This window comes from Ranitomeya imitator, chromosome 3, assembly GCF_032444005.1.
Source record: "Ranitomeya imitator isolate aRanImi1 chromosome 3, aRanImi1.pri, whole genome shotgun sequence".
Taxonomy (NCBI): domain Eukaryota; kingdom Metazoa; phylum Chordata; class Amphibia; order Anura; family Dendrobatidae; genus Ranitomeya; species Ranitomeya imitator.
Window position 1 is genome coordinate 3,021,638 of NC_091284.1, and position 121,896 is coordinate 3,143,533.

General features: G+C 56.3%; 1 protein-coding gene across 2 annotated transcripts; it reads left to right on the plus strand.

The window, feature by feature from the left end:
* Positions 1-22,251: 22,251 nt before the first annotated feature.
* Positions 22,252-120,924, plus strand: TRAPPC10 (trafficking protein particle complex subunit 10). Of its 2 annotated transcripts, none has more exons than XM_069760389.1 (23): positions 22,252-22,413; positions 31,726-31,807; positions 33,497-33,632; positions 38,426-38,622; positions 38,706-38,901; positions 39,322-39,433; positions 39,612-39,859; positions 39,938-40,084; positions 72,815-72,929; positions 73,005-73,081; positions 73,163-73,254; positions 76,073-76,213; positions 77,640-77,752; positions 77,915-78,429; positions 81,301-81,442; positions 81,515-81,673; positions 81,816-82,024; positions 85,169-85,269; positions 87,298-87,415; positions 106,805-106,975; positions 107,152-107,329; positions 118,521-118,706; positions 118,868-120,924. In XM_069760389.1, exons 1-23 carry the CDS (start codon positions 22,332-22,334, stop codon positions 119,104-119,106), a joined length of 3,756 nt encoding a protein of 1,251 aa, XP_069616490.1. In that variant the 5' UTR covers positions 22,252-22,331; the 3' UTR covers positions 119,107-120,924. The 2 variants fall into 2 exon arrangements, with proteins under 2 accessions (XP_069616490.1, XP_069616489.1); XM_069760388.1 differs by having other exon boundaries at positions 22,256-22,413; positions 107,149-107,329.
* The last annotated feature ends 972 nt before the right edge of the window (positions 120,925-121,896 follow it).

The following is a 121,896-nucleotide window of genomic DNA, read 5'->3' on the forward strand; positions in this document are numbered from 1 at the left end:
TCCTGTATATATACACTGCACAGTACCCTCCTCCTGTATATATACACTGCACAGTACTACTCCTCCTGTATATATACACTGCACAGTACCCTCCTCCTGTATATATACACTGCACAGTACCACTCCTCCTGTATATATACACTGCACAGTACCACTCCTCCTGTCCTGTATATATACACTGCACAGTACCACTCCTCCTGTATATATACACTGCACAGTACCACTCCTCCTGTATATATACACTGCACAGTACCACTCCTCCTGTATATATACACTGCACAGTACCACTCCTCCTGTCCTGTATATATACACTGCACAGTACCACTCCTCCTGTATATATACACTGCACAGTACCACTCCTCCTGTCCTGTATATATACACTGCACAGTACCACTCCTCCTGTATATATACACTGCACAGTACCACTCCTCCTGTATATATACACTGCACAGTACCACTCCTCCTGTCCTGTATATATACACTGCACAGTACCACTCCTCCTGTATATATACACTGCACAGTACCCCTCCTCCTGTATATATACACTGCACAGTACCACTCCTCCTGTATATATACACTGCACAGTACCACTCCTCCTGTATATATACACTGCACAGTACCACTCCTCCTGTCCTGTATATATACACTGCACAGTACCACTCCTCCTGTATATATACACTGCACAGTACCACTCCTCCTGTATATATACACTGCACAGTACCGCTCCTCCTGTATATATACACTGCACAGCACCACTCCTCCTGTATATATACACTGCACAGTACCACTCCTGTATATATACACTGCACAGTACCACTCCTCCTGTATATATACACTGCACAGTACCACTCCTGTATATATACACTGCACAGTACCACTCCTCCTGTATATATACACTGCACAGCACCACTCCTCCTGTATATATACACTGCACAGTACCACTCCTGTATATATACACTGCACAGTACCGCTCCTCCTGTATATATACACTGCACAGTACCACTCCTCCTGTATATATACACTGCACAGCACCACTCCTCCTGTATATATACACTGCACAGTACCACTCCTCCTGTATATATACACTGCACAGTACCACTCCTCCTGTATATATACACTGCACAGTACCCTCCTCCTGTATATATACACTGCACAGTACTACTCCTCCTGTATATATACACTGCACAGTACCCTCCTCCTGTATATATACACTGCACAGTACCACTCCTCCTGTATATATACACTGCACAGTACCACTCCTCCTGTCCTGTATATATACACTGCACAGTACCACTCCTCCTGTATATATACACTGCACAGTACCACTCCTCCTGTATATATACACTGCACAGTACCACTCCTCCTGTATATATACACTGCACAGTACCACTCCTCCTGTCCTGTATATATACACTGCACAGTACCACTCCTCCTGTATATATACACTGCACAGTACCACTCCTCCTGTCCTGTATATATACACTGCACAGTACCACTCCTCCTGTATATATACACTGCACAGTACCACTCCTCCTGTATATATACACTGCACAGTACCACTCCTCCTGTATATATACACTGCACAGTACCACTCCTCCTGTCCTGTATATATACACTGCACAGTACCACTCCTCCTGTATATATACACTGCACAGTACCACTCCTCCTGTATATATACACTGCACAGTACCACTCCTCCTGTATATATACACTGCACAGTACCACTCCTCCTGTCCTGTATATATACACTGCACAGTACCACTCCTCCTGTATATATACACTGTACAGTACCACTCCTCCTGTATATATACACTGTACAGTACCACTCCTCCTGTATATATACTCTGCACAGTACCACTCCTCCTGTATATATACACTGCACAGTACCACTCCTCCTGTATATATACACTGCACAGTACCACTCCTCCTGTCCTGTATATATACACTGCACAGTACCACTCCTCCTGTCCTGTATATATACACTGCACAGTACCACTCCCCCTGTCCTGTATATATACACTGCACAGTACCACTCCTCCTGTATATATACACTGCACAGTACCACTCCTCCTGTATATATACACTGCACAGTACCGCTCCTCCTGTATATATACACTGCACAGTACCACTCCTCCTGTATATATACACTGCACAGTACCTCTCCTCCTGTATATATACACTGCACAGTACCACTCCTCCTGTATATATACACTGCACAGTACCACTCCTCCTGTATATATACACTGCACAGTACCACTCCTCCTGTCCTGTATATATACACTGCACAGTACCACTCCTCCTGTATATATACACTGCACAGTACCACTCCTCCTGTGTATATACACTGCACAGTACCACTCCTCCTGTATATATACACTGCACAGTACAGCTCCTCCTGTATATATACACTGCACAGTACCACTCCTCCTGTATATATACACTGCACAGTACCACTCCTGTATATATACACTGCACAGTACCACTCCTCCTGTCCTGTATATATACACTGCACAGTACCACTCCTCCTGTATATATACACTGCACAGTACCACTCCTCCTGTATATATACACTGCACAGTACCACTCCTCCTGTCCTGTATATATACACTGCACAGTACCACTCCTCCTGTATATATACACTGCACAGTACCACTCCTCCTGTATATATACACTGCACAGTACCACTCCTCCTGTATATATACACTGCACAGTACCACTCCTCCTGTCCTGTATATATACACTGCACAGTACCACTCCTCCTGTATATATACACTGCACAGCACCACTCCTCCTGTATATATACACTGCACAGTACCACTCCTCCTGTATATATACACTGCACAGTACCACTCCTCCTGTATATATACACTGCACAGTACCTCTCCTCCTGTATATATACACTGCACAGTACCACTCCTCCTGTATATATACACTGCACAGTACCACTCCTCCTGTATATATACACTGCACAGTACCACTCCTCCTGTATATATACACTGCACAGTACCACTCCTCCTGTCCTGTATATATACACTGCACAGTACCACTCCTCCTGTCCTGTATATATACACTGCACAGTACCACTCCTCCTGTATATATACATTGCACAGTACCACTCCTCCTGTCCTGTATATATACACTGCATAGTACCACTCCTCCTGTATATATACACTGCACAGTACCACTCCTCCTGTATATATACACTGCACAGTACCACTCCTCCTGTATATATACACTGCACAGTACCACTCCTCCTGTATATATACACTGCACAGTACAGCTCCTCCTGTATATATACACTGCACAGTACCACTCCTCCTGTTTATATACACTGCACAGTACCACTCCTCCTGTCCTGTATATATACACTGCACAGTACCACTCCTCCTGTATATATACACTGCACAGTACCACTCCTCCTGTATATATACACTGCATAGTACCACTCCTCCTGTATATATACACTGCACAGTTCCACTCCTCCTGTATATATACACTGCACAGTACCACTCCTCCTGTATATATACACTGCACAGTACCACCTCTATATCCTGTATATATACACTGCACAGTACCACTCCTCCTGTATATATACTGCATAGTACCACTCCTCCTGTATATATACACTGCACAGTACCACTCCTCCTGTATATACACTGCACAGTACCACTCCTCCTGTATATATACACTGCACAGTACCACTCCTCCTGTCCTGTATATATACACTGCACAGCACCTCTCCTCCTGTATATATACACTGCACAGTACCACTCCTCCTGTATATATACACTGCACAGTACCACCTCTATATCCTGTATATATACATTGCACAGTACCACTCCTCCTGTATATATACACTGCACAGTACCGCTCCTCCTGTATATATACACTGCACAGCACCACTCCTCCTGTATATATACACTGCACAGTACCACCCCTCCTGTATATATACACTGCACAGTACAGCTCTTCCTGTATATATACACTGCACAGTACCACTCCTCCTGTATATATACACTGCACAGTACAGCTCCTCCTGTATATATACACTGCACAGTACCACTCCTCCTGTATATATACACTGCACAGTACCCCTCCTCCTGTATATATACACTGCACAGTACCCCTCCTCCTGTATATATACACTGCACAGTACAGCTCCTCCTGTATATATACACTGCACAGTACCACTCCTCCTGTATATATACACTGCACAGTACAGCTCCTCCTGTATATATACACTGCACAGTACAGCTCCTCCTGTATATATACACTGCACAGTACCACTCCTCCTGTATATATACACTGCACAGTACAGCTCCTCCTGTATATATACACTGCACAGTACAGCTCCTCCTGTATATATACACTGCACAGTACAGCTCCTCCTGTATATATACACTGTACAGTACCACTCCTCCTGTATATATACACTGCACAGTACCACTCCTCCTGTATATATACACTGCACAGCACCACTCCTCCTGTCCTGTATATATACACTGCACAGTACCACTCCTCCTGTCCTGTATATATACACTGCACAGTACCACTCCTCCTGTATATATACACTGCACAGTACCACTCCCCCTGTATATATACACTGCACAGTACCACTCCTCCTGTATATATACACTGCACAGTACCACTCCTCCTGTCCTGTATATATACACTGCACAGTACCACTCCTCCTGTCCTGTATATATACACTGCACAGTACCACTCCTCCTGTATATATATACACTGCACAGTACCACTCCTCCTGTATATATACACTGCACAGCACCACTCCTCCTGTATATATACACTGCACAGTACCACTCCTCCTGTATATATACACTGCACAGTACCACTCCTCCTGTCCTGTATATATACACTGCACAGTACCACTCCTCCTGTATATATACACTGCACAGTACCCCTCCTCCTGTATATATACACTGCACAGTACCACTCCTCCTGTATATATACACTGCACAGTACCACTCCTCCTGTATATATACACTGCACAGTACCACTCCTCCTGTCCTGTATATATACACTGCACAGTACCACTCCTCCTGTATATATATACACTGCACAGTACCACTCCTCCTCCTGTCCTGTATACATACACTGCACAGTACCACTCCTCCTGTATATACACTGCACAGTACCACTCCTCCTGTCCTGTATATATACACTGCACAGTACCACTCCTCCTGTATATATACACTGCACAGTACCACTCCTCCTGTATATATACACTGCACAGCACCACTCCTCCTGTCCTGTATATATATACTGCACAGTACCACTCCTCCTGTATATATACACTGCACAGTACCCCTCCTCCTGTAATATATACACTGCACAGTACCACTCCTCCTGTATATAATACACTGCACAGTACCACTCCTCGTCCTGTATATATACACTGCACAGTACCACTCCTCCTGTATATATACACTGCACAGTACCACTCCTCCTGTCCTGTATATATACACTGCACAGTACCACTCCTCCTGTATATATACACTGCACAGTACCACTCCTCCTGTCCTGTATATATACACTGCACAGTACCACTCCTCCTGTCCTGTATATATACACTGCACAGTACCACTCCTCCTGTTATATATACACTGCACAGTACCACTCCTCCTGTCCTGTATATATACACTGCACAGTACCACTCCCTCCTGTCCTGTATATATACACTGCACAGTACCACTCCTCCTGTATATATACACTGCACAGTACCACTCCTCCTGTATATATACACTGCACAGTACCACTCCTCCTGTATATATACACTGCACAGTACCACTCCTCCTGTATATATACACTGCACAGTACCACTCCTCCTGTCCTGTATATATACACTGCACAGTACCACTCCTCCTGTATATATACACTGCACAGTACCACTCCTCCTGTAACTCTGTATATATACACTGCACAGTACCACTCCTCCTGTATATACACTGCACAGTACCACTCCTCCTGTCCTGTATATATACACTGCACAGTACCACTCCTCCTGTATATATACACTGCACAGTACCACTCCTCCTGTATATATACACTGCACAGTACCACTCCTCCTGTATATATACACTGCACAGTACCACTCCTCCTGTATATATACACTGCACAGTACCACTCCTCCTGCCTATATATACACTGCACAGTACCACTCCTCCTGTATATATACACTGCACAGTACCACTCTCCTGTCCTGTATATATACACTGCACAGTACCACTCCTCCTGTCCTGTATATATACACTGCACAGTACCACTCCTCCTGTATATACACTGCACAGTACCACTCCTCCTGTATATACACTGCACAGTACCACTCCTCCTGTCCTGTATATATACACTGCACAGTACCACTCCTCCTGTATATACACTGCACAGTACCACTCCTCCTGTATATATACACTGCACAGTACCACTCCTCCTGTATATATACACTGCACAGTACCACTCCTCCTGTATATATACACTGCACAGTACCACTCCTCCTGTATATATACACTGCACAGTACCACTCCTCCTGTATATATACACTGCACAGTACCACTCCTCCTGTCCTGTATATATACACTGCACAGTACCACTCCTCCTGTATATATACACTGCACAGTACCACTCCTCCTGTATATATACACTGCACAGTACCACTCCTCCTGTATATATACACTGCACAGTACCACTCCTCCTGTATATATACACTGCACAGTACCACTCCTCCTGTCCTGTATATATACACTGCACAGTACCACTCCTCCTGTATATATATACTGCACAGTACCACTCCTCCTGTCCTGTATATATACACTGCACAGTACCACTCCTCCTGTATATATACACTGCACAGTACCACTCCTCCTGTATATATACACTGCACAGCACCACTCCTCCTGTATATATACACTGCACAGCACCACTCCTCCTGTATATATACACTGCACAGTACCGCTCCTCCTGTATATATACACTGCACAGTACCACTCCTCCTGTATATATACACTGCACAGCACCACTCCTCCTGTATATATACACTGCACAGTACCACTCCTCCTGTATATATACACTGCACAGCACCACTCCTCCTGTATATATACACTGCACAGTCTCCTGTATATATACACTGCACAGCACCACTCCTCCTGTATATATACACTGCACAGTACCGCTCCTCCTGTATATATACACTGCACAGCACCACTCCTCCTGTATATATACACTGCACAGTACCACTCCTGTATATATACACTGCACAGTACCACTCCTTCTGTATATATACACTGCACAGTACCACTCCTGTATATATACACTGCACAGTACCACTCCTCCTGTATATATACACTGCACAGCACCACTCCTCCTGTATATATACACTGCACAGTACCACTCCTGTATATATACACTGCACAGTACCGCTCCTCCTGTATATATACACTGCACAGTACCACTCCTCCTGTATATATACACTGCACAGCACCACTCCTCCTGTATATATACACTGCACAGTACCACTCCTCCTGTATATATACACTGCACAGTACCACTCCTCCTGTATATATACACTGCACAGTACCCTCCTCCTGTATATATACACTGCACAGTACTACTCCTCCTGTATATATACACTGCACAGTACCACTCCTCCTGTATATATACACTGCACAGTACCACTCCTCCTGTCCTGTATATATACACTGCACAGTACCACTCCTCCTGTATATATACACTGCACAGTACCACTCCTCCTGTATATATACACTGCACAGTACCACTCCTCCTGTATATATACACTGCACAGTACCACTCCTCCTGTCCTGTATATATACACTGCACAGTACCACTCCTCCTGTATATATACACTGCACAGTACCACTCCTCCTGTCCTGTATATATACACTGCACAGTACCACTCCTCCTGTATATATACACTGCACAGTACCACTCCTCCTGTATATATACACTGCACAGTACCACTCCTCCTGTCCTGTATATATACACTGCACAGTACCACTCCTCCTGTATATATACACTGCACAGTACCACTCCTCCTGTATATATACACTGCACAGTACCACTCCTCCTGTATATATACACTGCACAGTACCACTCCTCCTGTCCTGTATATATACACTGCACAGTACCACTCCTCCTGTATATATACACTGTACAGTACCACTCCTCCTGTATATATACACTGTACAGTACCACTCCTCCTGTATATATACTCTGCACAGTACCACTCCTCCTGTATATATACACTGCACAGTACCACTCCTCCTGTATATATACACTGCACAGTACCACTCCTCCTGTCCTGTATATATACACTGCACAGTACCACTCCTCCTGTCCTGTATATATACACTGCACAGTACCACTCCCCCTGTCCTGTATATATACACTGCACAGTACCACTCCTCCTGTATATATACACTGCACAGTACCACTCCTCCTGTATATATACACTGCACAGTACCGCTCCTCCTGTATATATACACTGCACAGTACCACTCCTCCTGTATATATACACTGCACAGTACCTCTCCTCCTGTATATATACACTGCACAGTACCACTCCTCCTGTATATATACACTGCACAGTACCACTCCTCCTGTATATATACACTGCACAGTACCACTCCTCCTGTCCTGTATATATACACTGCACAGTACCACTCCTCCTGTATATATACACTGCACAGTACCACTCCTCCTGTGTATATACACTGCACAGTACCACTCCTCCTGTATATATACACTGCACAGTACAGCTCCTCCTGTATATATACACTGCACAGTACCACTCCTCCTGTATATATACACTGCACAGTACCACTCCTGTATATATACACTGCACAGTACCACTCCTCCTGTCCTGTATATATACACTGCACAGTACCACTCCTCCTGTATATATACACTGCACAGTACCACTCCTCCTGTATATATACACTGCACAGTACCACTCCTCCTGTCCTGTATATATACACTGCACAGTACCACTCCTCCTGTATATATACACTGCACAGTACCACTCCTCCTGTATATATACACTGCACAGTACCACTCCTCCTGTATATATACACTGCACAGTACCACTCCTCCTGTCCTGTATATATACACTGCACAGTACCACTCCTCCTGTATATATACACTGCACAGCACCACTCCTCCTGTATATATACACTGCACAGTACCTCTCCTCCTGTATATATACACTGCACAGTACCACTCCTCCTGTATATATACACTGCACAGTACCACTCCTCCTGTATATATACACTGCACAGTACCACTCCTCCTGTATATATACACTGCACAGTACCACTCCTCCTGTCCTGTATATATACACTGCACAGTACCACTCCTCCTGTCCTGTATATATACACTGCACAGTACCACTCCTCCTGTATATATACACTGCACAGTACCACTCCTCCTGTGTATATACACTGCACAGTACCACTCCTCCTGTATATATACACTGCACAGTACAGCTCCTCCTGTATATATACACTGCACAGCACCACTCCTCCTGTATATATACACTGCACAGCACCACTCCTCCTGTATATACACACTGCACAGTACCACTCCTCCTGTATATATACACTGCACAGTACCACTCCTCCTGTATATATACACTGCACAGTACAGCTCCTCCTGTATATATACACTGCACAGTACAGCTCCTCCTGTATATATACACTGCACAGTACAGCTCCTCCTGTATATATACACTGCACAGTACAGCTCCTCCTGTATATATACACTGCACAGTACAGCTCCTCCTGTATATATACACTGCACAGTACCACTCCTCCTGTATATATACACTGCACAGTACCACTCCTCCTGTATATATACACTGCACAGTACCACTCCTCCTGTATATATACACTGCACAGTGCAGCTCCTCCTGTATATATACACTGCACAGTACCACTCCTCCTGTATATATACACTGCACAGTACCACTCCTCCTGTATATATACACTGCACAGTACCACTCCTCCTGTATATATACACTGCACAGTACAGCTCCTCCTGTATATATACACTGCACAGTACCACTCCTCCTGTATATATACACTGCACAGTACCACTCCTCCTGTCCTGTATATATACACTGCATAGTACCACTCCTCCTGTATATATACACTGCACAGTACCACTCCTCCTGTATATATACACTGCACAGTACCACTCCTCCTGTATATATACACTGCACAGTACCACTCCTCCTGTATATATACACTGCACAGTACAGCTCCTCCTGTATATATACACTGCACAGTACCACTCCTCCTGTTTATATACACTGCACAGTACCACTCCTCCTGTCCTGTATATATACACTGCACAGTACCACTCCTCCTGTATATATACACTGCACAGTACCACTCCTCCTGTATATATACACTGCATAGTACCACTCCTCCTGTATATATACACTGCACAGTTCCACTCCTCCTGTATATATACACTGCACAGTACCACTCCTCCTGTATATATACACTGCACAGTACCACCTCTATATCCTGTATATATACACTGCACAGTACCACTCCTCCTGTATATATACTGCATAGTACCACTCCTCCTGTATATATACACTGCACAGTACCACTCCTCCTGTATATACACTGCACAGTACCACTCCTCCTGTATATATACACTGCACAGTACCACTCCTCCTGTCCTGTATATATACACTGCACAGCACCTCTCCTCCTGTATATATACACTGCACAGTACCACTCCTCCTGTATATATACACTGCACAGTACCACCTCTATATCCTGTATATATACATTGCACAGTACCACTCCTCCTGTATATATACACTGCACAGTACCGCTCCTCCTGTATATATACACTGCACAGCACCACTCCTCCTGTATATATACACTGCACAGTACCACCCCTCCTGTATATATACACTGCACAGTACAGCTCTTCCTGTATATATACACTGCACAGTACAGCTCCTCCTGTATATATACACTGCACAGTACCACTCCTCCTGTATATATACACTGCACAGTACAGCTCCTCCTGTATATATACACTGCACAGTACCACTCCTCCTGTATATATACACTGCACAGTACAGCTCCTCCTGTATATATACACTGCACAGTACAGCTCCTCCTGTATATATACACTGCACAGTACAGCTCCTCCTGTATATATACACTGCACAGTACCACTCCTCCTGTATATATACACTGCACAGTACAGCTCCTCCTGTATATATACACTGCACAGTACCACTCCTCCTGTATATATACACTGCACAGTACAGCTCCTCCTGTATATATACACTGCACAGTACAGCTCCTCCTGTATATATACACTGCACAGTACAGCTCCTCCTGTATATATACACTGTACAGTACCACTCCTCCTGTATATATACACTGCACAGTACCACTCCTCCTGTCCTGTATATATACACTGCACAGTACCACTCCTCCTGTATATATACACTGCACAGTACAGCTCCTCCTGTATATATACACTGCACAGTACAGCTCCTCCTGTATATATACACTGCACAGTACAGCTCCTCCTGTATATATACACTGCACAGTACCACTCCTCCTGTATATATACACTGCACAGCACCACTCCTCCTGTCCTGTATATATACACTGCACAGTACCACTCCTCCTGTATATATACACTGCACAGTACCACTCCCCCTGTATATATACACTGCACAGTACCACTCCTCCTGTATATATACACTGCACAGTACCACTCCTCCTGTCCTGTATATATACACTGCACAGTACCACTCCTCCTGTCCTGTATATATACACTGCACAGTACCACTCCTCCTGTATATATATACACTGCACAGTACCACTCCTCCTGTATATATACACTGCACAGCACCACTCCTCCTGTATATATACACTGCACAGTACCACTCCTCCTGTATATATACACTGCACAGTACCACTCCTCCTGTCCTGTATATATACACTGCACAGTACCACTCCTCCTGTATATATATACACTGCACAGTACCACTCCTCCTGTATATATACACTGCACAGCACCACTCCTCCTGTATATATACACTGCACAGTACCACTCCTCCTGTATATATACACTGCACAGTACCACTCCTCCTGTCCTGTATATATACACTGCACAGTACCACTCCTCCTGTATATATACACTGCACAGTACCCCTCCTCCTGTATATATACACTGCACAGTACCACTCCTCCTGTATATATACACTGCACAGTACCACTCCTCCTGTATATATACACTGCACAGTACCACTCCTCCTGTCCTGTATATATACACTGCACAGTACCACTCCTCCTGTATATATATACACTGCACAGTACCACTCCTCCTGTCCTGTATACATACACTGCACAGTACCACTCCTCCTGTATATACACTGCACAGTACCACTCCTCCTGTCCTGTATATATACACTGCACAGTACCACTCCTCCTGTATATATACACTGCACAGTACCACTCCTCCTGTATATATACACTGCACAGCACCACTCCTCCTGTCCTGTATATATATACTGCACAGTACCACTCCTCCTGTATATATACACTGCACAGTACCCCTCCTCCTGTATATATACACTGCACAGTACCACTCCTCCTGTATATATACACTGCACAGTACCACTCCTCCTGTCCTGTATATATACACTGCACAGTACCACTCCTCCTGTATATATATACACTGCACAGTACCACTCCTCCTGTCCTGTATACATACACTGCACAGTACCACTCCTCCTGTATATACACTGCACAGTACCACTCCTCCTGTCCTGTATATATACACTGCACAGTACCACTCCTCCTGTATATATACACTGCACAGTACCACTCCTCCTGTATATATACACTGCACAGTACCACTCCTCCTGTCCTGTATATATATACTGCACAGTACCACTCCTCCTGTATATATACACTGCACAGTACCCCTCCTCCTGTATATATACACTGCACAGTACCACTCCTCCTGTATATATACACTGCACAGTACCACTCCTCCTGTATATATACACTGCACAGTACCACTCCTCCTGTCCTGTATATATACACTGCACAGTACCACTCCTCCTGTATATATATACACTGCACAGTACCACTCCTCCTGTCCTGTATACATACACTGCACAGTACCACTCCTCCTGTATATACACTGCACAGTACCACTCCTCCTGTCCTGTATATATACACTGCACAGTACCACTCCTCCTGTATATATACACTGCACAGTACCACTCCTCCTGTATATATACACTGCACAGCACCACTCCTCCTGTATATATACACTGCACAGTACCACTCCTCCTGTATATATACACTGCACAGTACCACTCCTCCTGTCCTGTATATATACACTGCACAGTACCACTCCTCCTGTATATATACACTGCACAGTACCCCTCCTCCTGTATATATACACTGCACAGTACCACTCCTCCTGTATATATACACTGCACAGTACCACTCCTCCTGTATATATACACTGCACAGTACCACTCCTCCTGTCCTGTATATATACACTGCACAGTACCACTCCTCCTGTATATATACACTGCACAGTACCACTCCTCCTGTATATATACACTGCACAGTACCACTCCTCCTGTATATATACACTGCACAGTACCACTCCTCCTGTCCTGTATATACACTGCACAGTACCACTCCTCCTGTATATATACACTGCACAGTACCACTCCTCCTGTCCTGTATATATACACTGCACAGTACCACTCCTCCTGTATATATACACTGCACAGTACCACTCCTCCTGTATATATACACTGCACAGTACCACTCCTCCTGTATATATACACTGCACAGTACCACTCCTCCTGTATATATACACTGCACAGTACCCCTCCTCATGTATATATACACTGCACAGTACCACTCCTCCTGTCCTGTATATATACACTGCACAGTACCACTCCTCCTGTATATATACACTGCACAGTACCACTCCTCCTGTATATATACACTGCACAGTACCACTCCTCCTGTATATATACACTGCACAGTACCACTCCTCCTGTATATATACACTGCACAGTACCACTCCTCCTGTATATATACACTGCACAGTACCACTCCTCCTGTCCTGTATATATACACTGCACAGTACCACTCCTCCTGTATATATACACTGCACAGTACCCCTCCTCCTGTATATATACACTGCACAGTACCACTCCTCCTGTATATATACACTGCACAGTACCACTCCTCCTGTATATATACACTGCACAGTACCACTCCTCCTGTCCTGTATATATACACTGCACAGTACCACTCCTCCTGTATATATACACTGCACAGTACCACTCCTCCTGTCCTGTATATATACACTGCACAGTACCACTCCTTCTGTATATATACACTGCACAGTACCACTCCTCCTGTATATATACACTGCACAGTACCACTCCTCCTGTATATATACACTGCACAGTACCACTCCTCCTGTATATATACACTGCACAGTACCCCTCCTCCTGTATATATACACTGCACAGTACCACTCCTCCTGTATATATACACTGCACAGTACCACTCCTCCTGTATATATACACTGCACAGTACCACTCCTCCTGTATATATACACTGCACAGTACCACTCCTTCTGTATATATACACTGCACAGTACCCTCCTCCTGTATATATACACTGCACAGTACCACTCCTCCTGTATATATACACTGCACAGTACCACTCCTCCTGTATATATACACTGCACAGTACCACTCCTCCTGTATATATACACTGCACAGTACCCCTCCTCCTGTATATATACACTGCACAGTACCACTCCTCCTGTATATATACACTGCACAGTACCACTCCTCCTGTATATATACACTGCACAGTACCACTCCTCCTGTATATATACACTGCACAGTACCGCTCCTCCTGTATATATACACTGTACAGTACCACTCCTCCTGTATATATACACTGCACAGTACCGCTCCTCCTGTATATATACACTGCACAGTACCACTCCTCCTGTCCTGTATATATACACTGCACAGTACCACTCCTCCTGTATATATACACTGCACAGTACCACTCCTCCTGTATATATACACTGTACAGTACCACTCCTCCTGTATATATACACTGCACAGTACCGCTCCTCCTGTATATATACACTGCACAGTACCACTCCTCCTGTCCTGTATATATACACTGCACAGTACCACTCCTCCTGTATATATACACTGCACAGTACCACTCCTCCTGTCCTGTATATATACACTGCACAGTACCACTCCTCCTGTATATATACACTGCACAGTACCGCTCCTCCTGTATATATACACTGCACAGTACCCCTCCTCCTGTATATATACACTGCACAGTACCACTCCTCCTGTATATATACACTGCACAGTACCGCTCCTCCTGTATATATACACTGCACAGTACCCCTCCTCCTGTATATATACACTGCACAGTACCCCTCCTCCTGTATATATACACTGCACAGTACCACTCCTCCTGTATATATACACTGCACAGTACCACTCCTCCTGTATATATACACTGCACAGTACCGCTCCTCCTGTATATATACACTGCACAGTACCACTCCTCCTGTATATACACTGCACAGTACCGCTCCTCCTGTATATATACACTGCACAGTACCACTCCTCCTGTATATATACACTGCACAGTACCACTCCTCCTGTCCTGTATATATACACTGCACAGTACCACTCCTCCTGTATATATACACTGCACAGTACCGCTCCTCCTGTATATATACACTGCACAGTACCACTCCTCCTGTATATATATACACTGCACAGTACAGCTCCTCCTGTATATATTGTAGCATGGCTAAAGGGTTTGTAGTCGATGGGAGGTATGTGCCACATAAGTGCCTGGTTGCTGTAATGTAGCCCGGAGTATTCCTTTCTTGCACATAATCTTGTATATGTGTTTCAGGACCTGTGGTAATGTCAGACCACATGGCTAATCATGTGATGGGTTACTGGGTGGGGTTAGCTCTTTATAAGACTGGCTAATCCTTTACACAGCAGATATGTGTGGAGGTGAAACCCTCCTGAGTGTGTTACGGCTTCAGGACTGAGCCGGATGAACTGGACACTTGCTTTTCTTTGCCTGAACCAAAGGCCCATTTTGCTTTCTGTTATTTGCCACATGGTTTATGAAGCAATAAACCCAGTGAACTTTAAAGGAACACGTCTCCTGAGTGTCAGCCGTCGCAGCTGAGTGAGTGAAATCCTTACAATATATATAGACAGTATATATGTTGGTTTTTTTTTAACACATGGATCCATTGTATGTCCTTATGTTGGTTTTGCAAGCCTACGATAAAATCTCGCAGTACGGATGCCATACGGAGGATGCCATGCGCAAAATATGCTGACACACCCTGCCTACGGAGGAGATACGGACCACTATTTTGGGGACTTTTCTGCATATTACGGCCGTAAATTACGGACCGTATTGTCATACGCCGAGTGTGACGCCGGCCTAAGGGTGACATGGAAGCCGCCACCTGTGAGGTCACTGGAGATTACAGTTTGCGGTTATCACAGAACCCTCTGAGCTGTCAACTGTCACTTGAGGTGAACTGAAGGAGCACAGTGACCGGCAATACGCATAACCTGGCGGAAACATTGTAGTAGGTTGGATGCGTGACACGGCGGCACTACAGTACGGAAGTGGAATCATTACAGTGCATCAGATGGTGAATCACTGGCGGACTGCGCTGCCCACTATAAAGCCAGCTAAATCTAAGTGGGCAGAAGGACCTGGCGTTTTAGATTACTAAGTCTGGTATTAAACCACTCACAGGGACCTGGTCCTTTATCCCACATGGATTTCGCTTTCTCACAGTGAGCAGGCTAAATCCAAGTTGGCAGAAGGACCTGGTCTTTTAGCCTGCTAGATCTAGTAGATCATCTTTCGTCGCAATGTGTCGGGCCGATGTACCGACGGACGTTGTAAAAGTTTTGCACGACGTGGGCAGCGGATGCAGTTTTTCGACGCATCCGCTGCCCATTCTGCAGTCTGGGGAGGAGGGGGCGGAGTTTCGGCCGTGCATGCGCGGTCGAAAATGGCGGACGCGACGGACAAGAATACATTACATTGAACGTTTTTTGTGATGACGGTCCGCCAAAACACGACGGATCCGTCGCACAACGGACGCGACGTGTGGCCATCCGTCACGATCCGTCGCTAATACAAGTTTATGGGCAAAAAAATGCATCCTGCGAGCACATTTGCAGGATCCGTTTTTTGCCCAAAATGACGCATTGCAAGAAAAGGAAGTGTGAAAGCGGCCTGAGCCAAATGGGATTTCGCTTTCTCACAGAGAGCAGGCTAAATCCACGTCGGCAGAAGGATCTGGTCCATTTGGCCAATAATTATAGTATTAACCCCTTCACAACGCATGATGCAGTTACGTCATATATCATAGAAATATAAGAAAAAAACAATATTGGTTTTGCTCAATTAAAAAAATACACAAATTTGGAATTGACGTGTTCAGAAAGCTCTGACCAATCAAAATGTAAAATAATCTGATCAGTAAACGGCATAACGAGAAAAAACTCGAAACGCCATAATTACGTTTTTTTTTGGTTGCCGCAACATTGCAATAAAATGAAATAAGAGGTGATGAAAACATGGTATCCGCGCCAAAATGGCATCAATAAGAACGTCCCGCCAAAATAAAAAAAATTCCCAACGGCGGTGTGGATGGAAAAATAAATAAGTTATGGGAAGGAAAAAATAAAAAAAAAAATAAATAAATCGCCCGAGGGTTAAAAAACTCCTAGGTGCATACATGGAAAAAATCTGTGGTCGTGTGATCTGCAAAAATGATCACCAGTAAAAAAAACGGGACGCAGATGAGATTGGCGCAGAATATTGTACACACTGGGATTAAGGGGAAATTCTTGCGTATAATTGTCACATATCAATAAATGTGTGATCAGATGTCAGATCTAGTCTGCGGCTCAAAAAATGACAGGATCCATATATATCTACAGTATATACAACTAGATTGTGGCCGGATTCTAGCGCATCGGGTATTCTAGAATATGCATGACCCCGTAGTATATGGACAATGATGATTCCAGAATTCGCGGCAGACTGTGCCCGTCGCTGATTGGTCGAGGCAACCTTTATGACATCATCGTCGCCATGGCAACCATTATGACATCTACGTCGATACTGTGCCCGTCGCTGAATCAGAAACGTGGGATTTCTGCGTCCTTTATGACATCATCGTCGCTGTGCCCGTCGCTGATTGGTTGAGGCCTGGCGGCCTCGACCAATCAGAGACGCGGGATTTCTACGTCGATGCTGTGCCTGTTGCTGATTGGTTGAGGCTACCAGGCCAGGGATTAACCCCTTAGTGACAGAGCCAATTTGGTACTTAATGACCGAGCCAATTTTTGCAATTCTGACCACTGTCACTTTATGAGGTTATAACTCTGGAACGCTTCAACGGATCCCGCTGATTCTGAGAATGTTTTTTCATGACATATTGTACTTCATGTTAGTGGTGACATTTCTTCGATATTACTTGCGATTATTTATGAAAAAAATGGAAATATGGCGAAAATTTTTAAAATTTTGCAATTTTCAAACTTTGTATTTTTATGCCCTTAAATCAGAGAGATATATCACGAAAAATAGTTAATAAATAACATTTCCCACATGTCTACTTTACATCAGCACAATTTTGGAAACTAAATTTTTTTTTTTGTTAGGGAGTTATAAGGGTTAAAAGTTGACCAGCAATTTCTCATTTTTACAACACCATTTTTTTTAGGGACCACATCACATTTGAAGTCATTTTGAGGGGTCTATATGATAGAAAATAACGAAGTGTGACACCATTCTAAAAACTACACCCCTCAAGGTGCTCAAAACCACATTCAAGAAGTTTATTAACCCTTTACGTGCTTCACAGGAACTGAAACAATGTGGAAGGAAAAAATGAACTTTTTTTTGCAAACATCTTAATTCAGAACCTTTTTTTTTTATTTTCACATGTGTAAAAACAGAAATGTAACCATAAATTTTGTTATGCAATTTCTCCTGAATACGCCAATACCCCATATGTGGGGGTAAACCACTGTTAGGGCGCACCGCAGAACTAGGAAGTGAAGGAGCGCCGTTTTACTTTTTCAATGTAGAATTGGCTGGAATTGAGATCGGACGCCATGTCGTGTTTGCAGAGCCCCTGATGTGCCTAAACAGTAGAAACCCCCCACAAGTGACACCATTTTGGAAACTAGACCCCCCATGGAACTTATCTAGATGTGTGGTGAGAACTTTGAATGCCCAAGTGCTTCACAGAAGTTTAGAATGCAGAGTCGTGAAAATAAAAAATATTTTTTTTTCACAAAAAAGATTTTGTAGCCCCCAAGTTTTTATTTTCACAAGGGTAACAAGAGAAATTGGACCCCAGAAGTTGTTGTCCAATTTATCCCGAGTACGCTGATGCCCCATATGTGGGGGTAACCCACTGTTTGGGCGCTCGGCAGAGCTCAGAAGGGAGGGAGCACCATTTGACTTTTTGAGCGCAAAATTGGCTGTCGTATTTGGAGACCCCCTGATGTACCTAAACAGTGGACACCCCCCAATTCTAGCTCCAACCCTAACCCCAACACACTCCTAACCCTAATCCCAACCCGATCCATAATCCTAATCACTAACCCTAACCATAATCACAACCCTTACCCCAAAACAACCCTAATGTCAACCCTAACCATAACCCTAATCAAAACCCTAAATCCAACACACCCCTAATCCTAATCTCAACCCTAACCTCAAACCTAACCCAAATCCCAATACACCACTAATCACAACCCTAACCTTAACCCTAATCCCAAACCTAACCCTAATCCCAAGCGTAACCCTAATGCCAACCCTAACCCTAATCCAAACCCTAATCCAAACCCTAACCCTAATCCCAGCTCTAACCCTAACTTTAGCCCCAACCCTAGCCCTAACTTTAGCCCCAACCCTAACCCTAACCCTAAGGCTACTTTCACACTTGCGTCGTTTGGCATCTGTCGCAATCCGTCGTTTTGGACAAGAAACGGATCCTGCAAATGTGCCCGCAGGATGCGTTTTTTGCCCATAGACTTGTATTGCCGACGGATCGTGACGGATGGCCACATGTCGCGTCCGTCGTGCACTGGATCAGTTGTGTTTTGGCGGAGCGTCGGCACAAAAAAAGTTCAATGAAATGTTTTTTGTACGTCGCATCCGCCATTTCTGACCGCGCATGCGTGGCCGTAACTCCGCCCCCTCCTCCCCAGGACATAGATTGGGCAGCGGATGCGTTGAAAAACTACAGCTGCTGCCCACGTTGTGCACAATTTTCACAACGTGCGTCGGTATGTCGGGCCGACGCATTGCGACGGCCCCGTACCGACGTAAGTGTGAAAGAAGCCTAACCCTAAATTTAGCCCCAACCCTAACCCTAAATTTAGCCCCAACCCTAACCCTAAATTTAGCCCCAACCCTACCCCTAGCCCTAAATTTAACCCTAACCCTAAATTTAGCCCCAACCCTAAATTTAGCCCTAACCCTACCCCTAGCCCTAAATTTAGCCCTAACCCTACGCCTAGTCCTACCCCTAGCCCTAAATTTAGCCCCAACTGTTCTTCTCCTGCCGGCCGGCAGATGGAGACAGATGGCGGGCGCACTGCACATGCGCCCGCCATTTTCTTTTGCCCAGAAGATGTCGGCGGCCAGGAGGAGCAGCAGGAGGACCCATGGACACAGGTGAGTATTGTAGGGTCCCCGAATCCCCCAATTTCTCTGTCCTCTGATGTGCGATCACATCAGAGGACAGAGAATTACACTTAGCTTTTTTTTTTGTTTTTGCGGTCGCTGGTAAACAGTTAATTACCGGCGATCGCAAAACAGGGGTCGCTAAAACCGACCCCGATCATGTTCTTTGGGGTCTTGGCTACCCCCGGCAGCCGAGACCCCAAAGATCATCGCGGGGCCGGCCGGTAGGCGCACTGCGCATGCGCCCGCCATTTTGAAGATGGCGGCGCCCACCGGGAGCCACGAGGAGCATCGGGGGAGATAGGTGAGTATTGGGGGGCCACCTGGGACCCCTTTTCTCTGTCCTCCGATGTGCGATCACATCGGAGGACAGAGAAATTAAAAAGAGATCGCGTTTTTTTTTTTTTGCGATCGCAAATGCGGGGTGGGTTAAAACCCCCCGAATCATGTTCTCTGGGGTCTCGGCTACCCTCGGCAGCCGAGACCCCGGACAAAATCCGACTCTGGGGGGCGCTATTCACTTTTTCCACAGCGCCGTTAATTAACAGCGCTGTGGTTTAAGTACCCTTAGCGGCCGCCATTAAAAGGCGTATCGGCGGTCGCTAAGGGGTTAAGGGGAAAATGTGTGTGTATAATTGTCACATATAAATAAATGTGTAATCAGGTGTCAGATCTAGTCTGCGGCTCAATATTACTGCAAAAAATGACATGACAGGATTCATCTATATCTATCTATATAATTGTCTAAGGGTTTTTCTGTCTGTCCTGGAAATCCCGCGTCTCTGATTGGTCGAGGCCGCCAGGCATAGCGACGATGATGTCATAAAGGTCGCCTCGCCCAATCAGCGACGGGCACAGTCATCACTGTCCATACACTACGGGGACAGCATATTCTAGAATACCCGACGCGCTAGAATCCGCCCACAATCTAGTAATATATATCTATCTATATACAGTCAGGGGCCTTCTAGCATCTTATATAGAGGAGGCCCCGCTCCCTCCGTGCACCGGGATTCCGCTCTCTCACACACAGTCGGAGGTTTCCTAGTTGCACAGAGGGAGCGGCGCTACAGCCACAACCCCGGGAACAGTGACAGCCCCGGATCCTCCACACAACACAGCCTCCGCTCAGCTGTTCTGCCGGACATGCGCAGTGACACCACACAGCTCAAACAGGACACTCCACTCCTCTACGTTCCTTTCCCATCTCTATGACAACGCGTACGTCTGACGTCACTGCAAATTTCAAGCTGCGCACCACTCAGCCAATCACCGCACATAAATCACGAGGACGTCACAACCGCACGATCTGACCAATGAACGACAAGATATGGGCCCCGCCCCTCTGTCAACGTTTGACCAATCCCAGCGGCCGGTATGTTCCGGAAATGATTGTCCGCGGTGAAGAGGAAGCCGGAAGTGACCGCGAGGGACTGCGCGGAGCCCGGAATGGAGCGGTGACCGGAGCCCATGGAAGGGGCGGAGCCTGGGGACACCGGAAGCGGAGAACCTGGGGCGGTGTACACCATGGAGAACAAGCCCATAGTTACCTGTGAGACCTGTGTCCTGTATATACTGTATCCTCCTGTATACTCCCTGTATATACCGTATACCCCCTGTATATACTGTACACTGCCTGTATACACCGTGCACCCCCTGTATATACTGTATCCTCCTGTATACACCGTGTATATACCGTATACCCCCTGTATATACTGTATCCTCCTTTATACACCGTGTATATACCGTATACCCCCTGTATACTCCCTGTATATACTGTATCCTCCTGTATATACTGTATCCTCCTGTATACACCGTGTATATACCGTATACCCCCTGTATACTCCCTGTATATACTGTATCCTCCTGTATATACTGTATCCTCCTGTATACACCGTGCACCCCCTGTATACTTCCTGTATATACTGTATCCTCCTGTATATACTGTATCCTCCTGTATACTCCCTGTATATACCGTATACCCCCTGTATATACTGTACACTGCCTGTATACACCGTGCACCCCCTGTATATACTGTATCCTCCTGTATATACTGTATCCTCCTTTATACACCGTGTATATACTGTATACTCTGTATACTCCCTGTATATACTGTATCCTCCTGTATATACCATGTACCCCCTGTATATACTGTATACTATGTATACTCACTGTATATACTGTATCCTCCTGTATATACTGTATCCTCCTTTATACACCGTGTATATACTGTATACTATGTATACTCACTGTATATACTGTATCCTCCTGTATACACCATGTACCCCCTGTATATACTGTATCCTCCTGTATACACCGTGCACCCCCTGTATACTTCCTGTATATACTGTATCCTCCTGTATATACTGTATCCTCCTGTATACACCGTGTATATACTGTATCCTCCTGTATACACCGTTCACCCCCTGTATACTTCCTGTATATACTGTATCCTCCTGTATATACTGTATCCTCCTTTATACACCGTGTATATACTGTATCCTCCTGTATACACCATGCACCCCCTGTATACTTCCTGTATATACTGTATCCTCCTGTATATACTGTATCCTCCTTTATACACCGTGTATATACTGTATCCTCCTGTATACACCATGTACCCCCTGTATATACTGTATCCTCCTGTATACACCGTGTACCCCCTGTATATACTGTATCCTCCTGTATACACCGTGTACCCCCTGTATATACTGTATCCTCCTGTATATACTGTATCCTCCTTTATACACCATGTATATACTGTATACTATGTATACTCCCTGTATATACTGTATCCTCCTGTATACACCATGTACCCCCTGTATATACTGTATCCTCCTGTATACACCATGTACCCCCTGTATATACTGTATCCTCCTGTATACACCGTTCACCCCCTGTATACTTCCTGTATATACTGTATCCTCCTTTATACACCGTGTATATACTGTATACTCTGTATATACTGTATCCTCCTGTATACTCCCTGTATATACCGTATACCCCCTGTATATACTGTACACTGCCTGTATACACCGTGCACCCCCTGTATATACTGTATCCTCCTGTATATACTGTATCCTCCTTTATACACCGTGTATATACTGTATACTCTGTATACTCCCTGTATATACTGTATCCTCCTGTATACACCATGTACCCCCTGTATATACTGTATCCTCCTGTATACACCGTGCACCCCCTGTATACTTCCTGTATATACTGTATCCTCCTGTATATACTGTATCCTCCTGTATACTCCCTGTATATACCGTATACCCCCTGTATACACCATGTACCCCCTGTATATACTGTATCCTCCTGTATATACTGTATCCTCCTTTATACACCGTGTATATACTGTATACTCTGTATACTCCCTGTATATACTGTATCCTCCTGTATACACCGTGTACCCCCTGTATATACTGTATCCTCCTGTATACACCGTGCACCCCCTGTATACTTCCTGTATATACTGTATCCTCCTGTATATACTGTATCCTCCTTTATACACCGTGTATATACTGTATACTCTGTATACTCCCTGTATATACTGTATCCTCCTGTATACACCATGTACCCCCTGTATATACTGTATCCTCCTGTATACACCGTGCACCCCCTGTATACTTCCTGTATATACTGTATCCTCCTGTATATACTGTATCCTCCTGTATACTCCCTGTATATACTGTATACCCCCTGTATACACCGTGCACCCCCTGTATATACTGTACACTTGTTTCCTGCCTGTATATACTGTGTGCCCCTGTATACTCCCTGTATATATTGTATACTCCATATACTCCCTGTCTACACCGCATGAATTATACACACTCCCTGTACTGCCCCACGTGTATCTGTACATAATACCTGTATATACTGTGTACTCCTATACACACTCCCTGTACTGCCCCATATATATCTGTACATAATACCTGTATATACTGTGTACCCCTATACACACTCCCTGTACTGCCCCATATATATCTGTACATAATACCTGTATATACTGTGTACCCCTATACACACTCCCTGTACTGCCCCATATATATCTGTACATAATACCTGTATATACTGTGTACCCCTATACACACTCCCTGTACTGCCCCACGTATATCTGTACATAATACCTGTATATACTGTGTACCCCTATACACACTCCCTGTACTGCCCCATATATATCTGTACATAATACCTGTATATACTGTGTACCCCTATACACACTCCCTGTACTGCCCGACGTGTATCTGTACATAATACCTGTATATACTGTGTACCCCTATACACACTCCCTGTACTGCCCCATATATATCTGTACATAATACCTATATATACTGTGTACCCCTATACACACTCCCTGTACTGCCCCATATATATCTGTACATAATACCTGTATATACTGTGTACCCCTATACACACTCCCTGTACTGCCCCATATATATCTGTACATAATACCTGTATATACTGTGTACCCCTATACACACTCCCTGTGCTGCCCCATATATATCTGTACATAATACCTGTATATACTGTGTACCCCTATACACACTCCCTGTACTGCCCCACGTATATCTGTACATAATACCTGTATATACTGTGTACCCCTATACACACTCCCTGTGCTGCCCCATATATATCTGTACATAATACCTGTATATACTGTGTACCCCTATACACACTCCCTGTGCTGCCCCATATATATCTGTACATAATACCTGTATATACTGTGTACCCCTATACACACTCCCTGTACTGCCCGACGTGTATCTGTACATAATACCTGTATATACTGTGTACCCCTATACACACTCCCTGTACTGCCCCATATATATCTGTACATAATACCTGTATATACTGTGTACCCCTATACACACTCCCTGTACTGCCCGACGTGTATCTGTACATAATACCTGTATATACTGTGTACCCCTATACACACTCCCTGTACTGCCCCATATATATCTGTACATAATACCTGTATATACTGTGTACCTCTATACACACTCCCTGTACTGCCCCATATATATCTGTACATAATACCTGTATATACTGTGTACCCCTATACACACTCCCTGTACTGCCCCATATATATCTGTACATAATACCTGTATATACTGTGTACTCCTATACACACTCCCTGTACTGCCCCACATATATCTGTACATAATACCTGTATATACTGTGTACCCCTATACACACTCCCTGTACTGCCCCATATATATCTGTACATAATACCTGTATATACTGTGTACCCCTATACACACTCCCTGTACTGCCCCACGTATATCTGTACATACTACCTGTATATACTGTGTACCCCTATACATACTCCCTGTGCTGCCCCATGTATATCTATACATAATACCTGTATATACTGTGTACCCCTATACACACTCCCTGTACTGCCCCATATATATCTGTACATAATACCTGTATATACTGTGTACCCCTATACACACTCCCTGTACTGCCCCACGTGTATCTGTACATAATACCTGTATATACTGTGTACCTCTACACACACTCCCTGTACTGCCCCATATATATCTGTACATAATACCTGTATATACTGTGTACCCCTATACACCCCTATACACACTCCCTGTACTGCCCCACATATATCTGTACATAATACCTGTATATACAGTGTACCCCTATACACACTCCCTGTACTGCCCCATGTATATCTGTACATAATACCTGTATATACTGTGTACCCCTATACACACTCCCTGTACTGCCCCATATATATCTGTGCATAATACCTGTATATACTGTGTACCTCTATACACACTCCCTGTACTGCCCCATATATATCTGTACATAATACCTGTATATACTGTGTACCCCTATACACACTCCCTGTACTGCCCCACATATATCTGTACATAATACCTGTATATACAGTGTACCCCTATACACACTCCCTGTACTGCCCCATATATATCTGTACATAATACCTGTATATACTGTGTCCCCCTATACACACTCCCTGTACTGCCCCATATATATCTGTACATAATACCTGTATATACTGTGTACCCCTATACACACTCCCTGTACTGCCCCATATATATCTGTACATAATACCTGTATATACTGTGTACCCCTATACACACTCCCTGTACTGCCCCATATATATCTGTACATAATACCTGTATATACAGTGTACCCCTATACACACTCCCTGTACTGCCCCATATATATCTGTACATAATACCTGTATATACTGTGTACCCCTATACACACTCCCTGTACTGCCCCATATATATCTGTACATAATACCTGTATATACTGTGTACCCCTATACACACTCCCTGTACTGCCCCATATATATCTGTACATAATACCTGTATATACTGTGTACCCCTATACACACTCCCTGTACTGCCCCATATATATCTGTACATAATACCTGTATATACTGTGTACCCCTATACACACTCCCTGTACTGCCCCATATATATCTGTACATAATACCTGTATATACTGTGTACCCCTATACACACTCCCTGTACTGCCCCATATATATCTGTACATAATACCTGTATATACTGTGTACCCCTATACACACTCCCTGTACTGCCCCATATATATCTGTACATAATACCTGTATATACTGTGTACCCCTATACACACTCACTGTACTGCCCCATATATATCTGTACATACCTATATATACTGTGTACCCCTATACACACTCCCTGTACTGCCCGACGTATATCTGTACATAATACCTGTATATACTGTGTACCCCTATACACACTCCCTGTACTGCCCCACATATATCTGTACATAATACCTGTATATACTGTGTACTCCTATACACACTCCCTGTACTGCCCCATATATATCTGTACATACCTATATATACTGTGTACCTCTATACACACTCCCTGTACTGCCCCATATATATCTGTACATAATACCTGTATATACTGTGTACCCCTATACACACTCCCTGTACTGCCCCATATATATCTGTACATAATACCTGTATATACTGTGTACCCCTATACACACTCCCTGTACTGCCCCATATATATCTGTACATAATACCTGTATATACTGTGTACCCCTATACACACTCCCTGTACTGCCCCATATATATCTGTACATAATACCTGTATATACTGTGTACCCCTATACAGACTCCCTGTGCTGCCCCATATATATCTGTACATACTACCTGTATATACTGTGTACCCCTATACACACTCCCTGTACTGCCCCATATATATCTGTACATACTACCTGTATATACTGTGTACCTCTATACACACTCCCTGTACTGCCCCATATATATCTGTACATAATACCTGTATATACTGTGTACCCCTATACACACTCCCTGTGCTGCCCCATATATATCTGTACATAATACCTGTATATACTGTGTACCCCTATACACACTCCCTGTGCTGCCCCATATATATCTGTACATACTACCTGTATATACTGTGTACCCCTATACACACTCCCTGTGCTGCCCCATATATATCTGTACATAATACCTGTATATACTGTGTACCCCTATACACACTCACTGTACTGCCCCATATATATCTGTACATACCTATATATACTGTGTACCCCTATACACACTCCCTGTACTGCCCCATATATATCTGTACATACTACCTGTATATACTGTGTACCCCTATACACACTCCCTGTGCTGCCCCATATATATCTGTACATACTACCTGTATATACTGTGTACCTCTATACACACTCCCTGTGCTGCCCCATATATATCTGTACATAATACCTGTATATACTGTGTACCTCTATACACACTCCCTGTGCTGCCCCATATATATCTGTACATACTACCTGTATATACTGTGTACCCCTATACACACTCCCTGTACTGCCCCATATATATCTGTACATAATACCTGTATATACTGTGTACCCCTATACACACTCCCTGTGCTGCCCCATATATATCTGTACATACTACCTGTATATACTGTGTACCTCTATACACACTCCCTGTGCTGCCCCATATATATCTGTACATAATACCTGTATATACTGTGTACCTCTATACACACTCCCTGTACTGCCCCATATATATCTGTACATAATACCTGTATATACTGTGTACCCCTATACACACTCCCTGTACTGCCCCATATATATCTGTACATACTACCTGTATATACTGTGTACCCCTATACACACTCCCTGTGCTGCCCCATATATATCTGTACATAATACCTGTATATACTGTGTACCCCTATACACACTCCCTGTACTGCCCCATATATATCTGTACATAATACCTGTATATACTGTGTACCCCTATACACACTCCCTGTACTGCCCCATATATATCTGTACATAATACCTATATATACTGTGTACCCCTATACACACTCCCTGTACTGCCCCACATATATCTGTACATACTACCTGTATATACTGTGTACCCCTATACACACTCCCTGTGCTGCCCCATATATATCTGTACATAATACCTGTATATACTGTGTACCCCTATACACACTCCCTGTACTGCCCCATATATATCTGTACATAATACCTGTATATACTGTGTACCTCTATACATACAGTAGATATAAAAAGTCTCCACACCCCTGTCACCTACCGGCTTCTCGGCATGTGACTTAGGTTAACCCTTGCAGGCGCAAGCCCATCTCCTCTCACTCAGTCCAGCATTCAGCCTCTGTCCTATCCTGTAATGGGAGCATAATTTGCACCCCGACACAGTCCATGCACCCCCGCTCATACACGCTGCCACCACTCGCCGAACACACGGGCGAAAAGACCCGGAAATATTACGACTATTGTCTGCCAATCACCAGGAGCCCACACTCTAAGGCTATGGATTCTTTTGAGCATACAAGGATCAGACTTATTAAAGTTTCAAGCTTTAATAGAAAAGGTACAGTGCTTGCAATAAAAGCTATAAAAATATGGAAATAAAAAGTGACATACAAATATGCAAAACAGTTCTAAAATAAAGGGAGAAAACTTACAGAAATATCTAAACTTTTCAGTACCCTGAGGGGGGATGAATATGGAATGGCTTGGCTGCCCCTCAATCTGTCAACGTGTTTCTATGTGTAAAGGCCTAATTCATAGAGTCCCCTTGGAGGTCAGATTTCTAGAGGTTAATATTCTAATCTCTGGTTAGTGACTGGATCCCGGCTATTTTACCAATGAATACATTGTTTTTCTTTGAACCTATTTGTGTGACGTTTCTCATAGTAAATATTTTCATGCTGCAATTGGCGTCTCTCTTCAAAAGAGTCAGAAGGTGTGAAATGTTTCCACCTGTGTGTTCTCAGGACATCCCCCTGGGGGGAGACTAGGAAGGCTGTCAGTTTCTGGGATAACCTAAGTCTTTGTGAGAGCTGCAGCCTAGACAGATGCTAATTTACTGCTGGTCATACATCCATACCAGGACATATTTCACTACAACCTCTAATATAATACCAAGTGTATGTCAAGTCGCAATCCCACCAAGAAGAATTATTTCAGGACTTGTTCCCCGTTAATGTCGTCCATAATCTGTACAAATCCACTGAGAAACGAACTGAAAGCATTTTGAGGGGAAATAATAACAATTCTGCAGTAATGTGGTTGCATAAATGTGAACACCCTCTTATAACTGGGGATGTGATTGTGCTCAGAATCAGCCAATCACATTTCCCCTCATGTTGCGTAGTAGTCAGTGCATAGCCACAGTGACCCCAGAGGGCGTGTCTCTGCTCTTGGAGGATTTTCCTGACACTTTCTGGTCCGTAAACAGCTGACAACCCAGCAAGGGATCTCATAGTGGATAGATAGTTGTCAGTCAGGACAAGGTACAAAAAACATTTCCAAGGCTTTAAATCTACCATGGCCACTGAAGGCGTCAAGAAGTGGCTGAAATCTGACAGATCAGTGACATTAGGTAGAGCTGGACGTCCCTCTGAAATTGCTGAAAATACCAGAAGAACATTGTCCCTGGAGGCTGCAAGAGGCCGATGGCAACAGTAAAGGAGCTGCAGGAATTTGTGGCCAGTCCTGGTTGTGTCCTGCATGTGACTATCTCCCGTATTTTTGATATGTCCAGAGTGTTGCGTGAGAAGATGGAGCCTTTTCTTACAAAAAAAAAGCCTAACGGCCTGGCTATGTTCTGTAAAACTTCCATCACATCGGCCAGAAGCAGGGAAACGTGTTCTGTCTGATGATACCGAGGGGGAACTTTGTGGCCGTAATTCCAAAAGACACAAAGCCAACACCAAGCATCACCAGAAGATCCCCATCCCCACAATGAGGCATGGTGGAGGCAGCATTGTGCTTTGGGGCAGTTTTTCTGCAGCTGGACCAGGATCCACAGATGAGGAGGAGGGGATTATGGACAGTCAAGATACCAAACGAATTTACATGAGACTCCTCCGGCCTCTGCTAAAAAACTGGAGGTGAGGAGGAATTTCGCCTTTCAGCAGAGAACGACCCTAAGCGACCTCCAAATCCCCAAAAGAACGGCTTCACCAGAAGAAGATGTATGTCCTGTAGCAGCCGAGCCCAGACCTGAACCCAAGGGGCAATCTGTGGTGACCTGAAGATGGCGCCCCCGTAATCTGACAGATGTGGAGCTACTGCAAGAAGGAGCCGGCAAAGTTTCCAATTCTAGCCGTGCCGCGCTGATAGATTGCCGCGCTGATAGATTGCCGCGCTGATAGATTGCCGCGCTGATAGATTGCCGCGCTGATAGACCCCGACCCAATAAGAGTATTATATCATAGTTGTTATTCTCCCCCAGTTCTTCCTAGTATGTGTGTGTATATGTTACGAGGTTTGAGTTGTGGCCTCTGACTTCTGTACCTCGCTCCCTCAGGTGCTGGAGACCAGAGTCTGTTCACTGCAGTGTATTCCACCCTGACACAGCAGCTGCCACGAGACGCGATGGAGTGGCGGAGGTGAGGGCACCGCCATTTATTGTCATTTTCCTTCTCATCCATATTGTAAAATGAGGGTCAATCTGATCCATATTGTAAAAGTGTATGTAGTCTCGGGGCCCCAAGGTATGGGAGCTAGAGGTGGTCCTGATCTACAAGGTTTGGTTTGGCGTTGGGTGGTGGCCCGTGTCTGTAGGGTATGGGGCAGGTGGCGGTCCCGTGGCTGTAGGGTATGGGGCAGGTGGCGGTCCCGTGGCTGTAGGGTATGGGGCAGGTGGCGGTCTCGTGGCTGTAGGGTTTGGGGCAGGTGGCGGTCCCGTGGCTGTAGGGTTTGGGGCAGGTGGCGGTCCCGTGGCTGTAGGGTTTGGGGCAGGTGGCGGTCCCGTGGCTGTAGGGTTTGGGGCAGGTGGCGGTCCCGTGGCTGTAGGGTTTGGGGCAGGTGGCGGTCCCGTGGCTGTAGGGTTTGGGGCAGGTGGCGGTCCCGTGGCTGTAGGGTTTGGGGCAGGTGGCGGTCCCGTGGCTGTAGGGTATGGGGCAGGTGGCGGTCCCGTGGCTGTAGGTTTTCGGGCAGGTGGCGGTCCCGTGGCTGTAGGGTTTGGGGCAGGTGGCGGTCCCGTGGCTGTAGGGTTTGGGGCAGGTGGCGGTCCCGTGGCTGTAGGGTATGGGGGCAGGTGGCGGTCCCGTGGCTGTAGGGTATGGGGCAGGTGGCGGTCCCGTGGCTGTAGGGTATGGGGCAGGTGGCGGTCACGTGGCTGTAGCGTATAGGGGCAGGTGGCGGTCCCGTGGGTGTAGCGTATAGGGACAGGTGGCGGTCCCGTGGCTGTAGGGTATGGGGCAGGTGGCGGTCCCGTGGCTGTAGGGTATGGGGCAGGTGGCGGTCCCGTGGCTGTAGGGTATGGGGCAGGTGGCGGTCCCGTGGCTGTAGGGTATGGGGCAGGTGGCGGTCCCGTGGTTGTAGGGTATGGGGCAGGTGGCGGTCCCGTGGCTGTAGGGTTTGGGGCAGGTGGCGGTCCCGTGGCTGTAGGGTATGGGGCAGGTGGCGGTCCCGTGGCTGTAGGGTTTGGGGCAGGTGGCGGTCCCGTGGCTGTAGGGTATGGGGCAGGTGGCGGTCCCGTGGCTGTAGGGTATGGGGCAGGTGGCGGTCCCGTGGCTGTAGGGTTTGGGGCAGGTGGCGGTCCCGTGGCTGTAGGGTATGGGGCAGGTGGTGGTCCCGTGGCTGTAGGTTTTCGGGCAGGTGGCGGTCCCGTGGCTGTAGGGTATGGGGCAGGTGGCGGTCCCGTGGCTGTAGGGTATGGGGCAGGTGGCGGTCCCGTGGCTGTAGGGTTTGGGGCAGGTGGCGGTCCCGTGGCTGTAGGGTATGGGGCAGGTGGTGGTCCCGTGGCTGTAGGTTTTCGGGCAGGTGGCGGTCCCGTGGCTGTAGGGTATGGGGCAGGTGGCGGTCCCGTGGCTGTAGGGTATGGGGCAGGTGGTGGTCCCGTGGCTGTAGGTTTTCGGGCAGGTGGCGGTCCCGTGGCTGTAGGGTTTGGGGCAGGTGGCGGTCCCGTGGCTGTAGGGTATGGGGCAGGTGGTGGTCCCGTGGCTGTAGGTTTTCGGGCAGGTGGTGGTCCCGTGGCTGTAGGTTTTCGGGCAGGTGGCGGTCCCGTGGCTGTAGGTTTTCGGGCAGGTGGCGGTCTCTGGGCGTTGTTAGTAATCATTTCTTCTTCTCGCCAGGGCTTATGGCCGTGCTCCGAAGATGATTCACCTGGAGTCCAACTTTGTCCAGTTTAAGGAAGAACTTCTGCCTAAAGAAGGGAACAAAGCGCTGCTGACTTTCCCGTTCCTGCACATCTACTGGACCGAGTGCTGTGTCAGTATTCTCAGCTGTGGCGGGTGACGGGGGTCACTGGACAAAGGGTAACAGGCTCCCCAGTAATGAGGAGACCCCAAACACGAGGGGTCAGTGTACTATTGCGGTGCCACACTCTTATCCGTAGTCTAGTATGGTGCGCCCCCCCCCTCACACAGTATGATGCGCCCCCCCCTCACAAAGTATGGTGCCCCCCCCTCATACAGTATGGTGCCCCCCCCCCCCCACACACAGTATGGTGCTCCAAAGAAAGGGGCTGCAGGGGTCCCTGGAGCTCTGTGTATAAGGGGCAGCGGGGGTCCCTGGAGCTCTGTGTATAAGGGGCAGCGGGGGTCCCTGGAGCTCTGTGTATAAGGGGCAGCGGGGGTCCCTGGAGCTCTGTGTATAAGGGGCAGCGGGGGTCCCTGGAGCTCTGTGTATAAGGGGCAGCGGGGGTCCCTGGAGCTCTGTGTATAAGGGGCAGCGGGGGTCCCTGGAGCTCTGTGTATGAGGGGCAGCGGGGGTCCCTGGAGCTCTGTGTATGAGGGGCAGCGGGGGTCCCTGGAGCTCTGTGTATAAGGGGCAGCGGGGGTCCCTGGAGCTGTGTATAAGGGGCAGCGGGGGTCCCTGGAGCTCTGTGTATAAGGGGCAGCGGGGGTCCGGTAGCTCTGTGTTTTATATCCGGGGGTCTATGATGTCTGTGTATAAGGTGCAGTAGGGTTGTGATGTGCAGAGAGCGTTTCCCACAGGCGGGGGAGGTGCGGGATCCTGCAGGCGTCCTGGGAGATTCCCACAGGATCTGGTGGAGCTGTGAGGTCGGAGGAGGTCTCGGTGTGTGACGTCTGAGTCTGGTGACGTCTGGTGTTATATGTGGAGCGTAGGAGACGTTCTGCCTGAGTGTAGCCGGAGCAGCAGAGTGAGCGGACTCCGCACTGGGACATCTATAGGGGCAGCACTGCATGTGGGGTATGTACAGAAGACTATTGATGGCAGTCGACCTGTATGTACGGGGCTGTGGCGGTGCTGGTGCGGCCCTGTAGATGCCAGTGGACAGGGAGGTGCTGATGCTGCCCTGTAGGTGCTGGTGGGCGATGCTGGTGCTGCCCTGTAGGTGCCGGTGGACGGGGGCGATGCTGGTGCTGCCCTGTAGATGCCGGTGGACGGGGGCGATGCTGGTACTGCCCTGTAGATGCCGGTGGACAGGGAGGTGCTGATGCTGCCCTGTAGGTGCTGGTGGGCGGTGCTGGTGCTGCCCTGTAGGTGCCAGTTGACAGGGCGGTGCTGGTTTCCCTGTAGATGCCGGTGGACGGGGGCGATGCTGGTGCGGCCCTGTAGATGCTGGTGGGCGATGCTGGTGTTGCCCTGTAGATGCCGGTGGACGGGGGCGATGCTGGTGCTGCCCTGTAGATGCTGGTGGGCGATGCTGGTGCTGCCCTGTAGATGCTGGTGGGCGATGCTGGTGTGGCCCTGTAGATGCCGGTGGACGGGGGCGATGCTGGTGCTGCCCTGTAGGTACCAGTGGACGGGGGCGATGCTGGTGTGGCCATGTAGATTCTGGTGGACGGGGGCGATGCTGGTGCTGCCCTGTAGATGCCGGTGGACGGGGGCGATGCTGGTGCTGCCCTGTAGATGCCGGTGGACGGGGGCGATGCTGGTGCAGCCCTGTAGATGCCGGTGGACGGGGGCGATGCTGGTGTGGCCCTGTAGATGCCGGTGGACGGGGGCGATGCTGGTGCGGCCCTGTAGATGCTGGTGGGCGATGCTGGTGCTGCCCTGTAGATGCCGGTGGACGGGGGCGATGCTGGTGCTGCCCTGTAGGTGCTGGTGGGCGATGCTGGTGCTGCCCTGTAGGTGCTGGTGGGCGATGCTGGTGTGGCCCTGTAGATGCCGGTGGACGGGGGCGATGCTGGTGCTGCCCTGTAGATGCCGGTGGACGGGGGCGATGCTGGTGCTGCCCTGTAGATGCTGGTGGGCGATGCTGGTGTGGCCCTGTAGATGCCGGTGGACGGGGGCGATGCTGGTGCTGCCCTGTAGATGCCGGTGGACGGGGGCGATGCTGGTGCTGCCCTGTAGGTGCCAGTTGACAGGGCGGTGCTGGTGCTGCCCTGTAGATGCCGGTGGACGGGGGCGATGCTGGTGCGGCCCTGTAGATGCTGGTGGGCGATGCTGGTGCTGCCCTGTAGATGCCGGTGGACGGGGGCGATGCTGGTGCTGCCCTGTAGATGCCGGTGGACGGGGGCGATGCTGGTGCTGCCCTGTAGATGCCGGTGGACGGGGGCGGTGCTGGTGCAGCCCTGTAGATGCTGGTGGGCGATGCTGGTGCGGCCATGTAGATGCCGGTGGACGGGGGCGATGCTGGTGTGGCCCTGTAGATGCCGCTGGACAGGGTCGATGCTGGTGCTGCCCTGTAGATGCCGCTGGATGGGGGCGATGCTGGTGCTGCCCTGTAGGTGCCGCTGGACAGGGGCGATGCTGGTGCGGCCCTGTAGATGCCGCTGGACGGGGGCGATGCTGGTGCGGCCCTGTAGATGCCGCTGGATGGGGGCGATGCTGGTGTGGCCGTGTAGATGTCGCTGGATCGGGGCGATGCTGGTGCGGCCCTGTAGATGCCGCTGGATGGGGGCGATGCTGGTGTGGCCGTGTAGATGCCGGTGGACAGGGCGGTGCTGGTGTGGCCCTGTAGATGCCGGTGGACGGGGGCGATGCTGGTGTGGCCCTGTAGATGCCGCTGGACGGGGGCGATGCTGGTGCCGCCTGTAGATGCCGCTGGATGGGGGCGATGCTGGTGTGGCCGTGTAGATGCCGGTGGACAGGGCGGTGCTGGTGTGGCCCTGTAGATGCCGGTGGACAGGGCGGTGCTGGTGTGGCCCTGTAGATGCCGGTGGACAGGGCGGTGCTGGTGTGGCCCTGTAGATGCCGGTGGACAGGGCGGTGCTGGTGTGGCCCTGTAGATGCCGGTGGACGGGGGCGATGCTGGTGTGGCCCTGTAGATGCCGGTGGATGGGGGCGATGCTGGTGCTGCCCTGTAGGTACCAGTGGACGGGGGCGATGCTGGTGTGGCCATGTAGATGCTGGTGGGCGATGCTGGTGCTGCCCTGTAGATGACGGGGGCGGTGCTGGTGCGGCCATGTAGATGCCAGTGGACGGGGGCGGTGCTGGTGCGGTCTTGTAGATGCAGGTGGACGGGGCGGTGCTGATGCAACCCTGTAGTTGACGGGGCGATGCTGGTGCGGCCTGTAGATGCCAGTGGACGGGGCGGTGCTGGTGCGGCCTGTAGATGCCAGTGGACGGGGCGGTTCTGATGCGGCCCTGTAAATGCAGGTGGACTGGGCAGTGCTGGTGCGGTCTTGTAGATGCCGGTGGACGGCGCGGTGATGGTGCGGTCTTGTAGATGCAGGTAGACGGGGCGGTGCTGATGCGGCCCTGTCGTTGACGGGGCGATGCTGGTGCGGTCTTGTAGATGCAGGTAGACGGGGCGGTGCTGATGCGGCCCTGTGGTTGACGGGGCGATGCTGGTGCGGTCTTGTAGATGCAAGTGGGCGGTGTCGGTGCGGCCTTGTAGATGCAGGTGGACGGGGCGGTGTTGGTGCGGCCTTGTAGATGCAGGTGGTCGGGGCGGTGCTGGTGCGGCCTTGTAGATGCAGGTGGACGGGGCGGTGTTGGTGCGGCCTTGTAGATGCAGGTGGACGGGGCGGTGCTGGTGCGGTCTTGTACATGTAAGTGGACGGGGCGGTGCTGGTGCCGTCCTGTAGATGCCGGTGGAGGGGGGCGGTGCTGATGCGGCCCTGTAGATGCCTGTGGACGGGGCGGTGCTGATGCGGCCTTGTCGTTGACGGGGCGATGCTGGTGCGGCCTTTAGATGCCAGTGGATGGGGCGGTGCTGGTGCGGTCTTGTAGATGCAGGTGGACGGGGCGGTGCTAATGCGGCCCTGTGTTTGACGGGGCGATGCTGGTGCGGCCCTGTGGTTGACGGGGCGATGCTGGTGCTGCCTGTAGATGCCAGTGGATGGGGCGGTGCTAATGCGGTCTTGTAGATGCAGGTGGACGGGGCGGTGTCGGTGCGGCCTGTAGATGCCAGTGGATGGGGTGGTGCTGGTGCGGTCTTGTAGATGCAGGTGGACGGGGCGGTGCTAATGCGGCCCTGTGGTTGACGGGGCGATGCTGGTGCGGCCTGTAGATGCCGGTGGACGGGGCGATTTGGTGCCGCCTGTAGATGCCGGTGGACGGGGCGATGCTGGTGCGGCGCTGTCGTTGACGGGGCGATGCTGGTGCGGCCTGTAGATTCCAGTGGATGGGGCGGTGCTAATGCGGTCTTGTAGATGCAGGTGGACGGGGCGGTGTCGGTGCGGCCTGTAGATGCCAGTGGATGGGGCGGTGCTGGTGCGGCCCTGTGGTTGACGGGGCGATGCTGGTGCGGCCTAGAGATGCCGGTGGACGGGGCGATGCTGGTGCCGCCTGTAGATGCCGGTGCCGCCTGTAGATGCCGGTGGACGGGGCAATGCTGGTGCCGCCTGTAGATGCCGGTGGACGGGGGCAATGCTGGTGCCGCCTGTAGATGCCGGTGGACGGGGCGATGCTGATGCGGCCCTGTAGATGCCGGTGGATGGGGTAGTGTTGCTGGTGGACATTGTGGTGCATGACCTGTCGCTCTGACCAGGCTCTTGTGTGTACTCGTGTCTTCTGCTGTCTGGACGTCGCTTGCTTTCACGTTGAGGCGATGGGCTCGGTAGTGGTGGGATTCACCCGGACCCTGTTCTCAGCGCAGTCTGTGTCCATTATATACCCTGACCTATGATCTCTGTGACTGTTCTCAGGATACAGAAGTGTATAAAGCCACCACCAAGGATGACCTCACCAAGTGGCAGAACTCGCTGCGCGCCCACGGTACCAATGACTGGTTGATAGTGATTGTGGAGAGCGAAGCCAAGAAAAAAAACAAAACCAACATCTTACCGCGAACGTCCATCGCCGACAAGATCCGCAGCGACTTCTGCAACAAGCAGAGCGACAGGTGAGGGTTTGGGGGCTTGTGACATGGGTCTGGCTGCCCCCCCTGTAGCTGCAGTTTCAGGGTCAGTATCTTCCCTCCTGCAGGTGCATGGTGCTCGTGGACCCCCTGAAGGACACGTCCCGCTCCCAGGAGTCCTGGTCTCTCTTTCTGTCAAAGCTGCGCACGCTGCTCCTCACTTCCTTCACCCGAAATCTTGGACACTTTGAAGACGAGATGAGAACCCTCCGAGAGAAGAGGACGGAGCCGGGCTGGAGCTTCTGTGACTACTTCATGGTGCAGGTGGGTGCGAGGTCGGCATAGTCTGTCCTAATGTCTAGTAGTGTGAGGGACCCCCAGAGATCCGCGCCCACCACACGAGCTGGAGCAGAGGTGATGACTGGTCGGCACATCATGGTGCAGGTGGGTGGTGCGAGGTCGGCATAGTCTGTCCTAATGTCTAGTAGTGTGAGGGGACCCCCAGAGATCCGCGCCCACCACGCCAGCTGGAGCAGAGGTGATGACTGGTCGGCACATCATGGTGCAGTGTGGTTGATGTCGGCAGAGGTGATGACTGGTCGGCACATCATGGTGCAGTGTGGTTGATGTCGGCAGAGGTGATGACTGGTCGGCACATCATGGTGCAGTGTGGTTGATGTCGGCTCTCCATCGCAGTCTCTCGCCCTCACAGCGTTGTCTTTTGCTCTGATGTCTCGGTTGCAGGAGGAGTTGGCCTTTGTCTTTGAGATGCTGCAGCAGTTTGAGGACGCCCTAGTCCAGTATGACGAGTTAGACGCCCTCTTCTCCCAGTATGTGCTGAACTTTGGTGCTGGTGGTGAGTAGACGACCCGCGCTCTGCCTGATCTTTGTCTTCAGTTTGTGTGGCCCCTGTGGATGTGTTCAGTGGCACTGCCGTCACTCTGCCTGGTGTCCTGTGGGCAGTGTCACTCTCTGCCATATCTGCCTGATTTCCTAATGAACCTGGCGCTCACCCCAGTGATGTTTCTTACCAGATGGGGCGAACTGGCTCAGTTCTTTTTGTCAGCCGGTGCAGAGCTGGGACGGTCTTGCACTAAGGAAACCCATTGACATGGAGAAAAGAGACTTGATTCAGCGCAGTCGGGCCAACCTTCTGGAGCTGCGGAGTTACCTCTTCTCTCGCCAGTGCACCCTGCTCCTCTTCCTGCAGCGGCCCTGGGAGGTGGCCGGCCGGGCTCTGGAGCTCCTCCATAACTGTGTGCAAGAGCTGCAGCTGCTGGAGGTGAGTGTCGGTGCTCCGCTCTGCACACCATCGTGATGGCCTACATGACAACTACTCTTTCCTTGTGTGACCCGGCAGGTGGTTGTTCCCCCGGGGGCTTTGGACTGTTGGGTGTTCCTGAGCTGTCTGGAAGTTTTGCAGAGGATCGAGGGCTGCTGTGAAAGAGCTCAGATAGACGCCAACATCTCCCACACTGTGGGGCTATGGAGCTACGCCACGGAAAAGGTTGGTGTGAGGTGCTGGCGCTGGAAGGAGTTTGGTGGAGCGAGGGTCTGATGTGGGGAGCGGGGGCAGAACCCGTGTCTGATGTGGGGAGCGGGGGCAGAATCAGGGTCTGATGTGGGGAGCGGGGGCAGAATCAGTGTCTGATGTGGGAAGCGGGGGCAGAATCAGGGTCTGATGTAGGGAGCGGGGGCAGAATCAGGGTCTGATGTAGGGAGCGGGGGCAGAATCAGGGTCTGATGTGGGGAGCGGGGGCAGAACCCGTGTCTGATGTGGGGAGCGGGGGCAGAATCAGTGTCTGATGTGAGGAGCGGGGGCAGAATCAGTGTCTGATGTGGGGAGCGGGGGCAGAATCAGTGTCTGATGTGGGAAGCGGGGGCAGAATCAGTGTCTGATGTGGGGAGCGGGGGCAGAATCAGTGTCTGATGTGGGGAGCGGGGGCAGAATCAGTGTCTGATGTGAGGAGCGGGGGCAGAATCAGTGTCTGATGTGGGGAGCGGGGGCAGAATCAGGGTCTGATGTGGGGAGCGGGGGCAGAATCAGGGTCTGATGTGAGGAGCGGGGGCAGAACCAGTGTCTGATGTGGGGAGCGGGGGCAGAATCAGGGTCTGATGTGGGGAGCGGGGGCAGAATCAGGGTCTGATGTGGGGAACGGGGGCAGAACCTGTGTCTGATGTGGGGAGCGGGGGCAGAATCAGGGTCTGATGTGGGGAGCGGGGGCAGAATCAGTGTCTGATGTGGGGAGCGGGGGCAGAATCAGGGTCTGATGTGGGGAGCGGGGACAGAATCAGTGTCTGATGTGGGGAGCGGGGGCAGAATCAGTGTCTGATGTGGGGAGCGGGGGCAGAATCAGTGTCTGATGTGGGGAACGGCGGCAGAATCAGTGTCTGATGTGGGGAGCGGGGGCAGAATCGGGGTCTGATGTGGGGAGCGGGGGCAGAATCAGTGTCTGATGTGGGGAGCGGGGGCAGAACCAGTGTCTGATGTGGGGAGCGGGGGCAGAATCAGGGTCTGATGTGGGGAGCAGGGGCAGAATCAGTGTCTGATGTGGGGAGCGGGGGTAGAATCAGGGTCTGATGTGGGGAGCGGGGGCAGAATCAGGGTCTGATGTGGGGAGCGGGGGCAGAATCAGGGTCTGATGTAGGGAGCGGGGGCAGAACCAGTGTCTGATGTGGGGAGCGGGGGCAGAGTCAGGGTCTGATGTGGGGAGCGGGGGCAGAATCCGTGTCTGATGTGAGGAGCGGGGGCAGAACCAGTGTCTGATGTGAGGAGCGGGGGCAGAATCAGGGTCTGATGTGGGGAGCGGGGGCAGAATCCGTGTCTGATGTGAGGAGCGGGGGCAGAATCAGGGTCTGATGTGAGGAGCGGGGGCAGAACCAGTGTCTGATGTGGGGAGCGGGGGCAGAGTCAGTGTCTGATGTGGGGAGCGGGAGCAGAATCAGGGTCTGATGTGGGGAGCGGGGGCAGAATCAGGGTCTGATGTGGGGAGCGGGGGCAGAATCCGTGTCTGATGTGAGGAGCGGGGGCAGAGTCAGGGTCTGATGTGGGGAGCGGGGGCAGAATCAGTGTCTGATGTGGGGAGCGGGGGCAGAATCAGGGTCTGATGTGGGGAGCGGGGGCAGAATCCGTGTCTGATGTGGGGAGCGGGGGCAGAATCAGTGTCTGATGTGGGGAGCGGGGGCAGAATCAGTGTCTGATGTGGGGAGCGGGGGCAGAATCAGGGTCTGATGTGGGGAGCGGGGGCAGAATCAGGGTCTGATGTGGGGAGCGGGAGCAGAATCAGGGTCTGATGTAGGGAGCGGGGGCAGAATCAGTGTCTGATGTGGGGAGCGGGGGCAGAATCAGGGTCTGATGTGAGGAGCGGGGGCAGAATCAGTGTCTGATGTGAGGAGCGGGGGCAGAATCAGGGTCTGATGTGGGGAGCGGGGGCAGAATCAGGGTCTGATGTGGGGAGCGGGGGCAGAATCAGTGTCTGATGTGGGGAGCGGGGGCAGAATCAGGGTCTGATGTGGGGAGCGGGGGCAGAATCAGGGTCTGATGTGGGGAGCGGGGGCAGAATCAGGGTCTGATGTGGGGAGCGGGGGCAGAATCAGGGTCTGATGTGGGGAGCGGGGGCAGAATCAGTGGAATCAGTGTCTGATGTGGGGAGCGGGGGCAGAACCTGTGTCTGATGTGGGGAGCGGGGGCAGAATCAGGGTCTGATGTGGGGAGTGGGGGCAGAATCAGGGTCTGATGTGGGGAGTGGGGGCAGAATCAGGGTCTGATGTGGGGAGCGGGGGCAGAATCAGGGTCTGATGTGGGGAGCGGGGGCAGAATCAGTGTCTGATGTGGGGAGCGGGGGCAGAATCAGTGTCTGATGTGGGGAGCGGGGGCAGAATCCGGGTCTGATGTGGGGAGCGGGGGCAGAATCAGGGTCTGATGTGGGGAGCGGGGGCAGAATCAGTGTCTGATGTGGGGAGCGGGGGCAGAATCAGTGTCTGATGTGGGGAGCGGGGGCAGAATCAGTGGAATCAGTGTCTGATGTGGGGAGCGGGGGCAGAACCTGTGTCTGATGTGGGGAGCGGGGGCAGAATCAGGGTCTGATGTGGGGAGTGGGGGCAGAATCAGGGTCTGATGTGGGGAGTGGGGGCAGAATCAGGGTCTGATGTGGGGAGCGGGGGCAGAATCAGGGTCTGATGTGGGGAGTGGGGGCAGAATCAGGGTCTGATGTGGGGAGCGGGGGCAGAATCAGTGTCTGATGTGGGGAGCGGGGGCAGAATCAGGGTCTGATGTGGGGAGCGGGGGCAGAACCTGTGTCTGATGTGGGGAGCGGGGGCAGAATCAGGGTCTGATGTGGGGAGCGGGGGCAGAATCAGGGTCTGATGTGGGGAGCGGGGGCAGAATCAGTGTCTGATGTGGGGAGCGGGGGCAGAATCAGTGTCTGATGTGGGGAGCGGGGGCAGAATCAGTGTCTGATGTGGGGAGCGGGGGCAGAATCAGGGTCTGATGTGGGGAGCGGGGGCAGAACCTGTGTCTGATGTGGGGAGCGGGGGCAGAATCAGGGTCTGATGTGGGGAGCGGGGGCAGAATCAGGGTCTGATGTGGGGAGCGGGGGCAGAACCTGTGTCTGATGTGGGGAGCGGGGGCAGAATCAGTGTCTGATGTGGGGAGCGGGGGCAGAATCAGGGTCTGATGTGGGGAGCGGGGGCAGAACCTGTGTCTGATGTGGGGAGCGGGGGCAGAATCAGGGTCTGATGTGGGGAGCGGGGGCAGAATCAGGGTCTGATGTGGGGAGCGGGGGCAGAACCTGTGTCTGATGTGGGGAGCGGGGGCAGAATCAGGGTCTGATGTGGGGAGTGGGGGCAGAATCAGGGTCTGATGTGGGGAGCGGGGGCAGAATCAGTGTCTGATGTGGGGAGCGGGGGCAGAATCAGGGTCTGATGTGGGGAGCGGGGGCAGAACCTGTGTCTGATGTGGGGAGCGGGGGCAGAATCAGTGTCTGATGTGGGGAGCGGGGGCAGAATCAGTGTCTGATGTGGGGAGCGGGGGCAGAATCAGTGTCTGATGTGGGGAGCGGGGGCAGAATCAGGGTCTGATGTGGGGAGCGGGGGCAGAACCTGTGTCTGATGTGGGGAGCGGGGGCAGAATCAGGGTCTGATGTGGGGAGCGGGGGCAGAATCAGGGTCTGATGTGGGGAGCGGGGGCAGAATCAGTGTCTGATGTGAGGAGCGGGGGCAGAATCAGGGTCTGATGTGGGGAGTGGGGGCAGAATCAGGGTCTGATGTGGGGAGCGGGGGCAGAATCAGGGTCTGATGTGAGGAGCGGGGGCAGAATCAGGGTCTGATGTGGGGAGTGGGGGCAGAATCAGGGTCTGATGTGGGGAGCGGGGGCAGAATCAGGGTCTGATGTGGGGAGCGGGGGCAGAATCAGGGTCTGATGTGGGGAGCGGGGGCAGAACCTGTGTCTGATGTGGGGAGCGGGGGCAGAATCAGGGTCTGATGTGGGGAGTGGGGGCAGAATCAGGGTCTGATGTGAGGAGCGGGGGCAGAATCAGGGTCTGATGTGGGGAGTGGGGGCAGAATCAGGGTCTGATGTGGGGAGCGGGGGCAGAATCAGGGTCTGATGTGGGGAGCGGGGGCAGAATCAGGGTCTGATGTGGGGAGCGGGGGCAGAACCTGTGTCTGATGTGGGGAGCGGGGGCAGAATCAGGGTCTGATGTGGGGAGTGGGGGCAGAATCAGGGTCTGATGTGGGGAGCGGGGGCAGAATCAGGGTCTGATGTGGGGAGCGGGGGCAGAATCAGGGTCTGATGTGGGGAGCGGGGGCAGAACCTGTGTCTGATGTGGGGAGCGGGGGCAGAATCAGTGGCTGATGTGGGGAGCGGGGGCAGAATCAGTGTCTGATGTGAGGAGCGGGGGCAGAATCAGGGTCTGATGTGGGGAGTGGGGGCAGAATCAGGGTCTGATGTGGGGAGCGGGGGCAGAATCAGGGTCTGATGTGGGGAGCGGGGGCAGAATCAGGGTCTGATGTGGGGAGCGGGGGCAGAACCTGTGTCTGATGTGGGGAGCGGGGGCAGAATCAGGGTCTGATGTGGGGAGTGGGGGCAGAATCAGGGTCTGATGTGGGGAGTGGGGGCAGAATCAGGGTCTGATGTGGGGAGCGGGGGCAGAATCAGGGTCTGATGTGGGGAGCGGGGGCAGAATCAGGGTCTGATGTGGGGAGCGGGGGCAGAATCAGGGTCTGATGTGGGGAGCGGGGGCAGAATCAGGGTCTGATGTGGGGAGTGGGGGCAGAATCAGGGTCTGATGTGGGGAGCGGGGGCGGAATCAGTGTCTGATGTGGGGAGCGGGGGCAGAATCCGTGTCTGATGTGGGGAGCGGGGGCAGAATCAGGGTCTGATGTGGGGAGCGGGGGCAGAACCAGTGTCTGATGTGGGGAGCGGGGGCAGAATCAGGGTCTGATGTGGGGAGTGGGGGCAGAATCAGGGTCTGATGTGGGGAGCGGGGGCAGAATCAGGGTCTGATGTGGGGAGCGGGGGCAGAACCTGTGTCTGATGTGGGGAGCGGGGGCAGAATCCGTGTCTGATGTGGGGAGCGGGGGCAGAATCAGGGTCTGATGTGGGGAGCGGGGGCAGAATCAGGGTCTGATGTGGTGAGCGGGGGCAGAACCAGTGTCTGATGTGGGGAGCGGGGGCAGAATCAGTGTCTGATGTGGGGAGCGGGGGCAGAATCAGGGTCTGATGTGGGGAACGGCGGCAGAATCAGGGTCTGATGTGGGGAGCGGGGGCAGAATCAGGGTCTGATGTGGGGAGCGGGGGCAGAATCAGGGTCTGATGTGAGGAGCGAGGGCAGAATCAGGGTCTGATGTGGGGAGCGGGGGCAGAATCAGTGTCTGATGTGGGGAGCGGGGGCAGAATCAGGGTCTGATGTGGGGAGCGGGGGCAGAATCAGGGTCTGATGTGGGGAGCGGGGGCAGAGTCAGGGTCTGATGTGAGGAGCGGGGGCAGAATCAGGGTCTGATGTGGGGAGCGGGGGCAGAATCAGGGTCTGATGTGAGGAGCGGGGGCAGAATCAGGGTCTGATGTGGGGAGCGGGGGCAGAATCAGGGTCTGATGTGGGGAGCGGGGGCAGAATCAGGGTCTGATGTGGGGAGCGGGGGCAGAGTCAGGGTCTGATGTGGGGAGCGGGGGCAGAATCAGGGTCTGATGTGGGGAGCGGGGGCAGAATCAGGGTCTGATGTGGGGAGCGGGGGCAGAATCAGTGTCTGATGTGGGGAGCGGGGGCAGAATCAGTGTCTGATGTGGGGAGCGGGGGCAGAATCAGTGTCTGATGTTGGGAACGGCGGCAGAATCAGGGTCTGATGTGAGGAGCGGGGGCAGAATCAGGGTCTGATGTGGGGAGCGGGGGCAGAATCAGGGTCTGATGTGGGGAGCGGGGGCAGAGTCAGGGTCTGATGTGGGGAGCGGGGGCAGAATCAGGGTCTGATGTGGGGAGCGGGGGCAGAATCAGGGTCTGATGTGGGGAACGGGGGCAGAACCCGTGTCTGATGTGAGGAGCGGGGGCAGAATCAGGGTCTGATGTGGGGAGCGGGGGCAGAACCAGTGTCTGATGTGGGGAGCGGGGGCAGAATCAGGGTCTGGTGTGGGGAGCGGGGGCAGAATCCGTGTCTGATGTGGGGAGCGGGGGCAGAATCAGGGTCTGGTGTGGGGAGCGGGGGCAGAATCAGGGTCTGATGTGGGGCGGGGGCAGAATCAGTGTCTGATGTGGGGAGCGGGGGCAGAATCAGGGTCTGATGTGGGGAGCGGGGGCAGAACCAGTGTCTGATGTGGGGAGCGGGGGCAGAATCAGGGTCTGATGTGGGGAGCGGGGGCAGAACCCGTGTCTGATGTGAGGAGCGGGGGCAGAATCAGGGTCTGATGTGGGGAGCGGGGGCAGAACCAGTGTCTGATGTGGGGAGCGGGGGCAGAATCAGGGTCTGGTGTGGGGAGCGGGGGCAGAATCCGTGTCTGATGTGGGGAGCGGGGGCAGAATCAGGGTCTGGTGTGGGGAGCGGGGGTAGAATCAGGGTCTGATGTGGGGAGCGGGGGTAGAATCAGGGTCTGATGTGGGGAGCGGGGGTAGAATCAGGGTCTGATGTGGGGAGCGGGGGTAGAATCAGGGTCTGATGTGGGGAGCGGGGGCAGAATCAGGGTCTGATGTGGGGAGCGGGGGCAGAATCAGGGTCTGATGTGGGGAGCGGGGGCAGAACCTGTGTCTGATGTGGGGAGCGGGGGCAGAATCAGGGTCTGATGTGAGGAGCGGGGGCAGAATCGGGGTCTGATGTGGGGAGCGGGGGCAGAATCAGGGTCTGATGTGGGGAGCGGGGGCAGAATCAGTGTCTGATGTGGGGAGCGGGGGCAGAATCAGGGTCTGATGTGGGGAGCGGGGGTAGAATCGGGGTCTGATGTGGGGAGCGGGGGCAGAATCAGGGTCTGATGTGGGGAGCGGGGGCAGAATCAGGGTCTGATGTGGGGAGCGGGGGCAGAACCTGTGTCTGATGTGGGGAGCGGGGGCAGAATCAGTGTCTGATGTGGGGAGCGGGGGCAGAATCAGGGTCTGATGTGGGGAGCGGGGGCAGAATCAGGGTCTGATGTGGGGAGCGGGGGCAGAATCAGTGTCTGATGTGGGGAGCGGGGGCAGAATCAGGGTCTGATGTGGGGAGCGGGGGCAGAATCAGGGTCTGATGTGGGGAGCGGGGGCAGAATCAGGGTCTGATGTGGGGAGCGGGGGCAGAACCTGTGTCTGATGTGGGGAGCGGGGGCAGAATCAGTGTCTGATGTGGGGAGCGGGGGCAGAATCAGGGTCTGATGTGGGGAGCGGGGGCAGAATCAGGGTCTGATGTGGGGAGCGGGGGCAGAATCAGTGTCTGATGTGGGGGCAGAATCAGGGTCTGATGTGGGGAGCGGGGGCAGAATCAGGGTCTGATGTGGGGAGCGGGGGCAGAATCAGTGTCTGATGTGGGGAGCGGGGGCAGAATCAGTGTCTGATGTGGGGAGCGGGGGCAGAATCAGTGGAATCAGTGTCTGATGTGGGGAGCGGGGGCAGAACCTGTGTCTGATGTGGGGAGCGGGGGCAGAATCAGGGTCTGATGTGGGGAGCGGGGGCAGAATCAGGGTCTGATGTGGGGAGCGGGGGCAGAATCAGGGTCTGATGTGGGGAGCGGGGGCAGAATCAGGGTCTGATGTGGGGAGCGGGGGCAGAATCAGGGTCTGATGTGGGGAGCGGGGGCAGAATCAGGGTCTGATGTGGGGAGCGGGGGCAGAACCTGTGTCTGATGTGGGGAGCGGGGGCAGAATCCGTGTCTGATGTGGGGAGCGGGGGCAGAACCTGTGTCTGATGTGGGGAGGGGGGGTAGAATCAGGGTCTGATGTGGGGAGCGGGGGCAGAATCAGGGTCTGATGTGGGGAGCGGGGGCAGAATCAGTGTCTGATGTGGGGAGCGGGGGCAGAATCAGTGTCTGTGGGGAGCGGGGGCAGAATCAGGGTCTGATGTGGGGAGCGGGGGCAGAATCAGGGTCTGATGTGGGGAGCGGGGGCAGAATCAGGGTCTGATGTGGGGAGCGGGGGCAGAATCAGGGTCTGATGTGGGGAGCGGGGGCAGAATCAGGGTCTGATGTGAGGAGCGGGGGCAGAACCAGTGTCTGATGTGGGGAGCGGGGGCAGAATCAGGGTCTGATGTGGGGAGCGGGGGCAGAATCCGTGTCTGATGTGAGGAGCGGGGGCAGAATCAGGGTCTGATGTGGGGAGCGGGGGCAGAATCAGGGTCTGATGTGGGGAGCGGGGGCAGAATCAGGGTCTGATGTGGGGAGCGGGGGCAGAATCAGTGTCTGATGTGGGGAGCGGGGGCAGAATCAGGGTCTGATGTGGGGAGCGGGGGCAGAATCAGTGTCTGATGTGGGGAGCGGGGGCAGAATCGGTGTCTGATGTTGGGAACGGCGGCAGAATCAGGGTCTGATGTGAGGAGCGGGGGCAGAATCAGGGTCTGATGTGGGGAGCGGGGGCAGAATCAGTGTCTGATGTGGGGAGCGGGGGCAGAATCAGGGTCTGATGTGGGGAGCGGGGGCAGAATCAGGGTCTGATGTGGGGAGCGGGGGCAGAGTCAGGGTCTGATGTGGGGAGCGGGGGCAGAATCAGGGTCTGATGTGGGGAGCGGGGGCAGAATCAGTGTCTGATGTGGGGAGCGGGGGCAGAATCAGTGTCTGATGTGGGGAGCGGGGGCAGAGTCAGGGTCTGATGTTGGGAACGGGGGCAGAACCCGTGTCTGATGTGAGGAGCGGGGGCAGAATCAGGGTCTGATGTGGGGAGCGGGGGCAGAACCAGTGTCTGATGTGGGGAGCGGGGGCAGAATCAGGGTCTGGTGTGGGGAGCGGGGGCAGAATCCGTGTCTGATGTGGGGAGCGGGGGCAGAATCAGGGTCTGGTGTGGGGAGCGGGGGCAGAATCAGGGTCTGATGTGGGGCGGGGGCAGAATCAGTGTCTGATGTGGGGAGCGGGGGCAGAATCAGGGTCTGATGTGGGGAGCGGGGGCAGAACCAGTGTCTGATGTGGGGAGCGGGGGCAGAATCAGGGTCTGATGTGGGGAGCGGGGGCAGAACCCGTGTCTGATGTGAGGAGCGGGGGCAGAATCAGGGTCTGATGTGGGGAGCGGGGGCAGAACCAGTGTCTGATGTGGGGAGCGGGGGCAGAATCAGGGTCTGGTGTGGGGAGCGGGGGCAGAATCCGTGTCTGATGTGGGGAGCGGGGGCAGAATCAGGGTCTGGTGTGGGGAGCGGGGGCAGAATCAGGGTCTGATGTGGGGCGGGGGCAGAATCAGTGTCTGATGTGGGGAGCGGGGGCAGAATCAGGGTCTGATGTGGGGAGCGGGGGCAGAACCAGTGTCTGATGTGGGGAGCGGGGGCAGAATCAGGGTCTGATGTGGGGCGGGGGCAGAATCAGGGTCTGATGTGGGGAGTGGGGGCAGAATCAGGGTCTGATGTGGGGAGCGGGGGCAGAATCAGGGTCTGATGTGGGGAGCGGGGGCAGAACCAGTGTCTGATGTGGGAAGCGGGGGCAGAACCAGTGTCTGATGTGGGAAGCGGGGGCAGAACCAGTGTCTGATGTGGGAAGCGGGGGCAGAACCAGTGTCTGGTGTGGGGAGTGGGGGTAGAATCAGGGTCTGATGTGGGGCGGGGGCAGAATCCGTGTCTGATGTGGGGAGCGGGGGCAGAATCAGGGTCTGATGTGGGGAGCGGGGGCAGAACCAGTGTCTGATGTGGGGAGCGGGGGCAGAATCAGGGTCTGATGTGGGGAGCGGGGGCAGAACCAGTGTCTGATGTGGGAAGCGGGGGCAGAATCAGGGTCTGATGTGGGGAGTGGGGGCAGAATCAGGGTCTGATGTGGGGAGCGGGGGCAGAATCAGGGTCTGATGTGGGGAGCGGGGGCAGAACCAGTGTCTGATGTGGGAAGCGGGGGCAGAACCAGTGTCTGATGTGTGGAGCGGGGGCAGAATCAGGGTCTGATGTGGGGAGCGGGGGCAGAATCAGGGTCTGATGTGGGGAGCGGGGGCAGAATCAGGGTCTGATGTGGGGAGCGGGGGCAGAATCAGGGTCTGATGTGGGGAGCGGGGGCAGAATCAGGGTCTGATGTGGGGAGCGGGGGCAGAATCAGGGTCTGATGTGGGGAGCGGGGGCAGAATCAGTGCCTGATGTGGGGAGCGGGGGCAGAATCAGGGTCTGATGTGGGGAGTGGGGGCAGAATCAGTGTCTGATGTGGGGAGCGGGAGCAGAATCCGTGTCTGATGTGGGGAGCGGGGGCAGAATCAGGGTCTGATGTGGGGAGCGGGGGTAGAATCAGGGTCTGATGTGGGGAGCGGGGGCAGAATCAGTGTCTGACGTGGGGAGCGGGGGCAGAACCCGTGTCTGATGTGGGGAGCGGGGGTAGAATCAGGGTCTGATGTGGGGAGCGGGGGTAGAATCAGGGTCTGATGTGGGGAGCGGGGGCAGAATCAGTGTCTGATGTGGGGAGCGGGGGCAGAACCCGTGTCTGATGTGGGGAGCGGGGGTAGAATCAGGGTCTGATGTGGGGAGCGGGGGTAGAATCAGGGTCTGATGTGGGGAGCGGGGGTAGAATCAGGGTCTGATGTGGGGAGCGGGGGCAGAATCAGGGTCTGATGTGGGGAGCGGGGGCAGAACCTGTGTCTGATGTGGGGAGCGGGGGCAGAATCAGGGTCTGATGTGGGGAGCGGGGGCAGAATCAGGGTCTGATGTGGGGAGCGGGGGCAGAATCAGTGTCTGATGTGGGGAGCGGGGGCAGAATCAGTGTCTGATGTGGGGAGCGGGGGCAGAATCAGGGTCTGATGTGGGGAGCGGGGGCAGAATCAGGGTCTGATGTGGGGAGCGGGGGCAGAATCAGGGTCTGATGTGGGGAGCGGGGGCAGAATCAGGGTCTGATGTAGGGAGCGGGGGCAGAATCCGTGTCTGATGTGGGGAGCGGGGGCAGAATCAGGGTCTGATGTGGGGAGCGGGGGCAGAGTCAGGGTCGGAGCGGGGGCAGAATCCGTGTCTGATGTGAGGAGCGGGGGCAGAATCAGGGTCTGATGTGGGGAGCGGGGGCAGAATCAGGGTCTGATGTGGGGAGCGGGGGCAGAATCAGGGTCTGATGTGGGGAGCGGGGGCAGAATCAGGGTCTGATGTGGGGAGCGGGGGCAGAATCAGGGTCTGATGTGGGGAGCGGGGGCAGAATCAGGGTCTGATGTGGGGAGCGGGGGCAGAATCAGGGTCTGATGTGGGGAGCGGGGGCAGAATCAGGGTCTGATGTGGGGAGCGGGGGCAGAATCAGGGTCTGATGTGGGGAGCGGGGGCAGAATCAGGGTCTGATGTAGGGAGCGGGGGCAGAACCAGTGTCTGATGTGGGGAGCGGGGGCAGAGTCAGGGTCTGATGTGGGGAGCGGGGGCAGAATCCGTGTCTGATGTGAGGAGCGGGGGCAGAACCAGTGTCTGATGTGAGGAGCGGGGGCAGAATCAGGGTCTGATGTGGGGAGCGGGGGCAGAATCAGGGTCTGATGTGGGGAGCGGGGGCAGAATCCGTGTCTGATGTGAGGAGCGGGGGCAGAATCAGTGTCTGATGTGGGGAGCGGGAGCAGAATCAGGGTCTGATGTGGGGAGCGGGGGCAGAATCAGGGTCTGATGTGGGGAGCGGGGGCAGAACCCGTGTCTGATGTGGGGAGCGGGGGCAGAATCCGTGTCTGATGTGAGGAGCGGGGGCAGAGTCAGGGTCTGATGTGGGGAGCGGGGGCAGAATCAGTGTCTGATGTGGGGAGCGGGGGCAGAATCCGTGTCTGATGTGGGGAGCGGGGGCAGAATCAGTGTCTGATGTGGGGAGCGGGGGCAGAATCAGTGTCTGATGTGGGGAGCGGGGGCAGAATCAGGGTCTGATGTGGGGAGCGGGGGCAGAATCAGGGTCTGATGTGGGGAGCGGGAGCAGAATCAGGGTCTGATGTGGGGAGCGGGGGCAGAATCAGGGTCTGATGTAGGGAGCGGGGGCAGAATCAGGGTCTGATGTGGGAAGCGGGGGCAGAATCAGGGTCTGATGTGGGGAGCGGGGGCAGAATCAGGGTCTGATGTAGGGAGCGGGGGCAGAATCAGGGTCTGATGTGGGGAACGGGGGCAGAACCTGTGTCTGATGTGGGGAACGGGGGCAGAACCTGTGTCTGATGTGGGGAGCGGGGGCAGAATCCGTGTCTGATGTGAGGAGCGGGGGCAGAATCAGGGTCTGATGTGGGGAGCGGGGGCAGAATCAGTGTCTGATGTGGGGAGCGGGGGCAGAATCAGGGTCTGATGTGGGGAGCGGGGGCAGAATCCGTGTCTGATGTGGGGAGCGGGGGCAGAATCAGTGTCTGATGTGGGGAGCGGGGGCAGAATCAGTGTCTGATGTGGGGAGCGGGGGCAGAATCAGGGTCTGATGTGGGGAGCGGGGGCAGAATCAGGGTCTGATGTGGGGAGCGGGAGCAGAATCAGGGTCTGATGTGGGGAGCGGGGGCAGAATCAGTGTCTGATGTGGGGAGCGGGGGCAGAATCCGTGTCTGATGTGGGGAGCGGGGGCAGAATCAGTGTCTGATGTGGGGAGCGGGGGCAGAATCAGTGTCTGATGTGGGGAGTGGGGGCAGAATCAGGGTCTGATGTGGGGAGCGGGGGCAGAATCAGGGTCTGATGTGGGGAGCGGGGGCAGAATCAGGGTCTGATGTGGGGAGCGGGAGCAGAATCAGGGTCTGATGTGGGGAGCGGGGGCAGAATCAGGGTCTGATGTAGGGAGCGGGGGCAGAATCAGGGTCTGATGTGGGAAGCGGGGGCAGAATCAGTGTCTGATGTGGGGAGCGGGGGCAGAATCAGTGTCTGATGTGGGGAGCGGGGGCAGAATCAGTGTCTGATGTGAGGAGCGGGGGCAGAATCAGGGTCTGATGTGGGGAGCGGGGGCAGAATCAGGGTCTGATGTGAGGAGCGGGGGCAGAACCAGTGTCTGATGTGGGGAGCGGGGGCAGAATCAGGGTCTGATGTGGGGAGCGGGGGCAGAATCAGGGTCTGATGTGGGGAGCGGGGGTAGAATCAGGGTCTGATGTGGGGAACGGGGGCAGAACCTGTGTCTGATGTGGGGAGCGGGGGCAGAATCAGTGTCTGATGTGGGGAGCGGGGGCAGAATCAGGGTCTGATGTGGGGAGCGGGGGCAGAATCAGTGTCTGATGTGGGGAGCGGGGGCAGAATCAGTGTCTGATGTGGGGAGCGGGGGCAGAATCAGTGTCTGATGTGGGGAGCGGGGGCAGAATCAGGGTCTGATGTGGGGAGCGGGGGCAGAACCTGTGTCTGATGTGGGGAGCGGGGGCAGAATCAGGGTCTGATGTGGGGAGCGGGGGCAGAATCAGGGTCTGATGTGGGGAGCGGGGGCAGAACCTGTGTCTGATGTGGGGAGCGGGGGCAGAATCAGGGTCTGATGTGGGGAGTGGGGGCAGAATCAGGGTCTGATGTGGGGAGTGGGGGCAGAATCAGGGTCTGATGTGGGGAGCGGGGGCAGAATCAGGGTCTGATGTGGGGAGTGGGGGCAGAATCAGGGTCTGATGTGGGGAGCGGGGGCAGAATCAGTGTCTGATGTGGGGAGCGGGGGCAGAATCAGGGTCTGATGTGGGGAGCGGGGGCAGAACCTGTGTCTGATGTGGGGAGCGGGGGCAGAATCAGGGTCTGATGTGGGGAGCGGGGGCAGAATCAGGGTCTGATGTGGGGAGCGGGGGCAGAACCTGTGTCTGATGTGGGGAGCGGGGGCAGAATCAGGGTCTGATGTGGGGAGTGGGGGCAGAATCAGGGTCTGATGTGGGGAGCGGGGGCAGAACCTGTGTCTGATGTGGGGAGCGGGGGCAGAATCAGGGTCTGATGTGGGGAGCGGGGGCAGAATCAGGGTCTGATGTGGGGAGCGGGGGCAGAACCTGTGTCTGATGTGGGGAGCGGGGGCAGAATCAGTGTCTGATGTGGGGAGCGGGGGCAGAATCAGGGTCTGATGTGGGGAGCGGGGGCAGAATCAGTGTCTGATGTGGGGAGCGGGGGCAGAACCTGTGTCTGATGTGGGGAACGGGGGCAGAATCAGGGTCTGATGTGGGGAGCGGGGGCAGAATCAGGGTCTGATGTGGGGAGCGGGGGCAGAACCTGTGTCTGATGTGGGGAGCGGGGGCAGAATCAGGGTCTGATGTGGGGAGTGGGGGCAGAATCAGGGTCTGATGTGGGGAGCGGGGGCAGAATCAGGGTCTGATGTGGGGAGCGGGGGCAGAATCAGGGTCTGATGTGGGGAGCGGGGGCAGAACCTGTGTCTGATGTGGGGAGCGGGGGCAGAATCAGTGTCTGATGTGGGGAGCGGGGGCAGAATCAGTGTCTGATGTTGGGAACGGCGGCAGAATCAGGGTCTGATGTGAGGAGCGGGGGCAGAATCAGGGTCTGATGTGGGGAGCGGGGGCAGAATCAGGGTCTGATGTGGGGAGCGGGGGCAGAGTCAGGGTCTGATGTGGGGAGCGGGGGCAGAATCAGGGTCTGATGTGGGGAGCGGGGGCAGAATCAGGGTCTGATGTGGGGAGCGGGGGCAGAACCAGTGTCTGATGTGGGGAGCGGGGGCAGAATCAGGGTCTGGTGTGGGGAGCGGGGGCAGAATCCGTGTCTGATGTGGGGAGCGGGGGCAGAATCAGGGTCTGGTGTGGGGAGCGGGGGCAGAATCAGGGTCTGATGTGGGGCGGGGGCAGAATCAGTGTCTGATGTGGGGAGCGGGGGCAGAATCAGGGTCTGATGTGGGGAGCGGGGGCAGAACCAGTGTCTGATGTGGGGAGCGGGGGCAGAATCAGGGTCTGATGTGGGGAGCGGGGGCAGAACCCGTGTCTGATGTGAGGAGCGGGGGCAGAATCAGGGTCTGATGTGGGGAGCGGGGGCAGAACCAGTGTCTGATGTGGGGAGCGGGGGCAGAATCAGGGTCTGGTGTGGGGAGCGGGGGCAGAATCCGTGTCTGATGTGGGGAGCGGGGGCAGAATCAGGGTCTGGTGTGGGGAGCGGGGGCAGAATCAGGGTCTGATGTGGGACGGGGGCAGAATCAGTGTCTGATGTGGGGCGGGGGCAGAATCAGGGTCTGATGTGGGGAGCGGGGGCAGAACCAGTGTCTGATGTGGGAAGCGGGGGCAGAACCAGTGTCTGATGTGGGGAGCGGGGGCAGAATCAGGGTCTGATGTGGGGAGCGGGGGCAGAACCAGTGTCTGATGTGAGGAGCGGGGGCAGAACCAGTGTCTGATGTGGGGAGCGGGGGCAGAATCAGGGTCTGATGTGGGGAGCGGTGGCAGAGAACCAGTGTCTGATGTGAGGAGCGGGGGCAGAACCAGTGTCTGATGTGGGGAGCGGGGGCAGAATCAGGGTCTGATGTGGGGAGCGGGGGCAGAATCCGTGTCTGATGTGGGGAGCGGGGGCAGAATCAGGGTCTGATGTGGGGAGCGGGGGCAGAATCAGGGTCTGATGTGGGGAGCGGGGGCAGAATCAGGGTCTGATGTGGGGAGCGGGGGCAGAATCAGGGTCTGACGTGGGGAGCGGGGGCAGAATCAGGGTCTGATGTGGGGAGCGGGGGCAGAATCAGTGTCTGATGTGGGGAGCGGGGGCAGAATCAGTGTCTGATGTGGGGAGCGGGGGCAGAATCAGGGTCTGATGTGAGGAGCGGGGGCCGAATCAGTGTCTGATGTGGGGAGCGGGGGCAGAATCAGTGTCTGATGTGGGGAGCGGGGGCAGAATCAGGGTCTGATGTGGGGAGCGGGGGCAGAATCAGGGTCTGATGTGGGGAGCGGGGGCAGAATCAGGGTCTGATGTGGGGAGCGGGGGCAGAATCAGGGTCTGATGTGAGGAGCGGGGGCAGAATCAGGGTCTGATGTGGGGAGCGGGGGCAGAATCAGGGTCTGATGTTGGGAACGGCGGCAGAATCAGGGTCTGATGTGAGGAGCGGGGGTAGAATCAGGGTCTGATGTGGGGAGCGGGGGTAGAATCAGGGTCTGATGTGGGGAGCGGGGGCAGAACCCGTGTCTGATGTGGGGAGCGGGGGTAGAATCAGGGTCTGATGTGGGGAGCGGGGGTAGAATCAGGGTCTGATGTGGGGAGCGGGGGTAGAATCAGGGTCTGATGTGGGGAGCGGGGGCAGAATCAGGGTCTGATGTGGGGAGCGGGGGCAGAACCTGTGTCTGATGTGGGGAGCGGGGGCAGAATCGGGGTCTGATGTGGGGAGCGGGGGCAGAATCAGGGTCTGATGTGGGGAGCGGGGGCAGAATCAGTGTCTGATGTGGGGAGCGGGGGCAGAATCAGGGTCTGATGTGGGGAGCGGGGGTAGAATCGGGGTCTGATGTGGGGAGCGGGGGCAGAATCAGGGTCTGATGTGGGGAGCGGGGGCAGAATCAGGGTCTGATGTGGGGAGCGGGGGCAGAATCAGGGTCTGATGTGGGGAGCGGGGGCAGAATCAGTGTCTGATGTGGGGAGCGGGGGCAGAATCAGGGTCTGATGTGGGGAGCGGGGGCAGAATCAGTGTCTGATGTGGGGAGCGGGGGCAGAATCAGTGTCTGATGTGGGGAGCGGGGGCAGAATCAGTGGAATCAGTGTCTGATGTGGGGAGCGGGGGCAGAATCAGGGTCTGATGTGGGGAGCGGGGGCAGAATCAGGGTCTGATGTGGGGAGCGGGGGCAGAATCAGGGTCTGATGTGGGGAGCGGGGGCAGAGTCAGTGTCTGATGTGGGGAGCGGGGGCAGAATCAGGGTCTGATGTGGGGAGCGGGGGCAGAACCCGTGTCTGATGTGGGGAGCGGGGGCAGAATCAGGGTCTGATGTGGGGAGCGGGGGCAGAATCAGGGTCTGATGTGGGGAGCGGGGGCAGAACCTGTGTCTGATGTGGGGAGCGGGGGCAGAATCAGGGTCTGATGTGAGGAGCGGGGGCAGAATCGGGGTCTGATGTGGGGAGCGGGGGCAGAATCAGGGTCTGATGTGGGGAGCGGGGGCAGAATCAGTGTCTGATGTGGGGAGCGGGGGCAGAATCAGGGTCTGATGTGGGGAGCGGGGGTAGAATCGGGGTCTGATGTGGGGAGCGGGGGCAGAATCAGGGTCTGATGTGGGGAGCGGGGGCAGAATCAGTGTCTGATGTGGGGAGCGGGGGCAGAACCCGTGTCTGATGTGGGGAGCGGGGGCAGAATCAGGGTCTGATGTGGGGAGCGGGGGCAGAATCAGGGTCTGATGTGGGGAGCGGGGGCAGAATCAGTGTCTGATGTGGGGAGCGGGGGCAGAATCAGGGTCTGATGTGGGGAGCGGGGGCAGAACCTGTGTCTGATGTGGGGAGCGGGGGCAGAATCAGTGTCTGATGTGGGGAGCGGGGGCAGAATCAGTGTCTGATGTGGGGAGCGGGGGCAGAATCAGGGTCTGATGTGGGGAGCGGGGGCAGAATCAGGGTCTGATGTGGGGAGCGGGGGCAGAATCAGTGTCTGATGTGGGGAGCGGGGGCAGAATCAGTGTCTGATGTGGGGAGCGGGGGCAGAATCAGTGGAATCAGTGTCTGATGTGGGGAGCGGGGGCAGAACCTGTGTCTGATGTGGGGAGCGGGGGCAGAATCAGGGTCTGATGTGGGGAGCGGGGGCAGAATCAGGGTCTAATGTGGGGAGCGGGGGCAGAATCAGGGTCTGATGTGGGGAGCGGGGGCAGAATCAGGGTCTGATGTGGGGAGCGGGGGCAGAATCAGGGTCTGATGTGGGGAGCGGGGGCAGAATCAGGGTCTGATGTGGGGAGCGGGGGCAGAACCTGTGTCTGATGTGGGGAGCGGGGGCAGAATCCGTGTCTGATGTGGGGAGCGGGGGCAGAACCTGTGTCTGATGTGGGGAGGGGGGGTAGAATCAGGGTCTGATGTGGGGAGCGGGGGCAGAATCAGGGTCTGATGTGGGGAGCGGGGGCAGAATCAGTGTCTGATGTGGGGAGCGGGGGCAGAATCAGTGTCTGATGTGGGGAGCGGGGGCAGAATCAGGGTCTGATGTGGGGAGCGGGGGCAGAATCAGTGTCTGATGTGGGGAGCGGGGGCAGAATCAGGGTCTGATGTGGGGAGTGGGGGCAGAATCAGGGTCTGATGTGGGGAGCGGGGGCAGAATCAGGGTCTGATGTGGGGAGCGGGGGCAGAACCAGTGTCTGATGTGGGGAGCGGGGGCAGAATCAGGGTCTGATGTGGGGAGCGGGGGCAGAATCAGGGTCTGATGTGGGGAGCGGGGGCAGAATCAGGGTCTGATGTGAGGAGCGGGGGCAGAACCAGTGTCTGATGTGGGGAGCGGGGGCAGAATCAGGGTCTGATGTGGGGAGCGGGGGCAGAATCCGTGTCTGATGTGAGGAGCGGGGGCAGAATCAGGGTCTGATGTGGGGAGCGGGGGCAGAATCAGTGTCTGATGTGGGGAGCGGGGGCAGAATCAGGGTCTGATGTGGGGAGCGGGGGCAGAATCAGGGTCTGATGTGGGGAGCGGGGGCAGAATCAGGGTCTGATGTGGGGAGCGGGGGCAGAATCAGTGTCTGATGTGGGGAGCGGGGGCAGAATCAGGGTCTGATGTGGGGAGCGGGGGCAGAATCAGGGTCTGATGTGGGGAGCGGGGGCAGAGTCAGGGTCTGATGTGGGGAGCGGGGGCAGAATCAGGGTCTGATGTGGGGAGCGGGGGCAGAATCAGGGTCTGATGTGGGGAGCGGGGGCAGAATCAGTGTCTGATGTGGGGAGCGGGGGCAGAATCAGTGTCTGATGTGGGGAGCGGGGGCAGAATCAGGGTCTGATGTGGGGAGCGGGGGCAGAATCAGGGTCTGATGTTGGGAACGGCGGCAGAATCAGGGTCTGATGTGAGGAGCGGGGGCAGAATCAGGGTCTGATGTGGGGAGCGGGGGCAGAATCAGTGTCTGATGTGGGGAGCGGGGGCAGAATCAGGGTCTGATGTGGGGAGCGGGGGCAGAATCAGGGTCTGATGTGGGGAGCGGGGGCAGAGTCAGGGTCTGATGTGGGGAGCGGGGGCAGAATCAGGGTCTGATGTGGGGAGCGGGGGCAGAATCAGGGTCTGATGTGGGGAGCGGGGGCAGAATCAGTGTCTGATGTGGGGAGCGGGGGCAGAATCAGTGTCTGATGTGGGGAGCGGGGGCAGAGTCAGGGTCTGATGTTGGGAACGGGGGCAGAACCCGTGTCTGATGTGGGGAGCGGGGGCAGAATCAGGGTCTGATGTGGGGAGCGGGGGCAGAATCAGGGTCTGGTGTGGGGAGCGGGGGAAGAATCCGTGTCTGATGTGGGGAGCGGGGGCAGAATCAGGGTCTGGTGTGGGGAGCGGGGGCAGAATCAGGGTCTGATGTGGGGCGGGGGCAGAATCAGTGTCTGATGTGGGGAGCGGGGGCAGAATCAGGGTCTGATGTGGGGAGCGGGGGCAGAACCAGTGTCTGATGTGGGGAGCGGGGGCAGAATCAGGGTCTGATGTGGGGAGCGGGGGCAGAACCCGTGTCTGATGTGAGGAGCGGGGGCAGAATCAGGGTCTGATGTGGGGAGCGGGGGCAGAACCAGTGTCTGATGTGGGGAGCGGGGGCAGAATCAGGGTCTGGTGTGGGGAGCGGGGGCAGAATCCGTGTCTGATGTGGGGAGCGGGGGCAGAATCAGGGTCTGGTGTGGGGAGCGGGGGCAGAATCAGGGTCTGATGTGGGGCGGGGGCAGAATCAGTGTCTGATGTGGGGAGCGGGGGCAGAATCAGGGTCTGATGTGGGGAGCGGGGGCAGAACCAGTGTCTGATGTGGGGAGCGGGGGCAGAATCAGGGTCTGATGTGGGGCGGGGGCAGAATCAGGGTCTGATGTGGGGAGTGGGGGCAGAATCAGGGTCTGATGTGGGGAGCGGGGGCAGAATCAGGGTCTGATGTGGGGAGCGGGGGCAGAACCAGTGTCTGATGTGGGAAGCGGGGGCAGAACCAGTGTCTGATGTGGGGAGCGGGGGCAGAATCCGTGTCTGATGTGGGGAGCGGGGGCAGAATCAGGGTCTGATGTGGGGAGTGGGGGCAGAATCAGGGTCTGATGTGGGGAGTGGGGGCAGAATCAGGGTCTGATGTGGGGAGCGGGGGCAGAATCAGGGTCTGATGTGGGGAGCGGGGGCAGAACCAGTGTCTGATGTGGGGAGCGGGGGCAGAATCCGTGTCTGATGTGGGGAGCGGGGGCAGAATCAGGGTCTGATGTGGGGAGTGGGGGCAGAATCAGGGTCTGATGTGGGGAGCGGGGGCAGAATCAGGGTCTGATGTGGGGAGCGGGGGCAGAATCAGGGTCTGATGTGGGGAGCGGGGGCAGAATCAGGGTCTGATGTGGGGAGCGGGGGCAGAATCAGGGTCTGATGTGGGGAGCGGGGGCAGAATCAGGGTCTGATGTGGGGAGCGGGGGCAGAATCAGGGTCTGATGTGGGGAGCGGGGGCAGAATCAGTGCCTGATGTGGGGAGCGGGGGCAGAATCAGGGTCTGATGTGGGGAGTGGGGGCAGAATCAGTGTCTGATGTGGGGAGCGGGAGCAGAATCCGTGTCTGATGTGGGGAGCGGGGGCAGAACCCGTGTCTGATGTGGGGAGCGGGGGTAGAATCAGGGTCTGATGTGGGGAGCGGGGGTAGAATCAGGGTCTGATGTGGGGAGCGGGGGCAGAATCAGTGTCTGATGTGGGGAGCGGGGGCAGAACCCGTGTCTGATGTGGGGAGCGGGGGTAGAATCAGGGTCTGATGTGGGGAGCGGGGGTAGAATCAGGGTCTGATGTGGGGAGCGGGGGTAGAATCAGGGTCTGATGTGGGGAGCGGGGGCAGAATCAGGGTCTGATGTGGGGAGCGGGGGCAGAACCCGTGTCTGATGTGGGGAGCGGGGGTAGAATCAGGGTCTGATGTGGGGAGCGGGGGTAGAATCAGGGTCTGATGTGGGGAGCGGGGGTAGAATCAGGGTCTGATGTGGGGAGCGGGGGCAGAATCAGGGTCTGATGTGGGGAGCGGGGGCAGAACCTGTGTCTGATGTGGGGAGCGGGGGCAGAATCGGGGTCTGATGTGGGGAGCGGGGGCAGAATCAGGGTCTGATGTGGGGAGCGGGGGCAGAATCAGTGTCTGATGTGGGGAGCGGGGGCAGAATCAGGGTCTGATGTGGGGAGCGGGGGTAGAATCGGGGTCTGATGTGGGGAGCGGGGGCAGAATCAGGGTCTGATGTGGGGAGCGGGGGCAGAATCAGGGTCTGATGTGGGGCGGGGGCAGAATCAGTGTCTGATGTGGGGAGCGGGGGCAGAACCTGTGTCTGATGTGGGGCGGGGGCAGAATCAGGGTCTGATGTGGGGAGCGGGGGCAGAATCAGTGTCTGATGTGGGGCGGGGGCAGAATCAGTGTCTGATGTGGGGAGCGGGGGCAGAACCTGTGTCTGATGTGGGGAGCGGGGGCAGAATCAGTGTCTGATGTGGGGAGCGGGGGCAGAATCAGGGTCTGATGTGGGGAGCGGGGGCAGAATCAGGGTCTGATGTGGGGAGCGGGGGCAGAATCAGTGTCTGATGTGGGGAGCGTGGGCAGAATCAGGGTCTGATGTGGGGAGCGGGGGCAGAATCAGGGTCTGATGTGGGGAGCGGGGGCAGAATCAGTGTCTGATGTGGGGAGCGGGGGCAGAATCAGTGTCTGATGTGGGGAGCGGGGGCAGAATCAGTGGAATCAGTGTCTGATGTGGGGAGCGGGGGCAGAATCAGGGTCTGATGTGGGGAGCGGGGGCAGAATCAGGGTCTGATGTGGGGAGCGGGGGCAGAATCAGGGTCTGATGTGGGGAGCGGGGGCAGAGTCAGTGTCTGATGTGGGGAGCGGGGGCAGAATCAGGGTCTGATGTGGGGAGCGGGGGCAGAACCCGTGTCTGATGTGGGGAGCGGGGGCAGAATCAGTGTCTGATGTGGGGAGCGGGGGCAGAATCAGGGTCTGATGTGGGGAGCGGGGGCAGAATCAGGGTCTGATGTGGGGAGCGGGGGCAGAACCTGTGTCTGATGTGGGGAGCGGGGGCAGAATCAGTGTCTGATGTGGGGAGCGGGGGCAGAACCCGTGTCTGATGTGGGGAGCGGGGGCAGAATCAGGGTCTGATGTGGGGAGCGGGGGCAGAACCCGTGTCTGATGTGGGGAGCGGGGGCAGAATCAGGGTCTGATGTGGGGAGCGGGGGCAGAATCAGGGTCTGATGTGGGGAGCGGGGGCAGAATCAGTGTCTGATGTGGGGAGCGGGGGCAGAATCAGGGTCTGATGTGGGGAGCGGGGGCAGAACCTGTGTCTGATGTGGGGAGCGGGGGCAGAATCCGTGTCTGATGTGGGGAGCGGGGGCAGAACCAGTGTCTGATGTGGGGAGCGGGGGCAGAATCAGGGTCTGATGTGGGGCGGGGGCAGAATCAGGGTCTGATGTGGGGAGCGGGGGTAGAATCAGGGTCTGATGTGGGGAGCGGGGGCAGAATCAGTGTCTGATGTGGGGAGCGGGGGCAGAGTCAGTGTCTGATGTGGGGAGCGGGGGCAGAATCAGGGTCTGATGTGGGGAACGGGGGCAGAGTCAGTGTCTGATGTGGGGAGCGGGGGCAGAATCAGGGTCTGATGTGGGGAGCGGGGGCAGAACCAGTGTCTGATGTGGGAAGCGGGGGCAGAACCAGTGTCTGATGTGTGGAGCGGGGGCAGAATCAGGGTCTGATGTGGGGAGCGGGGGCAGAATCAGGGTCTGATGTGGGGAGCGGGGGCAGAATCAGGGTCTGATGTGGGGAGCGGGGGCAGAATCAGGGTCTGATGTGGGGAGCGGGGGCAGAATCAGGGTCTGATGTGGGGAGCGGGGGCAGAATCAGGGTCTGATGTGGGGAGCGGGGGCAGAATCAGTGCCTGATGTGGGGAGCGGGGGCAGAATCAGGGTCTGATGTGGGGAGCGGGGGCAGAACCCGTGTCTGATGTGGGGAGCGGGGGTAGAATCAGGGTCTGATGTGGGGAGCGGGGGTAGAATCAGGGTCTGATGTGGGGAGCGGGGGCAGAATCAGTGTCTGATGTGGGGAGCGGGGGTAGAATCGGGGTCTGATGTGGGGAGCGGGGGCAGAATCAGGGTCTGATGTGGGGAGCGGGGGCAGAATCAGGGTCTGATGTGGGGAGCGGGGGCAGAACCTGTGTCTGATGTGGGGAGCGGGGGCAGAATCAGTGTCTGATGTGGGGAGCGGGGGCAGAATCAGGGTCTGATGTGGGGAGCGGGGGCAGAATCAGGGTCTGATGTGGGGAGCGGGGGCAGAATCAGTGTCTGATGTGGGGAGCGGGGGCAGAATCAGGGTCTGATGTGGGGAGCGGGGGCAGAATCAGGGTCTGATGTGGGGAGCGGGGGCAGAATCAGTGTCTGATGTGGGGAGCGGGGGCAGAATCAGTGTCTGATGTGGGGAGCGGGGGCAGAATCAGTGGAATCAGTGTCTGATGTGGGGAGCGGGGGCAGAACCTGTGTCTGATGTGGGGAGCGGGGGCAGAATCAGGGTCTGATGTGGGGAGCGGGGGCAGAATCAGGGTCTAATGTGGGGAGCGGGGGCAGAATCAGGGTCTGATGTGGGGAGCGGGGGCAGAATCAGGGTCTGATGTGGGGAGCGGGGGCAGAATCAGGGTCTGATGTGGGGAGCGGGGGCAGAATCAGGGTCTGATGTGGGGAGCGGGGGCAGAACCTGTGTCTGATGTGGGGAGCGGGGGCAGAATCCGTGTCTGATGTGGGGAGCGGGGGCAGAACCTGTGTCTGATGTGGGGAGGGGGGGTAGAATCAGGGTCTGATGTGGGGAGCGGGGGCAGAATCAGGGTCTGATGTGGGGAGCGGGGGCAGAATCAGTGTCTGATGTGGGGAGCGGGGGCAGAATCAGTGTCTGATGTGGGGAGCGGGGGCAGAATCAGGGTCTGATGTGGGGAGCGGGGGCAGAATCAGTGTCTGATGTGGGGAGCGGGGGCAGAATCAGGGTCTGATGTGGGGAGTGGGGGCAGAATCAGTGTCTGATGTGGGGAGCGGGGGCAGAATCAGGGTCTGATGTGGGGAGCGGGGGCAGAACCAGTGTCTGATGTGGGGAGCGGGGGCAGAATCAGGGTCTGATGTGGGGAGCGGGGGCAGAATCAGGGTCTGATGTGGGGAGCGGGGGCAGAATCAGGGTCTGATGTGAGGAGCGGGGGCAGAACCAGTGTCTGATGTGGGGAGCGGGGGCAGAATCAGGGTCTGATGTGGGGAGCGGGGGCAGAATCCGTGTCTGATGTGAGGAGCGGGGGCAGAATCAGGGTCTGATGTGGGGAGCGGGGGCAGAATCAGTGTCTGATGTGGGGAGCGGGGGCAGAATCAGGGTCTGATGTGGGGAGCGGGGGCAGAATCAGGGTCTGATGTGGGGAGCGGGGGCAGAATCAGGGTCTGATGTGGGGAGCGGGGGCAGAATCAGTGTCTGATGTGGGGAGCGGGGGCAGAATCGGTGTCTGATGTTGGGAACGGCGGCAGAATCAGGGTCTGATGTGAGGAGCGGGGGCAGAATCAGGGTCTGATGTGGGGAGCGGGGGCAGAATCAGTGTCTGATGTGGGGAGCGGGGGCAGAATCAGGGTCTGATGTGGGGAGCGGGGGCAGAATCAGGGTCTGATGTGGGGAGCGGGGGCAGAATCAGTGTCTGATGTGGGGAGCGGGGGCAGAATCAGTGTCTGATGTGGGGAGCGGGGGCAGAGTCAGGGTCTGATGTTGGGAACGGGGGCAGAACCCGTGTCTGATGTGAGGAGCGGGGGCAGAATCAGGGTCTGATGTGGGGAGCGGGGGCAGAACCAGTGTCTGATGTGGGGAGCGGGGGCAGAATCAGGGTCTGGTGTGGGGAGCGGGGGCAGAATCCGTGTCTGATGTGGGGAGCGGGGGCAGAATCAGGGTCTGATGTGGGGCGGGGGCAGAATCAGTGTCTGATGTGGGGAGCGGGGGCAGAATCAGGGTCTGATGTGGGGAGCGGGGGCAGAACCAGTGTCTGATGTGGGGAGCGGGGGCAGAATCAGGGTCTGATGTGGGGAGCGGGGGCAGAACCCGTGTCTGATGTGAGGAGCGGGGGCAGAATCAGGGTCTGATGTGGGGAGCGGGGGCAGAACCAGTGTCTGATGTGGGGAGCGGGGGCAGAATCAGGGTCTGGTGTGGGGAGCGGGGGCAGAATCCGTGTCTGATGTGGGGAGCGGGGGCAGAATCAGGGTCTGGTGTGGGGAGCGGGGGCAGAATCAGGGTCTGATGTGGGGCGGGGGCAGAATCAGTGTCTGATGTGGGGAGCGGGGGCAGAATCAGGGTCTGATGTGGGGAGCGGGGGCAGAACCAGTGTCTGATGTGGGGAGCGGGGGCAGAATCAGGGTCTGATGTGGGGCGGGGGCAGAATCAGGGTCTGATGTGGGGAGTGGGGGCAGAATCAGGGTCTGATGTGGGGAGCGGGGGCAGAATCGGGGTCTGATGTGGGGAGCGGGGGCAGAACCAGTGTCTGATGTGGGAAGCGGGGGCAGAACCCGTGTCTGATGTGGGGAGCGGGGGCAGAACCCGTGTCTGATGTGGGGAGCGGGGGCAGAACCCGTGTCTGATGTGGGGAGCGGGGGCAGAATCAGTGTCTGATGTGGGGAGCGGGGGCAGAATCAGGGTCTGATGTGGGAAGCGGGGGCAGAACCCGTGTCTGATGTGGGGAGCGGGGGCAGAATCCGTGTCTGATGTGGGGAGCGGGGGCAGAACCCGTGTCTGATGTGGGGAGCGGGGGCAGAATCAGTGTCTGATGTGGGGAGCGGGGGCAGAATCCGTGTCTGATGTGGGGAGCGGGGGCAGAATCAGGGTCTGATGTGGGGAGTGGGGGCAGAATCAGGGTCTGATGTGGGGAGCGGGGGCAGAATCAGGGTCTGATGTGGGGAGCGGGGGCAGAATCAGGGTCTGATGTGGGGAGCGGGGGCAGAACCAGTGTCTGATGTGGGAAGCGGGGGCAGAACCAGTGTCTGATGTGGGGAGCGGGGGCAGAATCCGTGTCTGATGTGGGGAGCGGGGGCAGAATCAGGGTCTGATGTGGGGAGTGGGGGCAGAATCAGGGTCTGATGTGGGGAGCGGGGGCAGAATCAGGGTCTGATGTGGGGAGCGGGGGCAGAACCAGTGTCTGATGTGGGAAGCGGGGGCAGAACCAGTGTCTGATGTGTGGAGCGGGGGCAGAATCAGGGTCTGATGTGGGGAGCGGGGGCAGAATCAGGGTCTGATGTGGGGAGCGGGGGCAGAATCAGGGTCTGATGTGGGGAGCGGGGGCAGAATCAGGGTCTGATGTGGGGAGCGGGGGCAGAATCAGGGTCTGATGTGGGGAGCGGGGGCAGAATCAGGGTCTGATGTGGGGAGCGGGGGCAGAATCAGTGCCTGATGTGGGGAGCGGGGGCAGAATCAGGGTCTGATGTGGGGAGTGGGGGCAGAATCAGTGTCTGATGTGGGGAGCGGGAGCAGAATCCGTGTCTGATGTGGGGAGCGGGGGCAGAATCAGTGTCTGACGTGGGGAGCGGGGGCAGAACCCGTGTCTGATGTGGGGAGCGGGGGCAGAACCTGTGTCTGATGTGGGGAGCGGGGGTAGAATCAGGGTCTGATGTGGGGAGCGGGGGTAGAATCAGGGTCTGATGTGGGGAGCGGGGGCAGAACCTGTGTCTGATGTGGGGAGCGGGGGCAGAACCTGTGTCTGATGTGGGGAGCGGGGGCAGAATCAGGGTCTGATGTGGGGAGCGGGGGCAGAATCAGGGTCTGATGTGGGGAGCGGGGGCAGAACCCGTGTCTGATGTGGGGAGCGGGGGCAGAATCAGGGTCTGATGTGGGGAGCGGGGGCAGAATCAGGGTCTGATGTGGGGAGCGGGGGCAGAATCAGTGTCTGATGTGGGGAGCGGGGGCAGAATCAGGGTCTGATGTGGGGAGCGGGGGTAGAATCAGGGTCTGATGTGGGGAGCGGGGGTAGAATCAGGGTCTGATGTGGGGAGTGGGGGCAGAATCAGGGTCTGATGTGGGGAGCGGGGGCAGAATCAGGGTCTGATGTGGGGAGCGGGGGCAGAACCTGTGTCTGATGTGGGGAGCGGGGGCAGAATCAGGGTCTGATGTGGGGAGCGGGGGCAGAACCTGTGTCTGATGTGGGGAGCGGGGGCAGAATCAGGGCCTGATGTGGGGAGCGGGGGCAGAATCAGGGTCTGATGTGGGGAGCGGGGGCAGAATCAGTGTCTGATGTGGGGAGCGGGGGCAGAATCAGTGTCTGATGTGGGGAGCGGGGGCAGAATCAGGGTCTGATGTGGGGAGCGGGGGCAGAATCAGTGTCTGATGTGGGGAGTGGGGGCAGAATCAGGGTCTGATGTGGGGAGCGGGGGCAGAATCAGGGTCTGATGTGGGGAGCGGGGGCAGAACCTGTGTCTGATGTGGGGAGCGGGGGCAGAATCAGGGTCTGATGTGGGGAGCGGGGGCAGAACCTGTGTCTGATGTGGGGAGCGGGGGCAGAATCAGGGTCTGATGTGGGGAGCGGGGGCAGAATCAGTGTCTGATGTGGGGAGCGGGGGCAGAATCAGGGTCTGATGTGGGGAGCGGGGGTAGAATCAGGGTCTGATGTGGGGAGCGGGGGTAGAATCAGGGTCTGATGTGGGGAGCGGGGGCAGAATCAGGGTCTGATGTGGGGAGCGGGGGCAGAATCAGTGTCTGATGTGGGGAGCGGGGGCAGAATCAGGGTCTGATGTGGGGAGCGGGGGCAGAATCAGTGTCTGATGTGGGGAGCGGGGGCAGAATCAGGGTCTGATGTGGGGAGCGGGGGCAGAATCAGGGTCTGATGTGGGGAGCGGGGGCAGAACCTGTGTCTGATGTGGGGAGCGGGGGCAGAATCAGGGTCTGATGTGGGGAGCGGGGGCAGAATCAGGGTCTGATGTGGGGAGCGGGGGCAGAATCAGGGTCTGATGTGGGGAGCGGGGGCAGAATCAGTGCCTGATGTGGGGAGCGGGGGCAGAATCAGGGTCTGATGTGGGGAGCGGGGGCAGAACCCGTGTCTGATGTGGGGAGCGGGGGTAGAATCAGGGTCTGATGTGGGGAGCGGGGGTAGAATCAGGGTCTGATGTGGGGAGCGGGGGCAGAATCAGTGTCTGATGTGGGGAGCGGGGGCAGAACCCGTGTCTGATGTGGGGAGCGGGGGTAGAATCAGGGTCTGATGTGGGGAGCGGGGGTAGAATCAGGGTCTGATGTGGGGAGCGGGGGTAGAATCAGGGTCTGATGTGGGGAGCGGGGGCAGAATCAGGGTCTGATGTGGGGAGCGGGGGCAGAATCAGGGTCTGATGTGGGGAGCGGGGGCAGAACCTGTGTCTGATGTGGGGAGCGGGGGCAGAATCAGGGTCTGATGTGAGGAGCGGGGGCAGAATCGGGGTCTGATGTGGGGAGCGGGGGCAGAATCAGGGTCTGATGTGGGGAGCGGGGGCAGAATCAGTGTCTGATGTGGGGAGCGGGGGCAGAATCAGGGTCTGATGTGGGGAGCGGGGGTAGAATCGGGGTCTGATGTGGGGAGCGGGGGCAGAATCAGGGTCTGATGTGGGGAGCGGGGGCAGAATCAGTGTCTGATGTGGGGCGGGGGCAGAATCAGTGTCTGATGTGGGGAGCGGGGGCAGAACCTGTGTCTGATGTGGGGAGCGGGGGCAGAATCAGTGTCTGATGTGGGGAGCGGGGGCAGAATCAGGGTCTGATGTGGGGAGCGGGGGCAGAATCAGGGTCTGATGTGGGGAGCGGGGGCAGAATCAGTGTCTGATGTGGGGAGCGGGGGCAGAATCAGGGTCTGATGTGGGGAGCGGGGGCAGAATCAGGGTCTGATGTGGGGAGCGGGGGCAGAATCAGTGTCTGATGTGGGGAGCGGGGGCAGAATCAGTGTCTGATGTGGGGAGCGGGGGCAGAATCAGTGGAATCAGTGTCTGATGTGGGGAGCGGGGGCAGAACCTGTGTCTGATGTGGGGAGCGGGGGCAGAATCAGGGTCTGATGTGGGGAGCGGGGGCAGAATCAGGGTCTAATGTGGGGAGCGGGGGCAGAATCAGGGTCTGATGTGGGGAGCGGGGGCAGAATCAGGGTCTGATGTGGGGAGCGGGGGCAGAATCAGGGTCTGATGTGGGGAGCGGGGGCAGAATCAGGGTCTGATGTGGGGAGCGGGGGCAGAACCTGTGTCTGATGTGGGGAGCGGGGGCAGAATCCGTGTCTGATGTGGGGAGCGGGGGCAGAACCTGTGTCTGATGTGGGGAGGGGGGGTAGAATCAGGGTCTGATGTGGGGAGCGGGGGCAGAATCAGGGTCTGATGTGGGGAGCGGGGGCAGAATCAGTGTCTGATGTGGGGAGCGGGGGCAGAATCAGTGTCTGATGTGGGGAGCGGGGGCAGAATCAGGGTCTGATGTGGGGAGCGGGGGCAGAATCAGTGTCTGATGTGGGGAGCGGGGGCAGAATCAGGGTCTGATGTGGGGAGTGGGGGCAGAATCAGGGTCTGATGTGGGGAGCGGGGGCAGAATCAGGGTCTGATGTGGGGAGCGGGGGCAGAACCAGTGTCTGATGTGGGGAGCGGGGGCAGAATCAGGGTCTGATGTGGGGAGCGGGGGCAGAATCAGGGTCTGATGTGGGGAGCGGGGGCAGAATCAGGGTCTGATGTGAGGAGCGGGGGCAGAACCAGTGTCTGATGTGGGGAGCGGGGGCAGAATCAGGGTCTGATGTGGGGAGCGGGGGCAGAATCCGTGTCTGATGTGAGGAGCGGGGGCAGAATCAGGGTCTGATGTGGGGAGCGGGGGCAGAATCAGTGTCTGATGTGGGGAGCGGGGGCAGAATCAGGGTCTGATGTGGGGAGCGGGGGCAGAATCAGGGTCTGATGTGGGGAGCGGGGGCAGAATCAGGGTCTGATGTGGGGAGCGGGGGCAGAATCAGGGTCTGATGTGGGGAGTGGGGGCAGAATCAGTGTCTGATGTGGGGAGCGGGAGCAGAATCCGTGTCTGATGTGGGGAGCGGGGGCAGAATCAGTGTCTGACGTGGGGAGCGGGGGCAGAACCCGTGTCTGATGTGGGGAGCGGGGGTAGAATCAGGGTCTGATGTGGGGAGCGGGGGTAGAATCAGGGTCTGATGTGGGGAGCGGGGGCAGAATCAGTGTCTGATGTGGGGAGCGGGGGCAGAACCCGTGTCTGATGTGGGGAGCGGGGGTAGAATCAGGGTCTGATGTGGGGAGCGGGGGTAGAATCAGGGTCTGATGTGGGGAGCGGGGGTAGAATCAGGGTCTGATGTGGGGAGCGGGGGCAGAATCAGGGTCTGATGTGGGGAGCGGGGGCAGAACCTGTGTCTGATGTGGGGAGCGGGGGCAGAATCGGGGTCTGATGTGGGGAGCGGGGGCAGAATCAGGGTCTGATGTGGGGAGCGGGGGCAGAATCAGGGTCTGATGTGGGGAGCGGGGGCAGAACCTGTGTCTGATGTGGGGAGCGGGGGCAGAATCAGGGTCTGATGTGGGGAGCGGGGGCAGAATCAGGGTCTGATGTGGGGAGCGGGGGCAGAATCAGTGTCTGATGTGGGGAGCGGGGGCAGAATCAGTGTCTGATGTGGGGAGCGGGGGCAGAATCAGGGTCTGATGTGGGGAGCGGGGGCAGAATCAGGGTCTGATGTGGGGAGCGGGGGCAGAATCAGTGTCTGATGTGGGGAGCGGGGGCAGAATCAGGGTCTGATGTGGGGAGCGGGGGCAGAATCAGGGTCTGATGTGGGGAGCGGGGGCAGAATCAGTGTCTGATGTGGGGAGCGGGGGCAGAATCAGTGTCTGATGTGGGGAGCGGGGGCAGAATCAGTGGAATCAGTGTCTGATGTGGGGAGCGGGGGCAGAACCTGTGTCTGATGTGGGGAGCGGGGGCAGAATCAGGGTCTGATGTGGGGAGCGGGGGCAGAATCAGGGTCTGATGTGGGGAGCGGGGGCAGAATCAGGGTCTGATGTGGGGAGCGGGGGCAGAACCTGTGTCTGATGTGGGGAGCGGGGGCAGAATCAGGGTCTGATGTGGGGAGCGGGGGCAGAATCAGTGTCTGATGTGGGGAGCGGGGGCAGAATCAGTGTCTGATGTGGGGAGCGGGGGCAGAATCAGGGTCTGATGTGGGGAGCGGGGGCAGAATCAGTGTCTGATGTGGGGAGTGGGGGCAGAATCAGGGTCTGATGTGGGGAGCGGGGGCAGAATCAGTGTCTGATGTGGGGAGCGGGGGCAGAATCAGTGTCTGATGTGGGGAGCGGGGGCAGAATCAGGGTCTGATGTGGGGAGCGGGGGCAGAATCAGTGTCTGATGTGGGGAGTGGGGGCAGAATCAGGGTCTGATGTGGGGAGCGGGGGCAGAATCAGGGTCTGATGTGGGGAGCGGGGGCAGAACCTGTGTCTGATGTGGGGAGCGGGGGCAGAATCAGGGTCTGATGTGGGGAGCGGGGGCAGAATCAGGGTCTGATGTGGGGAGCGGGGGCAGAACCTGTGTCTGATGTGGGGAGCGGGGGCAGAATCAGGGTCTGATGTGGGGAGCGGGGGCAGAATCAGTGTCTGATGTGGGGAGCGGGGGCAGAATCAGGGTCTGATGTGGGGAGCGGGGGTAGAATCAGGGTCTGATGTGGGGAGCGGGGGTAGAATCAGGGTCTGATGTGGGGAGCGGGGGCAGAATCAGGGTCTGATGTGGGGAGCGGGGGCAGAATCAGTGTCTGATGTGGGGAGCGGCGGCAGAATCAGGGTCTGATGTGGGGAGCGGGGGCAGAATCAGTGTCTGATGTGGGGAGTGGGGGCAGAATCAGGGTCTGATGTGGGGAGCGGGGGCAGAATCAGGGTCTGATGTGGGGAGCGGGGGCAGAATCAGTGTCTGATGTGGGGAGCGGGGGCAGAATCAGGGTCTGATGTGGGGAGCGGGGGCAGAATCAGTGTCTGATGTGGGGAGTGGGGGCAGAATCAGGGTCTGATGTGGGGAGCGGGGGCAGAATCAGGGTCTGATGTGGGGAGCGGGGGCAGAACCTGTGTCTGATGTGGGGAGCGGGGGCAGAATCAGGGTCTGATGTGGGGAGCGGGGGCAGAATCAGGGTCTGATGTGGGGAGCGGGGGCAGAACCTGTGTCTGATGTGGGGAGCGGGGGCAGAATCAGGGTCTGATGTGGGGAGCGGGGGCAGAATCAGGGTCTGATGTGGGGAGCGGGGGCAGAACCTGTGTCTGATGTGGGGAGCGGGGGCAGAATCAGGGTCTGATGTGGGGAGCGGGGGTAGAATCAGGGTCTGATGTGGGGAGCGGGGGTAGAATCAGGGTCTGATGTGGGGAGCGGGGGCAGAATCAGGGTCTGATGTGGGGAGCGGGGGCAGAATCAGGGTCTGATGTGGGGAGCGGGGGCAGAATCAGGGTCTGATGTGGGGAGCGGGGGCAGAACCTGTGTCTGATGTGGGGAGCGGGGGTAGAATCAGGGTCTGATGTGGGGAGCGGGGGTAGAATCAGGGTCTGATGTGGGGAGCGGGGGTAGAATCAGGGTCTGATGTGGGGAGCGGGGGCAGAATCAGGGTCTGATGTGGGGAGCGGGGGCAGAATCAGTGTCTGATGTGGGGAGCGGCGGAGGGAGGCACTGACGTGGTGAGCGCTCACGGAGCGTGTCTGACGGGGGTACTGAGGTGCCACTGTAGTTCCGCCTGGCACATGCGCGGTCCTGCTTCTTCTGACCTTTGTGCTTTTAGCTGCAGGCTCTGGGATCCCTTTGTGGTTTGGTGTCTGAGTCTGGCCCCTGCTCTGAAGACCTGCAAAGGACAGTGGATTTACTTGCTGGGTTGGGAACAGAGAGACCGGAAACGGGTAAATGTCTGGCGTGCTCTCTGGCGTTTCTTTTCCTCTGCTCCCCATTGTATTTACCTGATCTTTCCTCCACAGAGAACACGGCACAAAGTCCCTACAAGAAGCTGCAGGAGGCGCTGTCCTCAGAGGAGGCCTTCGAGAAGCATTACCTGGTGAGGGCACTGGGTGGTGATCCCCGATCTACAACATCCCACCACAACTCATTAATTGGTTCACCCTCCATCTCACTGCAGGACCTGGCACACGCCACCATAGAAATGTACAGCAGCATTGGGAGGAGCCGATCTGCCAAACTGGTGGGGAAGAACCTGGCTGACTTCTATATGTAAGTAAAGTGCACCTTCCCACTCATCCTCCTCCCCGACCTGCTGAGCTCACCCCCCCAAGCTGCTGAGCTCTCCCCCCCCCTCCCCGACCTGCTGAGCTCACCCCCCCCCACCGACCTGCTGAGCTCACCCCCCTGACCCGCTGAGCTCACCCCCCTGACCCGCTGAGCTCACCCCCCTCCCCGACCCGCTGAGCTCACCCCCCTCCCCGACCCGCTGAGCTCACACCCCCTCCCCGACCTGCTCAGCTCACCCCCCCCGACCTGCTGAGCTCACCCCCCCCGACCTGCTGAGCTCACCCCCCCCCGACCTGCTGAGCTCACCCCCCCCAACCTGCTGAGCTCACCCCCCTGACCCGCTGAGCTCACCCCCCTCCCCAACCCGCTGAGCTCACCCCCCTCCCCGACCCGCTGAGCTCACCCCCCTCCCCGACCCGCTGAGCTCACCCCCCTCCTCGACCCGCTGAGCTCACCCCCCCTCCCCGACCTGCTGAGCTCACCCCCCTCCCCGACCTGCTGAGCTCACCCCCCTCCCCGACCCGCTGAGCTCACCCCCCCCTCCCCGACCTGCTGAGCTCACCCCCCCTCCCCGACCTGCTGAGCTCACCCCCCTCCCCGACCCGCTGAGCTCACCCCCCCTCCCCGACCCGCTGAGCTCACCCCCCCTCCCCGACCTGCTGAGCTCACCCCCCTCCCCGACCTGCTGAGCTCACCCCCCTGACCTGCTGAGCTCACCCCCCTCCCCGACCTGCTGAGCTCACCCCCCTCCCCGACCTGCTGAGCTCACCCCCTCCCCGACCTGCTGAGCTCACCCCCCTGACCCGCTGAGCTCACCCCCTCCCCGACCCGCTGAGCTCACCCCCCTCCCCGACCCGCTGAGCTCACTCCCCTCCCCGACCCGCTGAGCTCACCCCCCCTCCCCGACCCGCTGAGCTCACCCCTCCTCCCCGACCTGCTGAGCTCACCCCCCTGACCCACTGAGCTCACCCCCCTGACCTGCTGAGCCCACGCCCCTCCCTGACCTGCTGAGCCCACGCCCCTCCCCCGCTCGCTTTTCCCTTCCTCCCCCGCTCACTCATCCCTCCCTTGCTCGCTCTTCCCTCTCTCTCGCTCTTCCCTCTCTCGCTCTTCCCTCTCTCGCTCTTCCCCCTCTCTCGCTCTTCCCCCTCTCTCGCTCTTCCCCCTCTCTCGCTCTTCCCCCTCTCTCGCTCTTCCCCCTCTCTCGCTCTTCCCCCCCTCTCTCGCTCTTCCCTCTCTCTCGCTCTTCCCTCTCTCTCTCGCTCTTCCCTCTCGCTCTTCCCTCTCTCTCTCGCTCTTCCCTCTCTCTCTCGCTCTTCCCTCTCTCTCTCGCTCTTCCCTCTCTCTCTCGCTCTTCCCTCTCTCTCTCGCTCTTCCCTCTCTCTCTCGCTCTTCCCTCTCTCTCTCGCTCTTCCCTCTCTCTCTCGCTCTTCCCTCTCTCTCTCGCTCTTCCCTCTCTCTCTCGCTCTTCCCTCTCTCTCTCGCTCTTCCCTCTCTCTCTCGCTCTTCCCTCTCTCTCTCGCTCTTCCCTCTCTCTCTCGCTCTTCCCTCTCTCTCTCGCTCTTCCCTCTCTCTCTCGCTCTTCCCTCTCTCTCTCGCTCTTCCCTCTCTCTCTCGCTCTTCCCTCTCTCTCTCGCTCTTCCCTCTCTCTCTCGCTCTTCCCTCTCTCTCTCGCTCTTCCCTCTCTCTCTCGCTCTTCCCTCTCTCTCTCGCTCTTCCCTCTCTCTCTCGCTCTTCCCTCTCTCTCTCGCTCTTCCCTCTGTCTCTCGCTCTTCCCTCGCTCGCTCTTCCCTCGCTCGCTCTTCCCTCGCTTTTCGCTCGCTCTTGCCTCGCTCGCTCGCTCTTTCCTCTCTCTCTCGCTCGCTCTTTCCTCTCTCTCTCGCTCTTTCCTCTCTCTCTCTCGCTCGCTCTTTCCTCTCTCGCTCTTTCCTCTCTCTCTCTCGCTCTTTCCTCTCTCTCTCTCGCTCTTTCCTCTCTCTCGCTCGCTCTTTCCTCTCTCTCGCTCGCTCTTTCCTCTCTCTCGCTCGCTCTTTCCTCTCTCTCTCTCGCTCTTTCCTCTCTCTCGCTCGCTCTTTCCTATCTCTCTCTCTCTCTCGCTCGCTCTTTCCTCTCTCTCTCTCGCTCTTTCCTCTCTCTCGCTCGCTCTTTCCTATCTCTCTCTCTCTCTCGCTCGCTCTTTCCTCTCTCTCTCGCTCTTTCCTCTCTCTCTCTCGCTCGCTCTTTCCTCTCTCTCTCGCTCGCTCTTTCCTCTCTCTCTCTCGCTCGCTCTTTCCTCTCTCTCTCTCGCTCGCTCTTTCCTCTCTCTCTCTCTCGCTCTTTCCTCTCTCTCTCTCTCGCTCGCTCTTTCCTCTCTCTCGCTCGCTCTTTCCTCTCTCTCGCTCGCTCTTTCCTCTCTCTCTCTCTCTCGCTCTTTCCTCCCGCTCGCTCGCTCGCTCTTTCCTCTCGCTCGCTCGCTCGCTCTTTCCTCTCGCTCGCTCGCTCTTTCCTCTCGCTCGCTCGCTCTTTCCTCTCTCTCGCTCGCTCTTTCCTCTCTCTCGCTCGCTCTTTCCTCTCTCTCGCTCGCTCTTTCCTCTCTCTCGCTCGCTCTTTCCTCTCTCTCGCTCGCTCTTTCCTCTCTCTCGCTCGCTCTTTCCTCTCTCTCGCTCGCTCTTTCCTCTCTCTCGCTCGCTCTTTCCTCTCTCTCGCTCGCTCTTTCCTCTCAAAGCACCAATTTTCCAAGTGAAACATTAATGTACCTTTTTAGGGTTTCTGAATGTCGCCTATGGGTTGTGATGTTTGGCTCTTCACGTTCTCTCCTCAGGAAGAAGTCTCTGCCGCAGAAGGCTGAGCCCTACCTACAAGGGGCGCTCCGCATGTACCAGGCTGAGGGTTGGGCCCTGCCCCTCACCCACACCCAGAAGCAGCTGGCAGAATGTCAGAAGCAGCTGGGGCAGATTGAGCCGTATCTTTTATGCTCTGGTTCATTTCTCAAGTCCGCTCGTGGCCCGGTTCCCCTGTCACGGATCACAGTGAGGATATCTTTATCATCCCTGCCGCTCACACTAATGTCATGAACTGGGTTTTTTGGTTGCCCCTGGTTCTTTTCTGAAGGGGATTTCTCTATAGCCCACTTCCCAGTTCCAGTTTGGGACTTGCAGCTCTCTGGCGCCCCCCGTACCCTCAGGTCAGTCAGGGTACTGCACCTAGGCTGATTAGTCGCCAGAAAGGCTGCCTTACTTTGTACTGGGTGACGGGCACACTGCAGCGAGGGCAATATAACTACTCCCACCCAGGCAGGAACAATAGTTAACACCGCCGTCCGTTGCCACAAAGTCTCCCAAACGCACAGGACAAATTCTGCTGCCACCAGCTCCGATTTCTTAATAACTGGTTCGGAGCCAACCCAAATTAGTAGCGTAATTCATTTCAGAGGACGTGACAGTACGTTATAGAGCAAGGAAAAGCGAAGCTAGTAATTTATATATTTTACTCCAAAAAGGTAAGCAGTGTTTACAAAAGGGTAAAAAGATATTATAAAAGAAGACAAGTATCGTATGTACAGTACAATTACAAATCATTCAATGGTACAGTACAATCATATCATTCAATGGTACGCCGTGTGGTGGCTGGGGGAGGGGACCTTCCCCACTTATTTTCAGGTCAGATTACACAGCCTGTTGTAGCTGAATCCCCTGGCAAAAGACCCCCCTTTTGTCTGGGCATCTGAGTTTTATACCTTTGCCCAAAACTAAGGGTCTCTTCCCCTGGAAGTACTCATGGGGTGGGCAGAGCTATGGAATGCACTCTTCTCTCTTGAGGATTGAAAAATCATCATCCTGCATATCTCGGCTTATGAACCTCGTAGAAAGACGACACCCATGTTGTTATGCTCAGCGTGACCTAGGGATTCGTTTAAGTATAGACATGGGGCAGCTGGTTGCGCAGTAATGCGTTTCTCACTTTCTGCTACACGCTGGGCTCCTGAAATCCACCAGTTAGGTGCCCTCTTGTTGCACAAACCAGATATATAACTTTCAGATCTATGTCCCTATTTGGGGTGGAATTATTCCATCTTGAATAACTCTCTGATACACAAGGAGCACATGGTACCAGACAAAGGACTGGCTTTCCCAGCTGAAAGCCATAAAACTCCTCAGGGATCGTTGCTGACACGCTGGTCTCACATTACAGCTATATAGCAGGGGGGATGGAGGGAGAAAGGTGACATCGTGCACACACACGTGCAGGCAGAGGAAACTGCAGCTGATAGCTCTGTATGTGTAATTGACACCCCCGTCCGCTCGTGGCCCGCCCCCCCCCCCCATCCATCCGCTCATGGCCCGGCCCCCTGTCTGCTCGTGGCCCGGCCTCCCTTAACTCCTCTCCAGATACCTGAGGACTTGTAGTCTCCTGGCCACTGATCACAACCTTCCCCAGGAGGAGCGCGTGACATACGGGCAAGAGATACTCAGCCTCTCCTCACAGGGCCCCGATGATGGAGGTACGGGGTGGTGAACGGTGGGGTATGGTGGTGATGAGGGTACAGTGTGGTGGAGGGTACAGGTATCTTAAGTGGCAGCAGGATGTCACAAGGGGTTAGCAGTGGGTTTTTGGCCAGTGGCAGCGGGTTCTTCTGCCTGGTCATACCTGTTTGTCTCCTCAGGTGACCCAATCAGCCTCCCGTTCGGCTCGTTTGCTCAGCTGACGTCTCTCTGCTTCGATCCCCCCAATGCGGTTGTCCATGTCGGTGGGTCCTTGTCTATTGAGCTGACACTCCTCTGCTTGATGCCGGAGCCATTTCACCTGCAGCATCTCTCAGGATATTTCCATTACAGTCTGGACAAGAACAGCTACCGCAAAACTGCAGAGTGGCTGACCCGCCACAAACCCGCAGGGGGCACTGTGCACTTTCCACCTGAGACGGCACTGGGTGTCCGGGCCCCTCCAGCCGTTCTGGAGCTGTCAGAGATGCAGGAGAAGAGTCCGTCAGAGAGTGGCCTTGTCAGCGCAGGCGTGATCTGCAGGAACGTGCACATGTTACTACGGCCGCAGGACCCCGGCTCATCATCTCCCCTGGACAGACTCTCCGGCCTCAACCTGGATAATGGCGCCCACAATCTGCGCTGCAACAACGTGGTCCTGCAGCCAGGAGTCAACCATGTGACCTTCCACACCCAGGTAATGAGGGGCTTCTGGTGTCAGTGCAGGCCGGGCTGCCAGAAAGAAGTGTGTACACCTCATACACCTGCCCTCCCTGTACACCTTTATTCCCTGCCCCCAATGGCAGTTTTTCCCGTACATCCTCTGTTCCCTCCCTCTGCTGTTGGCCGTGCCCCGTGAGTCCTCTGTTGCCTCCCTACACTGTCTGCTGTGCCCCGTACGTCCTCTGTTGCCGCCCTCCGCTGGCGGCAGTGCCCCGTACCTTCTTTTGCCTCCCTCCGCTGGCGGTCGTGCCTTGTACGTTCTCTGTTTTCTCCCGCCTCTGGCAGTTTTTCCCGTACATCCTCTGTTCCCTCCCTCTGCTGTTGGCCGTGCCCCGTACATCCTCTGTTCCCTCCCTCTGCTGGCGGCCGTGCTCCGTTCGTCCTCTGTTGCCTCCCTTTGCTGGCGGCTGTGTCCCATGCGTCCTCTGTTGCCTCCCTCCGCTGTCGGCCGTGCCCCGTACGTCCTCTGTTGCCTCCCTCCGCTGTCGGCTGTGCCCTGTACGTCCTCTGTTGCCTCCCTCCGTTGTTTGCTGTGCCCCGTACGTCCTCTGTTGCCTCCCTCAGCTGGCGGCTGTCACGGTTCACGGAGAGGATATCTTTGTCATCCCCACCACTCACCAATTTGTCATGAACCGGGGTTTGGTTGCCCCTGGATCTATCTGAAGGGGATTTATGTATTTCCCAGTTCCGGTTTGGAACTTGCAGCTCTGGCGCCCCCCTTACTCTCAGATCAGACAGGGTACTGCATGTTGTGGATTCTGTTTTTGGGCTCCCTCTGGTGGTTACAGATGGTACTGGGTGACTTGTGTTCTCTGCGGTCTCTGGTGTCCACCTGTTCTATCAGGATATGGGAGTTTCCTATTTAACCTGGCTTTCTTGTCATTTCCTCGCCGGCTATCAATGTAATCAGTGTGTCTTGTTACCTCTGCTTCCCGCTTCTGTAATCTTCAGGACAAGCTAAGTTTTTGATTTTCCTGTTCCACGTTTTGCTTAATTTTTGTCTTAGTCCAGCTTGCAGATATGTGATTCCTTTTTGCTGGTTGCTCTAGTGGGCTGATATTACTCCTCATGTTCCATGAGTTGGCACATGAGTTCAAGTAATTTCAGGATGGTTTTTTTGTAGGGTTTTTCGCTGACCGCGCAGTTCACTTTTGTATCCTCTGCTATCTAGCTTTAGCGGGCCTCATTTTGCTGAATCTGTTTTCATAACTACGTATGTGCTTTCCTCTCATTTCACCGTCATTACATGTGGGGGGCTGCTATTTCTGTGGGGTGTTTCTCTGGAGGCAAGAGAGGTCTGTGTTTCTTCTAATAGGGGAAGTTAGTCCTTCGGCTGGCACGAGACATCTAGGAATCATCGTAGGCACGTTCCCCGGCTACAGCTAGTTGTGTGTTTAGGTTCAGGATCGCGGTCAGCTCAGTTTCCATCACCCTAGAGCTTGTTTTGTTTTTTGTGCTTGTCCTTTTGTGATCCCCTGCCATTGGGATCATGACAACTGCACCCAGGATAATTAGTCACCAGAAAGGCTGCCTTACTTTGTACTGGCTAATGGGCACACTTCAGTGAGGGCGATATAACTACTCCCACTCGGGGGAACAATAATTGTGAATGCTGCCATCGCTACAAAGCCTCCCAAATGCACAGGACAAATTCCGCTGCCACCAGCTCCGATTTCTTAATTATTAACGGGTCTGGAGGCAACCTAGATTAGTAGCGTAATTCACTTCAGAGGACGTGACCGTACGTTATAGAGCAAGGAGAGACAAAGCTAGTAATTTTATATTTTACTCCAAAAAAAGGTAGGCAGTGTTTACAGAAGTATAAAAAGATATTATAAAGAAGACAAGTATCATATGCACAGTACAATTACAAATAAAAGGGGACTAAAGTTGAAGAGAACACTTAGATTGCATTCAGATCATTTCATCTAATGGCTGACCGTGTGCTGTGGGGGATGGGCGAACATATATCCATATGCATTACAGCTCAGTCTCGCAGCTAGACCCCAGACAAAAGACACGTGAAGACTGCTGCTTCACTCACTTGTTTCCCAGCCTAAAACCAACCCTGTGGTGACCTGACTTAGAGGCTGAATTCTCCCCTTTTCTTAGAGTTATGGCAACCATTTTTATACATGGCTCGCTGTATGAAACTCGTATACGAAAGACACAATGATCAGGATGTGCACCCTGTCGGGGGGATTCTTTTAAGTGTAAACACGGCATAGTTACATGACCTGCTTACGGAGAAACCCGCTCCTTGCACTCTTTAGGTTTAGTTCCTGGCAATTTCCGTGAGCTATAGATCTCTCGATGGACATCCGGAATATGTAATCCTTATATCTCTAGCCCTGATCGGTGCTTGTATACATAACCTTAAAAGAACAATAGAATCCCATGCTTGCTGTACTAGTTTTGGCCAGTATCAGGTGGGAGGAGGGAATGAGGAGTTTTAGGGAGAGACGGGCTTTTGCAGCACAGGGCCTTATAAATTCCTCAGTGATCCCAGTGTTGGCACACTGAGCTCACATTACATCCATATAGCAGGGGGGAGGGGGAGTGGCTTAGAATTCCTGCCTTCTGCTGGCAGGCACAGGAAACTGCAGCTGAGAGCTCTGTATGTGAAATGGAATAATAAGGACTCCTTCCTATTTCCTGACAGCGGAAATACGTGCCTCATACGTCCTCTGTTGCCACCCTCCGCTGGCTGTCGTGCCTCGTACGTTCTCTGTTCCCTCTCTCCGATAGCCGCATTGTCCCGTACATCTTCTGTCCCCTCGTTCTGCTGGCAGCGGTGGCCATCTCTCGGGGTCCTCACTACGGATGCTGTTTCTCCACGTTTTAGGCTCAGGAGCCAGGCACCTACACCCTGCGCCAGCTGGCGGCGTCCTTTGGAGCGGTGCGGCTGCTGCTCTCTCATGTGTACCCCATAGTGCAGTACGATGTTTACTCCCAGGAGCCGCAGCTGAAGGTGGAGCCGCTGAGTGGTGAGTTTGATGGCAGCGGTTCCCAAGCCTCGTTCCGGAGCAGCGCTCCCACCATTCTCCCTTGTCGCACAGATTGCCTTCTTGCTGGAGTCCCCCAGAAGTTAAAATTCACGGTAACAACTGGACATTATCAGGTGAAACGTGGAGATGCCCTGCAGCTGAGTAATGCCGACACTATGCCCGTCACCCCAGGACTGGGCACCACCGCCTCCATCTACCAGAACAGCCACGGTGAGTGCTGCAGCTGCCTGATACTGGAGCAGATAGTAACCTGCCATCCTCCGCGCCGTCGTCCTCCCCATGGCCGCGCCGTCGTCCTCCGCGCCGTCATCCTCCGGTAACCCTTCCTGGCAGCTGTTGTCTCATGTTACAGGTGAAGTGTCGGTTGGTGCCCTCAGTGTACAGAGTTCCGATAAAGTGACCAGCATCTCCCTCCCCCTGGCCCCTCCGTACCACGTCATGGAGTTTGAGCTTGACGTGGTCTGTCTCCTCCCCGAGGCTGGACATCTAATGAACGGAGAGGTTCCTCGCAAAGGGAAGGACCCTCACAACTCCCCCAGCAGCGGGATCCTAGAGCAACGGGTGCGGAGTTTTCTCTGGAGCAATGTCTTGGTGTGCTCGTCGGGAAACAGGTGTCCTCTGGGGGAGGATTATCAGAGGCGTCCTCCTCTGGGGGAGGTGGGCGGATAAGCGGAGGCATCCTCCTGTGAGGGAGGGGGAGGATAAGCGGAGGCATCCTCCTGTGAGGGAGGGGGAGGATAAGCGGAGGCATTCTCCTGTGAGGGAGGGGGGAGCATAAGCGAAGGCATTCTCCTGTGAGGGAGGGGGAGGATAAGCGGAGGCATCCTCCTGTGAGGGAGGGGGAGGATAAGCGGAGGCATCCTCCTGTGAGGGAGGGGAGGATAAGCGGAGGCATCCTCCTGTGAGGGAGGGGGAGGATAAGCGGAGGCATCCTCCTGTGAGGGAGGGGGAGGATAAGCGGAGGCATTCTCCTGTGAGGGAGGGGGGAGCATAAGCGAAGGCATTCTCCTGTGAGGGAGGGGGAGGATAAGTGGAGGCATCCTCCTGTGAGGGAGGGGGAGGATAAGCGGAGGCATCCTCCTGTGAGGGAGGGGAGGATAAGCGGAGGCATCCTCCTGTGAGGGAGGGGGAGGATAAGCGGAGGCATCCTCCTGTGAGGGAGGGGGAGGATAAGCGGAGGCATCCTCCTGTGAGGGAGGGGGAGGATAAGCGGAGGCATCCTCCTGTGAGGGAGGGGGAGGATAAGCGGAGGCATCCTCCTGTGAGGGAGGGGGAGGATAAGCGGAGGCATCCTCCTGTGAGGGAGGGGGAGGATAAGCGGAGGCATCCTCCTGTGAGGGAGGGGGAGGATAAGCGGAGGCATCCTCCTGTGAGGGAGGGGGAGGACAAGCGGAGGCATCCTCCTGTGAGGGAAGGGGAGGATAAGCGGAGGCATCCTCCTGTGAGGGAGGGGGAGGATAAGCGGAGGCATCCTCCTGTGAGGGAGGGGGAGGACAAGCGGAGGCATCCTCCTGTGAGGGAGGGGGAGGATAAGCGGAGGCATCCTCCTGTGAGGGAGGGGGAGGATAAGCGGAGGCATTCTCCTGTGAGGGAGGGGGAGGATAAGCGGAGGCATCCTCCTGTGAGGGAGGGGGAGGATAAGCGGAGGCATCCTCCTGTGAGGGAGGGGGAGGATAAGTGGAGGCATCCTCCTGTGAGGGAGGGGGAGGATAAGCGGAGGCATCCTCCTGTGAGGGAGGGGAGGATAAGCGGAGGCATCCTCCTGTAAGGGAGGGGGAGGATAAGCGGAGGCATCCTCCTGTGAGGGAGGGGGAGGATAAGCGGAGGCATCCTCCTGTGAGGGAGGGGGAGGATAAGCGGAGGCATCCTCCTGTGAGGGAGGGGGAGGATAAGCGGAGGCATCCTCCTGTGAGGGAGGGGGAGGATAAGCGGAGGCATTCTTCTGTGAGGGAGGCATCCTCCTGTGGGGGATGGGGGAGGATAAGCGGAGGCATCCTCCTGTGAGGGAGGGGGAGGATAAGCGGAGGCATTCTTCTGTGAGGGAGGCATCCTCCTGTGGGGGATGGGGGAGGACAAGCGGAGCTATCCAATGAGGGAGCATAAGCGGAGGCATCCTCCTATGGGGGAAGAAAAGTGGAGGCATTCTCTAGTGGGGGATGAAGGAGGATAAGCGGAGGCATTCTCCTGTGGGGGATGGGGGGAGGATAAGCGGAGGCATCCTCCTGTGAGGGAGGGGGAGGATAAGCGGAGGCATCCTCCTGTGGGAGATGGAGGAGGATAAGCAGATGTATCCTCCTGTGGGGGAGGATAAGTGGAGGCATTCTCCTGTGAGAGATGGGGGGAGGATAAGCGGAGGCATCCTCCTGTGGAGGAGGATAAGCGGAGGCATCCTCCTGTGGAGGAGGATAAGCGGAGGCATCCTCCTGTGGAGGAGGATAAGCGGAGGCATCCTCCTGTGGGGGATGAAGGAGGATAAGCGGAGGCATCCTCCTGTGAGGGAGGGGGAGGATAAGCGGAGGCATCCTCCCGTGGGAGATGGAGGAGGATAAGCAGAGGTATCCTCCTGTGGGGGAGGATAAGTGGAGGCATTCTCCTGTGGGAGATGGGAGGATAAGCGGAGTTATCCTCCTGTGGAGGAGGATAAGCGGAGGCATCCTCCTGTGGAGGAGGATAAGCGGAGGCATCCTCCTGTGGAGGAGGATAAGCGGAGGCATCCTTCTGTGGGGGATGAAGGAGGATAAGCGGAGGCATCCTCCTGTGAGGGAGGGGGAGGATAAGCGGAGGCATCCTCCTGTGGGAGATGGAGGAGGATAAGCAGAGGTATCCTGTGGGGGAGGATAAGTGGAGGCATTCTCCTGTGGGAGATGGAGGAGGATAAGCGGAGGTATCCTCCTGTGGGGGAGGATAAGTGGAGGCATTCTCCTGTGGGAGATGGAGGAGGATAAGCGGAGGCATCCTCCTGTTGGGGAGGATAAGCGGAGGCATCCTCCTGTGGGGGATGAAGGAGGATAAGCGGAGGCATTCTCCTGTGGGGGATGGGGGGAGGATAAGCGGAGGCATCCTCCTGTGAGAGAGGGGGAGGATAAGCGGAGGCATCCTCCTGTGGGAGATGGAGGAGGATAAGCAGAGGCATCCTCCTGTGGGGGAGGATAAGTGGAGGCATTCTCCTGTGGGAGATGGGGGGAGGATAAGCGGAGGCATTCTGTGGGTGATGGGGGGAGAATAAGCGGAGGCATCCTCCTGTGAAGGAGGATAAGCGGAGGCATCCTCCTGTGGGGGATGAACGAGGATAAGCGGAGGCATCCTCCTGTGGGGGATGAAGGAGGATAAGCGGAGGCGTTCTCCTGTGGGGGATGGGGGGAGGATAAGCGGAGGCATACCCTGTGGGGGATGGGGGGATAAGCGGAGGCATACTCCTGTGGGGCAGGGGGAGAATAAGCGGAGGCATCCTCCTGTGGGGCAGGGGGAGAATAAGCGGAGGCATCCTCCTGTGGGGCAGGGGGAGAATAAGCGGAGGCATCCTCCTGTGGGGGATGGGGGGGATAAGCGGAGGCATACTCCTGTGGGGCAGGGGGAGAATAAGCGGAGGTATACTCCTGTAGGAGGAGGGTAAGCGGTGGCATCCTGCTGGGGGGGAGGATAAGTGGAGGCAGGAGTGCCCTCCAGGGGAAACCGTGCTGTTTACTATTGCACATCTTTCTTTAGGTTTCGGTGGACTGTCCTTGGTCGATATATTCCACGATCATCAGCCTAACGTTCCATCTTCCTCTGAAAGCTCAGCACATGCTGCTGTCATCAGGCACCAGGTGACGGCTGTTCTGTGTGTTGTTATATGGAGGGAGGTGACATCTCCTCTGTGTGTCGTTATACGGGGGAGGTGATGTCTCTGTGTGTTATTATACGGGGGGGAGGTGACGTCTCTGTTATTATTATACGGGGGGGGGGGGGGGGTGACGGCTCCTGTGTCTCATTATACGGGGGGGGGGGGGGGTGACGTCTCTGTGTGTTATACGGGGGAGGTGACGGCTCCTCTGTGTGTCATATGGGGGTGGTGACGTCTCTGTGTGTTATACGGGGGTGGTGACTGCTCCTCTGTGTCATACGGGGGGTAGTGACGGCTGATCTGTGTGTTATATGGAGGAAGGTGACATCTCTGTGTGTCGTTATATGGGGGACATAACGGCTCCTCGTGTGTTATTATACGGGGGTGTCACGATTCACACCATGACCGTCACCCCCACGTCACAGACCGGGGTGACTTTAGGCCAACAGACGGCTATCACATGTGCAGGGGGGCTTATCTTAGTTATCCCTCCACTCCACAATGTGATGAAAAAACACACACAAGGCTATAGACCTCTTAGTTTACAGCAGGGGCTTATTCTAGGTATCCAACTGCTCTGCAATATACGACGAACTGTAGGGATTTATGTATATCCCACTTACAGTTCCACTTGAAACTTGCAGCTCTCTGGCGCCCCCCTTACATTCAGGTCAGATTAGGTACTGCACCTAGGGTAATTAGTCGCCAGACAGGCTGCCTGCCATGTACTGGCTATTGGGCACGCTGCAGCGAGGCGATATAACTACTCCCACTCAGGCAGGAACAATAATTATCAACGCCGCAGTTGCTACAACGACACCCAAAGGCCTGCACAAATGTATGCTGCCACCAGCTCCGATTAACGGGTCCGAAGCTAACCCAACACAGTAGCGTAATTCCCTTCAGGAGACTTAGGGTACGTTTTAGGGCAGAAGAACGAATCTAGTATATTAAATATTATACTCCGTAAAAGATTTAAGGCAGTGTTTATAAAAAGTCATATAAAGATGTTACAATATGAGACAATTGAAAATATGTACAAGGTAATTATAAAAATAACAGGGGTTAAATGAGAAATCAACACTTACATGTGTTCAGAGCATTGCAGGCAACCAGGCTAGTTTCCATATGTCCCAATGCATCAGTCTAGCAGTCAGTGCTTCCCAGGTAAAAACTCAGACTGACCAGGCTGGGTTAAGTGTGGGGGCTTATATACTCCAGCCTCTGGACATCACTAAAGGGCTGGTTAATGATATTCAATGAGGTCTCAGAGATATTTACTTTTTGAGACTCTGGAGACAGACATTCCTGACTGAGAAGGGAGGGACCACAGGTGGCTTTGCATGATTGGTCACCTGCAGTTTAAGGCCACACCCTGCTCACACACTAGCTTCAGGTTACCCAGTGTCTGCTTGAAAAGAAAAGCTAAACCTTGAAGTAAAGGGAAGGGGGGTCAACGCCCACCCTATATGTGCTGGCAGAGAAACTAAACTTATATACATTTTTTTTGCTCACTGAGGGGGAGGTGACGGCTCCTTTGTGTGTCATTATATGGGGGGGTCTTGACGGCTCCTCCGTGTTTTGTTATATGGGGGAGGTGACATCTCCTCTGTGTGTCGTTATACGGGGGGTGGTGACGGCTCCTCTGTCATATGGGGGAGGTGACGTCTCTGTGTGTTGTTATACTGGGGGAGGTGACGGCTCCTCTGTGTCATTATATTGGGGGAGGTGATGTCTCCTCTGTGTATAGTTATACGGGGGGGAGGTGATGTCTCCTCTGTGTGTTATTATTCGGGGGGAGGTGACTGCTTTCAGTTTGTCATTATACAGGGGAGGTGACGACTCCTCTGTGTGTTATACGGGGAAGGTGATGGCTCCTCTTGTGTGTTATTATTCGGGGCGGGGGGGGGGGGTGACGGCTCTCGGTTTGTCATTATATAGGGGAGGTGACTGCTGCTCTTGTCGTTATAGGGGGGGTCTCCTCAGTAAATTATATTCTCTCTCATCTCAGGAAGTACATCCAAGTCTGTGTGGAAAATACGTGTGACTTTAATTTCCAGTTGTCTGACAGCTGCCTCCGCTCTACTCGAGACCTACAGTTCCACCCGCTGCACACGGAAGAGAGACAGGTGCCCGCTTGCGAGCGCTCTCTGCTCATCTAATGTGATTTCTCTGACTGTGGTCTGTCTCTCTTCCCCCCTGCCTCTCTCTTCCCCCTGCCTCTCTCTCTTCCCCCTGCCTCTCTCTCTTCCCCCTGCCTCTCTCTCTTCCCCCTGCCTCTCTCTCTTCCCCCTGCCTCTCTCTCTTCCCCCTGCCTCTCTCTTCCCCCTGCCTCTCTCTCTTCCCCCTGCCTCTCCCTCTCCCCCGTCTGTCTCCCTCTCCCTCGTCTCTCTCTCCTCTCCCCAGTCTCTGTCTCTCCTCTCCCTCTCTCTCCCCAGTCTCTGTCTCCCTCTCCCCCGTCTGTCTCCCTCTCCTCTCCCTCTCTCTCCCCCGTCTCTGTCTCCCTCTCCCCCGTCTCTGTCTCTCTCTCTCCCCCGTCTGTCTCCCTCTCCCCCGTGTCACTCTCCCTCTCTCTCCTCCGTCTCCCTCTCCCCCGTCTGTCTCCCTCTCCCCCGTCTGTCTCCCTCTCCCCAGTCTCTGTCTCTCTCCCTCTCTCTCCTTCGTCTGTCTCCCTCTCCCCCGTCTCTGTCTCTCTCTTCCTCCGTCTCCCTCTCCCCCTCTCTCCTCAGTCTCCCCCTCTCTCCTCTGTCTCCCTCTCTCTCCTCTGTCTCCCTCTCTCTCCTCTATCTCCCTCTCTCTCCTCTGTCTCCCTCTCTCTCCTCTGTCTCCCTCTCTCTCCTCTGTCTCCCTCTCTCTCCTCTGTCTCCCTCTCTCTCCTCTGTCTCCCTCTCTCTCCTCTGTCTCCCTCTCTCTCATCCGTCTCCCTCTCCCCCGTCTGTCTCCCTCTCCCCCGTCTCTCTCTCCTCTCCCCAGTCTCTGTCTCTCCTCTCCCTCTCTCTCCTCTGTCTGTCTCCCTCTGTCTCTCCTCTCCCTCTCTCTCCTCCGTCTCCCTCTCCCCCGTGTCCCTCTCCCTCTCTCTCCTCCGTCTGTCTCCCTCTCCCCCGTCTCTGTCTCCCTCTCCCCCGTCTCTCTCTCCTCTCCCCAGTCTCTGTCTCCTCTCCCTCTCTCTCCTCCGTCTCTGTCTCCCTCTCTCTCCTCTGTCTCCCTCTCCCCCATCTGTCTCCCTCTCCCCCGTGTCACTCTCCCTCTCTCTCCTCCGTCTCCCTCTCCCGTCTGTCTCCCTCTCCCCAGTCTCTGTCTCTCTCTCCTCTCCCTCTCTCTCCTTCGTCTGTCTCCCTCTCCCCCGTCTTTGTCTCCCTCTCCCCCGTCTCTGTCTCTCTTCCTCCGTCTCCCTCTCCCTCTCCCCTCCGTCTCCCTCTCTCTCCTCCGTCTCTGTCTCCCTCTCTCTTCTCTGTCTCCCTCTCTCTCCTCTGTCTCCCTCTCTCTCCTCTGTCTCCCTCTCCCCCGTCTGTCTCCCTCTCCCCCGTCTCTCTCTCCTCTCCCCAGTCTCTGTCTCTCTCTCCTCTCCCTCTCTCTCCTCCGTCTGTCTCCCTCTCTCTCCTCTGTCTCCCTCTCTCTCCCTCTCTCTCCTCCGTCTCCCTCTCCCCCGTCTGTCTCACTCTCCCCCGTGTCCCTCTCCCTCTCTCTCCTCCGTCTCTGTCTCCCTCTGTCTCCCTCTCCCCCGTCTCTCTCTCTCTCTCTCTCTCCTCCCTCTCTCTCCTCCGTCTGTCTCCCTCTCTCCTCTGTCTCCCTCTCCCCCGTGTCCCTCTCCCCCGTCTCTCTCTCTCTCTCCTTTCCCTCTCTCTCCTCCGTCTGTCTCCCTCTCTCCTCTGTCTCCCTCTCCCCCGTGTCCCTCCCTCTCTCTCCTCCGTCTGTCTCCCTCTCTCTCCTCTGTCTCCCTCTCCCCCGTGTCCCTCTCCCCCTCTCTCCTCAGTCTCTCTCTCTCCTCTCCCTCTCTCTCCTCCGTCTCTCTCTCTCCCCCGTCTCTGTATCCCTCTCTCTCCTGTCTCCCTCTCCCCCTCTCTCCTCAGTCTCTCTCTCTCTCTCCTCTCCCTCTCTCTCCTCCGTCTGTCTCCCTCTCTCTCCTCAGTCTCTCTCTCTCCTCTCCCTCTCCCCCGTCTCTGTCTCCCTCTCCCCCGTCTCTCTCTCTCCTCCGTCTCTCTCCCTCTCCCCCGTCTCTCTCTCTCTCTCTCCTCTCCCTCTCTCCCCCGTCTCTGTCTCCCTCTCCCCTGTCTCTCTCTCTCTCTCTCTCTCTCCTGTCTCCCTCTCCCTCGTCTGTCTCCCTCTCCCCTGTCTCTGTCTCTCTCTCCCCCGTCTCTGTCTCCCTCTCCCCCGTCTCTGTCTCCCTCTCCCCCGTCTCTGTCTCCCTCTCCCCCGTCTCTGTCTCCCTCTCCCCCGTCTCTGTCTCCCTCTCCCCCGTCTCTGTCTCCCTCTCCCCCGTCTCTGTCTCCCTCTCCCCCGTCTCTGTCTCCCTCTCCCCCGTCTCTGTCTCCCTCTCCCCCGTCTCTGTCTCCCTCTCCCCCGTCTCTGTCTCCCTCTCCCCCGTCTCTGTCTCCCTCTCCCCAGTCTCCCTCTCTCTCCTCCGTCTCTGTCTCCCTCTCCCAAGTCTCTCTCTCCCCCGTCTCTGTCTCCCTCTCCCCAGTCTCTGTCTCCCTCTCCCCCGTCTCTGTCTCCCTCTCCCCCATCTCTGTCTCCCTCTCCCCCGTGTCCCTCTCCCCCGTCTGTCTCCCTCTCCCCCGTCTCTGTCTCCCTCTCCCCCGTCTGTCTCCCTCTCCCCCGTCTCTGTCTCCCTCTCCCCAGTCTCTGTCTCCTTCTCCCCAGTCTCTGTCTCCTTCTCCCCAGTCTCTGTCTCCTTCTCCCCAGTCTCTGTCTCCCTCTCCCCCGTCTCCCTCTCCCCCTCTCTCCCCAGTCTCCTCAGTCTCTGTCTCCCTCTCCCCCGTCTCCCTCTCTCTCCTCAGTCTCTGTCTCCCTCTCCCCCGTCTGTCTCCCTGTCCCCCGTCTCCCTCTCCCCCTCTCTCCTCAGTCTGTCTCCCTCTCCCCCGTCTCCCTCTCCCCCTCTCTCCTCAGTCTCTGTCTCCCTCTCCCCCGTGTCCCTCTCCCCCTCTCTCCTCAGTCTCTGTCTCCCTCTCCCCCGTCTCTGTCTCCCTCTTCCCCGTGTCCCTCTCTCTCCCCCGTCTCTGTCTCCCTCTCCCCCGTGTCCCTCTCTCTCCCCCGTCTGTCTCCCTCTCCCCCGTGTCCCTCTCCCCCGTGTCCCTCTCCCCCGTGTCCCTCTCCCCCGTGTCCCTCTCCCCCGTGTCCCTCTCCCCCTCTCTCCCCAGTCTCTGTCTCCCTCTCCCCCGTCTCCCTCTCTCTCCTCAGTCTCTGTCTCCCTCTCTCTCCTCAGTCTCTGTCTCCCTCTCCTCCGTCTCCCTCTCTCTCCTCCGTCTCTGTCTCCCTCTCCCCTGTCTGTCTCCCTCTCCCCTGTCTGTCTCCCTCTCCTCCGTCTCCCTCTCTCTCCTCCGTCTCCCTCTCTCTCCTCCGTCTCTGTCTCCCTCTCTCTCCTCAGTCTCTGTCTCCCTCTCCCCTGTCTGTCTCCCTCTCCCCTGTCTGTCTCCCTCTCCCCCGTCTCCCTCTCTCTCCTCCGTCTCTGTCTCCCTCTCTCTCCTCAGTCTCTGTCTCCCTCTCCCCAGTCTCTGTCTCCCTCTCCCCTGTCTGTCTCCCTCTCCCCAATCTCTGTCTCCCTCTCCCCCGTCTCCCTCTCTCCTCAGTCTCTGTCTCCCTCTCTCCCCAGTCTCTGTCTCCCTCTTCCCCGTGTCCCTCTCTCTCCCCCGTCTCTGTCTCCCTCTCCCCCGTGTCCCTCTCTCTCCCCCGTCTGTCTCCCTCTCCCCCGTGTCCCTCTCCCCCGTGTCCCTCTCCCCCGTGTCCCTCTCCCCCGTGTCCCTCTCCCCCGTGTCCCTCTCCCCCGTGTCCCTCTCCCCCGTGTCCCTCTCCCCCTCTCTCCCCAGTCTCTGTCTCCCTCTCCCCCGTCTCCCTCTCTCTCCTCCGTCTCTGTCTCCCTCTCTCTCCTCAGTCTCTGTCTCCCTCTCCCCAGTCTCTGTCTCCCTCTCCCCTGTCTGTCTCCCTCTCCCCTGTCTGTCTCCCTCTCCTCCGTCTCCCTCTCTCTCCTCCGTCTCTGTCTCCCTCTCTCTCCTCAGTCTCTGTCTCCCTCTCCCCTGTCTGTCTCCCTCTCCCCTGTCTGTCTCCCTCTCCTCCGTCTCCCTCTCTCTCCTCCGTCTGTCTCCCTCTCTCTCCTCAGTCTCTGTCTCCCTCTCCCCTGTCTGTCTCCCTCTCCCCTGTCTGTCTCCCTCTCCCCCGTCTCCCTCTCTCTCCTCCGTCTCTGTCTCCCTCTCTCTCCTCAGTCTCTGTCTCCCTCTCCCCCGTCTGTCTCCCTCTCCCCCTCTCTCCTCAGTCTCTGTCTCCCTCTCCCCCGTCTGTCTCCCTCTCCCCCGTGTCCCTCTCCCCCTCTCTCCCCAGTCTCTGTCTCCCTCTCCCCCATCTCCCTCTCTCTCCTCAGTCTCTGTCTCCCTCTCTCTCCTCAGTCTCTGTCTCCCTCTCTCTCCTCAGTCTCTGTCTCCCTCTCCTCCGTCTCTGTCTCCCTCTCCCCAGTCTCTGTCTCCCTCTCCCCAGTCTCTGTCTCCCTCTCCCCCGTCTCCCTCTCTCTCCTCCGTCTCTGTCTCCCTCTCCCCTGTATGTCTCCCTCTCCTCAGTCTCTGTCTCCCTCTCCTCCGTCTCTGTCTCCCTCTCCCCAGTCTCTGTCTCCCTCTCCCCCGTCTCCCTCTCTCTCCTCCGTCTCTGTCTCCCTCTCCCCTGTCTGTCTCCCTCTCCCCAATCTGTCTCCCTCTCCCCCGTCTCCCTCTCTCTCCTCAGTCTCTGTCTCCCTCTCCTCCGTCTCTGTCTCCCTCTCCCCAGTCTCTGTCTCCCTCTCCCCCGTCTCCCTCTCTCTCCTCCGTCTCTGTCTCCCTCTCCCCCGTCTCTGTCTCCCCCTCTCTCCTCAGTCTCTGTCTCCCTCTCCCCAGTCTCTGTCTCCCTCTCCCCCGTCTGTCAACCTCTCCCCCGTCTGTCTCCCTCTCCCCAGTCTCTGTCTCCCTCTCCCCAGTCTCTGTCTCTCTCTTCCTCCGTCTCCCTCTCCCCCTCTCTCCTCAGTCTCCCTCTCTCTCCTCCGTCTCTGTCTCCCTCTCTCTCCTCTGTCTCCCTCTCTCTCCTCTGTCTCCCTCTCTCATCCGTCTCCCTCTCCCCCGTCTGTCTCCCTCTCCCCCGTCTCTCTCTCCTCTCCCCAGTCTCTCTCTCCTCTCCCTCTCTCTCCTCAGTCTGTCTCCCTCTCTCTCCTCTGTCTCCCTCTCTCTCCTCCGTCTCCCTCTCCCCCGTCTGTCTCCCTTTCCCCCGTGTCCCTCTCCCTCTCTCTCCTCCGTCTGTCTCCCTCTCCCCCGTCTGTCTCCCTCTCCCCCGTCTCTATCTCCCTCTCCCCCGTCTCTCTCTCCTCTCCCCCGTGTCACTCTCCCTCTCTCTCCTCCGTCTCCCTCTCCCCAGTCTCTGTCTCTCTCTCCTCTCCCTCTCTCTCCTTCGTCTGTCTCCCTCTCCCCCGTCTTTGTCTCCCTCTCCCCTCCGTCTCCCTCTCTCTCCTCCGTCTCTGTCTCCCTCTCTCTCCTCCGTCTCTGTCTCCCTCTCTCTCCTCCGTCTCTGTCTCCCTCTCTCTCCTCTGTCTCCCTCTCTCTCCTCTGTCTCCCTCTCTCTCCTCTGTCTCCCTCTCCCCCGTCTGTCTCCCTCTCCCCCGTCTCTCTCTCCTCTCCCCAGTCTCTGTCTCTCTCTCCTCTCCCTCTCTCTCCTCCGTTTCTGTCTCCCTCTCCCCCGTCTTTCTCTCTTTTCCTCCGTCTCCCTCTCTCTCCTCCGTCTGTCTCCCTCTCTCTCCTCTGTCTCTGTCTCCCTCTCTCTCTCCTGTCTCCCTCTCTCTCCTCAGTCTCCCTCTCCCCCGTCTCTCTCTCCTCTCCCCAGTCTCTGTCTCTCTCTCCTCTCCCTCTCTCTCCTCCGTCTGTCTCCCTCTCTCTCCTCTATCTCCCTCTCTCTCCTCCGTCTCCCTCTCCCCCGTCTGTCTCACTCTCCCCCGTGTCCCTCTCCCTCTCTCTCCTCCATCTCTGTCTCCCTCTGTCTCCCTCTCCCCCGTCTCTCTCTCTCTCTCTCCTCCCTCTCTCTCCTCCGTCTGTCTCCCTCTCTCCTCTGTCTCCCTCTCCCCCCGTGTCCCTCTCCCTCTCTCTCCTCCGTCTGTCTCTCTCTCTCCTCTGTCTCCCTCTCCCCCGTGTCCCTCTCCCCCGTCTCTCTCTCTCTCCTCTCCCTCTCTCTCCTCCGTCTGTCTCCCTCTCTCCTCTGTCTCCCTCTCCCCCGTGTCCCTCTCCCTCTCTCTCCTCTGTCTCCCTCTCCCCCGTGTCTCTCTCCCCCTCTCTCCTCAGTCTCTCTCTCTCCTCTCCCTCTCTCTCCTCCGTCTCTCTCTCTTCCCCGTCTCTGTATCCCTCTCTCTCCTGTCTCCCTCTCCCCCTCTCTCCTCAGTCTCTCTCTCTCCTCTCCCTCTCTCTCCTCCGTCTCTGTCTCCCTCTCTCTCCTCTGTCTCCCTCTCCCCCTCTCTCCTCAGTGTCTCTCTCTCTCTCTCTCTCTTCTCTCTCTCTCTCTTCTCTCTCTCTCTCCTCTCCCTCTCCCCGTCTCTCTCTCTCCTCCGTCTCTCTCTCTCTCCTCCGTCTGTCTCCCTCTCCCCTGTCTCTCTCTCTCTCCTGTCTCCCTCTCCCTCGTCTGTCTCCCTCTCCCCTGTCTGTCTCTCTCTCCCCCGTCTCTATCTCCCTCTCCCCCGTCTCTCTCTCCTCTCCCCGGTGTCACTCTCCCTCTCTCTCCTCCGTCTCCCTCTCCCCAGTCTCTGTCTCTCTCTCCTCTCCCTCTCTCTCCTTCGTCTGTCTCCCTCTCCCCCGTCTTTGTCTCCCTCTCCCCTCCGTCTCCCTCTCTCTCCTCCGTCTCTGTCTCCCTCTCTCTCCTCCGTCTCTGTCTCCCTCTCTCTCCTCCGTCTCTGTCTCCCTCTCTCTCCTCCGTCTCTGTCTCCCTCTCTCTCCTCTGTCTCCCTCTCTCTCCTCTGTCTCCCTCTCCCCCGTCTGTCTCCCTCTCCCCCGTCTCTCTCTCCTCTTCCCAGTCTCTGTCTCTCTCTCCTCTCCCTCTCTCTCCTCCGTTTCTGTCTCCCTCTCCCCCGTCTTTCTCTCTTTTCCTCCGTCTCCCTCTCTCTCCTCCGTCTGTCTCCCTCTCTCTCCTCTGTCTCTGTCTCCCTCTCTCTCTCCTGTCTCCCTCTCTCTCCTCAGTCTCCCTCTCCCCCGTCTCTCTCTCCTCTCCCCAGTCTCTGTCTCTCTCTCCTCTCCCTCTCTCTCCTCCGTCTGTCTCCCTCTCTCTCCTCTATCTCCCTCTCTCTCCTCCGTCTCCCTCTCCCCCGTCTGTCTCACTCTCCCCCGTGTCCCTCTCCCTCTCTCTCCTCCATCTCTGTCTCCCTCTGTCTCCCTCTCCCCCGTCTCTCTCTCTCTCTCTCCTCCCTCTCTCTCCTCCGTCTGTCTCCCTCTCTCCTCTGTCTCCCTCTCCCCCGTGTCTCTCTCCCCCTCTCTCCTCAGTCTCTCTCTCTCCTCTCCCTCTCTCTCCTCCGTCTCTCTCTCTTCCCCGTCTCTGTATCCCTCTCTCTCCTGTCTCCCTCTCCCCCTCTCTCCTCAGTCTCTCTCTCTCCTCTCCCTCTCTCTCCTCCGTCTCTGTCTCCCTCTCTCTCCTCTGTCTCCCTCTCCCCCTCTCTCCTCAGTCTCTCTCTCTCTCTCTCTCCTCTCCCTCTCCCCGTCTCTCTCTCTCCTCCGTCTCTCTCTCTCTCCTCCGTCTGTCTCCCTCTCCCCTGTCTCTCTCTCTCTCTCTCTCCTGTCTCCCTCTCCCTCGTCTGTCTCCCTCTCCCCCGTCTGTCTCCCTCTCCCCCGTCTCTGTCTCCCTCTCCCCCGTCTCTGTCTCCCTCTCCCCCGTCTCTGTCTCCCTCTCCCCCGTCTCTGTCTCCCTCTCCCCCGTCTCTGTCTCCCTCTCCCCCGTCTCTGTCTCCCTCTCCCCCGTCTCTGTCTCCCTCTCCCCCGTCTCTGTCTCTCTCTCTCCTCTCCCTCTCTCTCCTCCGTCTCTGTCTCCCTCTCCCCTGTCTGTCTCCCTCTCCCCCGTCTCTCTCTCTCCTCTCCCTCTCTCTCCCCCGCCTGTCTCCCTCTCCCCCGTCTCCCTCTCTCTCCTCCGTCTCTGTCTCCCTCTCCCCAGTCTCTGTCTCTCTCTCCCCAGTCTCTGTCTCTCTCTCCCCAGTCTCTGTCTCCCTCTCCCCAGTCTCTGTCTCCCTCTCCCCAGTCTCTGTCTCCCTCTCCCCAGTCTCTGTCTCCCTCTCCCCAGTCTCCCTCTCTCTCCTCCGTCTCTGTCTCCCTCTCCCCAGTCTCTGTCTCTCTCTCCCCCGTCTCTGTCTCCCTCTCCCCAGTCTCTGTCTCCCTCTCCCCAGTCTCTGTCTCCCTCTCCCCAGTCTCTGTCTCCCTCTCCCCAGTCTCTGTCTCCCTCTCCCCAGTCTCTGTCTCCCTCTCCCCAGTCTCTGTCTCCCTCTCCCCCGTGTCCCTCTCCCCCGTCTGTCTCCCTCTCCCCCGTCTCTGTCTCCCTCTCCCCAGTCTCTGTCTCCTTCTCCCCAGTCTCTGTCTCCCTCTCCCCAGTCTCTGTCTCCTTCTCCCCAGTCTCTGTCTCCCTCTCCCCCGTCTCCCTCTCCCCCTCTCTCCCCAGTCTCTGTCTCCCTCTCCCCCGTCTCCCTCTCTCTCCTCAGTCTCTGTCTCCCTCTCCCCCGTCTCTGTCTCCCTGTCCCCCGTCTCTGTCTCCCTCTCCCCCGTCTCTGTCTCCCTCTCCCCCGTCTCTGTCTCCCTCTCCCCCGTCTCTGTCTCCCTCTCCCCCGTCTCTGTCTCTCTCTCCTCTCCCTCTCTCTCCTCCGTCTCTGTCTCCCTCTCCCCTGTCTGTCTCCCTCTCCCCCGTCTCTCTCTCTCCTCTCCCTCTCTCTCCCCCGCCTGTCTCCCTCTCCCCCGTCTCCCTCTCTCTCCTCCGTCTCTGTCTCCCTCTCCCCAGTCTCTGTCTCTCTCTCCCCAGTCTCTGTCTCTCTCTCCCCCGTCTCTGTCTCCCTCTCCCCAGTCTCTGTCTCCCTCTCCCCAGTCTCTGTCTCCCTCTCCCCAGTCTCTGTCTCCCTCTCCCCAGTCTCTGTCTCCCTCTCCCCAGTCTCCCTCTCTCTCCTCCGTCTCTGTCTCCCTCTCCCCAGTCTCTGTCTCTCTCTCCCCCGTCTCTGTCTCTCTCTCCCCCGTCTCTGTCTCCCTCTCCCCAGTCTCTGTCTCCCTCTCCCCAGTCTCTGTCTCCCTCTCCCCAGTCTCTGTCTCCCTCTCCCCAGTCTCTGTCTCCCTCTCCCCAGTCTCTGTCTCCCTCTCCCCCGTGTCCCTCTCCCCCGTCTGTCTCCCTCTCCCCAGTCTCTGTCTCCCTCTCCCCAGTCTCTGTCTCCTTCTCCCCAGTCTCTGTCTCCCTCTCCCCAGTCTCTGTCTCCTTCTCCCCAGTCTCTGTCTCCCTCTCCCCCGTCTCCCTCTCTCTCCTCAGTCTCTGTCTCCCTCTCCCCCGTCTCTGTCTCCCTCTCCCCAGTCTCTGTCTCCCTCTCCCCCGTGTCCCTCTCCCCCTCTCTCCCCAGTCTCTGTCTCCCTCTCCCCCGTGTCCCTCTCCCCCTCTCTCCCCAGTCTCTGTCTCCCTCTCCCCCGTCTCCCTCTCTCTCCTCCGTCTCTGTCTCCCTCTCCCCCGTCTGTCTCCCTCTCCCCTGTCTGTCTCCCTCTCCCCAGTCTCTGTCTCCCTCTCCCCAGTCTCTGTCTCCCTCTCCCCCGTCTGTCTCCCTCTCCCCCGTCTCTGTCTCTCCCCAGTCTCTGTCTCTCTCTCCCCCGTCTCTGTCTCCCTCTCCCCAGTCTCTGTCTCCCTCTCCCCAGTCTCTGTCTCCCTCTCCCCCGTCTCTGTCTCCCTGTCCCCCGTCTCTGTCTCCCTCTCCCCCGTGTCCCTCTCCCCCTCTCTCCTCAGTCTGTCTCCGTCTCCCTCTCCCCCTCTCTCCTCAGTCTCTGTCTCCCTGTCCCCCGTCTCCCTCTCTCCTCAGTCTCTGTCTCCCTCTCCCCCGTCTCCCTCTCCCCCTCTCTCCTCAGTCTCTGTCTCCCTCTCCCCCTCTCCCCTCAGTCTCTGTCTCCCTGTCCCCCGTCTCTGTCTCCCTCTCCCCAGTCTCTGTCTCCCTCTCCCCCGTCTGTCTCCCTCTCCCCCGTCTGTCTCCCTCTCCCCAGTCTCTGTCTCCCTCTCCCCCGTCTCTGTCTCTCTCTCCCCCGTCTCTGTCTCCCTCTCCCCCGTCTCTGTCTCCCTCTCCCCCGTCTGTCTCCCTCTCCCCCGTCTCTGTCTCCCTCTCCCCCGTCTCTGTCTCCCTCTCTCCCGTCTGTCTCCCTCTCCCCCCTCTCTGTCCCCCTCTCCCCCGTGTCCCCCTCTCTCCCCAGTCTCTGTCTCGCCCGTCTCTGTCTCCCTCTCCCCCGTGTCTCCCTCTCCCCCGTGTCTCCCTCTCCCCCGTCTGTCTCCCTCTCCCCCGTCTGTCTCCCTCTCCCCCGTCTGTCTCCCTCTCCCCCGTCTGTCTCCCTCTCCCCCGTCTCTGTCTCCCTCTCCCCCGTCTGTCTCCCTCTCCCCCGTCTCTGTCTCCCTCTCCCCCGCCTGTCTCCCTCTCCCCCGTCTCTGTCTCCCTCTCCCCCGTGTCCCTCTCCCCCGTCTGTCTCCCTCTCCCCAGTCTCTGTCTCCCTCTCCCCAGTCTCTGTCTCCTTCTCCCCAGTCTCTGTCTCCCTCTCCCCAGTCTCTGTCTCCTTCTCCCCAGTCTCTGTCTCCCTCTCCCCCGTCTCCCTCTCCCCCTCTCTCCCCAGTCTCTGTCTCCCTCTCCCCCGTCTCCCTCTCTCTCCTCAGTCTCTGTCTCCCTCTCCCCCGTCTCTGTCTCCCTCTCCCCAGTCTCTGTCTCCCTCTCCCCCGTGTCCCTCTCCCCCTCTCTCCCCAGTCTCTGTCTCCCTCTCCCCCGTGTCCCTCTCCCCCTCTCTCCCCAGTCTCTGTCTCCCTCTCCCCCGTCTCCCTCTCTCTCCTCCGTCTCTGTCTCCCTCTCCCCCGTCTGTCTCCCTCTCCCCTGTCTGTCTCCCTCTCCCCAGTCTCTGTCTCCCTCTCCCCAGTCTCTGTCTCCCTCTCCCCCGTCTGTCTCCCTCTCCCCCGTCTCTGTCTCTCCCCAGTCTCTGTCTCTCTCCCCCCCGTCTCTGTCTCCCTCTCCCCAGTCTCTGTCTCCCTCTCCCCAGTCTCTGTCTCCCTCTCCCCCGTCTCTGTCTCCCTGTCCCCCGTCTCTGTCTCCCTCTCCCCCGTGTCCCTCTCCCCCTCTCTCCTCAGTCTGTCTCCGTCTCCCTCTCCCCCTCTCTCCTCAGTCTCTGTCTCCCTGTCCCCCGTCTCCCTCTCTCCTCAGTCTCTGTCTCCCTCTCCCCCGTCTCCCTCTCCCCCTCTCTCCTCAGTCTCTGTCTCCCTCTCCCCCTCTCCCCTCAGTCTCTGTCTCCCTGTCCCCCGTCTCTGTCTCCCTCTCCCCAGTCTCTGTCTCCCTCTCCCCCGTCTGTCTCCCTCTCCCCAGTCTCTGTCTCCCTCTCCCCCGTCTGTCTCCCTCTCCCCAGTCTCTGTCTCCCTCTCCCCCGTCTCTGTCTCTCTCTCCCCAGTCTGTCTCTCTCTCCCCCGTCTCTGTCTCCCTCTCCCCCGTCTCTGTCTCCCTCTCCCCCGTCTCTGTCTCCCTCTCCCCGTCTGTCTCCCTCTCCCCCGTCTGTCTCCCTCTCCCCCGTCTCTGTCTCCCTCTCTCCCGTCTGTCTCCCTCTCCCCCCTCTCTGTCCCCCTCTCCCCCGTGTCCCCCTCTCTCCCCAGTCTCTGTCTCGCCCGTCTCTGTCTCCCTCTCCCCCGTGTCTCCCTCTCCCCCGTGTCTCCCTCTCCCCCGTCTGTCTCCCTCTCCCCCGTCTGTCTCCCTCTCCCCCGTCTGTCTCCCTCTCCCCCGTCTGTCTCCCTCTCCCCCGTCTCTGTCTCCCTCTCCCCCGTCTGTCTCCCTCTCCCCCGTCTCTGTCTCCCTCTCCCCCGCCTGTCTCCCTCTCCCCCGTCTCTGTCTCCCTCTCCCCCGTGTCTCCCTCTCCCCCGCCTGTCTCCCTGTCCCCCGTCTCTGTCTCCCTCTCCCCCGTCTCTGTCTCCCTCTCCCCCGTCTCTGTCTCCCTCTCCCCCGTCTCTGTCTCCCTCTCCCCCGTCTCTGTCTCCCTCTCCCCCGTCTCTGTCTCTCTCTCTCCTCTCCCTCTCTCTCCTCCGTCTCTGTCTCCCTCTCCCCTGTCTGTCTCCCTCTCCCCCGTCTCTCTCTCTCCTCTCCCTCTCTCTCCCCCGCCTGTCTCCCTCTCCCCCGTCTCCCTCTCTCTCCTCCGTCTCTGTCTCCCTCTCCCCAGTCTCTGTCTCTCTCTCCCCAGTCTCTGTCTCTCTCTCCCCCGTCTCTGTCTCCCTCTCCCCAGTCTCTGTCTCCCTCTCCCCAGTCTCTGTCTCCCTCTCCCCAGTCTCTGTCTCCCTCTCCCCAGTCTCTGTCTCCCTCTCCCCAGTCTCCCTCTCTCTCCTCCGTCTCTGTCTCCCTCTCCCCAGTCTCTGTCTCTCTCTCCCCCGTCTCTGTCTCTCTCTCCCCCGTCTCTGTCTCCCTCTCCCCAGTCTCTGTCTCCCTCTCCCCAGTCTCTGTCTCCCTCTCCCCAGTCTCTGTCTCCCTCTCCCCAGTCTCTGTCTCCCTCTCCCCAGTCTCTGTCTCCCTCTCCCCCGTGTCCCTCTCCCCCGTCTGTCTCCCTCTCCCCAGTCTCTGTCTCCCTCTCCCCAGTCTCTGTCTCCTTCTCCCCAGTCTCTGTCTCCCTCTCCCCAGTCTCTGTCTCCTTCTCCCCAGTCTCTGTCTCCCTCTCCCCCGTCTCCCTCTCCCCCTCTCTCCCCAGTCTCTGTCTCCCTCTCCCCCGTCTCCCTCTCTCTCCTCAGTCTCTGTCTCCCTCTCCCCCGTCTCTGTCTCCCTCTCCCCAGTCTCTGTCTCCCTCTCCCCCGTGTCCCTCTCCCCCTCTCTCCCCAGTCTCTGTCTCCCTCTCCCCCGTGTCCCTCTCCCCCTCTCTCCCCAGTCTCTGTCTCCCTCTCCCCCGTCTCCCTCTCTCTCCTCCGTCTCTGTCTCCCTCTCCCCCGTCTGTCTCCCTCTCCCCTGTCTGTCTCCCTCTCCCCAGTCTCTGTCTCCCTCTCCCCAGTCTCTGTCTCCCTCTCCCCCGTCTGTCTCCCTCTCCCCCGTCTCTGTCTCTCCCCAGTCTCTGTCTCTCTCTCCCCCGTCTCTGTCTCCCTCTCCCCAGTCTCTGTCTCCCTCTCCCCAGTCTCTGTCTCCCTCTCCCCCGTCTCTGTCTCCCTGTCCCCCGTCTCTGTCTCCCTCTCCCCCGTGTCCCTCTCCCCCTCTCTCCTCAGTCTGTCTCCGTCTCCCTCTCCCCCTCTCTCCTCAGTCTCTGTCTCCCTGTCCCCCGTCTCCCTCTCTCCTCAGTCTCTGTCTCCCTCTCCCCCGTCTCCCTCTCCCCCTCTCTCCTCAGTCTCTGTCTCCCTCTCCCCCTCTCCCCTCAGTCTCTGTCTCCCTGTCCCCCGTCTCTGTCTCCCTCTCCCCAGTCTCTGTCTCCCTCTCCCCCGTCTGTCTCCCTCTCCCCCGTCTGTCTCCCTCTCCCCAGTCTCTGTCTCCCTCTCCCCCGTCTCTGTCTCTCTCTCCCCAGTCTGTCTCTCTCTCCCCCGTCTCTGTCTCCCTCTCCCCCGTCTCTGTCTCCCTCTCCCCCGTCTGTCTCCCTCTCCCCCGTCTCTGTCTCCCTCTCCCCCGTCTGTCTCCCTCTCCCCCCTCTCTGTCCCCCTCTCCCCCGTGTCCCCCTCTCTCCCCAGTCTCTGTCTCGCCCGTCTCTGTCTCCCTCTCCCCCGTGTCTCCCTCTCCCCCGTGTCTCCCTCTCCCCCGTCTGTCTCCCTCTCCCCCGTCTGTCTCCCTCTCCCCCGTCTGTCTCCCTCTCCCCCGTCTGTCTCCCTCTCCCCCGTCTCTGTCTCCCTCTCCCCCGTCTGTCTCCCTCTCCCCCGTCTGTCTCCCTCTCCCCCGTCTCTGTCTCCCTCTCCCCCGCCTGTCTCCCTCTCCCCCGTCTCTGTCTCCCTCTCCCCCGTGTCTCCCTCTCCCCCGTGTCTCCCTCTCCCCCGTCTGTCTCCCTCTCCCCCGTCTCTGTCTCCCTCTCCCCCGTCTCTGTCTCCCTCTCCCCTGTCTGTCTCCCTCTCCCCAGTCTCTGTCTCCCTCTCCCCCTCTCTCCCCAGTCTCTGTCTCCCTCTCCCCCGTGTCCCTCTCCCCCTCTCTCCCCAGTCTCTGTCTCCCTCTCCCCCGTCTGTCTCCCTCTCCCCCGTCTGTCTCCCTCTCCCCAGTCTCTGTCTCCCTCTCCCCCGTCTCTGTCTCTCTCTCCCCAGTCTCTGTCTCTCTCCCCCCCGTCTCTATCTCCCTCTCCCCAGTCTGTCTCCCTCTCCCCCGTCTCTGTCTCCCTCTCCCCCGTCTCCCTCTCCCCCGTGTCTCCCTCTCCCCCGTGTCCCCCTCTCTCCCCAGTCTCTGTCTCCCTCTCCCCCGTGTCCCCCTCTCTCCCCAGTCTCTGTCTCCCTCTCCCCCGTGTCCCCCTCTCCCCCGTCTGTCTCCCTCTCCCCCGTCTCCCTCTCTCCCCAGTCTCTGTCTCCCTCTCCCCCGTGTCTCCCTCTCCCCCGTGTCCCCCTCTCCCCCGTGTCCCTCTCTCCCCCGTCTGTCTCGCCCGTCTGTCTCCCTCTCCCCCGTGTCCCCCTCTCCCCCGTCTGTCTCCCTCTCCCCCGTCTGTCCCCCTCTCCCCCGTCTGTCCCCCTCTCCCCCGTGTCCCCCTCTCTCCCCCGTCTGTCTCGCCCGTCTCTGTCTCCCTCTCCCCCGTGTCCCCCTCTCCCCCGTCTGTCTCCCTCTCCCCCGTGTCCCCCTCTCCCCCGTGTCCCCCTCTCCCCCGTGTCCCCCTCTCCCCCGTCTGTCCCCCTCTCCCCCATGTCTCCCTCTCTCCCCCGTGTCCCCCTCTCCCCCGTGTCTCCCTCTCCCCCGTCTGTCCCCCTCTCCCCCGTGTCCCCCTCTCCCCCGTGTCCCCCTCTCCCCCGTGTCTCCCTCTCCCCCGTCTGTCCCCCTCTCCCCCGTGTCCCCCTCTCCCCCGTGTCTCCCTCTCCCCGTCTGTCCCCCTCTCCCCCGTGTCTCCCTCTCCCCCGTGTCTCCCTCTCCCCCGTCTCTGTCTCCCTCTCCCCCGTCTCTGTCTCCCTCTCCTCCGTCTGTCTCCCTCTCCCCCGTCTCTGTCTCCCTCTCCCCCGTCTGTCTCCCTCTCCCCCGTCTCCCTCTCTCCTCCGTCTGTCTCCCTCTCCCCCGTCTGTCCCCCTCTCCCCCGTGTCCCCCTCTCCCCCGTCTCTGTCTCCCTCTCCCCCGTCTGTCCCCCTCTCCCCCGTGTCTCCCTCTCCCCCGTGTCTCCCTCTCCCCCGTCTCTGTCTCCCTCTCCCCCGTCTCTGTCTCCCTCTCCTCCGTCTGTCTCCCTCTCCCCCGTCTCTGTCTCCCTCTCCCCCGTCTGTCTCCCTCTCCCCCGTCTCCCTCTCTCCTCCGTCTGTCTCCCTCTCCCCCGTCTGTCCCCCTCTCCCCCGTCTGTCCCCCTCTCCCCCGTGTCTCCCTCTCCCCCGTGTCCCCCTCTCCCCCGTGTCTCCCTCTCCCCCGTGTCTCCCTCTCCCCGTCTGTCTCCCTCTCCCCCGTCTGTCCCCCTCTCCCCCGTGTCTCCCTCTCCCCCGTCTGTCTCCCTCTCCCCCGTCTCTGTCTCCCTCTCCCCCGCCTGTCTCCCTCTCCCCCGTGTCTCCCTCTCCCCCGTGTCCCCCTCTCCCCCGTGTCCCCCTCTCCCCCGTCTGTCTCCCTCTCCCCCGTGTCCCCCTCTCCCCCGCCTGTCTCCCTCTCCCCCGTCTGTCTCCCTCTCCCCCGTGTCCCCCTCTCCCCCGTGTCCCCCTCTCCCCCGTGTCTCCCTCTCCCCCGTCTGTCTCCCTCTCCCCGTCTCTGTCTCCCTCTCCCCCGTGTCTCCCTGTCCCCTGTGTCTCCCTCTCCCCCGTGTCCCCCTCTCCCCCGTGTCTCCCTGTCCCCTGTGTCTCCCTCTCCCCCGTCTCCCTCTCTCCTCCGTCTGTCTCCCTCTCCCCCGTCTGTCCCCCTCTCCCCGTGTCCCCCTCTCCCCCGTGTCCCCCTCTCCCCCGTCTGTCTCCCTCTCCCCCGTGTCCCCCTCTCCCCCGTGTCCCCCTCTCCCCCGCCTGTCTCCCTCTCCCCCGTCTCCCTCTCCCCCGTCTCCCTCTCTCCTCCGTCTGTCTCCCTCTCCCCCGTCTGTCCCCCTCTCCCCCGTGTCCCCCTCTCCCCCGTGTCCCCCTCTCCCCCGTGTCTCCCTCTCCCCCGTCTGTCTCCCTCTCCCCCGTCTCTGTCTCCCTCTCCCCCGTGTCTCCCTGTCCCCTGTGTCTCCCTCTCCCCCGTGTCCCCCTCTCCCCCGTGTCTCCCTCTCCCCCGTGTCTCCCTGTCCCCCGTGTCTCCCTCTCCCCCGTGTCCCCCTCTCCCCCGTGTCTCCCTCTCCCCCGTCTCCCTCTCCCCCGTCTCCCTCTCTCCTCCGTCTGTCTCCCTCTCCCCCGTCTGTCTCCCTCTCCCCCGTGTCCCCCTCTCCCCCGTGTCCCCCTCTCCCCCGCCTGTCTCCCTCTCCCCCGTCTCCCTCTCTCCTCCGTCTGTCTCCCTCTCCCCCGTCTGTCCCCCTCTCCCCCGTGTCTCCCTCTCCCCCGTGTCCCCCTCTCCCCCGTGTCCCCCTCTCCCCCGTGTCTCCCTCTCCCCCGTGTCCCCCTCTCCCCCGTGTCCCCCTCTCCCCCGTCTGTCTCCCTCTCCCCCGTCTGTCCCCCTCTCCCCCGTCTGTCCCCCTCTCCCCCGTGTCCCCCTCTCTCCCCCGTCTGTCTCGCCCGTCTCTGTCTCCCTCTCCCCCGTGTCCCCCTCTCCCCCGTCTGTCTCCCTCTCCCCCGTGTCCCCCTCTCCCCCGTCTGTCCCCCTCTCCCCCGTGTCCCCCTCTCCCCCGTGTCCCCCTCTCCCCCGTGTCCCCCTCTCCCCCGTCTGTCCCCCTCTCCCCCATGTCTCCCTCTCTCCCCCGTGTCCCCCTCTCCCCCGTGTCTCCCTCTCCCCCGTCTGTCCCCCTCTCCCCCGTGTCCCCCTCTCCCCCGTGTCTCCCTCTCCCCCGTCTGTCCCCCTCTCCCCCGTGTCTCCCTCTCCCCCGTGTCTCCCTCTCCCCCGTCTCTGTCTCCCTCTCCCCCGTCTCTGTCTCCCTCTCCTCCGTCTGTCTCCCTCTCCCCCGTCTCCCTCTCTCCTCCGTCTGTCTCCCTCTCCCCCGTCTGTCCCCCTCTCCCCCGTCTCCCTCTCTCCCCAGTCTGTCTCCCTCTCCCCCGTCTGTCTCCCTCTCCCCCGTCTCCCTCTCTCCTCCGTCTGTCTCCCTCTCCCCCGTCTGTCTCCCTCTCCCCCGTCTGTCTCCCTCTCCCCCGTCTCCCTCTCTCCCCAGTCTGTCTCCCTCTCCCCCGTGTCCCCCTCTCCCCCGTGTCCCCCTCTCCCCCGTGTCCCCCTCTCCCCCGTGTCCCCCTCTCTCCCCCGTCTGTCTCCCTCTCCCCCGTCTCCCTCTCTCCCCCGTCTCTGTCTCCCTCTCCCCCGTGTCTCCCTGTCCCCCGTGTCTCCCTCTCCCCCGTGTCTCCCTCTCCCCCGTGTCCCCCTCTCCCCCATGTCCCCCTCTCCCCCGTGTCCCCCTCTCCCCCGTCTGTCTCCCTCTCCCCCGTGTCCCCCTCTCCCCCGTCTGTCTCCCTCTCCCCCGCCTGTCTCCCTCTCCCCCGTGTCTCCCTCTCCCCCGTGTCCCCCTCTCCCCCGTGTCTCCCTCTCCCCCGTGTCCCCCTCTCCCCCGTGTCTCCCTCTCCCCCGCCTGTCTCCCTCTCCCCCGTGTCTCCCTGTCCCCCGTGTCTCCCTCTCCCCCGTGTCTCCCTGTCCCCCGTGTCTCCCTCTCCCCCGTGTCCCCCTCTCCCCCGTGTCTCCCTCTCCCCCGTCTGTCTCCCTCTCCCCCGTGTCCCCCTCTCCCCCGTGTCCCCCTCTCCCCCGTGTCTCCCTCTCCCCCGTGTCCCCCTCTCTCCCCCGTCTGTCTCCCTCTCCCCCGTCTCTGTCTCCCACTCCCCCGCCTGTCTCCCTCTCCCCCGTGTCTCCCTCTCCCCCGTGTCTCCCTGTCCCCCGTGTCTCCCTCTCCCCCGTGTCCCTCTCTCCCCCGTGTCTCCCTCTCCCCCGTCTGTCTCCCTCTCCCCCGTGTCCCCCTCTCCCCCGTGTCTCCCTCTCCCCCGTGTCCCCCTCTCTCCCCCGTCTGTCTCCCTCTCCCCCGTCTCTGTCTCCCACTCCCCCGCCTGTCTCCCTCTCCCCCGTGTCTCCCTCTCCCCCTGTCTCCCTCTCCCCCGTGTCTCCCTCTCCCCCGTGTCCCCCTCTCTCCCCCGTCTGTCTCCCTCTCCCCCGTCTCTGTCTCCCACTCCCCCGCCTGTCTCCCTCTCCCCCGTGTCTCCCTCTCCCCCTGTCTCCCTCTCCCCCGTGTCTCCCTCTCCCCCGTCTGTCTCCCTCTCCCCCGTCTGTCTCCCTCTCCCCCGTGTCCCCCTCTCCCCCTGTCCCCCTCTCCCCCGTGTCCCCCTCTCCCCCGTGTCCCCCTCTCCCCCGTGTCCCCCTCTCCCCCGTGTCCCCCTCTCCCCCGTGTCCCCCTCTCCCCCGTGTCCCCCTCTCCCCCGTGTCTCCCTCTCCCCCGTGTCCCCCTCTCCCCCGTGTCTCCCTCTCCCCCGTGTCCCCCTCTCCCCCGTCTGTCTCCCTCTCCCCCGTGTCCCCCTCTCCCCCGCCTGTCTCCCTCTCCCCCGTGTCCCCCTCTCCCCCGTGTCCCCCTCTCCCCCGTCTGTCTCCCTCTCCCCCGTCTGTCTCCCTCTCCCCCGTGTCCCCCTCTCCCCCGTGTCTCCCTCTCCCCCGTGTCCCCCTCTCTCCCCCGTCTGTCCCCCTCTCCCCCGTGTCTCCCTCTCCCCCGTGTCTCCCTCTCCCCCGTCTCTGTCTCCCACTCCCCCGCCTGTCTCCCTCTCCCCCGTGTCCCCCTCTCCCCCGTCTGTCTCCCTCTCCCCCGTCTGTCTCCCTCTCCCCCTGTCCCCCTCTCCCCCGTGTCCCCCTCTCCCCCGTGTCCCCCTCTCCCTCGTGTCCCCCTCTCCCCCGTCTGTCTCGCCCGTCTCTTCAGGATATTGTGGTCTCTGTGTCTACGTCACTGTGGCTTTTTCCACAGGCTCTCCAGGGTGGGCAGTGCCTGCTGTACGTGTGGGAGGTGAGGTGGCGCCAGGCTCTGCCCTCTCCGCTCCCGTGCAGCTTCTCGGTCGGCTTCCTCCCGTTGCCTCCTGCGGAGTCCTCCACCATCCTCCACCCATTCACCTACTCCTTCCACTTGGAGCACTTCTATGTGAGTGGCCCTGAAAATGCTGCCCGGTGCGGCGGATGTCCTGTACCCACAGCGTGGGATTCTGGGATATCTTCCTCTGCTCGTCACCCTCCCCATAGTGTCATTAGCTGTGTCCTTCGGGGGCGCCATGTTGGGAGGGCTGTGTTTGTGATGACGCTCCGTCTTCTCCCCAGCAGACCCTGTACACTGTACGTGCGGAGATCTCCCCCTCGGCAGAGGCAAACTTCTGTAAGATGGGGTCCCTCTGTTCCCTGGAAGTGTGCATCACCCGACTGGGTGACCCTGTGGAGACGGACAAGGAGGAGACGCTGACCGACTGCGAGGGCTACACCAGCACGCAGCTCTTCTACCAGGGTGAGGATGGGGCCTGCACATTGGGGGCGCTGTCAGGCCCTAACCTGAGGGGGATATAAGGCCCCTGTATTGAGGGTGCAATGTTTTCTGATGTTCCTTTGTTAAAGGGGTGGTCCGGAACCAGGATTTATTTTAATCCCAGATCTATGTCCATTAATGTCATAATCTAATATATAGTTTTGGGGGGTTTCTAATATATGGGACCCCTAACGTCACTTCACACCTAGATAGGTCCTGAAAAAAATAAATGTTGTAAATTTCCTTGAAAAAATGAAAAAAAATTACTGCTACATTATTAACCCCTTCATGACCTTGGGAGTTTCCATTTTTCCGTGTTCGTTTTTCGCTCCCCTCCTTCCCAGAGCCATAACTTTTTTATTTTTCCGTCAATTTGGCCATGTAGGGCTTATTTTTTGCGGGACGAGTTGCACTTTTGAACGACATCATTGGTTTTACCATGTCCTGTACTAGAAAACGGGAAAAAAATTCCAAGTGCGGTGAAATTGCAAAAAAAGTGCAATCCCACATTGGTTTTTTGTTTGGCTTTTTTGCTAGGTTCACTAAATGCTAAAACTGAGCTGCCATTATGATTCTCCAGGTCACTACGAGTTCATAGACACCAAACATGACTAGGTTATTTTTTATCTAAGTGGTAAAAAAAAATTCCAAACTTTGCTAAAAAAAAATTGCGCCATTTTCCGATACTCGTAGCATCTCCATTTTTCATGATCTGGGGTCGGTTGAGGGCTTATTTTTTGCGTGCCGAGATGACGTTTTTAATGATAGCATTTTGGTGCACATACGTTCTTTTGATCGCCCGTTATTGCATTTTAATGCAATGTCGCGGCGACCAAAAAAACGTAATTTTGGCGTTTCGAATTTTTTTCCCGCTACGCTGTTTAGCGGTTAATACTTTTTTTTATTTGATAGATCGGGCGATTCTGAGCGCGGCGATACCAAATATGCGTAGATTTGATATTTTTTTTATTGATTTATTTTGATTGGGGCGAAAGGGGGGTGATTTAAACTTTTATGTTTTTTTTATTTTTTTCACATTTTTTTTAAACTTTTTTTCTTAACTTTTGCCATGGTTCAATAGCCTCCATGAGAGGCTAGAAGCAGGCACAACGCGATCGGCTCTGCTACATAGCAGCGATCTGCTGATCGCTGCTATGTAGCAGAAATGGAGGTGTGCTGTGAGCGCCGACCACAGGGTGGCGCTCACAGCGACGGGCAATCAGTAACCATAGAAGTCTCTGGGACCTCTATGGCTACAATATACAAGCATCGCCGACCCCCGATCACGTGACGGGGGTCGGCGATGACGTCATTTCCGGCCGCCCGGCCGGATGCGGTAGTTAAATGCCGCTGTCTGCGTTTGACAGCGGCATTTAACTAGTTAATAGGTGCGGGCAGATCGCGATTCTGCCCGCACCTATTGCGGGCACATGTCAGCTGTTCAAAACAGCTGACATGTCCCGGCTTTGATGCGGGCTCACCGCGGAGCCCTGCATCAAAGCAGGGGAGCCGGCATCGGACGGTATAGTACGTCCGATGCCGGTAAGGGGTTAAACCTCCTAAAACGCTAAAATAAAATAACATTTCACAAATGGCCTGATTTAAAGCCGGTATGAGAGAAATGTTATTTATTAGTGATTTTCTATGGTATGACTATATGGATTAAAGGGAGAATCATTCAAAGGTTGAAAATTGATCTTTTTTTTTTTTTTTTTTTTTTTACATTTTTGTCAAATTTCTGATATTTTTTATAAATAAACACAAAACATCAACCTAAATTTACCATCCTCATAAAGTACAATGTGCCACGAAAAAACAATCTCAAAATCACCGGGATTTGTCAAAACGTTCCAGAGTTATTACCACATAAAGTGACACTGGTCAGATTTCAGCAATTTGGCTCTGTCACTAAGGGGTTAAAGAGGAACCGTCGTTATAATAGCTCCTCCCTCCCCCCACAGAATCTCTCATCTCTTGTGAAGTTAGGTGGGGAGAAGCTGTCCCTCTAGCCCACCTCTAGCTCCTCCCTCCTATCTACACATATCCTTACCAGTAGCCCCTCTCATATCTTGTGTAGATAGGTGGGGAGGAGCTCTGCCTCTAGCTCCGCCTCTAGCTCCTCCCTCCTATCTACACATATCTGTCACGGATCCCTTCTCCGTGATGTAACTAATTCGTCACGTGCCCGCTCTCAGCACGTGACTTGGGTTGTGCCTGCAAGGGTTAATCTGTCTCCCCACTCTCAGTCCAGCATTCAACCTCTGTCCTATGCTGTAATGGGAGCATAAATCACACACCGACCCAGGCCACACACCCGCTCATACGCGCTGCCACCACTCATCGAATACACGGGCGATGAGTCCCGGAAATATTAGTACTAATAATGTCTATCACTCATAAGGCTCACACACCTTAGGCTATGGAGTCTTTTAGAACATTCAAATTTCAACTTGTTAAAGTTTTATACTTTAATACAAAATAGGTTCAGTGCTTACAGTAAGAAAAGGTATAAAAATATAATAATAAAAAGACATACAACTCATGCAAAGCAGTATAAAATAACAGGAGAAAACTTACAGAAATCATCTAACTGGTAGTTTACTTTCTGCTCCCTGAGGTGGGTGAACGGAGTTGGAGGAACACATCAGCTTCTCAGGCTGCCCTCACATGTGAACACAATTCTCTGTATACAGGTCTAATTTATAGGTTTGGTCTGGAGGTCAGGTTTCTAGACCAGCCCCTCAGGTTAATATCATAATTGCTTGGTTTTTGATTGGACCACAGCCACGCTACCAATGAATATATTATTTTCTCTTGAGATCCTTTGTGTAAAAGCTCTCACAGAGATACTCTCAGACCATAATTAACATCTCTCTTCTAAGAGCTAGGAGGTGTCAAATGTTCCCTTTCCTCTTGGCTTCCAGCAGGACCCCCTGGTGAGATTGGAGACAGAAGGCTACTTGTCTCAGCGAAGTATATATTAACACCTGGGTGCGAACCTGCAGCTTTCAAGACAGATGTTACATTATTGCCAGTGACACAATAAATCTATACATAGTCCACTGCGCGTGCACACACACACGCACACGCACACACACCCATATTTCACCACAATATCCTTATCAGTAGCCCCTCTCCTCTCTTGTGTAGATAGGTGGGGAGGAGCTCTGCCTCTAGCCCCGCCTCTAGCTCCTCCCTCCTGTCTAGACATAACCTCATCAGTAGCCGCTCTCCTCTCTTGTGTAGATCGGTGGGGAGGAGCTCTGCCTCTAGCCCCGCCTCTAGCTCCTCCCTCCTGTCTACACATATCCTCATCAGTAGCCCCTCTCCTCTCTTGTGTAGATCGGTGGGGAGGAGCTCTGCCTCTAGCCCCGCCTCTAGCTCCTCCCTCCTATCTACACAACCTCATCAGTAGCTGCTCTCCTCTCTTGTGTAGATAGGTGGGGAGGAGCTCTGCCTCTAGCCACGCCTCTAGCTCCTCCCATGGTCACATATCCTCATCAGTAGCCGCTCTCCTCTCTTGTGTAGATAGGTGGGGAGGAGCTCTGCCTCTAGCCCCGCCTCTAGCTCCTCCCATGGTCACATATCCTTATCAGTAGCCGCTCTCCTCTCGTGTAGATAGGTGGGGAGGAGCTCTGCCTCTAGCCCCGCCTCTAGCTCCTCCCATGGTCACATATCCTTATCAGTAGCCGCTCTCCTCTCTTGTGTAGATAGGTGGGGAGGAGCTCTGCCTCTAGCCCCGCCTCTAGCTCCTCCCATGGTCACGTATCCTTATCAGTAGCCGCTCTCCTCTCTTGTGTAGATAGGTGGGGAGGAGCTCTGCCTCTAGCCCCGCCTCTAGCTCCTCCCATGGTCAAGTATCCTTATCAGTAGCCGCTCTCCTCTCTTGTGTAGATAGGTGGGGAGGAGCTCTGCCTCTAGCCCCGCCTCTAGCTCCTCCCATGGTCACGTATCCTCCTCCGTAGCCGCTCTCCTCTCTTGTGTAGATAGGTGGGGAGGAGCTCTGCCTCTAGCCACGCCTCTAGCTTCTCCCATGGTCACATATCCTCATCAGTAGCTCCTCTCCTCTCTTGTATAGATCGGTGGGGAGGAGCTCTGCCTCTAGCCCCGCCTCTAGCTCCTCCCATGGTCACATATCCTTATCAGTAGCCGCTCTCCTCTCTTGTGTAGATAGGTGGGGAGGAGCTCTGCCTCTAGCCCCGCCTCTAGCTCCTCCCATGGTCGTGTAGAACGGTGGGGAGGAGCTCTGCCTCTAGCCCCGCCTCTAGCTCCTCCCATGGTCACATATCCTTATCAGTAGCCGCTCTCCTCTCTTGTGTAGATAGGTGGGGAGGAGCTCTGCCTCTAGCTCCTCCCATGGTCACGTATCCTTATCAGTAGCCGCTCTCCTCTCTTGTGTAGATAGGTGGGGAGGAGCTCTGCCTCTAGCCCCGCCTCTAGCTCCTCCCATGGTCACATATCCTTATCAGTAGCCGCTCTCCTCTCTTGTGTAGATCGGTGGGGAGGAGCTCTGCCTTTAGCCCCGCCTCTAGCTCCTCCCATGGTCACATATCCTTATCAGTAGCCCCTCTCCTCTCTTGTGTAGATCGGTGGGGAGGAGCTCTGCCTTTAGCCCCGCCTCTAGCTCCTCCCATGGTCACATATCCTTATCAGTAGCCGCTCTCCTCTCTTGTGTAGATCGGTGGGGAGGAGCTCTGCCTCTAGCCCCGCCTCTAGCTCCTCCCATGGTCACGTATCCTTATCAGTAGCCGCTCTCCTCTCTTGTGTAGATAGGTGGGGAGGAGCTCTGCCTCTAGCCCCGCCTCTAGCTCCTCCCATGGTCACGTATCCTTATCAGTAGCCGCTCTCCTCTCTTGTGTAGATAGGTGGGGAGGAGCTCTGCCTCTAGCCCCGCCTCTAGCTCCTCCCATGGTCACATATCCTTATCAGTAGCCGCTCTCCTCTCTTGTGTAGATCGGTGGGGAGGAGCTCTGCCTTTAGCCCCGCCTCTAGCTCCTCCCATGGTCACATATCCTTATCAGAAGCCGCTCTCCTCTCGTGTAGATCGGTGGGGAGGAGCTCTGCCTCTAGCCCCGCCTCTAGCTCCTCCCATGGTCACATATCCTTATCAGTAGCCGCTCTCCTCTCTTGTGTAGATCGGTGGGGAGGAGCTCTGCCTTTAGCCCCGCCTCTAGCTCCTCCCATGGTCACATATCCTTATCAGAAGCCGCTCTCCTCTCTTGTGTAGATCGGTGGGGAGGAGCTCTGCCTCTAGCCCCTCCCATGGTCACATATCCTCATCAGTAGCCGCTCTTGCCTCCGATCTCAGTGATGGGAAAGTCTTCGCTGACTACAGATTTCACCACAGAATTGAGGATTTTGGTAATGATGGCCGAGATAGAAGCTGTGATGAGGGAACAGCCGCCATCTTGGAACAGGCATGCTATCAGATTGGCGTGACTCCATTTTGTCTCCTGGACACAGGAGTGCTCCTGGCCTCCACCTTTGCTAATGAATAGAGTTCCTATTAGTATGCTAACGGGCTGAGCTCAGTGTAAACTGTAGATGGTAGTTCAAAGCCCCATGAGGAAACCACGCCACCAGGGGGCTTGGAAATGCTTGGGGGCTTAATTAAAACACGCATGCCAAGTGGCCACTGGATACACATCTATTATGGCAGCCCAGCCAAACCGTCTCCAACATGGAATTGTGAATTATGGACGCATCGTCCGAGGTACAGGCTCATAAAAAATATTCTCCTTACCCTAAAGAAATTGTGCATCCAACAGTGTGACTCCCGTGACGGTGGAAGGTCTGAAACCCGAGATATAGGGATCAGCCTCCCACAGGGACCGAATGGGTCCAGGTTTGATCCCAGTACGACCGGCAGAACAAACCACAGGCGCTGGTACTGCCCGTGTGCTGATCCGATCATCCTGAGAGAAGTTATCCCATTTATTAGATATTGGAATAAATCTTGCAGGGAGACAGAGGGGGTGGAGATTGCTAAGCCCACCCAGCTGCAGGCGGGGGGGGCTCAGCCAGGTATAAGAAGAAGCTGAGGTCACTGGGAGGGACTCACTCCACAGAAGAAGATGATGATGATGACATCTTAAGGAACAGGGTATGCCAGCCAGAGGGGAGCAAGCACATGCTTTCTGGGGGCTGCCCGGCAACTAAGTTTTTGGACCTGCGGAATGCTATGCCCCCCGGCTTCCACAAGCGACCTTCGACCTGGTAAATTGACCTCCAGCTTTATACCTTTAAGCCTTGTATTATTGTTGTTATATTGTACTCTGACTGTAACTCTTGATATATTGTGATTGTATATTTCTTGTAATTATCTAGTGCGCCCTTAAGGCAATTAAATCATAAATTAATTTTGGGCTGATCCTTTTACTCTGATTGCGAATCTTAGAATACCCAGGGTGGGTAACAGGGCAGTCTCCCCGGCGGCCATTTGCTCTAGGTGCAGTCCCTTTACTGACCTGAGAGACAAAGGGGGCGCCGGAGAGCTGGGCCTGTGTAGTGACGTCACGGATTGGTGACGTGGGAGGAAGGGGTAATCCTTCACAGAAGCCGATCTTTCTGATGGAGTCAGTAAGCCAGACCACCGCAGCGGTCACTACTGAGCATGTGCATAAAGTGCAGCACAGATTCATCTCCGCCAACAGCCCGGATCCTTAACTCCTTCACGACATGCGACGTACTAGTACCGCACATGTCGTCTCTCCCCCTTTGATGCGGCTCCGGCGGTGAGCGCACATCAAAGCCACGACATGTCAGCTGTTTTGTACAGCTGACATGTGCGTGCAATAGCGGCAGGTGGAATTGCGATCCACCCGCTGCTATTAACTAGTTAAATGCCGCTGTCAAACTCTGACAGCAGCATTTAACTAGCGCTTCCGGCCATCGGGCCGTCACATGATCGAGGGTCAGAGACGCGTTGGCATGACAACCACAGCTCTCCTTGAGACCTCTATGGTTGTTGACGCCGGATTGCTGTGAGCGCCCCCCTGTGGTCGGCGTTCATAGGAATTCAGCTACATAGCAGCGATCTGAGCATCGCCTGTATGTATGTAGCAGAGCCGATCGTGCTGTGCCAGCGTCTAGCCTCCCATAGAGGCTATTGAAGCATGGAAAAAGTAAATGAAAAAAAGGTTTGAAAAATATAAAAAAAATAAACATCTAAATCATGTCTCTTTCGCCCTATCCAAAATAAATCAATAAAAATAAAATCAAACCTACACATATTTGGTATCGCCGCGTTCAGAATCGCCCAATCTATCAAAAAAATGGATTAAAATGATCGCTAAACGGCATAGCGCGAAAAAAATTGAAACCGCCAGAATTACTTTTTTTGATCGCCGCAACATTGCATTAAAATGCAATAATGGGCGATAAAAAAAACGTATCTGCACCAAAATAATATTATTAAAAACGTCATCTCGGCACGCAAAAAATAAGTCCTCACCCGACCCCAGATCACGAAAAATGGAGATGCTACGGGTATCGGAAAATGGCGCAAATTTTTTCTTTTTAGCAAAGTTTAGAATTTTTTTACCACTTAGATAAAAGAACCCTAGTCATGTTTGGTGTCTATGAACTCGTAATGACCTGGAGAATCGTAATGGCAGCTCAGTTTTAGCATTTAGTGAACCTAGCAAAAAAGCCAAACAAAAAACTAGTGTGGGATTGCACTTTTTTTCAATTTCACTGCACTTGGATTTTTTTTCCCGTTTTCTAGTACACGACATGCTAAAACCAATGATGTCGTTCAAAAGTGCAACTCGTCCCGCAAAAAAATAAGCCCTCACATGGCCAAATTGACGGAAAAATAAAAAAGTTATGGCTCTGGGAAGGAGGGGAGCGAAAAACGAACACGGAAAGGAACTGCGAAAAAAAAAAAAAAAAAAAGAGCTGCGGCGTGAAGAGGTTAAACATTTACAGCACATCCTTCCCTGAACTGCTGGACCCAATTTATTACATATTGTCAGAGTTGGTCCATCTTATACTGACTCCGACTCCTCTATTTCCCTGACTTCCGGATCCACGACTCCCCAGCATCGGTCACTACTGAGCATGTGCATAAAGTGCAGCACAGATTCATCTCCCCTAACAGCCCGGAACCTTAAACATTTACAGCACATCCTTCCCTGAACTGCTGGACCCAATTTATTATATATTGTCGGAGTTGGTCCATCTTATACCGACTCCACAGCCCTGCCTCTTTCTTTCCTCTTCTCCTGATCCCGGCCGTGCGCTCGGGCCTCAGTGTTCGGCCACATATGGGGCACTATCACATTCACGATAAAATGGGGCTAAAACAACATTTTATCGAAAAAAAAATAAATTTTGTTTTCACAGCGACGTTTAAAAAAAAATCTGTTTTAGAGCCTATGTGTTCAACAATCTGAATTCCCCCCCCCCCCTCCCCCTAGATGGATTGCTTTAGTGGTCTAGTTTTCAGAATGGGGTCCCTTGTGGGGGTTCTTTCCAGGCAGATTCCTACGTGTCTAGTCCCCGGCTGAGCGCCCCCAGTAGTGTCAGACCACATGTGGGGTATCGCCACTTTCAGGAGAAGTTTCCTGACACACTGGCAGCAGCTGCCAAGGCAAACAGGATCATGGGGTGCATTAAAAGAGGTCTGGATACACATGATGAGAGCATTATACTGCCTCTGTACAAATCCCTAGTTAGACCGCACATGGAGTACTGTGTCCAGTTTTGGGCACCGGTGCTCATGAAGGATATAATGGAACTAGAGAGAGTACAAAGGAGGGCAACAAAATTAATAAAGGGGATGGGAGAACTACAATACCCAGATAGATTAGCGAAATTAGGATTATTTAGTCTAGAAAAAAGACGACTGAGGGGCGATCTAATAACCATGTATAAGTATATAAGGGGACAATACAAATATCTCGCTGAGGATCTGTTTATACCAAGGAAGGTGACGGGCACAAGGGGGCATTCTTTGCGTCTGGAGGAGAGAAGGTTTTTCCACCAACATAGAAGAGGATTCTTTACTGTTAGGGCAGTGAGAATCTGGAATTGCTTACCTGAGGAGGTGGTGATGGCGAACTCAGTCGAGGGGTTCAAGAGAGGCCTGGATGTCTTCCTGGAGCAGAACAATATTGTATCATACAATTATTAGGTTCTGTAGAAGGACGTAGATCTGGGGATTTATTATGATGGAATATAGGCTGAACTGGATGGACAAATGTCTTTTTTCGGCCTTACTAACTATGTTACTATGTTACTATGTTACTATGTTACTATGTTACACTTCAGGGTCCATTTTCTCCTCTTGTTTCTTGTGAAAATGAAACCTTTGCGGCTCAATCAATGGTTTAGTGGAAATCGCGCCATTTTTCATTTTTGGAATCCACTTTGCCTGAATTCCTGTGAAGCATGTGAAGGGTTAACACATTTCCTGACAGCAGTTTAGAATAATTTGGGGTGTGCAGTTCTTACAATGGTCTCACTTCTGGGGGGTTTGCAATGTCTCAGCCCCCAAAGCCCCTTGAAAACTCAACAGGTCCATAAAAAACGGGGTTTGAACATTTCCTTCAAAAAAATACAAATGCTGCTAAATTTTAACCTTTTAAGATCGTAACGAAATAAAAGGCCGATTGAAAAGGAATGTAGAGCGAGAGCAGTGCTCTGGGATGTCGCCGGCTGTGCGCTGGGATGTCGCCGGCTGTGCTCTGGGATGTCGCCGGCTGTGCTCTGGGATGTCGCCGGCTGTGCTCTGGGATGTCGCCGGCTGTGCTCTGGGATGTCGCCGGCTGTGCTCTGGGATGTCGCCGGCTGTGCTCTGGGATGTCGCCGGCTGTGCTCTGGGATGTCGCCGGCTGTGCTCTGGGATGTCGCCGGCTGTGCTCTGGGATGTCGCCGGCTGTGCGCTGGGATGTCGCCGGCTGTGCGCTGGGATGTCGCCGGCTGTGCTCTGGGATGTCGCCGGCTGTGCTCTGGGATGTCGCCGGCTGTGCTCTGGGATGTCGCCGGCTGTGCGCTGGGATGTCGCCGGCTGTGCTCTGGGATGTCGCCGGCTGTGCTCTGGGATGTCGCCGGCTGTGCTCTGGGATGTCGCCGGCTGTGCTCTGGGATGTCGCCGGCTGTGCTCTGGGATGTCGCCGGCTGTGCTCTGGGATGTCGCCGGCTGTGCTCTGGGATGTCGCCGGCTGTGCTCTGGGATGTCGCCGGCTGTGCTCTGGGATGTCGCCGGCTGTGCTCTGGGATGTCGCCGGCTGTGCTCTGGGATGTCGCCGGCTGTGCGCTGGGATGTCGCCGGCTGTGCGCTGGGATGTCGCCGGCTGTGCTCTGGGATGTCGCCGGCTGTGCTCTGGGATGTCGCCGGCTGTGCGCTGGGATGTCGCCGGCTGTGCTCTGGGATGTCGCCGGCTGTGCTCTGGGATGTCGCCGGCTGTGCTCTGGGATGTCGCCGGCTGTGCTCTGGGATGTCGCCGGCTGTGCTCTGGGATGTCGCCGGCTGTGCTCTGGGATGTCGCCGGCTGTGCTCTGGGATGTCGCCGGCTGTGCTCTGGGATGTCGCCGGCTGTGCTCTGGGATGTCGCCGGCTGTGCTCTGGGATGTCGCCGGCTGTGCGCTGGGATGTCGCCGGCTGTGCGCTCTGGGATGTCGCCGGCTGTGCGCTCTGGGATGTCGCCGGCTGTGCGCTCTGGGATGTCGCCGGCTGTGCGCTCTGGGATGTCGCCGGCTGTGCGCTCTGGGATGTCGCCGGCTGTGCGCTCTGGGATGTCGCCGGCTGTGCGCTCTGGGATGTCGCCGGCTGTGCGCTCTGGGATGTCGCCGGCTGTGCGCTCTGGGATGTCGCCGGCTGTGCGCTCTGGGATGTCGCCGGCTGTGCGCTCTGGGATGTCGCCGGCTGTGCGCTCTGGGATGTCGCCGGCTGTGCGCTCTGGGATGTCGCCGGCTGTGCGCTCTGGGATGTCGCCGGCTGTGCGCTCTGGGATGTCGCCGGCTGTGCGCTCTGGGATGTCGCCAGCTGTGCCGCGCCACTGTCTGCTGCACGAATAGGAGCAGGCAAACGTTACTAAAAAATTAGGACTTTCCACATTTCACATTACCGCTGAAATAAAGTAAAATTGTCCGGACGCCGGGCTCTACAGACGCTGATGTGATACTGGGCGCTGTCCCTAAGGGGTTAATGCTGCGCTGTCTCTTGCAGTGGTGGACGGTGGCAGTAACTGGGCGGTGTGTGGCAGGAGCTCCGGCGTGGTTCTGATGCCGGTGAAGCCTGGAGCGTGCCATACGGTTCGGATGGAGGTGATGCCTCTCTTCGCTGGATACCTGCCCTACCCCGACGTGCAGCTGTTCCGGTACCTGCCCCGTCACTCGCAGCACGTGGATGCCGGTGAGTTGTCCATGGCCCCAATCCCTTGTATATCCTCATCCGCGAGTGCTTACTGAGCGCACAGTGCAGCAGCGCTGGAGCCTGGGACACGATGGTGGCTCTCGCCCTTCTCCGCTCTTGGTCGGTTCTGATTAATGGTCTGATCTTCTGTGTTTCTACAGACAGCTGGATGGAGAATGACGCTGTGTCTGTGGAGGACCCCTGTGAGGCCCCTAGTGGGCGATCTCCGTGCCCCTCACTATCTCCTGGCCCCCTGAGTAGCTCCGCAGAACAGAAAGGACTTCCAATGCCGCGTCTGCAGCCATTCCACGCCGGGCAAATCAGCAACAGCAGCGCGGGGCGGCAAATCCTGGTTATACCAACTATGGACGACCATGTGCTGGAGGTCAACGTCACATGACACAGTGCCCCCCACAGCGGCCCATAGCGTGTTATATATGTACAGCGGGGGGTGGCTTTCCATGATGCCTGGATGAATTGGAAGTTCTGGATGATCATAGTGCAATATTGCGTTACGCTGCAGCCAGGATGCCCGCAGGGCGCCATACATGATGCTGGGTGTCCACACTAAGGTCGCGCTTGGCCCACTCTGGTTATTGCATGTTACATTTGCTGCATTTTCATCAGCAGTGACCTCTAGGACCTTGGTGTGGCTGGGGTCTTGGTGCAGAGGCTGGAGCTTAGCATGGATTCAGGATGGTGGTCCTGGCCCAATCCTTCACCTCGAGCCCTCAGTCTATCTCATACTATCCAGTGTCCGTCCACTAGAGACTGGCCCAGTCGTTGTGTGACTCCATGGCAGCCATGGTGAGGAGTCATTGTACCAGGACCCTTCACCTCTGGTCAGTGTGACGTCCATATTGTTGTTAATGTCATGGGCTGTTGTGATGATCTTGTCCATTCCTCTTGTTTCATCAACCTGCCCCGATCGTTGGTTGGTGAAAAGTCCATGTTTATATCTTATGGTGTCCCCTGCTGCTCCAGTCATTGCTCGGCCCAGGTCCATAGCACAGATGGTGTCAGCCTACCCCGCTGTGATGTTTCTGTCCATTACCCATGTTATGCCGGCCTGCCTCGTTCATTGGCTAGTGGGAGGTCCATCACTGTAGCTCAGGTTGTATCTGCCTACTCCTTATACATTGACCAGTTCCATGGCCAGGGCTCCTGTCCAGCGGGTTGCTCCAGTTATGCGCCAGGTCTATGGCTATAGATCATATAGGTTGTATTGACCTGCTCCAGTCATTGGCCAGGCCATGACCATAACTCATGTTGCATTGGCCTACTCCAGTCCTTGGCCGGATCCATGACCATACCTCATGTTGCAGTGAGTTTCTCCAGTTATTGGCCCGGTCCGTGGCTGGGTCCATGGCCATAGCTCATGTTGCAGTGAGTTACTCCAGTCCTTGACCGGGGCCACGGCCATAGCTCATGTTGCATTGGCCCACTCCAGTCCTTGGCCGGGTCCATGGACATAGCTCATGTTGCAGTGAGTTACTCCAGTCCTTGACCGGGGCCATGGACATAGCTCATGTTGCAGTGAGTTACTCCAGTTATTGGCCCAGTCAATGTCCGGGGCCATGGCCATAGCTCATGTTGCATTGGCCCACTCCAGTCCTTGGCCGGGTCCATGGACATAGCTCATGTTGCAGTGAGTTACTCCAGTCCTTGACCGGGGCCATGGACATAGCTCATGTTGCAGTGAGTTACTCCAGTCCTTGACCGGGGCCACGGCCATAGCTCATGTTGCAGTGAGTTACTCCAGTCCTTGACCGGGGCCATGGACATAGCTCATGTTGCAGTGAGTTACTCCAGTTATTGGCCCAGTCAATGTCCGGGGCCATGGCCATAGCTCATGTTACATTGGCCCACTCCAGTCTTGGCTGGTCCCGGGTCGACCTTCTATGCTCCGGCCTCTGCACTACACACTACGCTCCCTTTCCCAGGATCTTCCTTGCTGCTATAAGAGAAGTCTTCTGGTCCCAGCCTATAATAAGCTCGGTGGGAAAGAGCATTATAAAGCGCCTCCACCAGTCAGTGGTCAGTACAGCACTTCATTCCTTGTGTCTGCTGGGCCATCGTGGTGGGGGTTTATCTTGTAGACGTTGCTGTATTACGGGATTTTAAGGTAACAGCGTTATTTATTTTTGGTATAGTATACCTCTACAATAAGGTGGAAGCTTGTATTGAGAGTATCCAGAAATACATGTGTTTTACCACCGCACCTTGTGGTCATTGCTGCTGGGGTCCACAGCTCGTGGTCGCACGTATGCACACACTGTTCCCACAAGGCTCTGAGCCAGTGGGTCGGTGAGCCAGCGGTCGGTGAGCCAGCGGTCGGTGAGCCAGCGGTCGGTGAGCCAGCGGTCAGTGAGCCAGTGGGTCAGTGAGCCAGCGGTCGGTGAGCCAGCGGTCGGTGAGCCAGCGGTCAGTGAGCCAGTGGTCAGTCTGCCCGCTCAGTGTAGAGGGGACGTTTGCATCTGTAGGGTTCAGCAGATGCGACGAGCGTCCTCTCGTCACCCATCGTCGTGGTGGAGGCCAAGGAAGCGATCCAGCACAGACGCCTGGAAAGACAATGGGACAAAGAGTGAATCCGTGTTTCCAGTGCATCCGCTATTCTTAATCCATCCTATGGCCTTGTTAACCCTTGCAGTAAATAATCAGAGGGTCAAAATTTACATTTTTAGGTTACGGAACATTCCTTTAAAAAAAAAAAGTGATAAAGATGTTGTACGTGTCTACAATAGTGTGACTACACACTGCGATCCGATGTGCCAAAAAGTGACAAATTTACATTAGTAATAGACAGCAGGCGAAGGCCCAGATGCTCTACACCGGGGTCAATGGGGCCAGAAGCTCTACACCGGGGTCAATGGGGAAGGATGCTCTACACCGGGGTCAATGGGGAAGGATGCTCTACACCGGGGTCAATGGGGCGAGATGCTCTACAGCGGGGTCAATGGGGAAGGATGCTCTACACCGGGGTCAATGGGGCGAGATGCTCTACAGCGGGGTCAATGGGGAAGGATGCTCTACAGCGGGGTCAATGGGGAAGGATGCTCTACACCGGGGTCAATGGGGAAGGATGCTCTACACCGGGGTCAATTGGGCCAGATGCTCTACACCGGGGTCAATGGGGCCAGATGCTGTACACCGGGGTCAATGGGGCCAGATGCTCTACACCGGGGTCAAT

Coding starts and splice junctions, on each gene's coding strand:
- TRAPPC10 (XM_069760388.1), top strand. CDS start 22,332: ATGGAAGGGGCGGAGCCTGGGGACACCGGAAGCGGAGAACCTGGGGCG. Junction 78,430..81,300: donor ATGTGACCTTCCACACCCAG/GTAATGAGGGGC, acceptor TCCACGTTTTAG/GCTCAGGAGCCAGGCACCTA. Junction 81,443..81,514: donor GAAGGTGGAGCCGCTGAGTG/GTGAGTTTGATG, acceptor CTTGTCGCACAG/ATTGCCTTCTTGCTGGAGTC.